This window comes from Astatotilapia calliptera, chromosome 19, assembly GCF_964374335.1.
Source record: "Astatotilapia calliptera chromosome 19, fAstCal68.1, whole genome shotgun sequence".
Taxonomy (NCBI): Eukaryota; Metazoa; Chordata; class Actinopteri; order Cichliformes; family Cichlidae; genus Astatotilapia; species Astatotilapia calliptera.
The window spans coordinates 14577415-14721593 of NC_137440.1; the positions used below are offsets into that span (position 1 = coordinate 14577415).

The 144179-nt window shown below is 40.9% G+C and overlaps 2 long non-coding RNA genes across 2 annotated transcripts; both read left to right on the plus strand.

Moving 5' to 3' along the window:
* The first annotated feature begins 32759 nt into the window (after positions 1-32759).
* LOC145422290 (uncharacterized) lies at positions 32760-40134 on the plus strand. Its single transcript, XR_013903571.1, has 2 exons — positions 32760-33384; positions 38666-40134. It is a non-coding gene; the product is annotated as an uncharacterized LOC145422290 (long non-coding RNA).
* A 1586-nt stretch (positions 40135-41720) lies between these two features.
* LOC145422370 (uncharacterized) lies at positions 41721-107747 on the plus strand. Its single transcript, XR_013903651.1, has 2 exons — positions 41721-42555; positions 106399-107747. It is a non-coding gene; the product is annotated as an uncharacterized LOC145422370 (long non-coding RNA).
* The last annotated feature ends 36432 nt before the right edge of the window (positions 107748-144179 follow it).

Sequence of the window (144179 nt, forward strand, 5' to 3'; positions counted from 1 at the left end):
TAACCTGAATAACCACTTGTAACTGAGCTCCACAGAAGAGCATCTCTGAACACAGAACCTGGTGAACCTTGATAGAGATGAGCAGCAGAAGACCACACAGTGTGCCATTCCTTTCAGGTAAGAACAGGAAACTGAGCTAATGCTAGCACCTAAACTGGACAATAGAAGATTGTAAAAACATTGGTCAAAGGAGTTAAACTAAAGTACAAATGCTTTCAAACCTTCAGATGTGCAATCAAGAGCTCTATTTGCAGCACTGTTCAAGTTTACTTCAGTTTGTAGGGACTTTGCACATGAGCATGCCATGCATAAACTTTGATGTGAACACATTGTATAGCCTAAGAAATCATCACTAATATGTTTCGGGGCGTGACAGGGCACTACCACATGATCATGCATACCCTCATTCATGACATCAGGTTTCAAAGTCCAACATGGAGGCAAGTGTTGGGTGTAATGTATTCCACAATAACACATTACTATTATCACTTATATTGAGAATATAAGTTACTGAACTAAATTCAGTAACTTATATTGCAGTTACAATTTCATCATTACTTGGATTCCAAAGATTCTTTAGTTGTCTGCATACCAGGTGGACAGAAAAAATATATATGTTTTTCTTCCATCTAATTTCACTTTGTATGGAGGAGGTTGGTCTAAAAGTTATAAGGGGTGGACACATGGACATTACTTCACTTTTATTGTATGACAGGATGAGAGTGCGATGGTAAAATGCAATCTGGGTCCAGGACAGAAACAAAAATGTCTATTACGACCAGTGTTGGGACTAACGCGTTATTAAGTAACGCGTTACAGTAACTATGTTATTATTGTGGTAACGAGCACGGTAACTAGTTATTATGCCAAAACCGGGAACGCGTTACTCGTTACTGGGATTTAGATAGGCTCGTTATTCGTTACTTCGTGTGGTGGCTATCGCGGAGCTTCCACAGATTCAATAACATTAGCAAGTGGTGGAAGCCAGCAGTGGATGAAGGAAAAGGGAGGCAAGAGGAGAGACCCGAAGCGGCCGCTGGTCCGAGAGTGTCAGGTGAACTGAACTTCAGGTAAGAAGTTATAACCTGCAGTCCATCTGGGTCAGATATAAACCAAGTTTAGGTGGAGTTTATTTTCGTTATGCTGACTTTTTCGTACTGCGTGCTAGCTAACATGACGGAGTTTCTATACAGCTGGGTGGGTGCTATGAAGTTAATGATGTTGAACTTTATTTTGTTCATAAGGTTAATTAGAGTTGCCAACCGTCCCGTAAAAAACGGAATCGTCTCGTATTCAGAGAAAATATTACGCGTTTCGTATTGAGGTGAAAAGGAACACAGTTTGTGTTTCAGCTACAATGAAAAAGACACAAAGCTGGAGTTATTCTGTGTTTACGCTGCACAGCTGCCTCTTCTTCTCTCATCCTCTCACCCTCCCTCTCCTGTTTCTACTTCAATCATGAAACTGATCAATGATCAGCTGATTGGATTTTCTCTCTTGTTTATTTATCGCCCACTTTGCGCCAGAAAAAGGAAACCAGCGGATGTCACGGTAAACAACAGCAGCACTTTTAAGCTTGATCAGCTGTTGTTAGAATTTATTTAATATTAATTTCTAGTATCAGCTGATGTTTGCTGGAGCCACAGCTGTAAAGCTGCTGGTCATGATATGGTTTGGTTATGTGGTGAGAGGGAAACATGAGGATGAAACCAGGACATGTCCTTACTGAATCATCAGAGCTGTGATGGAGAAACAGGTTTACCTTTTAGGTGACATGAATGAGTTGAAGGGAAGTTATGAACTGTTTCTGAGAGACAAATAACACCAGGATCCTTTTCTAAGTAGCTGGCAGCTGGTAACTGTGCAGGGGCGGATCTAGCAAAGTGTTGCCAGGGGTCCATGTAGGGCATTAACAGGGAAAGGGGGGCACAAGGAAATACTTTCTTATTCTCATTTAAAATGTCTCACTTTTAAAAAAATAATTATCTGAGTCTTGCAACAAACAATTGATAGATTGATGCATATATACCATCAAAACAGTGTACATCACTGTCACAACAGTGTTTATTTTCATTCAAAGGCTTTATGATTTTTCTTATAATGGTGGGCTGGTCTCTAGTCAAAATGCCCGGGACGATTTTTTTTGTCCCAGTCCAGCCCTGTAAGCAGCTCATCTGCAGTCTGGTGTTACCTACATCTTCATATTCAGAAGGCAGAATTTCCGAGTTCTGAGTACAATCGAAAGCACCACGACTGCAGTTTTTGTGTTGGATGTAAAAAGTGAGGATAGAATGGCTAGGATAGAATCAGGTGTGGGATTTCTCTCGTGGAAATGTGCACATTATTTTTTCCTTTCTATTGGTAGGTGGCACAGTGCACTTGTGGCAAGTAAGCAAGCTAGAAGACTGGCAATCTTGCTGGGTATCCAGTTACGGAAGCAACACATTAACAAGAGAATTCTGAGTAAAACCAAAGTTACTTTACCTAGTAACGAGTTACTCTGAAAGTAACGAGTAACTTGAAGTAACTGAGTTACTTTTGATAAAAGTAACTAGTAATGTAACTAAGTTACTAATTTAAAGTAACTTACCCAACACTGATTACGACTCAACACCGATGGCAGTGGTCAGAATGGTCAAGCTGAGGATTCAGAAGGGTTATCCACAAACCAGTGGGTGACATACTATGTTCACTGATAACATAATGAGATAATAGCCCACTCTTTGCATTTTTAGTTTAAAATCACCCTGGTGTTGAAGACAAACGGAGAGGGATAGGCTACTATGTGAGAAACAATATATTCTATTTAAGCACAACTGCTTTATGTCACCCACTGCCTTTGTTGGAACTTGAAACAGTGATTCTGCTGCTTTTACCTTTAGCCGTTAACTATAATTCATTAAAGCAATCATGTATCCTCATATTCTTGCTTATTTTTCTTATTATTTGAAATATCTTCTAGTAAAGTCTTGAATAATAAAAAGAACACCCACAATTTTAGCAGAATAAGTGAGACTGACAAAATCCCTGTCTGTATTCACTTTGTGTTTTCCTCACAACTCGGGACCTTTTATTTCGTGTAACCTTAAAGATGACAGTAAGTGAGCAAACACATGAAACAACCTGTTCTGATACACGTTGTTCACTCCAGCAGTTCACACTGCTGCCGTTGGCTTTCTTCCAAACATTTTTAAAACTGAAGCAGATGACTAAATCCATGTATTTCCACATGTCAGAGAGATTTTCCAGTTACTGTTATTTTAAAATTTTCAGTTGTTTCTGGTTTCTGTGTAGGGACAGGAGTCAAGAGAGACTTGTTAGCGTGCTAACAGTTCTGTGTATTGGTTCTGCATAAAGTAAAGTAAAGTGGAAACAGCTGCATTACACTGCTAACACAACTTCGCCTCTTTGCAGGCACCTGCACAAACAGCGTGCTAATGCTCAGCTAGCCAAAAACCCAGGCTGAAAGCAAGGTGAATGCCAACCCCAGCCCAGCAGCCTGAACTTCAACAGGTAACAAACTGATGATTTGTGTTTTTGCCTTTGTGATCATACCTAAATACCAAGAGAAAGATCATGCTCAAGATAGGGATTTGTGTTGGTGTGTGGGGCTGCAGCTTCAGATTAGTATCGTTAAATGGTAGTTATGAGACAGTGTGTTTCAGCTATTTTACAGAGTAACGTGAAAGTACTGTAATGAGTAGTACAGTGAATTACTTTTTTCTTGGAGTAATTAAGTAACATACAGCATTCTTTTTTAGAAAAGTGTTCTGTGTTATATGTTAAATTATTACTTTTTTGAGGAACAACCCCAATACTTATCCTAACAAAGAGGGGAAATACCTCCAACGTGCAAAAACAATTGACCACACAGCATGCAATTAATTTGTCAAAGACAATATGTACATGGAAAGTAGAGACAATGAACCCAATGAGAATGGATAACAGAACTGATAGGGAGTTGAATCAATAATAGAATCAATAATAGAATCGGAATCTCTAAATTATTATCGATTCCCATCCCTTTTCTTGCATAAGAAGAATTTGTAAATTTGTGCTTCACTGATTTTTTTTGCTCAGTATTCCTTCACAGCAGGCTGAAAAAAACTGAAAAATAGTTTTAAAAATGAAATAGGATGACCATGTGCAGCAGTATTGACCATATGAGCATATGAAGCAGTGTTGTGTCTACGCATAACAGACAACTTAGCAAATCCACAAAAAGGCTGAAGATAACACAGTTTGACAGGAATAAAATGACATTTTCCCAAAGAGCTATTAGTTGAATCCATGACTGATATCAATAATAGAATCGGAATCTCTAAATTATTATCGATTCCCATCCCTTTTCTTGCATAAGAAGAATTTGTAAATTTGTGCTTCACTGATTTTTTTTTTGCTCAGTATTCCTTCACAGCAGGCTGTAAAAGGCAATTTTACCCGATATCTACCTCAGCTAAAATAAGCCAAAATAAGCCAAAGCAGCTCTATCTGGTTTACCTGATTTGAGTCACAGTGTACGAGTGTTGTGGATAAAATGTTTTTAGTTTGCTTTGTTAATATTAAAGGCAGAATTTAAACTGTTTTGCAGCTGACATGTGTGTTCTTATGATACTTTATACAGCAAATAATTTGAACTAAACAAGAGTCAGCAAAGAAACAAGGCCTTTAAAATGTTAGTCAAGTTCAGCACACAGAAAAAAGCTAATAAATGCTTTTCACACAGTCTACACTACCTCTCATCCTTCCTGTTCATTTGATGACTTTCTGCTTTCTTCTGCTTTTTCTCACCATCTGCCCGGCCCCCCTTTACTCTCATATCCTGCATGTCCCTCTGAAGACCCTTAACTTTGCATTTAAGGTGGGTCCATAATGTCTGTTTTCCATCAATGATAGATTACAGTGATAACTTTAAATTAATTTTAATAGTCAGCACCCCCGAGACCACCCATTCAGCTCCAGGAATGGAGAAAAATGGAGAGATACAAAGTATAAAGACCTTTACTGTGCCTAGTTGTCTCTTTCTTTTTCCAGTTCATTTTTAGCCCACAGTGGGCCTTGTATGAAAGATGTAATATTAATTAGAACCTGGTGGGCCCCATAGGCAGTTCAACACATCCTCTGGATAGTAAAATCTCTAGAATGACTCTTCCTATAGGTATTACCCTAGGCCTGTCCCTGGATGATAAACCCAGGCTTCCCTCAAAATGACCCTTCTGGACATTAAAACAGTTTTATCCAGCAGTGCTGTAGGTGGCCTTTGTATGACCCCTTATAAACTGTGCCTAGGACATCCCTCGTCTGATTACAGACCATAGCATTAATAGTTTGTGTGTTTTTGGGAACCTGGGATGATCACTGTGGATATTAAACAAACTGACATCCGGTGTTTCCAATTCCATACTTTCTTTGCTTATAGTAAAGGTATCAGACCTTGAATTTTATTTCAATTTGCCCTAAATGACCATGTTTTAATCTGAATGCTACCCTCAGGATGGCACATTAATCAAATGCAAAATATGTCCCATGGCTATATAAAGTACTTATTTATTCCTTTTAAATGTAATTTGTTGCACAGATTACTCCTTATATTACTTTTGCTTTAGTCCTAAGATGCTTTGTCAAATAATTACCCATTAACACTTTCGACCTTAGGCCACATACCCACACACTGACACAAATCCCTATCATACTGAGGACACACACACACAGAAGATTTCTTCTGGTGTTTAAGTGTTTTAACAAAGCCAAGAGCAAAAGTGGTGAAAATCAGCCAATTACAGAGCACAGAAATGTGATTCTGCTGTAAAAACTGCTATGGAGGCTTGTTTGGAACAGGCTGGGCTGCTCAGCCCTGCTTTTACTGAATACTGAAAATTAAACTTTGGCTGCTTGACTGGGATCAAAATACACTTATTGTCACCTCATTCTGCATTTCCTGCTCTTTGCTTTATATTCTGCAGCTGCTTTGAAAGATTTGATGTGGTGTTAGCAGCACTGGCGTAGGCGAGGTTGAACTTCATCGTCACTTTGTGTTCATATTATGGCTGTCACAAGACTAGAATATCAAACCGGACACCAATAGCCAGGAAAATAATACATAATGCCTTTTTGACACCAAGGGGGGGAAAAATGACAAAATGAAGGGGCATACATTTTTAAAAATAGAGATTCAAACAATACTGCCTCATGCAAATGTATTCAGCTACAGGCTGCCATTGTTTCTGTCAAGTTGCTTTTTCTCAGCTCCTTTCAGGGATTCTAAGAAAAACACAGCACCTTTTAAATACAAATAATTGTGTTGTCCTGTTACATTAACACTTTCTATTAAAATAAGAGAGGTATGATTGACAACACTTAACAGAAAATATAAAACTAAAATGATACTATTATCATTTTATAAGCCATAGCTGTTAAAAACCTAAACAAACAAAATTATTTTTAATACAAAAACTGAAAGATGATGGGAAAACATTGATACATTATTTTTAATGCCAAAAAGATGAAAACTGCTCTCAGGCTTGAACCATGTTTAAACATGAGAGGCTATGGGTACAAGATATGACCCTGGTCTGGAGCTACATTTGCATTTTAAGGATAAATGTTCTTACACACAGTCCCAATCAGGCCACCATCAGCTTGTAATTTTCAAGAGTGCCCCTTTGGCAATGTAATCCTAGCAGAGGTGCCTTTCTTCACTTTGCCAAGTGAGGGACAGGAAATATGACGGAAGTAGCAGTGACAGTAATAGAGAGAAAAATAGAAGAGCAGGGTGTCTGAAACCTAGAAGAAGAAATGTGACTGAAAGGGAGATAAAAATAAGAGAGAGGAAGGCATGCTATCAAACATCTACCCGTTCTTCTCTATAGGGAACTGTTTGTCTCCTTGAAATGAGGAGAAAACTGAAAAATAGTTTTAAAAATGAAATAGGATGACCATGTGCAGCAGTATTGACCATATGAGCATATGAAGCAGTGTTGTGTCTACGCATAACAGACAACTTAGCAAATCCACAAAAAGGCTGAAGAGATAACACAGTTTGACAGGAATAAAATGACATTTTCCCAAAGAGCTATTAGATGAAAACTTGGCATATCTTAGTGTGGTGTCCACTGTGTCCTCAGAAAACACAATAAATAAACTGGACAAGTGGAGGACAAATGAAGAAGTGTCAGGCCTAAAGAACTATCTACAGCAGATGAACTATATCTGAAAGGAATGTCCTTCAGAAATAGCTGAGCATCACAGTGACAATGATCCCAAACTCACTGACAGTGTAATAAAAACACACAATTGAACACTATCATAGATTAGTCCCCCAGAGCCCAGACCTCAATATTACTGAATCAGTGTGGGATCATTAGCAGTGTAGGAAATTAAAAAGTTTGCCGAAGAGAGTTCAGGCTGTGTTGGAGAATAAAGGTGGCCAAAACAAATATTGACTTTCAAGCTCACTGATTTATAGAAAAAAAACTCTGTTTTTGTCTTATATGCTGCATTTACATTTATATTTACTGTATTTCTCTAGTTTTCTTTGTGGGCCACATGTTGTGCTGATGCTGCTCCTGTGTGAAGCATGAGCGCTGTCCAAGGTGCTGAACCCAGTTTGGCAAACCGTAAATTATTTGGCAGTAGAATTAGCTTCCCAGTAAATGACAATGACAGTTTAAAAAACATTTTATTGTAGTTATTCACTTCCTTTCTTTCCTTTGCACTATAGGCTCCATTCATGGCCTTCTGGAGTCAATGCTTCCATGGTTCAAGGCTGTTGTGGTAGCACAAGGTGAGGTTTCTTGTACTTTGGGGTGCTTAGTTGCAATTAAAGGAAACCCCTTAGAAAATAACCAGAACAAAGTCTGAAGTGGAGAATGTTACCAGATTGAAGTCTTTGGTTTGAGGATTAGATGTTCTACAATAATTAGTTTGTAGAATGGCCAATTGTCCGCACACTATGACCATCTACTGACCATTTATGAAAGCACTCAAATTACACAAGCGTGACTGCTCAGGCTAGACTGAAACCATTGTTACAGTCTCACATATTGTCCCTTTCATTTCATTTCTCTTTCTTGCCTCAGTCTTCGTCTTCTTTCTTTGATTACACTGCTCTCTCTGACTGTGCAACATTCTGCCTCTTCATTTCAGAAAGAGACACGTCCATGACTTTGATCCTGCATTTACAGCCCTTATGTTCTTTCACTTTAATCAAGGGCTCTCTCAAACCTGCTTCCTTCTTAAGTGATACTCTTAATTCCCCAAAGAATGCGTGCTCACCTTCTTCCTACAGGAGGCTGTAGGTCAAGAGTTGCAACAAAAACATCCTCCAGAACCGTCAAGGCTAAGTTTTTATGTCAAGAGCATGTCAGGACAGGGAAACTTGGACAGACAATATGGTGTTTGGTTTGGGCATGGTAACCGAAAGTGCTTATTGCAGCCCTTATTAGTAGTTGCACTTTTTTTTCATGAATGAGATGCACTAGCTGATGTACCATTATAGGGCCAAGTACACCCAAATTACAGCCAATGATATTAAGCCATGCAGATAGTTGTAGTTTATAATATAGAGTTGTCTGTCTCAAGCATGGGACAAACAGTCCTTACCCATGAACACAACCATCCTTTTCCATCTATCCAATTCTGGGTCTTGGGGGTGGACCCTAACCCAGCCACCATAGGGCGAGAGCCTGGGTACACCTGGACTGGTCATTAATTTGTCACAAGGCTAACACAGAGAGACAGACAGCCAATTAGACCTACATGCACAACTATGGATAATTTAGAACGACCAGCCAACCCAGTAAGTGCATGTCCCAGTATTTACTTGGTATCGATCGATATGTTTTGTGGAAACCTGGAATGTGCATGTTTATAAAGGACTTTGAGTCTACTTACTTCTGTTGTTAAAATGTGCCACAGGCTATAAATAAAAGAGCTATGACAGTCAATACAAAAAGGCTCAGATAGATATTTTTGAGGTATAGTTTTTATTTCCCCCAAAAAGACAGTACCACAATTCAGTGGACTGCATATTGAACTTAGAGGCTTGAAACAAAGTCTCAACTATTAAGCGATCCAATACCAATAAAAGCTATTGATATCTGGATTGATCTGCCCACCTCAAGAATCACAGTAGACCAGAATATTTTGATGGGATGATTTTTATGTATAAACAACGTTTTTCTTTGATGAACTCTAACATAATACAAATTTTAGAAATATAATGCATTCTCATAGAAAATGAATACATTTATTCACATCATTTGACAGTTTGTGCAGCACATAGAGCCAAAAAGACGTTAACAGCTGGCGCAGCTCAGGAAATACTATGATAAAAAGCACATTGCTTTTTCCCTTAATGATGAATATGAATCCATATGGTGGTCCTGTTGGCTTCACCAGACTAACAGTAGGCATATGATGATGATGATGATGATAATGATGTTGGTAGTATCATAGAATGTGAAAATGTTTCAACTATTTAAGACCTCTTAAAAATACAGGTGGTACAAACAGCTCAATAAAAGAACCCACTTGACATCCTGGAGATTAAACTTTAATAGGTGTGAGTATAGAAAGAGATGTGGTGAGTCTATACTAGCACACACTCATGGCTCTGTGTGTGTCTGTTTGTGAATCCATTGGACACTGTATGTATTAAACTTTCATGGCCGCTTGGTTTGAGCTGGTTCTTTCTCTTGCAGCATGTAAATTACAGGCACCACTGTACGTATATGTGTGAACGTGTGCGTTGAAGTGCATAAGACAGAGTGGGCGAGGGTGAGCGTGCGTGAAGTTCGTTTGTTAAAAGTCCATATGGAAGCCTGTGTGTGTGTGTGCGCGCGCCCCAGTGCATGGCTGATTGTGTGTTGTGTGCTATGAATATTTGATGTGCTGCTCAGTATTCATGAGGGAGAAAGACAGAGAGAAGCAAAGAAACAGGAGGAGACAAGAGGGGTAGGGGAAATGGGGATGAAGGGAGATTTAAATCAAATCACGACAACATATGTTTACTATGACCATAAAACTGTTGTCCTTTAATGTGATTATAGCTTTGGTTGCGTGTGGTTGTTCCAGCACTGTAAAATACAGCAATAACACGATGAAGAAAGACAAAATATGTTCTTCTAAAACAGAGATTTTCTGTTTGCTGTATGAATGTATACGTATGTGAAGTTGAACTGATCAGTTTAAAACAGGAATGAAATGGTCATGACTGAGCAGGATATTGTAAATGAAGAACAGTGAATGTGTCTTAAACAAATGGCGGCAATCTGCTTAATGAGTCATTCAGTCTCTTTAGAGAAAACTTAAATGGTAACTTGTGACACTCATTGTATCTAAACCAACTAGACTTTGTACTAGACCCTACCAGATGCTCAAAATGGACCTTTGGGGGCAATTGTGACAGGTTTGCATATTTACCTTACTAAGAAATAGTATAAACATTTTCTTATGCATTTGTTATGTATACCTACTTGCTTTTTAATATCCTTGAGTAAATAAAACTGGCTTTAAAAAAAACTTTTGAGGCCTCTCTTTTTTGTATTCAGGAGAAACCTATGGTAAAATAAACAAACAAAAACAAATGAGCTTAATCATGATCTCTCAAATCTTTGCTTTTCATGTTTTTGGTTTTTTTTGCTCCTAAAACTCATTATTAAAGGGTACCTGTTATGCAAACTCCCAAATCTGTATTTTTATAGAGCTACTAGAGTAGCTTTGGATGATTCACAGAACAGTATAATCTTTATCTTAGGACTCAGTCACACAGACCCAGAGACTTGTTGCCAGCTCCCTGACAATCCCCGCTCACTAGGGAAATGAGCATTCCCTGAATACATGGTGAGTCAATGGTGGAGGCTCCAAAGAGGTTTTTGCACCAAAAGTCTTCTAGTGATTGTGGTTTCAGCAGATTGTTGTGCTCACCTGTAGTTTGCGAGGAAGATGTTGACATACAAACACTTGTCAACTGCTCATCCTGCAGAGGTGAAAGTACATTGTGCCTGTTGGTTGCTGCAATAAAAACTTACTTTTACTATATACCGTGTGTGTGACACACTATGGCAGCCAATCTTGGACAACCTTTAAGCACTCTTGGACAACAAGTTAAACACTTTGTGTTTTCCTGTTAGAAAGACAAACACAAGGTCACCAACATGGAGACACTTGCCAGAACATCCACTAACATCCACGTACTCAATAAATGGATCCTAAAAGACCTTTACTATTGAGATCTGAAAAAAGGCAAGTACCTAACTGGACAGGCAAAGTAGTCATTCATGTTATACTTTGACAGCCACTTAAAGTCTGCTGCCTGGGGAGCTTGCATAATTGGTGCACTGTAATTGAAATTATCTGTAGTCCACGTGGTCAGAAAAGAAAGGCAGGCCTGTGGACTTCCTCACGGACAACAGTATTTACATCAGTGTAAATAGGAAATTTCCTCCCAACAGTAAGTGTGTATATCAGTGCTCCTTATGTCTCTTTTAAAAACACACTTAAAGCTCAGCTTCGAATGTCCAGTTGGGCATTTGCCTTTTTTCAGTTGTCCATGTCTGTATCTGCAAATCAGCATAATTTAGGTATAAGAGTGAGATAGACCAAAAGTTTTACAAAGATGTTTTCATGCAGTGACACAGAGCCAAGAGTAAAAAATAACTGCAGTTTTTTTTACTTGCAGTTATTATTTAAGCATAGACTGACCTCAGTATTTGAATCTTTGGTCATAGTTTATATGAGCATCCACCATTACAAGTACAAAAAATGAAGAAAAAAACCTTTAATGAAATCTCAAAAGCACAATACAGTAAATTAACTTGAGTAATAATACAATAAAATGTATAACAGATATGTTTCATCCTTTATTTCCTTTCTCTGCGTGTTTTTTCTGACCTTTCATTATAGCAAGTCTAGTTTTGTGTGCTAAGATAACCAGTAATGACTATTGAATGGGCCATAGTATCTGTTTACAGAAATAAACACTCCTTTAGTCAAAAGCACCAATTTTGCCCACTTACTCATTTAGTCACAGATTTTCTTGTTGCGCTGACAGCATTTTATCGCACAGCTTACTCCTGTGGGATAAATACACAGTTTCAGGTCCAACTTATCTTCTCTTGAACCAGTAAATGAGCTCAGCAGCAAAAGAAAACAAAAACAAACAAAACATAGATAAAGGAATCAAACACTTGAATATATTTTGTTACTTTCCAGGAGTCCTCTTCATCATTAAAGCAGGTTATTTTTTAAATGTTAAATAGACTGGTACGCACACAGGGAGCTGTCATGTGAAAACTAAGTTGAACAAGCAAACAGTTGATTCTCTTTGAAGAACCTAACAATAAAGGTGTTAATCATGCAAAATTAAAATTTGGTAGTCATCTTCACAAGTAAGTACAACCCTAAATCCTTCGTAGGGTGCTATTCTTCAAGCCTGTCATCTTTACCATCTGGCATCTAGGGTCTGGTGTCTGCTGTTGGAATGTGTTGAAGTGTGTGTGATCATCATGCCAACACCCTCTAAAGAGGATTCCTGTAAGTTTTGCAGGCTTTCTGAAAATGATTTACAGATTATTTTTAAAACATTTTAAACAATTTCACTGCAAAGGGAAAAAAAACACTTAAACCCAGGTAACGCTTAAAACCGCTGGATCTGCATAGCAGCTGTGCTGAAATAAAGCTTTTGCTGTTCACAGAGAAAATTAGAGCTAAACTACAGTCTGCTAGTGAAATACAGCCAAACATTTGCACAATCAAATCAAAGTTAGAACTGTTTGGCAATAATAGTAGACATGCAGACTAAAGACAGCGAGAGCTTGCAATTCTCAGGGAATCCACAGCCTTCATTCTTTGATTCATCTACAAATGCCGCATAATATCAAAGAGTGCTTGAAGATAATGAGAGGCCATCTGTCTGAAGTTGACCTTTCAACATTGTAATGATCACGTGCACTAGTAAATCCATCATGGAATGACTCAAAAAGAATACGTACGAGCTTGTGGAACATTAGAAACAGGCAGTCTTATGCAAGAAAACATCTCGACACTGAAGGAGTTTTGCAGGGGAGATTAGTCACAAAAATTACAGCAAATCAGTGCCAGAGACTGATGGACAATTATGCAAAACACCCACAAGAAGTAAGAAGCAACAGTAGTTTCTGAGGCTGTTTCCATGAAAAGACATTGCTTCACTTGATATTTTTGTTAAATAAATGATAGAAAAAGCAAATTTTCCTTGTGCTGCTGTTGAAGTAAATCTGCAGATTCTTTTTCAGAGAATGTTTTCTTGGTCAACTATGTTGAAATGATTTTCTATGGAAAGGTTTTTTTCCTCCACAACAGTAAAAAAACTCAAAAAACTTCAGGATTAATAATCATCCTCTTGGAGTCCACAGCCATGCCTGTGGCCCTGCAGGAGGGTACTTGTGCATAATTTCTGTTGCAAGAGTTTTTGTTTGTATGACTACACTGACAATGCCATCATGCTGATTTTAGGTGGGTGTAATGTTTAATTTGTTCAGGAAGGTAACATGCTGAAATTAGATAGCAAAAAGAAAGTATAGCTTAGTAGGATAATAATTTAGAATGTAGATTCAATGGATATTGAAAAAATTAATACTTTTTGCATGGTAATCCTTGTATAACACTGAAGTTATTATAATGAATCATAGTACCTATTTTACTCAGTAGCACTTCATAAAGTGGATCTTCCAGGGAACATGTTACAGGGATATGACAGAGAGCTGTTCCAGCCACTCAACAACCACCCCAAACAATAACAGGACACTTTCTACCAACAATAATAGCACGTTTACATTGAGCATTAGCATATAAATGTTAATACTTTCCATAGAAAAGTCAAGAAATGACATGCTTGATGAGCTTTTTGGTGTTATAGATCCTTGTGATTACAACAATATATTGAGACTGACTCAAACTGATGCACACACACACTGAAATCAGTAGCTGTATTGGATTTAACTCACTCAAACATTTAAGAACCTCTTAGAGCTCTGCTTTAATGTAACTGCAGTAACTGTCGTGCTGCCATTAGTGCTGCTGTCTGGTTTCATTATGTAAACGAGAAAGGAGACTCACCATCACTGCAGCAAGCTGTTCACAAAGTTTCTGAGAGAACAAGACTCGACTTTGGTCTGCATCCATAGTTGTGCAATCTGGTACTAAAGGTAAAATTACATGCACATTTTGTGCAATTAGCAAAATGTACACTTTACATTTCTTTTGTGGCTTATTTTTACCCGAACCTCAGTAATTAAACTGCACAGCCAAACAAAATGAACTTCTTTGTGCTGGTTCGAGTTCCAGCTGAAATATGTTTTGTCATAGCTCCACTTAACTAAATACATTTATGAGTCTTGGCTGAGCTTTAGTTAATTCTTAAATTCCTCTAAAGAAATGATGATCATTTTGCTTCACAAACAAGAAAAAAGAGAAGTCCAGATAATGTGTATGGTAAATGGTAAATGGCCTGCATTTGTATAGTAACCTCTATTCAGCTGCTTTTTTGTTGGCCAGTAGAAGTTGGGTTTACAGGCACCATATCAAAGGAAAAAAATATGTTGAAGTTGATTCAAAAGAAAGGCTGATAGATGAAGGATCTTGCGCCCCTCTTAGTCTGGAAACTTTTGTAACCACCAATAACCCATAATAAACCCAGGGCTTCGCTGTGGCTGATGGATTTTTGGTGCACTTCTCCTGACTATCAGACTGCTGGGTCCCATTTTCTGCAGTGCCCCTGATGTTGATGAGCTGCGGGTGAGAGGTGTTCTGCTTTAGGAGACACACTTAACTTGAGTAGGTCTTGACACATATTGGGTGAATTAATCGCCCCTTTGGAGTGTCCTGTTGCACTTGTTTCCGTGTCTCCTTCCCCCCAGCAGGTATATTGCAGGACAGAGGCACAGACTAAAACATGCTGAAATAAAGCGTCTCAGAAAAAAAAAAAAAAGCAAAAGGGACTTGGGGAGAAATTTCTTTCCTTTAAGAGTGCATTGCTGTAGCAGTAGTGCCTGCTACATTTTTAATGAAGCCAGCGCGCATGTTTTTTTGCCACTGGTCTCTAAAGACCGAAAAGACTTGTGTCATTGCTTGAGGTGAGGTTAATGTGATTGCTGTAGAGCAGATGAATTTTATGATTAAGGAGTCCGTGTACATGAGCATAGCACTGGATCTGATTCACTGATACTGATCAGTATCAGTGCAGCCTCATGAGAGAAATGTATTTGAAGCCAAGGCTGCAAAGATTTTAATTGCTTTAGGCAGTTAGATCCACAAACGGCTAACTCTGAGTACATTTATGCAAATCTTCAACCTCTGACTTTTTTAAACTGAAAAAATGCAATATATATTGATGCAACACATTTTTAAAGGGAAACTTCATATATAAAACGCAATGTATAGATCAGGAGTGCAGGCAGGTGCCTGATGCTGTGGAAATGTTGAAAGGTGCAGATGGAAAAGAAGCCGATCCAGAGCATGGGTGTAAACATAACCACTGCTTACAGCTTTCCAAGTGCTTTCCAGTACATGCTTGGCTAAATATCATCCATTTACACTCCAGTACAGCAGATTTTCTTGATGTAATATTATATGAAGGCTTTCCTATTTTTTTCCCACCCTGTCAAACAGAAACATTGTTTAACGGCCCTCTCGTGTGAACTTCCAGGACAAACAAACCATGATTACAGAGGCACGGCTTTGGACTCTGATACTGTTTGCGTCTTTATTCAATTAACTGATTTTTGAAATCAATTTGGCAGGCTCCTGGATCTTGGACAGGTAAGTGTGGTTGTGTAGCAGCACCACTTAGACTCAACAATAAATAGCTGGCTTTTACCCCCCCCCCCCCCACACACACACAGTAAACCAACTGCCGAAGTGAAGTTGCCAACCTTGTCTATGCAGGCAAAGAAAATGGACATTTAATTGTAGACCAATCAAGGCTGAGAGCTTAATGGGACTTTTATAGCTTTCTGTTGTGCAATCACTCTCCCTCCCTGCCTTCCGCTTGTTTCCCTTTTTCCTCCTCTTCTGTACTCAGATTTTTTATTCTCTGTTCATCCAGCAGCTATAAAGATGTGAGCTCATTTTTGTACCGCTGCAAAAAAAGAAAAAAAGTAAAGTGATTTCTCCCACTTTTTCTCTCTCAACCTCCATATTTCTGTTTCTTTGCTTCTGAGATCCAATCTGCTAAGATCAAGGGCCACATTTGGCAATAAAGGCAACAGTTTCATCTCTTTGCTTGTTGGCTTTGGTTTTATGTTTGTGTGGTGTCTGCGATCTTGATGTTGTGCTGCTTGTGAACGCAGAAAGCACAATTTCTTTTTTCCAATTAAGCTCGTAGAACAAAGCTAATCACTTCAGACATAAGTGAGTAAAAGATCTTAACTTTATACAAAACATTAAAAAGAAATGGAGCATTTCGTGTTTGCTGACTGAATAACCTTTAACATCGATAGGCACTACACAGAAGATGCTTAATGTACGGAGCATACAATAATGCAGCGTAACAATGTTTATGACATTGTTTTCTATGTGTCATTACTAGCATATACGTGTAATTCATGTGCATCTATTGTCCACTGAGGTGATGCTACTTTAAAACCTTTAAATTTTAAATACCCAAAACAATAAGAGAGAGAAACCGTCCTATTGTGTGAACCATTTGAAGTGACTGACGATAGAGCAAGCTGAAATGAGAGGAGGCTCTTTCTGGTGATAGTTTAATCATGGTTATATTCTGGAGTAGGGGTAATCTAACCATCAAACACTCAGCAGATTGATGCAGTAAGGCACTATGGAATTTTTGATCACTCTCCATCTCTGTATCTCATTTGCAACCACTCGTAACATCAGCGCAAACATCAGATTCCCAACAGTAAACACAACAGAGTGACTGCATAGTTGTTTGCTTGTTGTTGAAAAAGTGTCAAGTGCTCTAATCACTTTTGAATTCTTTGTTTGTGTCATCAGCCCAGACTTCATGGTCCTTGATAAGCTATTTAAAAGGTACACTCCATCATTTTTGAGATTATTTGATAGGAAGAAAAATAATATTTTACTCAAGTAATGATGCATTCACATAAACTTAGAATTGATGGAATTTTCCATTTGCCTAATCGCATTTTCCTAACCTCAAGCATCATCTCCTGCGGTGAAGTCGGTGCTCTAACACACACACGCGCACACACACACACACAAAACCACTCATAAACTTGCTTATATAGTTCCGATATTGTCACAATTACTTGTTGTCAGCAGGTTAGACATCCCTTCTCCACTCAGCTGACAACGAGATGGTTAAACAATAACAGCTGGTTAACATCTCAGGACGCAGCATTTTCAGTGGGAAATGCATTTCATCACTCATCCAAGTGATGCCTTCCCAGCTATGACAAATAGGGGGTGCTGGAGGGTGCTCCACCTGGAGACTCTGTTGTCCTGCTGGGAGACTTCAATGCTCACGTGGGTAACGACAGCGAGACCTGGAGGGGCGTGATTGGGAGGAACGGCCTCCCTGATCTGAACCCGAGCGGTGCTTTGTTATTGGACTTCTGTGCTAATCACAGTTTGGCCATAACGAACACCCTGTTCGAACATAAGAGTGTCCATAAGTGCACGTGGCACCAGGACGCTCTAGGCCGTAGGTCGATGATCGATTTTGTAATCGTATCAGCAGACCTGCGACCATATGTTCTGGACACTCGGGTAAAGAGAGGGGCTGAGCTGTCAACTGATCACCACCTGGTGGTGAGTTGGATCAGGTGGCGGGGGAGGACGCTGGACAGACCTGGTGCACCTAAACGCGTAGTGAGGGTGTGCTGGGAACGTCTAGCAGAGGCCCCAGTCCGCGAGATCTTCAACGCACACCTCCGGCAGAGCTTCAACAGCATTCCGAGGGAGACTGGGGACATTGAGTCCGAATGGACCATGTTCAGCGTTTCCATTGCCGAAGCTGCTGCATTGAGCTGCGGCCACAAGGTGGTTGGTGCCTGCCGTGGTGGTAATCCCCGAACCAAATGGTGGACACCAGAGGTGAAGGGAGCCACCAAGCTGAAGAAGGAGTCCTATTGGGCTTGGTTAGCCTGTGGGACTCCGGAGGCAGCCGACAGGTATCGACAGGCCAAGCGGAATGCGGCTCGGGCAGTGGCTGAAGCAAAAACTCGGGTGTGGGAGGAGTTCGGAGAGGCCATGGAAAAAGACTTTGGGACTGCCTCGAAGAGATTCTGGCAAACCGTCAGACGTCTCAGGAGGGGAAAGCGGTGCTCTACTTGCACTGTGTATAGTGCTGGCGGAGCGCTGCTGACGTCGACTGAGAAAATTGTCAGGCGGTGGAAGGAATACTTCGAGGACCTCCTTAATCCCACTGACACTTCTTCCGAGGAGGAAGCAGAGTCTGGGGATGAGGGGAATGACCCGCCAATTTCCGGGGGCGAGGTCACTGAGGCAGTTAAACAACTCCTTGGTGGCAGAGCCCCTGGTGTTGATGAGGTCTGCCCCGAGTTCCTGAAGGCTCTGGACGTTGTAGGGCTGTCCTGGTTGACACGCCTCTGCAATGTTGCGTGGAGATCAGGGGCAGTACCTGTGGACTGGCAGACCGGGGTGGTGGTCCCCATCTTTAAAAAGGGGGACCGGAGGGTGTCTTCCAACTACAGGGGGATCACACTCCTCAGCCTCCCTGGGAAAGTCTATGCCAGGGTGCTGGAAAGGAGAGTTGGTCCGCTAGTCGAACCTCGGATACAGGAGGAACAATGCGGTTTTCATCCTGGTCGCGGAACACTGGACCAGCTCTTTATCCTCTCCAGGATACTTGAGGGTGCATGGGAGTATGCCCAACCAGTCTACATGTGTTTTGTGGACTTGGAGAAGGCATTCGACCGTGTCCCTCGGGGTGTCCTGTGGGAGGTGTTGCGGGAATATGGGGTGTCTGGCCCATTGCTATGGGCCATTCGATCCCTATACAACCGTTGCAAGAGCTTGGTTCGCATTGCCGGCAATAAGTCGGACTCGTTCCCGGTGGGTGATGGGCTCCGCCAGGGCTGCCCTTTGTCTCCGGTTCTGTTCATAATTTTTATGGACAGGATTTCTAGGCGCAGCCAAGTGGCGGAGGGCTTTCGCTTTGGTGGCCTCAGAATCTCATCTCTGATTTTTGCAGATGATGTGGTTCTGTTGGCTTCATCGGGTGAGGGCCTCCAGCTCGCACTGGAACGGTTCGCAGCCGAGTGTGAAGCAGCGGGAATGAGGATCAGCACCTCCAAATCTGAGGCCATGGTTCTCAGCCGGAAAAGGGTGAGTGCCCACTCCGGGTCGGGGATGAGTTCCTGCCCCAAGTGGAGGAGTTCAAGTATCTTGGGGTCTTGTTCGCGAGTGACGGGAGAAGGGAGCCGGAGATCGACAGACGGAGTGGGGCTGCAGCTGCAGTAATGCGGACGCTGCACCGGTCCGTCGTGGTGAAGAGGGAGCTGAGCGTAAAAGCGAAGCTCTCAATTTACCGGTCGATCTACGTCCCTACCCTCACCTATGGCCATGAGCTGTGGGTAGTGACCGAAAGAACGAGATCGCGGATACAAGCGGCAGAAATGAGCTTCCTCCGAAGGGTGGCTGGCCTCTCCCTTAGAGATAGGGTGAGAAGTTCGGCCATCCGGGAGGGGCTCAGAGTAGAGCAGCTGCTGCTCCACATCGAAAGGAGCCAGCTGAGGTGGTTCGGGCATCTGACAAGGATGCCCCTGGGCGCCTCCTGGGTGAGGTGTTCCAGGCATGTCCCACTGGGAGGAGGCCCCGGGGCAGACCCAGGACATGCTGGAGAGATTATATCTCTCGGCTGGCCTGGGAACGCCTTGGTATTCCCCCGGATAAGCTGGAGGAGGTGGCTGGGGAGAGGGAGGTCTGGGCCTCTTTGCTTAGGCTGCTGTCCCCGCGACCCGGCCCCGGATAAAGCGGATGAAGATGGATGGATGGATGGATGGCTAACAGCAGCTAACAGAGGCTAACAGCAGCAACCGACTAAATTCTTTTTGATCTATTCCGACTGACTAAAACATGGTTGCTATAGCAGCCACCATCGCGAAAATTATGCGCTTGTAAGAAAACAGAACTCAATCTGCAATTTACTGACTTCTAGTGGTGAGATTTTACACACTGTAAGATTATTTTTTAATATTTGTCTGTGAGTTTGCAGTTTACATAATTCCTGATTTGTAGGTTGGGGGTTTGGGGGCAATTTACATATTTAATTAAAAAACCAGGGGGGTCACACTTTTTCCACACAAACGCGCACACACAGTCAGAAGTGGTTTCTCCAAGTGGCAGAATTTAAAAGCTTCACAGTGGGATGTTTTATCCTGGACTGCTCCATCACACATAATGACAGTACTCCTCCCCCTCCTTACTCTCTCTCTCTCAGATTAGAGTTGACTGAAATGAGAATCCCCTGGAAATCCAATCTAGCCACCCTCATTCCATTCCAACAAATCTTGACTGTCCATTAACGGGCACCTGTGTGGCGTAAAGAGAAATCAAGTGACTCATTCACAGAGGAATCCGCTCCCTGTGACTCCAGCCGGTTCAAAACGAAACATTTTTAGACATCAACGTGGCATGTCAGGTTGTTAAAGAATCTCTTTTCCCATATTTCCAACAAATATTTAATTACAATTACAAATTACAATAAATCTCACAACATGAACAGAAGAAAGTGAAGAAACATCTTTCAGGAGCGCATTGATTGTGCAGTGAAAGAAATGTTGCACTTGGTTTGGATTAAGACATAACACTACACTGATTGTTATATTTGATGCTGTACACCTCTGTAACACAATGGGTTTTATTTTTGTCCTCTGTGATTAAAATGAGGCACATTACACCGAAAAAAAATATCTGTGATGTGCAATTTGGCAGCATTATAAAGATTGCATTTCACTTGAAATCCGTCATTCAGTCCAAGCAGCACCACTCACACTCAACTTTAAATCGTTTCATTAAAAGGCGACTCAAATTAGCCTTCCTATGCAGCTGTCACGTCCTTGCCCTTATTGGCTATAACAACGCGCAAAGAAAAGAAATAGAGAATGAGATTAAAGTCCACTTGATTAGATTGATAGAATCGTGAGAGGTTATAGCTCCAGGAGTTGCATTCAATTAGAATCACACTGGTCAGCAAATATTTGGAATTGGTGTTATTACCAAGATAAAGAGACAGAAGGTGATACATGGTGGAGGTCAAAAGAGAAGCAAGCAAGAAGAAACAAGAATTGTTCAGATGAGAAAAAATTCTGTTTAAGAGGATAAAAAATGTTGTAGTCTGTAGCCCCAGGGTTATGACAGACCCCCCCCGCCTCAAAATAATAATTGTGTTCATCTTTATTTGCTCATCTATTTGTTCCCAGTAGCAGTCAGTCTGTTTTCATCCTCTTCTTATTCTTACAATGTGTAATTAAAGTTTGAATCTGTTCACATTCCTGTACAGAAGTAATTAAACATAGTTTCACTTTTGTAAAGGAATTTTCTTATCTGAGATAACTTTGATAAGTGAAAACATTTCTGGATTTCTGAGAATTATTAAAAATTCACATTTTTAAATTTTTTTAATTACAACTTCATTTATTTAAAAAAAAATGGGGGGGGGGGGGGATAAAATAAAAATCATACCAGTGTTATAACGTATGAAAATACATAATCTGGTTCATTTGACCAATCTGGGCTGATGTTGAATACAGGTACAGTAAATGTGGAGAGCAAAAGACAAAATACATTTGCCAGAATTCACACTTGTAAACATCAACCACCTCACAAGATGAGAAGACATCAGGTCATCCTTTGGCAACACTAGAGAAAGTAAATGTGGTTGTGGTCTCCAAGTTGAACTGAAATCATTGCTCAAAGAGAAATTCTAAAATACAGGTCCTTCTCAAAAAATTAGCATATTGTGATAAAGTTCATTATTTCCTGTAATGTACTGATAAACATTAGACTTTCATAGTCAAAGGAGCTTGCAAAGAAAAGCGTCTGGACTTCTTTAAGTTGCTTGAAGACGTTTCACCTCTCATACGAGAAGCTTCTTCAGTTCTAAGGTCAAATGGCATACCCACCACGGAGGCCGTGGAGACTGTCAGAAAATGACTACAAGAAGACAGCTCCTTGGAGGACAGGACCAACTTCACACCCGATCAGATCTGCACACTGCTAGACCTCTGCCTCACCACTACATATTTCAAGTACAACGAAGGCTTTTACAGACAAAAACATGGCTGTGCCATGGGCTCCCCCGTGTCACCTATTGTAGCCAACCTTTACATGGAGGAAGTGGAAAGGAAGGCTCTTGGCTCTTTCAAAGGACGAGTACCCAGCCACTGGTACAGATATGTGGACGACACCTGGGTCAAAATCAAGACACAAGAAGTGGAATCCTTCACTGCGCACATTAACGCTGTGGATAAAAATATCAAGTTCACCAGGGAAGACACAAAGGACAACTGTTTGCCTTTCCTGGACTGCACTGTGCACATTGAAGAGAACAGCAAACTCAACATCGAAGTTTACCGGAAGCCCACACACACGGACCAGTACCTCCTTTTTGACTTCCATCACCCTCTGGAACACAAACTTGGAGTAATTAGGACCCTACACCACCGGGCAGAACATGTTCCCTCTAAGCCTGAAGGAAAAAAGAAGGAACACACACATGTAAATGAAGCACTCAAAACGTGCGGCTATCCTAAATGGGCGTTCTTAAAGTCAGCAAAGAGGCACAGAAAAGAAGACCAGACACCAGCGACGGAGGATAAGAAGGACAGACGCAACAACATTGTCATCCCCTATGTAGCCGGTGTATCAGAAAAACTCAGGAGAGTTTTCTCCAAGCATGACATCCCAGTGTATTTCAGACCCAGCAACACACTCAGACAGAAACTGGTTCACCCGAAAGACAAAACGCCAAAACACAAACTTAACAATATGGTGTATGCTGTACAGTGCAGCGAGGAATGCTCAGACCTCTACATTGGAGAGACCAAACAGCCACTTCACAAGCGCATGGCACAACATAGAAGAGCCACCTCCACAGGACAAGACTCAGCAGTCCATCTGCATCTTAAGGATAAAGGACACTCTTTCGAGGATGCCAATGTTCACATTTTGGACAGAGAGGACAGATGGTTTGAAAGAGGAGTGAAAGAAGCCATCTATGTCCACTGTGAGCGACCATCTTTGAACAGAGGCGGGGGTTTACGACACCAACTCTCTGCCATCTATAATCCAGTTTTGAGATCCCTTCCCAGACGCCTTAACGCCCACTCACATCCTGGGCCATCTGACCTCAGGAATTTGCATGATAAGGTGGGGCCAGGTTTCACAATGAACACACCCGAAACTCTGGCTGATTGGGTCCCACGCCCAGTTTCACACCTTGGCTCAGGCGATTAGACGATCATCAGGGGGTCCTTTTGTCCCTCTGTGGGGGGTCACTCCCACTAGGTTTATATCTGGGACTCTCCACCATTTGACCTTAGAACTGAAGAAGCTTCTCGGATGAGGGGTGAAACGTCTTCAAGCAACTTCAAGAAGTCCAGACGCTTTTCTTTGCAAGCTCCTTTGACTACGATGACCTGGATGACTGAGAACCTTCACAGACATTAGACTTTCATATATTTTAGATTCATTACACACAACTGAAGTAGTTCAAGCCTTTCATTGTTTTAATATTGATGATTTTGGCATACAGCTCATGAAAACCCAAAATTCCTATCTCAAAAAATTAGCATATCATGAAAAGATTCTCTAAACGAGCTATTAACCTAATCATCTGAATCAACGAATTAACTCTAAACACCTGCAAAAGATTCCTGAGGCTTTTAAAAACTTGCTCAGTGGTCCAAAGTACTTTTTGGATGAAAGCAACTTTTGCATGTCATTCGGAAATCAAGGTGCCAGAGTCTGGAGGAAGACTGAGGAGAGGGAAATGCCAAAATGCCTGAAGTCCAGTGTCAAGCACCCACAGTCAGTGATGGTCTGGGGTGCCATGTCAGCTGCTGGTGTTGGTCCACTGTGTTTTATCAAGGGCAGGGTCAATGCAGCTAGCTATCAGGAGATTTTGGAGCACTTCATGTTTCCATCTGCTGAAAAGCTTTATGGAGATGAAGATTTCATTTTTCAGCACGACTGGCACCTGCTCACAGTGCCAAAACCACTGGTAAATGGTTTACTGACCATGGTATTACTGTGCTCAATTGGCCTGCCAACTCTCCTGACCTGAACCCCATCGAGAATCTGTGGGATATTGTGAAGAGAAAGTTGAGAGACGCAAGACCCAACACTCTGGATGAGCTTAAGGCCGCTATCGAAGCATCCTGGGCCTCCATAACACCTCAGCAGTGCCACAGGCTGATTGCCTCCATGCCACGCCGCATTGAAGCAGTCATTTCTGCAAAAGGATTCCCGACCAAGTATTGAGTGCATAACTGAACATAATTATTCGAAGGTTGACTTTTTTTGTATTAAAAACACTTTTCTTTTATTGGTCGGATGAAATATGCTAATTTTTTGAGATAGGAATTTTGGGTTTTTATGAGCTGTATGCCAAAATCATCAATATTAAAACAATAAAAGTTGTCACAGAAGAGTCAGCACACTGTATCATAAGTTAATCTCTGACGTAAAATGACCCAAAACAATTTAACTGATTGAATTCTTTCAAAAACAAAGGGACTCAGAGCACGCATGGTCTGCAAAGACCAGTTTTAAATAACAACACCAATAATTTAAGAGTTCTTCCTTTTCTCATTTTCCACTTGTCCAGGAGGTTTCAGACAGCACTAATGACACTCAGCAATTACCTCTGCCAAAGCAAAATAATCTAGTTTTTTGGCTGTACTGTGAACTTTAAATCTCTTACAAAGCAGCTGAATTCCAGGATCTGTAGCATAAAACTGCACTTCTTTTGTATGGCTAAATTAACCAGGAATAGCAGTGTGAATTGTGCATGAAAAAGAGTGATACAATATTCCTCAGTCATTCTTTCATCTATGAAACAGATTGGCTGTTGATATCCACTGACAGTGATGCTCACAGACGTTCATTCTTTAATGGCAACTATTTTATGTCATTCTTTTACAACAAGTAGTATTGTATAACAGTACACACATACACAAAGAATACAAAATGATCCGATACAGGTTTCATGTATTGAAGCAAGGAGAATTTCAAGTGTACAGTTCACTTAGAGTGTGTGTGTGTGTGTGTGTGTGTGTGTGTGTGTGTGTGTGTGTGTGTGTGTGTGTGTGTGTGTGTGTGTGTGCGCCATGGAATCAAACTAGAAAGAGATTTAAAGGGATTTTATAACATGGGGTACGCAGTATGCCAACAACTGGTATAGAGTATCTTTGAGGATTATTGCGTTTCTGTTGGTGTGTGTGGGCGCATATGGCCGTTATGTATACATTATCACTGTGCTGCAGTTAGAACCAACCACTCTATTGTCTGGAGAGGATGATTTACATTAATTGCTTGGTGATTTAAGTACAGTCAGTGGAATGAGGACATTTAAATTGTTTGGGTTTTTCTAGTTTCATAATACACAAATGTTTACACAATATTATAAATATTATAATGGCTATATAAATATTCACACAATACACAAATATTTCCTAGCCACTGCATCTTGAGTTTAAGTCATTCCAGAGGCATAATCTCTCCATCTGGTCATGGATCTGCCTGGGGCCTACTCCCTACTGGATATGCCCAGCTCTCTCCTGAAGGCATCCAAAGCCAGATCCTTCACCCATCACACCTGTGCAGAGAAACAGTGAGCTCTACTCTGAGCCACAACAATGGAGCTGCTCGCCTTATCTCCAAGGAGCACCTTTAGGAGGAAGCTCATTTCAGCCACTTAAATTAGCAAGCCAGTCTTTTTGGTCATTGGCCATAGGTCAAGTATAAACATATATTAAAAGTAAATTGACAGATTTGCCTTTATACTGAACATCTACCAGCACAGCAGCTGCCCTGATCCAATACAAGTGCAGTTCATAAGAGTTCATTCATTATCTTTCCTTTTGCTGTCAAGTTTAATGAAAGTTTAGAAAAGTTACCTCATTTACAGTGCAAATTGTGCTTTAATGATGATCAATAAATAAATAATTGTGGTAGTCAGATGAAGTTGCTTCACTTGCAGTCTGCTTTGTGTATACTTCCCCTCATGATTTCTTCACATTATACAAATATGAAAACTAGCCTGTCCAGAATTAGCTGACTCCGTACTTTGCCACCTTGTGCAGTACAAGCACTCTGAATAACCTGGTGCCTGGTGTCTATACAAATAAATTTGACTTGACTTAATTAAATCTCACTGATGGAAAGTATGGAGACACAGACCATCTGGTAGTTGATGTGGACTGTCACTTCCTGTGCCAAAACAGTTTTAAAAATAGTCAAAAATTATCAGCATGATCGGCATACACTCAAGTACTTTCAGTGCAAAGTGTAAATGTTATTTAGCACATGCTAGACATGCCACTCCTGAAGACCTTCTATGACTCTGTTGTGGCTTCTGCTATCTTTTATGGTGTGCTGGGGCGGCAGCATCTCTGCTGGGGACAGGAAGAGACTGAACAGGGTGATCCGAAGGGCCAGCTCTGTTCTAGGATGCCCTCTGGACCCAGTGGAGGTGGTGAGTGACAGGAGAACGGCGGCTAAGCTGTCATCCCTGTTGGACAACATCTCCCACCCCATGCAGCAGACTGTGACAGCACTGAGCAGCTCCTTCAGTGGGAGACTGCGGCACCCACGGTGTGGGACGGAGAGATTTCGCAGGTCTTTCCTCCCCACTGCTGTCAGACTCCATAATAAAGACTTTAACTGATCAAGCACACACATCCATACATATGCAATAATACTAAGTGCAATAATCCTTTCTGTCATCGTTGTATTTTTACTCAGTTGTATATAGTATTTGTATTTGTATTCTATTTTTATCTTATTGTATATTTATTTTATTGTATTCTACTGTATATAGTATTTTATTCTATTCTGTACAGTTGTGTACTGTATTTATTCTTATTGTATTCTAATTTTTGCCTCATAACTTTTGCACTGTCCACTTCCTGCTGTGACAAAACAAATTTCCCACGTGTGGGACTAATAAAGGTTATCTTATCTTATCTAAGTGTAAAAAGAGATTTTTGAAAACTGTAAAAAAAAAAAAAAAAAGACAACAAAACCCCTGTAAAAAGAGATTTTTGGACTTCTGTAAGCTAAATGAGTCTCAGCCATGCCCTTAACATTAACACTGCATTTTAATGAGCTGTAAAACTGTGCTATTAGGACAACAATTCTCACCAAGTGAAGAACGAGACCTGATTGAAGCCATTTTATCAAGGTTAAACAAGCTCTGTGTGTGTGTTTGTTTTCCTATGCTGGTGGGGACCATGACCTGACATATCAGTACACCATGGGGACTAATTTCGGAGTTGGCTTCAGCTGGAAAGTAACTAAATGAATAACGTAAATTTTCTGAGAAATGGCTAAAGTGTGTTTTTTCCCCCCTTCCTTTCCTTTCCCATAGCATGCATCATGGAAGGGTGAGATTGTGTGAATGGCGTCCGTGCAAGAGCAGCAGACAGTGAGTCTGTGCAATGCTAAGGGTCCAGTTAAAACCATGAATGCTAAGAGAAAAGAAGTGTATGAACAACTTAAATGTAATAACCCCAAATTTGTAGTTTTACACACTGAACACGCTTCTATGCATTTTTTAAATGCTGAACAGCATGTTTAAATGCAGTTCTGTTAAAAACTGGATCACTGCCCTCCAGCATAGACCTTCAAAAAGTCTGAGGCTGCAACTGTTAATTTTATGCCTCGCCTGAATTTTTGTTTTTGTTTTAAATGTTCTACTGGACCATGATGTTTTTTCTTTAGATTAAAAAAATAATAATAAATAAGATTGCATTCTCTATATGAAGCACTTAAATAGAATCTTTTGAGATTCTTTTACATTCGCTTTTATGTCACACATTCCAATTGGAGAACTAACTTGGATACAGATTATAATAATTAGCTATTATAATAATTAATTAGATTTTGGTTATCAGCAAATATGTTTGTATAGGTTCATTAATGCAAAAGACATTTTTACATGCTGGCCATAGGGCAAGTGAGGTCTTGTCAAGGTGTGTGCCTGTCCATCCTGGCACAATTCACTAGAACAGCTACTCCTACAGTATTGACCAAAAATTTGTCAAATTTGTTAATATTGAGCACCTAATTGGTCATCATCCAAACTGTACCTGAGGTCCAGTTTGCATTTTGTCATTCTCTGTGCATTTTAATTTGTTTGTACGTTATAGCCAAGCAAAAACAGTAGCAATAACTTATTGCCTTCACTCTGTTGTCAACATGTCAAATTTAGCAGTCAATTGTGATGGATCATGAGCTGTGTGAGCTGCTAGTTCACTGACATTCTGGCTTTTGAAATTTAAACACTCAGCCCTTACATCAAAAACTCAAAGGCTATTTGAAATAAATGTTATGTGAAAACATAACCTCAATTTGTGTGCCCACTTTTTCAGTAGGTGAATTATTTACCTTCAAATTTGTCTTGATGCATGCACAGTCATCCAGGTAAGTATGATTTTACATCTCTCTTCACTTGTATTCCAGTCACTGAACTGCTGGAGGTAGTGCGTAAGAGATTACAGGATGACCCCAACCTCAGCAACAGCACCACTCTCAGCACCAACCAAGTGTGTTTACTTTTGGAACTGTGTCTTAATTCCACCTATTTCCCATACAAGGCTGAGTACCACATGCAGAAACATGGGTGTGCCAGGGGTTCCAAAATGTCTGTGAAGGTTCTCAGTCATTCAGGTCATCGTGGTCTAAGGAGCTTGGAAAGAAAAGCGTCTGGACTTCTTGAAGTTGCTTGAAGATGTTTCACCTTTCATCTGAGAAGCTTATTCAGTTCTAAGAGCAATTGGCAGAGAGTCCCAGATTTTTAAGCCCTATTGGAGTGTCCCTCAAGAATATGAGTGGGTGTTAAGGTGTCTGGGACGGGATCTCAAGACTGGATTATAGATGGAAGACAGTTGGAGGTGTAAGCCGCTGACTCTGTTCAAAGATGGTCGTTCACAGTGGACATAGATAGTTTGAAAGAGGAATGAAAGAAGTCATCTGTCTTTGTACAAAATTTGAACATTGGCGTCCTTGAAAGAGTGACCTTTGTACTTTACATGCAGATGGACAGCCGAGTCTTGTCCCATTGAGGTGGCTCTTCTATGTTGTGCCATGCGTTTGTGAAGTGGCTGTTTGGTCTCTCCAAGATAAAAGTCTGAGCATTCCTCACTGCACTGTACTGCACACACTGCATTGTCAAGTTTGTGTTTAGGAGTTTTGTCTTTGGGATGAGCCAGTTTTTGTCTGAGTGTGTGGCTGGGTCTGAAGTACACTCGGATGCTTGGAGAAGACTGAGTTTTTCTGATAAACCGGCGAAATAGGAGATGACGACATTGTTGCGTTTGTCTATCTTATCCTCCCTAGTTGGTGTCTGAAAAAGAAGATCAGCCTGAAGAAGTCACTTGGATAAGTAACTTAATGTTGTGCTCACTGAAAATGCTACGCCCAGATGGTGCTGTAAAAATGTGTGTGTGTGGTAGCCAATGTCCAAAGAAAAACTTTAAAAGACCTTCCGAAGTCTGGAGAACTATTGCTCAAGAGCACTTTAGAAATTACAAGAAAGTCTGCCTCCTTGGAGGAAAAATGTAAAGTAATGAGAGAGAGAGAAGAAAAAAATACAGGAGTTCACATCCAATTATTTGAACAGCTCTGTTCAATAATCATTTTACAGCTTTTTTGACACAAACATTTGACATTTGGTTGTCAGTTGTATCAGTCAATCTCTAAGGTGGATGACACATCAGAAGCTTCTAGAAGTTATATTGAAAGCACTGATGATGAATATATTCCATCAACAGACTCAAGGAATGAAAGCAGTTCAGAGGGATCTGACAAACAGGGTCCCATTGTTCAAAATCAAGAAAACAAAGAAGTCACAAAAGACTTACAGAAGAAAAGCACTCCCAAGTACATCTTTGGATAAGGACCATGAGAAAGGAGAAAGTGAAAGCTCTGAACCTAACCAGGGAAATTTTTCTGTGATGAAGCTGCAAAAAAAGAAGAAGGATGGAACTAGAGTATACAGTAAAAAGCATCACTGCTTATACCGTCCACAGGAGTGCCATAAAATAGTAAGTCACTTAATTCACTTAATACACAAGCACAGCAGTGAAGTAGCTATAGCAGGAGCAATCAGTTTTCCTTTGAAATCAAAGGAGCGAAAACTACATTTTGACCTCATTGGAAACAAGGGGAACCATGCTCATAATATTGAGGTTCTGAAAGCTGGCTGTGGGACACTAATCCCAAATCAGCAAACTCGTAAACCAGTGAAGGCCAATGACTACATGCATTGCATAAACTGCCAGGCATTGCTGAAAAGGCATTCATTATGGAGACATATTTCACAGAGGTGCAGACAGCAAAACCAGGCAAAAGTCAGATCCAGTCACTTTGTGCCTTTGTACAGCCTGTCCCAGATGGTGGAGCAGGGAAATTATTTTACTGCTATTGTTAAATAATTGTCATCATTACCATTGCATTAATAATATAATCTGGAGTTTATATTGCATTCAGGGGTTAAACAGTGTGTCTTTCAGAAAGGCTAAAAGTAACAGGACAGGAAACAGGCTTGGAGAGTTTTGCAGAAGTGGAAGTTATTTTGAGCAGCAGGCTAAGACGAGGCTTTAACAATGTAACAGATAGCTTTAAGAAGGCCTTAAGCAGTTATGACTATTTTATACACAATGCATATCTGTGCTTATTAAAGAGTTGGAGCTCGGTCAATTAATTGGGGGTCGGAAGCTTTGTTCGGCGCGATGTTCGGACAATCTATTGTGCAAGTGACTTGGAGCCATAGAAGGAATTGCAATACATGCTTACAAAACACTTATATATCAGATCATTTTATATTAAGGTTTTAGTAGAGGTTCTTGGTTAAAACATTTATTTAGTAGAAGACATACACATAGTCTCAGTGAGCTTCTGGTCTAGTGAAAGGTCAGAAGTGCAACAGGTGAATTGAGAAAGAGCATTTGAGGACGAGACACAGCAGGTTGGAGGTGAAGAGGTGACACAAAGAGCATGTGAGGTCAAAACATACACACACATTAGTTAAATTTATTTAGAGGAGAGATTAGTCATGTCTGGTTGTAACTGCAAAAGTGTCTCGGTAAAAGAGGAACCGTCCTTGTTGTCTCGGCAAGAAAGAGGAACAATTTACTTTAAGATAAGAACGGAAAGTACCAGCCATGAAAATAGAAGATGATCTTCTGGGGTAAAAGCCAGAAGATCATCTTGTATAAATCTATGTATAAAATGTATCTGTGACGCATGAAGGGGCGTCAGTAAATCAAACCCTGATGCTATAAAATATCTGTTCATGCTTTGATTAAGTCGAGGACTACTGGCTGTCTGCGTACAGAGTGTCTTCCCACACGTGTGTTCATTAAAATCATTGTTGGACCAAGATCCTCTGGACCATGGGTGGTTTGTACTCTCCCTCCTCAATTTTGAACCTTAACAGACACTAATCCCAAATCAGCAAACTCGTAAACCAGTGAAGGCCAATGACTACATGCATTGCATAAACTGCCAGGCATTGCTGAAAAGGCATTCATTATGGAGACATATTTCACAGAGGTGCAGACAGCAAAACCAGGCAAAAGTCAGATCCAGTCACTTTGTGCCTTTGTACAGCCTGTCCCAGATGGTGTCAGCAGAAAGGTTTGGGAACTGGTGAATGCTATGCATCGGGATGAAGTCAGAAACATCATCAGACAGGAGAAAAATATCTTGAGACTAGGAGAACACTTGTATTCAAAACATGGACATGACAAGACCAAACATAAGTACATCAGACAAAAAATGGGAGAAATAGGATGATTACTTCTGTGCTCATGGGAAGCAGAGAGACTGGAAAAAAATGGAGGATTTCTATGTACCTTCCAACTTCAACTTTGTAGATGTTTTTGTCTTCATCAAAGCCAGCCACATCCTTGACTGCTTCAACTACAGAGCTCCATCACTGGCTCTGAAACTGGGCCATAGTCTCAAGAAGATCGCAGATATTCTTGATTGTGAAGCAAAGATGGCAGATTTTCTCAATGAGGAATTTCTTGAGATTCTGAACAGAAGCCGGGATCTTTATGAGAAAAAAATGGCATGTGTTTTTGTCATCTCCTGCCCTGCAAACTCTAAAAGAAGGAAAATAGAACACTCCTCAACTCCTCCCTTTCACTGAGGATGTAAAAACCATGCATATGTATCTTGATAGGTACAGAAAAGAATACCAAGCCAGACTTGCCAGTGATCCCAATGGGAAGAACTGGTCCATGCTGGCCAATTTGACTCTTTGTGAAGTGATACTGTTTAACCGCAGGAGAGAGGGTGAGGTATCAAAAATTCCACTAACTGCATTCACCCTGCGAAATACTTCAGAAGGCCATTCGGATTTGGCAGTAGGACTTTCAGAGTTTGAACAAAAACTTTGTCTGCATTTCCACAGCATCAAAATTAGAGGGAAAAGAAACAGAAAAGTTCTTATCCTCTTAACACCAGACATGCTGTCCTCAACAGAAGCCTTGGTTTCACATCGGCGGGCCTGTGGTGTGTCTGATGAAAATCCTTTTTTCTTCTCTAGACTGAAGAAAATATAATCTGATCAAACATTATTCAGCTTTAAATATTGTTCAGCTTTAAAGTTACTGTGCAACTGTGTAATAAAAATATGCGCTCACGACTTTGGCCTTGAGAGCGATAAGAAGCGATCGCCTCATTCTGCAGGTGCAAGATATCTGCAAGCGAAGAGACTAGAACACCCAAGGCCGCTTTCCTTTTATGGAGTTGTTTTTCTGCTAATGCAGCACTGTCCTCACAACCCCCTCCTGTAAGTTTTAGAGAATATATACCCATCCTCACAGCAAATATGAGGAATCTCCTGATGTGAGCTGTGTTGAGAGGTTGTCTCTGTCACAATAAAAGTTCACTGATTCCCCATCTGCAGCAGGTGTCCGGTTGTCTTCATTCTCCGCCAGCCTGGTTAAGTCAATTCCTCCTTAACATCTAAAAGAACCTATTTAATGAAGGAAGACGGGTTCACTTTGTGTTTAATATTATTCTATTGCTGTTGTTGTTTTTTTTATATCCTTCAATTGGCGTCACGGAACAGGATCCGCTCCAGGGCAACTGGAACGGATGGGAGGAAATCGGCCGTGGTCTGAGTGAACGGAGTTTGGACAAAAGCTGTGTGCACACAAAAACAAGGTAAGCAGACCTTTTATTTCTGCTATATTGAACATTATAAAATACTTAGTGTCCAAACTCCTAGTAATTCATAACCAAAATTGTCTGGCTTACTTAAGGCTTGTTGAGAATCAGACAAGTGAATAAGAGATAAGTGAATAAGAAATAAGTGAATAAGTGAATAAAGATAAGAGTGAACTGAGGTCTGACCACGGTTGCAGCCGACGGGTTGCTCTCCGGTGTCGGATACATACCTCAGTGCAGGTCTGGGACCTTGAAAGGGTTTATTAGTAACGCCTTTCTAAACAAATTAAAAGGTTAAAGGCCTTGAGAATATTTTTTAGTAATATTCTCTAAACTACAGAAGGGTTAGGAAGGCCCAGAGGACTTTATTAGAAAAGATCCTCTAAAACTTAAAAAGGAGAAGTACTGGTTGGAGTCCAAAGGAGGGGTCCCTTTGATCAATAGGAGAAAACGGATCTCTTCTTAAAACCCCGATGATTTTAGTGTTTTAAATGTTTTGATGTTCTGTTTGATATTGGACACACATAAATACACGCTGAATGCTTGCTGTGGAACACTGGGCAGGACAGTTTGGTTCTCCGTTGTTCACAGATTACACAATTAAAGGAACTAGGTTCCTCTTTTGGTTAAAATAATACACCACACATAGAATTTTTTTACACATTTATTACATACATAAGGAGGGTAATGAGTGACTGCAGGTAATGTATGAAGTGTGAATGAGACGTGTGAACAAGGTGACAACCAACTAGCACCCCTATCAGGAAGCTCTAGGCAAGGTTACCCGCCAGACTCCGGTTTGGTAGAAGCCTGGTAACACCTGAAGGGATATTTCAGTGCTGACTCACCTTTAAAGCAGCGCCCCAGCTGTTAGTGCCTAACAGAGGCAGAAACCCAGCTGGCCCAAATTCTCCTTTAAAATCAATAAATAGAACATAAATTACCGGTGTGTGTAAATAAGTTGTATAAATCTGTTAGATCTGAAACTCCTGCTAAAAAACTTCCTCTCTACAACTCTTTTCTCTTCTCTCCCTCTTTCTCTCAGTTGGGATTCTGTGTGTGTATGTGTGCTGGAGAAATAAAAAAAAAGGAAAAGGGTCTCTCTCTGTCTCTGTGAGAGGAAAAAGGTGGGGGCCGAGTGAGCCCGCGGGGCCGAGCGGGTCCGCGGGAGCGAGCGTGTATGCTGTATGAGGAAGAAGGGAGTGAGAGGGAGCGAGTGAAAAGAGTAATCGAGTATTTGGTGATTTTTTATTATTTCAGAGGCACTGGGTAAGAGTTTTGACTTTAGCTGTGAGAGTTGTGAAAAGAGCAGGTTTTTCTTTTGTTGTAGACTGTGAGTAATCGGTGTTTTTCTGCCTATTGTGCTGCGTGGAAGACACAGAAGTGTAGAAATGTTTGTGGTTTATCTTTGTTTGACGTTTTATATAGAGTTGGTTGATTCAGGGTGATTTCTCCCGTTTAAGGGAGGAGTTGCATTGTGGTTATGTTAAAGCTTTGCTGTAGGGGTATGTGTGTGATTTTGTGCTGGCTTCGCATGTTTAAATGGATGCATAGAAGTTTGTCAGTGAGAAATTGTTATGGTGGGGTTTTAAAGTTAGTAAAGAGTCAAACAACGCCCACTGTTTTAAAAAGGCCCAAAACATCATAAAAGACACCTCACATCCTGGCCACTCCCTGTTCGAACTGTTGCCCTAAGGCAGACGGTACAGGGCAATCAGAGCAAGGACTAATAGACTCAAACACAGCTGTTATCCAACTGCAATAACACATCTGAATACTACAAAAATGTCCACCATGCCACTCTTGTGTTAATCTATGCACGGTCTGAAGCATGACGGTGGGAATACTTAGTATTTTAAGTATTCTATCTATTTTATTGATTGAATTTTATTGTTTTTTTATATTTGATATTACTAGGGATGATGCAATGATCAGGGACCATTCTTAATGTCGTCGGTCTCATGACAATGACAATAAAGTTTTTGATTTTGATTCTGATTCTGAAATACACCCTCCTCAAGAGTTCAATGATTTAGGCAGTTATGTTTATACAAATACTAAATGTATGTTTAGTGTCTTCATACAGGTGTTTTTTCTTAACCTGGAAGCCTGAGTACGGCAGCAGAAGACAGGCCAAGCTTTGGCTAAAATTCACGGCTGGACACCAGAGTTGTCCTCACCCCTCCCGGTAAAACAAAAAAGAGAGAATGTAGTTTGAGGCAGGTTTTTCTCGCTGACCTGCTCTGGGTGCTGTGTCCCTGAATCTCACCAGTGTTAACCTCTGGCGGAAGACATGGAGAAAAGGAAAAGATGTTCCTGGTAAATCACTGAAACAAATAAAACCACACACAACCAGAGAAAGATATGAGAAGGGTGAGGAACAGACACATGTGCGTGTTAGAGAAATGCCTCGTTTGAGAAAAAGTTAAAGTAACCCATATACAGACGCACCCATACATGCAATGAAGAAACAGCTTACATACATGTGCACGTACATGCAAGGTTAAAGTAGCGACACTTAACATACACCTGTTTTTAAATGATATAGTTCATACATTACTGACAATTAAACGCTTTGGGTTGCAGGACAACAACGTAACGTCAAAAGACAAAGACACTGGTCTGAGGATTAAGTGAGGACACGACAAATTTAGTGGTTAAAAGGGTCGACTTGGGACATGTTTTTGTTGATTGTTTAAGACAAATGACTACTGAATGATAGGAAATTCCTTTTTAGGTTTCTAAACAGGATCTTAAGAATTTTAACACGTACCTGTGTTGTCCTGTCAACTTGAGGGGTTATGAGTTGATTATATGGAGAAAAAAAAAAAAAAAAAAAAAAAAAAAAAAAAACAAAAAAGGGGGGAGACGAGATCTCGTTGTTTCTCCCCTCTCGGGATAACACAGCCAACACAGCACAGCCAACACAACATCATTTTCCTGTTCGCCTGTTTTGTTTTGTTTTTGTTTTTTCTGAGAGCCGAAGCTGACCTGGACTCCTACCCTCCCCTCTACCATCGTTGCCCTCTCCGCGACCATCTTTGACCCTTTGACCCCTGAAGGCCACAGCAGCTGGACTCACAACAACAACTTGAGGATGTCAACAGTGCTGCAAAAGAGTAATCTCATGCAGCAGAGACGGAGAGCACTAAACCTAAAGCCCGTTTCACTACACGGGGGAAATTCCCAGGCTGCGTCAGCTGACAGAGCTGTGACGAGACGCGCATTAAGCCCGGAGGAAAAGGGACGGTGAGCAGAAGGATGCTGACCTCTGAGAAGAGCCGAACAGCAGAGCTGCAGAAGGCCGTGGAGCAAAGTAAGGAAGATGCAGGCAGCTGCAACAACGGATGAAAACAGACCCAAAGAGGAGGGGAGGACCCTAGGCCATGCGTCAGGCCGCTGGTTTACCTAAACTACAGAACAGGAAGGTGATGAACACAAACATATACCAACACACGAACACACACTTCTGCATGCGCCTACTTAGAATGAAGGGAAACACACACATGAACACTTATGCACTTGTTGAGGGAGTAAAAACTGATACATACCCATGCACTAAAATCAAAATGTTGATTTAATTTACTAAGAAGTGACACACAATGCTCTAGCTGCTGCAATGAAGAATGCTTTACTGACAAAGGCTCAATGCTGCACACAACAAAGTCAAATACAGAATTTGCTATAATAATAAGCCCAGAGGGCATTTGTGTGGTCTGGGGAGCAGAGTCCGGAGCGGTTTGGTTATGAAAATGATGCCCGTGCGAGATATCTGGGGCTTAAGGCCTCGACTTAATTGTTTACTCTACACTAAAAAGAAAAGAAAAAGGAGGAACACACGGACAAAGAAGAAGAGAAGGGGGGGCAGCCCTTGAACGCGATTGCCTGAGGCATTAAAGTTCTGTACTAAATTCTGGTTTCCAGTGTGAGAAAAGTCACGCAGTGCCAGTAGTAGAGCTAGGTTGAGTGATGATTCTAAATTACTGTAAGTAAATCATCGTACACCGTTCAAGTTTCATGATAACGGGGATCTAGACTTTGTTGAACCCTAGGCAATTTGAACAGGTAAAAGTCGAGTGACCAAGTAGCAGTTGAATAAAAGTCATTGAATAAGTGTTGAAATAAACTGGCAGAATTAAGAGAATTAAAACATTTCAAGAGCTCAACTTACTTAATGGTTCAATTTTGTTTCACGAACGCAAAACATATAGGTTTATGAATATGAAAAGGTTGAGGTGGTGTTGATTTGACTCTGTGTAGGTTTAGGTTGGTATTTTTATTGATGGGAAGAATATTCAGTGACAAGTCCTAAGACCCGGGCGTCTGCATTTTGTTTTTGTTATTTTTCATTTTATTTTGTTTTATATTTACTGATTTTTGTTTGTGAATCTTTTCTTTAAGCAGATCTGCACATCGGAAATTACAAGCATTACACGTCGGCGAGAAAATTGTTGTAAGTGAGTTTCTCCGCATTGAAATGGGTTCTGGAGGAAACACTTGTGGGGACAATTAGAAACGAGAGTCCCTGTTTAAAAAAGGATTCAGCGAGGTAATCCAAACTCAAGTTCTTGTTTCTTTTTGAGATGACGTCATTTTGCTGAGTGTGGAAACTAGATGCGACGACAGGTTTCACTATCAGCAAAGAACGGATGAATGGATGAAAGACTGGGAATAAAAACAAACGGACTGACTGGTAAAAGATGACAAGACTTGACCATGACTCAAGGTTAACCACCTCCACCTAGATAGGATAAAAGGGTGGATGAATTTATGTGGGTTTCTTTTACAGGAGTAGAAGGATGACAAAATATTCGAGGATGAGTGAACCTGTAAATGCCATTTTTGTGTCTTGTGTTGCTTACAGAGATAACTGCGCAGCGTTACCATTTACATTTTCTTCCCTACAGGGTTACAGTTTTAATGTTTTTCTATTACAGGATTTCTGGGCGGATGTGTGAAGAAACGGTGTTTATGGGTTAGGAGTTGGGGATGCTATTACACTGTATTTACAGGAAATGTTTTATAGCACCTATGGAATGAGGATGCCTGACTACGGTCAATGTGCTGCTAATGTTTGCTTTGCTTTGGTGAGAGGGGTGCAGTAGAAAACAGACAAGTGACATGAAAACAAGTAATAATAACAAATAACAAATTTGGGGACAGTTTGACCTAGAGCCCACTAACTGGCCATTAGGGGCTCTCTCTCTCGCTCTCTCTCTCTCTCTCTCTCTCTCTCTCTCTCTCTCTCTCTCTCTCTCTCTCTCTCTCTCTCTCTCAGGTTGTTGCTCTTTAACTCCTAGAACACGCCCTTGGCGAGGTGGGGGGAACTGGACCACCTTTCTGTGCCCCATCATCCTCTATTAGACGACATCCAAGCTAAGTAAACATGTCTTGGCCCTTTCCCCCTGAAATGACAGGCAGGCAAAGATGTTGCGTCTTTGTTTGCTTCCTGGCCCTGGGTCTCATTCCCATTGGCATAATCCTGATCTGTGAAGGGCCCCCGACACTTCTGACACCTTCAAGTTCAAAAGCTTCGCCCCCTTCTGACAGTCCCAATCTGACAAATGTAGCCCCTAGGGTCTTGCCCACCACTTCCTCTCCAGTTTTGCCCACGCCCGATCCATTTAGAAAGAAACGAGACACGGTTACCTCCTCGCCAACGGATGATGAAAACTCTGATCGTGAGGGTGACGAACATTATCGTCTTTCTCTTGTTTAAATGCTTCTAGAATGGTTGTTTCTCTGTGGTGTTTTGTATTAGGCTTGTTATTAATTGTTTCCCTCACCCACTTCCTCTTGAAGGATATATCTGGTTGAACTGTGTCTGGTCGGGTTGTGAGGGTTAAGCGATGTTCTCAGGGTCTCCGGACTTAAGCCTGAGCGAATGTGTACTCCCACCACTGGATATAAATTGTTTTTTTTCCACACCCCTTCCTCACGTTTTACCATATTCACTTTTGAATGTCCTTAGCAGTTACCGTTCTGTGTTTATTTTACGATTGATTTATTCTTTCACATTTTCACGTTTATATCTCTCATTATTATAGTATACTCTGTACTCTCCACATTTTTATCATTACTTATGCTTTTTGGTTGCTGAGTTACAGGGACTGTTAATTTTGTGTCACTACCCTGGTTGCACTAACTCGTTGTATCCGTGTGTGCAGGACAGCTGTTACTGCTTTCATCGGGAACCGAGACTGCTTGCAGCCGACCCCTGGGCAGGGTGGTGCCTGGACTCTTTTCTCCTCATCTGCAATGACAGATAAAGACAAATGATAAGACCCGAGGAGTTTTTCGAGCCAGGCTTCGACACGTCTCTGTGTTCCTTTGAATGTTACTTATGTTTGTGTGTTGACCCATTTAAGATGGGTCAAAAGGGGGATTTGAAGAAAATATAATCTGATCAAACATTATTCAGCTTTAAATATTGTTCAGCTTTAAAGTTACTGTGCAACTGTGTAATAAAAATATGCGCTCACGACTTTGGCCTTGAGAGCGATAAGAAGCGATCGCCTCATTCTGCAGGTGCAAGATATCTGCAAGCGAAGAGACTAGAACACCCAAGGCCGCTTTCCTTTTATGGAGTTGTTTTTCTGCTAATGCAGCACTGTCCTCACAACCCCCTCCTGTAAGTTTTAGAGAATATATACCCATCCTCACAGCAAATATGAGGAATCTCCTGATGTGAGCTGTGTTGAGAGGTTGTCTCTGTCACAATAAAAGTTCACTGATTCCCCATCTGCAGCAGGTGTCCGGTTGTCTTCATTCTCCGCCAGCCTGGTTAAGTCAATTCCTCCTTAACATCTAAAAGAACCTATTTAATGAAGGAAGACGGGTTCACTTTGTGTTTAATATTATTCTATTGCTGTTGTTGTTTTTTTTATATCCTTCAAGACCTAAAGCAGACACTCACTTTAGGGGATCGAATGCCATCAGACAGAAACATTGTCCTCAACTAAGTTGAGAAAGCATGTGTCCACAGTCCTAAACCTGAGAGACAATGAGATGGACATCCTCGCAATTTTTCTAGGCCATGATATAATAGTCCATAGGGAGTACTATAGACTGCCTGAAGGAACACTTGAGTTGGCTAAAGTCAGCAAAGTGCTCATTGCTTTAGAACAGGAGTAGGGAACTCCAGGCCTCGAGAGCCGGTGTCCTGCAGGTTTTAGATGTGTCCTTGATCCAACACAGCTGATTTAAATGGCTAAATTACCTCCTCAGCATGTCTTGCAGTTCTCTAGAGGCATGGTAATGAACTAATCATTTGATTCAAGTGTGTTGACACAGGGTGAGATCTAAAACCTGCAGGACACCAGCTTTCGAGGCCTGGAGTTCCCTACCCCTAGAACAAGGCAGACTGTAAGACTTCAAGGGAATGAGCCTCGGTCAAATCCAAATGAATCCCAATGGTAAACAAAATATTCTTATTTATGTATTTATTTTAGAGTAAATGTCTTTTGTGCTATGTGTTTTTCTTATCACTGCTTTTCAGAAGAAATGCAGAAATATGTGAACAGTGATCTTTCAGAAACAGATGTATCATTGGACTCATCTTTCAGTTCCTCAACATCGAGTAGGCGACGCATTTAACTGTTTTTAGCATCCAGCCATTTACTGTATATAAAAATAGATGACATGATAATTTTTAAACTTGCAGCTTAAATGTGGAATCTTATGGTGGCAGACTGTTAACAGAGGGGACAAACTAAAACCTCAAAGTACATGCCAAATAAATTGTTCTGATAGAGTTTCTCTCATTTTACTTACTTCTTATCATGCGAATGTATGTTCAATTGTTAAATTTTCTGATCAGTTTGCTTTGAAGTGTACTTCAATGTTAAAAAGGCTGTGAGCTGTCATTATTGACAGCTGATTTCAGTTTGTTTCTGGCAGGTGGATGGACAAGAACTATATCCCTTGCTGCACTGCCCCATCACTATTGTGCAGACTCTTGATCCAAATGACAAGTAACAGATGTCTGTGCTTGTTTTTTTTTCTTTAATCTTATCATTTGAATAGTGCAAAGACGTGGAGACATGCCATTCATCTTTACATACAGCTACAGTGGGGCAAAAAAGTATTTAGTCAGCCAGCGATTGTGCAAGTTCCCCCACTTAAAATGATGACAGAGGTCAGTAATTTGCACCAGAGGTACACTTCAACTGTGAGAGACAGAATGTGAAAAAAAAATCCATGAATCCACATGGTAGGATTTGTAAAGAATTTATTCGTAAATTAGGGAGGAAAATAAGTATTTGGTCACCTCAAACAAGGAAAATCTCTGGCTCTCACAGACCTGTAACGCAGTGGCGGCTCCTGAAAAAAATCTCAGGGGGGGCAATTTTTATGATATCGACTAAAATGACCCATTTAACCCTTTAAGACCTACCATAGAACCAAGTTCGCCAGAGCTTATATTATATTTTTACATGCTGTGGAGCCATTTTTGGGAGCATTTCAAGTTGCTATACATCAATACAACTGTTATAGCCCAAACTTTAATAATATGTCTGCATTAGGTGCATAGTAATTACATAAATTGCAAAAAAGTGCAATAAACTACAAAAAAATTGAAAATCGTTTTTGTTTTTTTAACATATATTTCTAGTTAGAGAAATTTAAGAGGCTTATCCCTCAAAACTGTAAATACAAAAAAGTTACACAAACTAGTTTCCCACCACAGGAAATTTATTTTGAGTGTCTTCATAGTTTTATTTTTGAAATACACCAATTTTTATATACTGCAGGAAAAACAAAAATAAATATTATAGTGCAAATTTGCAAAATAACAGCATATGCATCAAAATAAACTATTTCCAGCAGTGCAATATGAGTCTTAAGCATCCCAGAAACGACACAGAAAGTCATAAAGTCAAACATAACTTTTTAAAACACATAACAAGTAAAACACAAGCTCATAAGGCCTCGATCGTAAAAAACTACATTTCCGCAAAATGACGTCACTTCCGGTTTCGGGCAGGTCATGCGGTCATGTGATAGTTCGCGCTGATGGACGTAGGAAGTGTTACAAACAGCTGATGGATCGGCGAAGCGTGTTTCTGGAATATCATGTTTTTGTTGCTGCAAGTGATTTTTATGCAGTTTTTGCAAAGCTATATGTGGAAGGAAACTGTGACCGAGGACAAGCTGATGGCGTAAGATGTAAGTACAACTCCTCCAGTTTCATATGCAAAAAAAATTATTGCGCTAGCTTACTTGGTTGCAGAGCTACCGGGATTTAAAAATAGTTACGCAAAACAGAGCGTGCCCGCTCCGATCGGCTGTAAAGGGTTAATGAGTACATCAAACAACACAATTTTAATTTAAATTTAAAATGAACAACCATATTCTGGCCATTTGTATAGATTTGTAAAAATGAACAACCATATTCTGGCCATTTGTATAGATTTGTAAAAATGAACATGAACAGATTTTTTTTTTTTTTTTTGAATGAATGAAAAATAACTATTGAAAACAACAACTGTAAACTGATGGGGGGGTGGGCTAAATGCGTCCCCGCATTGCTAGCTCAAAAGCACCACAAAACTTAATACAATCGATGATTTTAGATAAAATATGACGGTTTTTATCTACCTCTTCGTTGTGCCTTCTTAAAGCAATCCGATGTCCATCATCTAGCTGCGCCGCTATGCTAGTTTTCCCTAGCACAGCTAGCTTTACACTGTTGTCCATATGAACTCGTGAGCTTTCATGTTTCTTGATTCGTTCGGAGAGGTGCTTTAAGTCGGTTTGTCCAGATTGTGTCCACGTCAAATCACACTTGTCACTTTTGAACAGTATGCACGGGAAACAAAAAAGTGCATTAGCTGTTCCACAGCCTGTCAGCCACGACTTGCGCTGGAACCAACTCCGACAAAAAGTCCTGTTGTATGCTTTTGACTTCTCCTTCGTTGCCTGGGTTAGTTGAATTTCGGGCTTGTCAGGTCCCAACTCTTTAACTTGCAGTTTTTCTGCCATTGTCCTTCTGGCAAAAGGGTAGGTTAGAAGCGATCTAACCGAATTTGGGGGAGGCTGTGCCTCAACCGTTAACAATACCGCTGCCATCGTCTCTCTCTGACCTTATAGCTCACTTAGGCTACTGACTGAGGTAAAATTCTAGAACAGCAAATCTTCGCGCGTTTTCTGCAGGGGCGCAATTTTAAGCGCCCCCAAACCATTTAATTCAGCGACGCTGATAGGTCAAATATTTATTATTTTCCCCTGGCAACCATTTAATGATAGGCTATTTCGCTGCATATCAAGGGCGCTTTGACGAGCGCCCCAGAAGAAGAAAAACACCGTTTGTTGGTTGAACTTTAATGAGTCAGCTGGTGAAAATGTTAAAATACGCCTGGCTGTATATGGGCACACACATAGTAAAACTATCATTGATGAATTTTTTAAAAATATATATTTTTACTCCTCCACATTTGGGGGGGCGCCCACTGCCCAGAAGACGTTACAGCCACTGCTGTAACGTCTTCTGTAAGAAGCTTTTCTGTCCCCCACTCGTTACCTGTATGAATGGCACCTGTTTGAACTCATCATCTGTATAAAAGACACCTGTCCACAGCCTCAAACAGTCAGACTCCAAACTCCGCCATGGCCAAGACCAAAGAGCTTTCGAAGGACACCAGGAAAAGTATTGTAGACCTGCACCAGACTGGGAAGAGTGAATCTACAATAGGCAAGCAGCTTGGTGTGAAAAAAATCAACTGTGGGAGCAATCATCAGAAAATGGAAGACATACAAGACCACTGATAATCTCCCTCGATCTGGGGCTCCACGCAAGATCTCATCCCATGGGGTCAAAATGATCATGAGAACGGTGAGCAAAGATCCCAGAACCACACGGGGGGACCTGGTGAATGACCTGCAGAGAGCTGGGACCAAAGTAACAAAGGTCACCATCAGTAACACACTACAACGGCAGGGAATCAAATCCCGCAGTGCCAGACGTGTTCCGCTGCTGAAGCCAGTGCACGTCCAGGCCCGTCTGAAGTTTGCCAGAGAGCACATGGATGATACAGCAGAGGATTGGGAGAATGTCATGTGGTCAGATGAAACCAAAGTAGAACTTTTTGGTATAAACTCAACTCGTCGTGTTTGGAGGAAGAAGAATACTGAGTTACACCATACCTACTGTGAAGCATGGGGGTGGGAACATCATGCTATGGGGCTGTTTTTCTGCCAAGGGGACAGGACGACTGATCCGTGTTAAGGACAGAATGAATGGGGCCATGTATCGTGAGATTTTGAGCCAAAACCTCCTTCCATCAGTGAGAACTTTGAAGATGAAACGAGGCTGGGTCTTCCAACATGACAATGATCCAAAACACACCGCCCGGGCAACAAAGGAGTGGCTCCGTAAGAAGCATTTGAAAGTCCTGGAGTGGCCTAGCCAGTCTCCAGACCTCAACCCCATAGAAAATCTGTGGCGGGAGTTGAAAGTCCGTGTTGCTCGGCGACAGCCCCAAAACATCACTGCTCTCGAGAAGATCTGCATGGAGGAATGGGCCAAAATACCAGCTACTGTGTGTGCAAACCTGGTAAAGACCTATAGTAAACGTTTGACCTCTGTTATTGCCAACAAAGGTTATGTTACAAAGTATTGAGTTGTATTTTTGTTATTGACCAAATACTTATTTTCCACCCTGATTTACGAATAAATTCTTTACAAATCCTACCATGTGGATTCATGGATTCTTTTTTCACATTCTGTCTCTCACAGTTGAAGTGTACCTCTGGTGCAAATTACTGGCCTCCGTCATCATTTTAGGTGGGGGAACTTGCACAATCGGTGGCTGACTAAATACTTTTTTGCCCCACTGTAATACGTCTCACAAAAAATACGTTGCGTAGTGTGAAGGCTGAATAGGCACTGAGGTCAACCATATACCATTACTGACTTTGTCTTCTTTTTTGTCAAAGGATCCCAAAGATCGAAAAGTCAGCCAACCACAGATGAGTTTGATGAAACACCCACAGGTATCCAGCAGACTAACTAGATGGTACCTGTTTTTATTCTTTTGTGGTTTTTAAAAACACAGAAATTAAAAAAAGGATCCTTAACACCTGAGAGAATAATGGAGACTGGGTCTGACATTGTTGACCCTAAAGCGGGTACTTCTCACACCTACCGCACACCCTGTTGTAATTAAGCCTCTAAGCAAGGTTCACAAAAACCTAAAGAAAATTTACAGAATTTTGATTCTGTGCTATCTCAATTTGGAACAGGAACTAAAACAAAGGAAACTGAATCTGACACTGATGGCATTAAAATTAGTGATGGGTCGTTCGCGAACGAAATGGCTCTTAGAGCCGACTCTTTGACGTGAACGACGCGAGCCGTCACGTGGGGTTTTTTTTCTACCCCCTTTCTCTCACCCTCTCTCTCGCACTTTTTTCCGCTTCACTCAGCACGCAAGCCTTGTGCTTTACGCTGGGCAGAGGGGGAGGGGCGGTAGTTACACTCAGTAGCACAGGAACAGAGCCAGAGAGAGAGAAAGAGAGGCAGGGACAACAACATTAGAAAGGTATAGTAATCATCCACAACTATTTTCGGTTGCAGATGATATAGGATTCAGAAAGTTTATTCATGCAGGTCCATATAACAGAGAATGTGCATCTTCTGTTTGTTTTCATATTATAAATTATATTTAATTGTGTTGGTGTTTGCAGTGTTTTGTGTTCTTTTCACTTTAAATTTGTAAAAGGAAAAAGCTGAAAATTTAAATAGTTAAAAGTTGAAATGTGAATAGTTGATTTTTGTATTATATGATTTATTTATTACATTTTATGTGGAGTGAATAAATAAAAGTATATTTACGGTGGCCCCTAGAGACAAAGCACATACAAACTTCAAATCACGTACGAACTCTGAAGCATGTACAAACTCCAAAACACGTAAAAACACGTACAAACTCCGAAGCACGTAAAAACACAGAAGCATATAAAAACTCAGAAGCACATAAAAACTCAAAACACGTACAAAAGACAGCAGAAGTGCTCCAGGATGCTGGGCGCAGTGTTGAGCCTTTGTTATCTTGTGGCTACACAAGCCAGCAAGTACCAACGACCGGATTTGGTGTGTGGTAGTAACAGGTAAATGAACTTTTTTTTTAAATTATTTGAATATATATATGAGTGCCTGTGTATAAATACACAAACAATACACACATGCTTTCAATTGTGTAATTTAAGTGATCTAGTAGCTCTGCTTTGGAAGTTCAGTTCATGCTAGAATTGTGTTTTGGAGTTTGTACGTGTTTTGTCTCTAGGGGCCACCGCATATATTTATATATAAACATATATAAATAAAACCACTTTTTTTTACGTTAGTAATTCCTTTTGTGCATAATTTTATATTATTGTTAATAATAAATAAATTAAAGCAACAAAACAACCCGAAGAGCCGGTTCGGAGCCGAAAGAGCCGGCTCTTTTTAGTGAGCCGAACCGAAAGGGCCGGATCTGTAAAAAGAGCCGGAAATCCCATCACTAATTAAAATGGGTAATTTGCAAAAAAACTACAAAACTTTAAGTTTTTGCCCCCCTTTCTTTTTCTAAACCTGCTTTTACAAATTGGATAGAATTAAACCAAACAGGAGCACAGAGAGTATAGAAGTTCTTTTTTTGGGTATATTTATGAAGTTAATTACTGAACTTCAATAACTTAGTGAAACTTAAAAGAGTGTGTTTAATATATAAAGTCTTACACTCCCTTGCTCCACCACCACTAAAGCAGTTCATTAGGCATAAAGAAAGCTCAGACAGGACCACTCAAGCTACAATCCAAGGAGACTTGTTTATACCCTACAGACGGACAGCATTTGGGCAGAACGTCCTTTCTGTCCAGGGTGGCCATCTGTGGAACAGTCTTCCTCAACCCATTAGAGAATGCTCGACATTCAATTTGTTTAAGGCAAAGGTTAAAAACTGGTTATGGACAAATCAAGTGTGTGATCATGTATGAGTTGTATAGTTTTAATGTTTTATTTGGGAACAGAATGGTGTGTATGAGTAAGTTTGGTGATGGAGTTTTTATTATGAATGAATGATGAATTTTTATGAATTATTATGTCTATTTTTCTATGTTTAAGGACAACAGATGGAAATTAGCCTTTGGCTATAATCTGGCATGTTTACATTCATGTAATTTTTTTACATTTATGTTCATTAACATGCACTGTCCTAAATAAATAAATAAATTGTATTATTTCAGTTGTGCAAACCTGAAAACTTTTTGATTGGTATCTAGAGCAGATTTTCAATAATCCACAAGAAAAACATAATTTCTGTAATGGTAACTGGATGTACTGAATGTACTTTAGAACTTTTTTAGATTGATCATTTTGAGTATCACCTACTAAAGAGCCTGGCAGCACTGTCGTTGCCTGTATTGTGTAACCTTCTTTGTACCCTTGTGTGCTTATAATTGTTAGCTTTTCTATTGCTGCTAGCTGCTTGCCTACCATTTTATTTTCAAGCCACGTCAGTTCAGTTAGCACTAATTCTCTAACCGTGATTGGGTAAAATTGTTTTGTGTTTCCTTATGCTTTTGTTCATTCCGAGTGTGTATTCTGTTGTTATTTTGCCATTTGTTAGGTTTCTGTTCTTTGCCTGCCTGCTCCCACTTCTCTGTGTTCCCTCTGTCTGTCCATGGTGTTTTTGTGTCTGCTCATGAGTCTGCCTGTCAAGTTCAGTGTCCTGTCTGGTTCTCTGTCTGTTAATTTCCTGTTTTATTCTGAAGGTTCATGTCTGATGTGAGTGTGTTCAGTTTACATTTCCCCTGTCCCGTCAGCTCTGATTTCTCCCAGCTGTGTTGCCCTCCTGTCTCTTATCCCCTGATTACTGGTGTGTGTATTTAAGCCCTGTGTTCTCCTGCCTGTTGCCGGTTCGTCTGTATTACTCCATGTAAGTCCGCGCTTTTCTGCATTCATCTGTGTCTCTCTGCGTTTTTGTATCCTCCGTCAGTCTGCGTCTCTCTGCCTTTCTCCCCGTGTCCTGTGGATTTCTAGTTGCTCTTTAGTTTTCCCAGTTTAGGTTTCCGTTAGTTTGTCTCATTATTCGTTTTCTGTTCCTGCCACTGACACCTTGTAAATAAACTCCACTAATCTTTTCATACACTGCTTGCTCTTGGGTCCTTTTTCCAACTCCACACGGCTCGCCTCGGCAGCCGTGACAGTACGAACCGGCCACTATGGACCCAGCAGCAGTCAACCCGCCCGAGGAGCTCCGGGAGGACATTATGTACTCAGTGGACAAATTAATTAACCTATGGCTGGAGCATGAGGGGAGAGAATTCCGCCAAAGCATAGCTGTTCGGCTACAGCGCTTACTTTCTGGTCTCCCCTGGTTGCTCAGCTCACTTCACCCGCTCACACAGAATTTTGTTCTGAACGAGCTTCATCTTCTCCCCCTTGCTACCACCCACCCTGCAACTCATGCTTCACTCCCCGACCCGACGGAGAGTGTCCTGCCCGGCCCGTCGGTCCAGCCTTCAAATGGGGATCAGCACTCACGCCGTCGACGCCCCTCGCCACAGTCGGACCCCAGGATATCAGAGCGGCCGACTGAGGTGATTAGGAAGGATAACAGTTCCAATTCGGACCTTAAGACTTTTTCTTCCGGGATTGTTCGGGGTGTGTCAGTGGGAGCTAATTCGCTAAGCCTACCTACCTTCGTGGTAACCGATCTCTCCCAGGTTGGCATTTTTAAGACTTCAGTGAAAGCAAAGGGCTGTTGTTCTTCTGAAACTGTTAAACCCGTGTCAGCCAACCCAGGGTCTGCTAAAACTGTGACATATAACCCAGAGACCATTAACACCAGCTCTGACAATACTAGGACTGTTTATTCATTTGAACCGCGGCCTCAAGCTCAGTTAGCCGCGCGGCCTCAAGCTCAGTTAGCCGCGCGGCCTCAAGCTCAGTTAGCCGCGCGGCCTCAAGCTCAGTTAGCCGCGCGGCCTCAAGCTCAGTTAGCCGCGCGGCCTCAAGCTCAGTTAGCCGCGCGGCCTCAAGCTCAGTTAGCCGCGCGGCCTCAAGCTCAGTTAGCCGCGCGGCCTCAAGCTCAGTTAGCCGCGCGGCCTCAAGCTCAGTTAGCCGCGCGGCCTCAAGCTCAGTTAGCCGCGCGGCCTCAAGCTCAGTCTCTAATTCCACCACCGTTGTCATCACAACCACTATGTCAGTCACCCTCAGTTCAGCCTCCTGTTCAGCAGCCACCAGCCCTGCATCCTGTGTCAGTTGTTCCACCTGTAAAACCATACAAGTCAATTCTACCCGAAAGACACTGCTCCTCGCCCATCCACTCCAAGCAGAGAGACAAATCTAACAATACTGTCAACAGTCCTCAAAAGCTGGCCAGTTCTGAGACTGCGACACACTCCAGGGCCTCCCCAGAGGCCGGGGTTACGTTCTGTGAGGCTGTGGGAGTGTGTGGGTGGGGTGTTTGCCCACTCTCCCCGCCTCCACCCCTCTTGCCACTCCTACCCCTCTCTGTCTCTCTCACTCTCCTCTCTCCCCAGGACACAGCTGCTGCTGATTAGCCTCGTTTGCCACCTGACTCCAGTCAGCAATCATCCTCTGAGGCTATTTAAACTGGGGATGAGCTGTGAGCAGGGTGGCTTTTTCCTCGGTGGCTCTACGCGGTTCTGTGCTAGATTTTGGACAGACAGCCTCTTTCTGACCGGTGAGCAGACGGGCTTGTGGGCCCTGAGAGTGTCTCCCCGTGGTGGGGAGTAGGGTAGGAAGTGTGGGAAGTGCCTCCTTTTTTATTGTGTTTGTTTGGTAGTCCTCCTGCCTTTCGTGGCTGCGAGCGTTTTCTTTGTTTCTTTGGCGTTATTGGTAAGACGGCGTTGCCGGCCCTTTAAGTTAATGGTAACCTGTACCGTTTTGTAATAAAGTTTTATTGATGCAGAACAACTCTGTTTGTTTTCCTTTTTCATTCTGATTCCAGACTCATTTGTTACTGGTCCCCTCTCTCACATGCCTAGACCCCTTCGGGGGGAACGTAACACCGGGGTTCAGCCCCCAGCTGACTCTGGATCCCTGGAGGTCAAGAAACCAGCTGAGGACTGCACCCAGCTGTCACTGCCTGAGCAGAGTCAACGCTCTGGGCAGCTGAAGTCTGCTATGTGTTTGCCAGGGGCCACTGTGCCTGCTGGTTCTGTTCTGTTTCTGCCAGAGGTCCCCGCGCCTGCTGGTTCTGTTCTGTCTCTGCCAGAGGTCTCCGCACCTGCTGGTCCTGTCCTGTACCTGCCAGAGGCCCGTGTGCCTGCTGGTCCTGTTCTGTCCCTGCCAGAGGCCCGTGTGCCTGCTGGTCCTGTTGCCTTCCTGCCAGAGGCCCGGGTGCCTGCTGGTTCTGTTGTGTTCCTGCCAGAGGTCTCCGCACCTGCTGGTTCTGTTCTGTGTGTGCCAGGGGCTCCAGTGCCCACTGGTTCTGAGACTGTTTTTGCTGGGGGGCCCGAGGAGCCCGTCCAGCCATCTGCCTCGTCAGCTGGGGGGCCCGAGGAGCCCGTCCAGCCACCAGCTGCAGTCTCATCACCAGCTGCAGTCTCATCACCCTCGCCTGCTGCGGCCTCAGAGTCTTCGGCCTCGCCTGGTCCGGTTTCAGCATCTGCTTTGGCTTCATCCTCGTCGCCTGGTCCAGCGTCTGCTTTGGCTTCATCCAGTCCAGCCTCTGCATCCTCATCATCTTCGTCTGGTCCAGCCGCCTCTGCGTCTTCCTCGTCTGGTCCAGCCGCCTCTGCGTCTTCCTCGTCTGGTCCAGCCGCCTCTGCGTCTTCCTCATCTGGTCCAGCCGCCTCTGCGTCTTCCTCGTCTGGTCCAGCCTCCGTGTCTTCATCAGCTTCGTCTGGTCCAGCCTCCGTGTCTTCATCAGCTTTGTCTGGTCCAGCCTCCGTGTCTTCATCAGCTTCGTCTGGTCCAGCCTCCGCTTCGCCTGGGGCTGCAGGGGCCACGCAGCCTTCAGGTCCCCTACTACCACCTCCACATCGTCGGTCATCTGCCAGGCCGCTTGTTGGGCATCTCCGCCACCGTGGACGCCCTCCTGAACGCCGCCACTACCTTCCACGTGGCCGGCCTCTGGACTTGTTTCCACGCCGCTGTTGCCGTCCGCACGGTCAGCCCCCAGAGCTGTTTCCACGCCGCTGTTGCCGTCCGCACGGTCGGCCCCCAGAGCTGTTTCCACACCACTGCCTACTGCGTGGCCGGCCTCCGGACCTGCCCCACTGCCGCTGCCTTTCACACGGTCGGCCCCCGGAACTGAACTGTTTTGGCCTCCGGGTCGGCCCCCTGACCTTGTCCGTCTGGGCCTTTTCGGACTGTGTCCCTCCGTCCTGGACCCCCACCGCCCGCCCTGGTCGGGTCGTTTTCTGTTTTTTGGTTCGTGGGGGGGTTTTTTGGTTTTGGTCCGTTTTTGTGTTTCTGTTGGGCTGTCTGGTGCCAGCCCTTGAGGGGGGGGGGGTACTGTCATGGTCCGGAGTCTGAGGACTCAGTGTTTTGTGTTTCCTTATGCTTTTGTTCATTCCGAGTGTGTATTCTGTTGTTATTTTGCCATTTGTTAGGTTTCTGTTCTTTGCCTGCCTGCTCCCACTTCTCTGTGTTCCCTCTGTCTGTCCATGGTGTTTTTGTGTCTGCTCATGAGTCTGCCTGTCAAGTTCAGTGTCCTGTCTGTTTCTCTGTCTGTTAATTTCCTGTTTTATTCTGAAGGTTCATGTCTGATGTGAGTGTGTTCAGTTTACATTTCCCCTGTCCCGTCAGCTCTGATTTCTCCCAGCTGTGTTGCCCTCCTGTCTCTTATCCCCTGATTACTGGTGTGTGTATTTAAGCCCTGTGTTCTCCTGCCTGTTGCCGGTTCGTCTGTATTACTCCATGTAAGTCCGCGCTTTTCTGCATTCATCTGTGTCTCTCTGCGTTTTTGTATCCTCCGTCAGTCTGCGTCTCTCTGCCTTTCTCCCCGTGTCCTGTGGATTTCTAGTTGCTCTTTAGTTTTCCCAGTTTAGGTTTCCGTTAGTTTGTCTCATTATTCGTTTTCTGTTCCTGCCACTGACACCTTGTAAATAAACTCCACTAATCTTTTCATACACTGCTTGCTCTTGGGTCCTTTTTCCAACTCCACATGGCTCGCCTCGGCAGCCGTGACAGTTTTTTTTTTTTCCTTCAAGAGCTCTGGTTGTATCAGCAGAAAAACAAACAAACAAACACACAGAACAGGACACAGAACAGAAACAATTTTTTTTAATTTACAAATATGTACAGGTGCTAAACTGCTAGCAGTCTACAGGGAGAAAACAATGCCACTTTCAAGTGTCTCTATTAGGATTAATCTCAACTGTTAAAGCTGACTGACAACTGATCCAGCTGTGATCGGCTACCTCACTTGTCAGAAAGGGATGTTTCCTTACATTTTCTTGTATCTATCCTCCATCCTATTTGGGAGGTACTAAGAAGCAACAAAAAGATGCAAATGATAGAAAAGTGTAGGCAGTTTCAGGGAACTAGGATGTATCCACAGATAACTGTGATAAAGCACCTAATGTATAATTTGCCAATTCACTGACAGATTTATTTTATTAATATTCTGAAAATTCATGATTTAACTAGACTCTCAACAGCTAAGAGGAAACAATTCAAAATTTGAAAGTGATTACCATAAAACCACAGTTTCTACCCTTTTCGTTTGTCTTAACTTATCTTAAATTAATTATTAAAACCGTATTAAGTCACTTTCTTTTCTATTTTAGGAACATCAAAGAAGAGGACTTGGACATCAGCTGAGGTGCATGCTGTGGAAAAGACACTAATGTCCTTCATTGAGTCCGGTAAAGTACCAGGAAAGTCAGAGTGTGTTCCCTGTATTGAGGCTTCACCGAAAGCACTTAAAAATAGAAGCTGGACAGCGGTAAAGTTCTACGTAAAAAAATGAATCACTGCAATGCAGCATAGAGCTGCAAAAAGAGTTTAACAGCCTGAACTTGTTCTTAATTGTTTATTTATGCTTTGTCTGCCCGTTTGCATTTATTTTTACATTTTGTGCTGGACCAATGTTTTTGGAGGTCAAGAAAAAAGTTAGGAAAAAATGCAATTCATGTTACTGTTTTAATTATGTTTTGAAAAGAAAAAAGGCATTCCCATACTGATATATCTAAAATTGGTTATCAGTGAGTACTGATAACCAATTTTATCTCGGAGTCAGCCAATTTTAAATCTCTTAAAATACCACATCTTGAAAATGCAGTAAAAACTGTTTTTAGCTCATCTGGATGAAGGACTGATGAGCTCATGTCATGGCAAGACATCCGTTGTCAATCCATCCAGTCACCATTCACAAGAATTGCTATTCCTACAGTACTGCTCAAAATTAAAACATTTTGACCAGCACAATTTATGACCATCAAATATAAACATAATGATCACCTAATGGGGCTTCAACAAAACTGTGCTTGAGGCCAAGATCACATTTGTGATTCTCAATGGATTTTAATTCTTATTAGTGGAAATATAGCCAATCATTGACACAGAAATTTATTGCTTTCTTCTGCACTTAAATTTAACTGTGAAATGTGATGGATCATGAGCTGGATGAGCTACAAGTTCAAACAATCTGATATGTGATGTTTGCTGGGCGTAAGGGGCTGATTGTCTTTTCAAAGGCTGAAATAAATGTTACATGAATGCATAAGCTCAGTTTCTCTGCCCATTTTGTACAGTAGGTGACTTTTTTTAACCATCAAATGTGGTTTGGAAACATTGAATGTGGTGGTTTCAGTAAAAATGTTGTTTTCCATTTTCTGTTAAAGCAGATCTGGTTCTTCATATGTGATGAAAATTAACTGATAAACTGAATTGATTTAAAATTATTTTATTTGCATATGTTCAATCTTACAAAGTAAAACACTAGACAAAATGTTACCTTTTGCTCAGCTTTTACAACATTATTAAATTTCATAAATAGTGTTTGTGTAATTTCATAATATTTTAGAATCAGATTTTTTTAAAATATATGTAATCTGATAGTAAGGTTTCTACCCAACACAGGTTAAATTTCATGGTTCAGTGTTGTTGACTGTATGCTCATAGACATTTGATTGGTCCCAACTGTGAATTACACACAATATAACTGGTCCCCCATTAAAACAAAAATTCAGGTTTAAAATTTGAGAGTTTGACTTTTCAAGTTTAGATGAATTTCTTATGAATTTAGGAGTGAAAATCGTGTCTTTACACCCTTTGGAAAGGGTGGATCTCATCAGGCACCTGTCACGCAGTGGACCCCACGATGTAGGTAAAACGAGTATGTGTGTGTGTGTTCCAGATTTAACAGCATTTTTTCTATAAAGGACTTCTGCAGGGTGTTCAGTTTTACAGCATGTGTTTGTAATGTGTGTGTTTGTTCGCATCTATAAACAGAAAAACAACAACATAGACACACACTCTTTTTGTGCCTCACTAATGAAAGTCTTGTGACTAAATATTACATAATTAAGAGGATCCAAACAGGAATGTGCAGGATGTTGTTAAAGTAGCTGTCTTGTTAATTGGCTAGATCCACATTCCACACAAGCAGTAATTACAACACACATACAGCCAAAAATATTTGTGCCAAAGCTTCCATGCAACATACTGGAAGCAACACTCAATTGGAAGCAACTTGGGGTTCAGCGTCTTTTCCAAAGACACTCAGGCATATGAATAGGGGCCAAGAATTAAACTGCCAACTCTAAAATCAATAGATATGTATTCGGTTTTGTGTTTTGAACTTTAAATTCATGTTTACCATTCAATATACTCTGTTTGGTTGTTGTTCTTAAGTTTCGTGTTTTAGAATTCCTTATTATTAAACTTTTTTTTTTGGCAGTTTAGAGTCCTTAGTTTATCAAATCAAACCAAATCAAAGCACTTTTATTGGCATATCACATGTGCAGGTACACTGGTACAGCACATGTGAGTGAAGTGTGCGAGCTTCACAAGCAACAGAGGTGTGCAAAATACAACAACATAAGAATAGGAATGCGAGAATTATAAGAATAAATATATGTACAAATATAAAAGTGTATGTGCATTATTGAATGTGTGTGTGTGTGTGTGTGTGTGTGTGTGTAAAATTAAATGAAAATAAAATATACAGAGGTCGGCAGTTGGAAATTGTGCAAAACAAGTGGCATTTATGTACAGTATGGAGTGCATAATTATTCTGTCCCCTGCGTGCGTGGTTCTGGTACACGAAGTGATGGATAGCTAAACATATGCAGTAGGCACTGAAAGCATTGACTGATGAGTCAGACGTGAAAGTAAAGTTGAGGGCTGTTTGCTTGTTTGTCTTCACCAACATGCATCTTACAGTGCTTTCCCAGAACTTTTGAAACTACAAAATAATACAAAAAAGAAATATACTAAAGGAAAATAAAGAATTATACATTTGCTACACGTGGCGAACAGATTTGGGCATTTTTATATATCTCCAAATATGCATCAAAACAAAAAAATTTGCATCACTTACTACTCATAAAGATGAAACACAATTTAAACTTACAAACAAAGCTTCTCAATGGCATAACACAGATGGATGCTGAAGGATTAAACAGGGAGATTTCTGGTTCGCCTCATTGTGCAAACCAATATTAAAATGGCTTCCTGCATTACCCCACTCATGTGACCCTAAACATCCAATAGGAAAGAATACAAGCCAAGCCACAGAAAAATTCACTTGACGCAGTCTCCAAGCTAACCACTAGGACAGACCTTCCCAAAGTGTGGGGGCAGAGTCATGGCAGGGGGGGCGCGGTATGAAAAGGAAAAAAACAAAACGCTTGGACACTGCTAGCACGGGGCGCCCACAGAAACGCAAAGCAGGAGATGAAGCATAGCTGAATATGTTTCCAAACCAACTTCATTCTAAGCCAAAGACTAGAAAATATGGTGAAGCAAATCTTCCCTTTGATTTCACCTGCACAAGTGCAAAGGTCTCCCCTGCAGAATTGGTTTTCCCATCGTCGGGAGCGCGCGCTGGGCTCTCCAAATCACGGACAAACAGTATCCCACATTCTTGATTTTTAGTTCACAAACACTTGTTGTAATGACTAACTTCCTGACATTTTGGAGATGTTAGCTCTTTATACAGTAAAGTTACAGTGGGATAAAAATAATATCAGGCTGATCCTGCCAAATTTGTTCCCTCGGTTCAAATCACGGACAAACAGTATCCCTCAGTTGTTTATGTTTTTTAAAAAAAAAAAAAGTATTGATAGCAATGTTGAATATTATTACACAGGAAAAACAAACAAACAGCTACACGTAAAACAATCACACCGTGACGCCTCTGCCTTTGTAAATGGAGGGACAGTAACTGTGTATAAAACTTGAAGACAGTCAGATTAACAGTAACAGTATTTCGTCTCTATCTGCCATTCTGCAATTCATCTCATGTAAACAATAATGTGGCGCACAGCGTGACGTGAAAAAAGGCACATACCTTTGACATTGCGTGACGAACTCTATATTCTCGTAAAAACAAAAAAGGAGTTTTAATAAATCTCCGTTTTCGGTGATTTCAAACGGCGTTTACGTGTGGACGAAACAGCTGCGTTTTCAAAAATATCCGTGTAGGTGTGGACGTAGCGTAAAAGAGTTAGTAGTTTATTTTCTTACTACCTGTAATTTATTGCAGATTACTTTTATTTGCTTAATTGTTTACTAAATGTTTGAGGTGTGAAATAAACCGCAATAAAGCAAAATATGGGTGTGTGGTTGGAGGATGTGGGGGGGGGGGGGGGGGGGGGGGCAACATTTTTCATATAAAACAAAGGGGGGCCCAGCAAAAAAAGTTTGGGAACCACTGTGCTAGGAGATGCTAAAATGCTCAATGTGCACATAACATTACGATAATGATGAAGTTCCAGTAAGGTGAGGTGTCTATGAAGTGTTCAGCAGTCTAATGGCCTGATGGAAAGAAACTTTCTCTAAGTCTGCTTGTTTGGGACCGAATACTGCAGTACCTCCTGCCTGATTGAAGAAGTCTGAACAGTTTATGGCTGGGATTAGGGCTGGGCTATATCATACCGTTCACGGTAATACCGGTGTAATTTTGGGCAACGATGGGAAAATGAAATATCGCGATAGAATATGGGTAAAACGCGCATGCGCAGTGCCTATGTTTACGTACGCACATGGCGGCTACGCAGAATGAGAAGAGTGAAAGTGGATCGTTGAATGAAACAGATGAACCAGAATTGGTTTGTAAAAATGCTGCAACTTCAGTGGTGTGGAACTAGTTTAGCTTTTGTCCGTCAGATACACAACAAAGCACTATTTTTGGTAGAGCATGCTAGCGGGCCGTCGTTATTAATGTGTTGTTTGGAAAATACGGCACACATAAAATCAATCCTTTGATTTTCTGTAAAGTCGACAGTGCCCTTTATAATCCCGTGCGCCTTATGTATGAATTCTGGTTGTGTTTACTGACCTCGAAACGATTTTATGTACACGGTGCTCGAAAATCTGTCAAATGTTTTAGTACGACTTTGCTAAGCTACGAAGCCACCGCTTGATGGATTGTCGGAGCATTACGGCTATCGTAGGCAGGAGCCTCGCGGAGTGATACGTACTGTGCTTCAACATGATATTACCATATTGTGTGTGTATAACCTCTTTAAGTTTTGTGGATATTATACATGGTTATGCTGAGGATATGTCAGCCAATTTCCACTGGAAATGCCTTTTGGTTAAACTGTCAGCAAGGAATTTGCACTGTTAAATTTTTATATAACTTTAATGCACATAAAAAACAGCTGCTTGTTTAAGTGAAAATACATTGATGGGGTTTTTTGCACTAATAAAGTTGTGGAGTTGGAAAGTATTTTGTCTAGTGTCAATTATATCGTCAGTTATATCGTTATCGCAAATTTTCAAATGTATATCGTGATAAATAGTTTTGGTCATATCGCCCTGCTCTAGCTGGGATGAGTGGAGTCTTTGGAGATCCTCCCCACTTTCTCAAGCACCTCTTCCTGTAGATGTCCTGGAGGGAGGGAAGCTCATCTCCAATTATTCTTTCAGCACACCGCACCACTCTCTGGAGAGCTTTGCCGTTGTAAGCAGTGCTGTTGCCATGCCAGGTGGTGATGCATCCAGTGAGGATGCTCTTAATGGCACAGCGGTAGAAGGTCCTGAGGATGCGGGGGCTCATGTCAAATCTTTTCAGTCTCCTGATAAAGAAGAGTCACTGCTGCTCCTTCTTCACCGTTTTGTTTATGTGTACTGACCATGTGAGACCCTCTGCCAGGTGTACACCTAGGAAACGGAATCTGCTCACTCTCTCTACAGCAGCTCCGTTGATGGTGATGGGGGTGTGTGCTTCTCTGCACCTCCGGAAGTCCACTATCAACTCCTTTGTCTTTGCAACGTTGAAGGTAAGATGGTTGTCTTGGTACCAGTGGGTCAGAGCGCTGACCTCCTCCCTGTAAGCCGTCTCATCACCTTTGGTGATAAGACCCACCACTGTAGTGTCGTCCGCATTCTTCACAGTGATGTTGGAGTTGCTAGTGGCCGTGCAGTCCTAGGTGTAGAGTGAGTACAGGAGAGGGCTCAGTACACACCCCTGTCAAGCACCAGTGTTAATTATGAGGGGGGGATGAGGTGATGCTGCCCAGTCTGACCACTTGGAGTCTGTCAGACAGGAAGTGAAGGATTCAGCTGCAGAGAGAGCTGCTCAGTCCCAGATCCTGCAGTTCCCCTTTCCAGCTTCGAGGGAATGATGGTATTGAATGCTGAGCTGTAATCTACAAACAGCATTTTCACATACTCGTCTCTCTTCTCCAGGTGTGAGAGGGCAGTGTGTAGTGTCAGGGCTATGGCGTCATCCGTGGACCTGTTGTGTTGGTATACGAATTGTAGAGGGTCCTGTGAGTCGGGTAGTGCTGAGCAGATGAAGTCCCTGACCAGCCTCTCGAAGCATTTGCTCAGGGCTCAGTCGTTTAGTGTTTATTGTCCAGGTCTTCTTTATTCTTTAACCCTTAAGGCCTTTATTATAAACAAGTATTGGTGCCACATTAGGAAACAAAAAAAACTGATCATTTTGAGAATAAAGTCGAAATTTGATTCTGAGCAAAATGTGAAGATTACAGTTGTTTTAAAACAAACTACCATGGCTCCGATATCCTCTACAAAATGCCTTATGACGAGTTAGTCAAACAAATTGGTCAGCCGTCTTATCGTGTCTTGTGATACAACACCAATACATCAAGATTATCAATAATATTTTTTTTCTTAATGTGGCCCTAATGCTCCGTTGTACTTTACACATCAGATAAAGAAAATCTATGCAAATATTTATTTTGATTCACCTATTCTAGATGCACTGTTCACACCAACCGCATAATGTTGCAGAACATATTTGCAGAATTAGTTTTTTCAGATTTTTCAAATAAACCACAGCATCAACAACATACAACAACACTTGGCTATGTACCCAAGTGTACTGAATATACAGTGATATTGAAATAGTAAAATATTGCTGTTTTAACTCTGACACACAGCTAGACTCTGCTCCGGGTCAATCGGCTCTCTGAAATTATTTCTCTGCCTCCTCCGATGTGGTCCCAACTCTGCCAACAAGAATTTAAACTGCCTCACTGACATTCTGAAATATGTATGAAAGCTTTCATGATACAGCTTCAACTCCTGGATCAACCCAGGAAATTCTCCTTGTTGCTCGCTGCTCGTGACAACTGGCTGAACCCAGAATCTCTGTCTCTTCCTTTTCTTTTTTAGAAACATCGGGATGAGCTCATCATCACATGATGCAAACCTTTTTTTTTTTCCAGTGATTCGGAGGACAAACTTTTCACAAAGCCGCAGTGTAAATATTTTACACAACACACACAGTGTGTAACATCTTTAGTCTCATGGTTTAAGGTTCATGTTTTCTTGTCTGTTATTTCTAGTCGATTCCTGCGATCACTAGGCTTGTATTTTATCTTTAGTTTGTATCCTTCTTAGTCTTTTGTCCTTTTATTCTCCATTCTGGTTTCTGTTGGTGTTTAGAGTTTCAAGCATCCACATTAAACTTTTGTGTTCAACTCTGCAATAGCTGTTTTTCTGTTATGTTACTTCATGTTTTATTTTGAAAGTCATTTGTTTGAGAGCCTTGTTTTTAAGCTTACTCTCCCATTGCCCCTTATCGAATCTTGTTCAGCTGCATGCAGTTCCCCAGGCGTTTCCACTCGGTTCTCATTAACTAGTTTCTAACCCATGTTCTGTAGATCTGCATATTTTTCCAGTTTCTTTCTTGGAGTTAAAGAAGATTTTTAACTTCTCTATGAATTCCCTGTTTAGATTTTTATGGACTTCAGATCCCCACCTAAATAAAGTTTTTTAAAAATAGGCTGTTAAGTTCTACAAGAGAACCTGCTCTAACATCTGAACCATGGTCAACTCAATTTACATGTACAAAAATGGCCCTAAAAAGAGCTAGTGATACACTACCTTGTGCGAAACCTTCACCTTAACATACATGACATTGCCAAAGTGAAAATGTCATTTCAGAATGCTTAAGAATATCCCTTAACTCTATAACACGTGTAAGCACTGCCATAGCCATTTGTGCTCCCAGCCTGTTTCATGCATCCAGCATGTGTGATTCATTTAATATATATTTTTTTCATATTTATAATTTTACCCAGTTCCTCTTTTACAGAAGACATTCTTGCAGTTTAACTGTATCTAAATTAGATTCAAAGCTAGTCAGTGGAAGACAGCTGATTGGCCATCAACAAAGTATAAAATTCAGTTGGCCTGTAAAACGATAATGAAGGGATCATTAGCCCAACTGAATTAGAAACTAGTATGCATGCTGGCTCAAATATAAGACACTTTTTTCTATAATCTGGAACAATTTCAGTTTGACAGATGACAGTGTTTAATTGTTTATGTTACAGAAACAAAACAGGGAAACACAAGCAAAGCTTCAAAAGAAACAGGTGCTCTGCCCTCCTGCTCACTGGTGATGATGGCAGTATCATAATAATGTAAATGACTTGTATATGTCACCTTGACATATACAGAGATATGTTTCCTCTATCTTACTGCCATCTGTCTTCATTATTGCCTTTTTCCTCACTTGTTCCTTCTCTTAATTTGAAGTTGACATTACAAAACTTCTCTGGATGTTGGAATTAGAATTACCAGGAAGACCGATGGGATGGAGAGGGAGCATTGTTTCTGATCTATTTCCAGTGTCAACTCTTCTCTCTGTTCTTCAGATGAGCCCACCTACCCCTCTCTTTTAAAAGTCGGTCATCAAGCAGCTTAAAAGGAGATTTTGAACCTTTGATGTGAGGAAACAAAAGACTGACTTTGTTCTGCCGAGAACCTTTCATGTCCCTGAAATTAACTAGATGTCGAAAGTGAGAGATGGAGAGAAGGCAGAAAGGGAGAGATGGTGCAAAAAGAAAGACTCAGATGAAGGAGACAAGTCTGCCAGGTTTATCATTTGCCAAGTTTATATGATTAGTTAGAAGCTTGGGAGAAAAGGTTTTTGAACTTGTCCACAGAATTTGGCAGTTTATGTGAAAATGCCAAAAATTTGGGGATGTTTTCTTATTTCTGGATTTGTACCAGTTCTAATATGCTTGCTAGTTTGTTTTTGTACCAACAGTTCAAACCCCTCAACCTTTTGTTGTTTATGATGAAGACAGAAAACAGCAGAAAGTTTTATAATTTTATTTGGTTGTTGTTTACTTTTCTCTGTAGGACTGCCATTTTTCATCTTCACATTACTGTTTGTCTTTAGGAACATCCCGTCTCAGAGCGATGCTGAAAATCATTCCATGCTGTCTTTTTGTTAAACAAAAAGTTAAATTAGTTAAATTAAATTAACTCTTAAGCTCCCATAAATTTTATCAGTAGATCCAATCCAAAATGTAACAGAACAGAATAATGAAACAGACAACAAGGATACAGTGGAGGGAAATAATTGCTTGCTGAATTTCTAAGTTGTCTCACTTACAAAGAAATGAATAGTCAAATTTTTAAGGGTAGCTTCATTTTAATGGAAATATATTAACAAAATATTAACAAAAAATAAATTAAATCCAGAAAAATTGTTAGTTAATATCAGTTGATATTCTGTCTTTCATTAAAATTAAACTACCATAAAACATGAGAGACTGATTATTTGTTACTTACAAAATCATCAGGGAGATTTATTTTTCTTCAATGTTTTATTTATTTATTTATTTTTGCATATAACCACTTTGCTGGTTTTCTGGAGTTTATTGCCTACTGAAGCATATCTTCAATCAACATACGAACATTATCTGTGCAAGGATGAATGCTGCTGAAGTGAAACACAAATGTTACAGTGGTTTTGAAGTCTTTTGACATTTGGCACCATCTGTGAGTGGAAATTTCTTGAACAGGTATTGAACAGCAGAAATTATTTAACTTTATTTACATGCCTACAAATGCTTGTCTTTTGAATATTTTTGGCACAGTTACCCACAGTCTCTTTAAATAGCCCGTTTCCCTTTAAACTCTGAGGGGCCGTAACTTTGGCTTCTATTGGCCAATTTGCATGATTGACCCCTCTTTTTAATAATTTAAGCCAATAGAATCACACGAACATAACCTTGTTTACATTAGTTCCACTAGTTGGAAGGTACAAAGTGAGAAAGTGCTGCTAAATTTATGTCACTCCCTCCTCCAGTCACGTGTCCACTACTGGGCTGAAAATGTCGAGATTTGGAAGCTTTTGTGGATACCATACATGCCTGTATTTACATAAAAGACCTGACTTCAAATGGTGAAACTGCATTTTGCCCCCAGTATAGGGGGTACCCGGCTTCTATCTAAATGGCACCAGATGGTGATAGCTATGGTTACAAAAAGACTTTATAAGTACATCTCTGTTAACATATTATTGTAAAAGAGCACTTTGATCTCAGAATGCATGCTTACTTGTGGGCCATAGAAATTTAAAAACTGGAATAGGAGAGTATTCAAGTATCAGGATTCAGGAGACAGACACTGTCTCAAGTTATACAGCTGGGATCAGCTCTAGCGTATGCTGCTAAAAGCAAGCCACAATGCAGAATGGCTCTGTGGGAATAAAAATAAAATTAAAGCAAGCAAACAAACAAAAAACACCAACAAAGTGCATCCACTCTACCCCAAAAAGAACAGTGTTTTAACTTTAAGCACCTTTTATTAGATCTGAGATGCTGGCGAGTGATCATAAAATAAAATTGTATTCATGAAATGTCAAGATTTGATTAAAAATCTCTGAAAACTTTATTTAAGGAAAGTCAATCTTATTGATTGTAAAAAAAAAAAAAAAAAAAAAGAGCCCTTTTTTAGCTCAGTGCAAGAACGTGTGTTGATGTTGGTACATGTAGTGCAGGGTTTCCTGTTTTCTTCCTGTAATTGCCTTCCTTACATTTGCTGTGAAATTTTTTCATTTATTTCCTCACTGATTAATTGTTTCAGCAAATGAGACAAAAATTAAAGTGCAATAGGTGTCCAGAAATATTAACATGAAAATTTTTTTAGCAAAGATCTTCCTGTTGTTTTCCCATTATGTATATTTTCTCCATACCCTCATTTTTCACGGTCTGTCTTCTCCTTCTCTTGCCTCTTTGTGCGCTTTGTTATTGGCAACACAACAGAATAACTTTGCATGTGGTACAAGTCAGAGTTATATTTGAACATATCCTCCCGTGCAATCAAACACACATGCAAACAGACACTTTTATAATTGCATGCCATTTATGTGACATTTCTGTAATTGCATCGTGCAACGTGTTTTGTCTCACTGTTCCTCCATTGGACACATCATAAAAACATGTTTGGTCTCTGATATAAAGACACATGTGTATGCGTTTTCTGTTCCCGTGTGTGTGTGTGTGCGCGTGTGTGTAATGACATTGACACAAGGACAGAGCCAGTAGGTGATTTATCACAGATGCTTCTATTTCTCTCTTAATGTTCATTTCACAGTTAATTTGCCTCACAAATCAGAAAACCACAAAAGAAAATGAACAGGGATTTCCAGTGTCCCAATGAAACAAAATACGTACATGGCATCTTTCAAGTCCAGAAATAAAAGATAAAATGGAGGATTTACAAAACACAGTGTCTGGAAACGTCACATAACATGCCAGTAACTGAAATGTCTTCTAGAATATAAGATGACTTGAACAAAATGTTATTGTCCCTCGTGCACAAACATTGCCTCCTTGCATGTGTTTTTAAAATTGATGCCAGTGTCCCCTTTTTCTATATCAATAGCAGGTTGGATGTCAAGTTGGCAGTGTAATTTTTCTATTAGAGGTTTAGAGCAGTCATTTAAAATAACATAGGCTGACCTGTCGCTGCAAAGATGAATTTATGCTGAAATGCTTATACCCGTGGTGACTGACTAATTAAAACATCTCATATTGTAGTGGAAAGTGTGGACTCAAAATGCAGACTCGGATGATGGCTTCAATCAACAAGAATAAGACTTTATTTTGGTGTAGAAGTCCAATGAGCTCACAGGCAGCCATACAGGAAACAAACAAACACTAATACAACACAACTAGAAACAATACAAAGGCTTTAACAGCTGAGGAAATACAACCATAAAAATATCAAAGTAAAACAGGAAATATAATGAAAAAACCCAAAAAGAGATGAATTCTAAGTTTATTTTCCGAAAAGCAGAGAACTACATTTATTACTATAAAACCTAAAGATTAAACACAATACCAAACACACAACATTGTAACTTGTGGAAAGTACGCGTAGGTAAAAAATTGTAAGTAATCTCAATGTTATAAATGATAAATACGTTTTATGTAGTAGCAACATAAAAGACATGAAAGATTATTTTTGTAAGGTATAAAAATCAGGTATAATGCAACCTCAGTTCAACAACAACCTAATTGACAAAATTCAGAAGCACCGTGTGAAAAACCAAGTACATCTCATGATTCAGTACCTTCTAGAATCACCTTTAAACAACAGCAACTCCAAGTGATTTGAATTGTATTCTGTATGACTCACTCTCACATCGTTGCTTCAGTTCAGTGATGTTTGAAAGCGTTCAGTAATGCTCAGCTCTCTTAAGGTCCGGCCGCAGCATCACGGATGAGTCAGGTTCAGGACTGGACTTTTACTGAGCTGTTGCCAGATCTTGATCCTGTTGTTTTTCAGGGATTCTGATGTGCTTAAGATCTTGAGTTGTTTTTTGTTGTTGTTGGATAACCTAATTTTGACCAGCCTCACTCATTTGAATAATGTGGTGGTGGTTCTTGTTCTTGTCATTTCATCATCATCATCATCTCTGGGTGTACACCTATTTTTAAGACCTGTAGGGACTAGCCATTTGTTTGGAAGTAAAATCTTAGCATTTAAATACGTTGTTCTGCCTTTTTACCATGACTGTACACTTATGTGGGGGAACAAGCTGACTTTAATCCCAACCCATAGGCCTCTAGCTTTTAGAAAACAAACAGCTCTGAACAAATTACAACTGGCATGTTATTTGTTTGAATAATTGAAAACAAACCATACGATGCATCTGTTTAAGGATTAAACAATGTTCAATTCATGTTTCTTATGATGCATTTCTTCATCTGTAATGTTGATTCCAAAATTCCTCCTCCTCAAGTAGTTTGAGGTCATGATTATTTGTTCATCACGGCTCGTTAGTTTTCATTTTTTGCTTTGCTATGAGTGCGACGCTGAAAAGGCTGCTGAGCATGCCGGGGGTGACACAGAAAACATTATAGTGCAGGATTGTCTCTCCCTGGAGTATAAGTCACAGACTGTTCTACAGCAGTGTGAAGATTTTCTATCCTATATTTAAGCTGTATCTCATTAACACTCTGTTAATGTAATTCTTCTTGAAGCGGATAATGAACTGTCCCTATCACACCCTGACTTTGAAGATTAAGCTCACTCTCTCCATTTCAAACCTGCAGTCATGGTGGAGATTTGTGTGGATGAGGATCTGTCCATATGAAGACACGTGAAGTTTCTCCCCTGGGACTTTAAGTGGCTGTTTCTGTATCGGGTCATGGATGATAAATCATCTCTGCTCTGGCTCTGTGTGACAAGGCCAGTGCAGAGTGCAGCATGGTGAAGTACACTGTTATCGTGATTACTGATGCTGCAAACCCTGCGACAGCGTAGCGTTAGATTTTAAAAATGGACATGTTTGTTCTGCCCAAAAGTACAATGAATAATTGCATGTATGTGACAGCAGTGCGTGAAAATGAGAAGCGACCTCATCAGGAAGGTGGACAAACTCAGTTATGAGACCCAGTGTGTCACACTGGGTCCAATTTTAATGAATTGCTACATTTTAAGGAGCTGTTAGTTCTGTTCATATCAAATATATATGTGTGCAATTAAACCTGCTGCTTGTATCAGTTCTAAACTATAAATCACTGTCAAATGTTTATTTTCCATTACCAAGGATAACTTAAGTTAAAAAAAAAAAAAAAAGAATAAAAAAAAGAAAAAAAAAAATGGTTGACATGATTAATGGTTTGGATTGTTCACCAGTGGTAGTCTGTTTATTTTTATTGATTTAGAATAAACTTCAAAACTTGTATTCACTTTAATATATTGGCACTTTTGTCATTAAATTTCTATCATTTATTTAAATGACAGTTTTATGGAAAATATTCAACAGCCGTCCTACTTTATTCCATAAATTAACAGCTATAAAGCGATCCAGCAGAGTTCAAGTTTGGGATTTAGTATATATTACAAAGTGAAAGTTAGCAGATATAATGCTCTCAGTAATGGTATTTGACTGTTTCACAGTTGAGATTTCTCGTGATGAACTGTCATGCCAGCTCAATCTTATAGCAAAACTTGTCATATCATGAAAATGCAAGTTGTTTGTGTTTATGGACACAATCCAATGATTCCAACCTGCAAATGTGGACTTTTAAGCGATAAAGTGGAAGGTGTGTCACTCAGTACCTACATTGCATTTTTCCATTTTGGCTAATAGACATGGCCAGGATGGCCTGGGGAAGGTTGTGCAATTGTGATTGAGTACATCTGTGAAGGTTCTCAGTCATCCAGGTCAACGTAGTCTAAGTGTAGCAAGGAATGCCCAGACCTCTACATTGGAGAGACCAAACAGCCACTTCACAAGTGGATGGCACAACATAGAAGAGCCACCTCCACAGGACAAGACTCAGCAGTCCATCTGCATCTAAAGGACAAAGGTCACTCTTTCAAAGATGCCAATGTTCACTTTTTGGACAGAGAAGATGGATGGTTTGAAAGAGGAGTGAAAGAAGCCATTTAGGTCCACTGTGAGCGACCATCTTTGAACAGAGGCGGTGGCTTACGACACCAACTGTCTACCATCTATAATCCACTTTTGAGATCCCCTCCCAGACGCCTTAACGTCCATTCACACCTGGGTCATCTGACCTCAGGAAATCACATGATAGGGTGGGGCCAGGTTTCACAATGAGTTCACCCGAAACCCTGGCTGATTGTGACCCATACCCGTTTTCACACCTAAATCTGGGACTCTCCACCATTTGAACCTTAGAACTGAAGAAGCTTCTCGGATGAGAGGTGAAACATCTTCAAGCAACTGTATGTCACCATCATGTCAATACCAACGAAAGTCTCGGAAATGATTCCAAAACATTATCGACTCTATACCAAGAATTAAAGCAGTTCTAAAGCAGAAGATGTTCCAACTCATTACTAGAAACGTGTACTTAATGAAGTGGTCAGTGACTGTAAATGAGTACATCAAAGAGGGGTAAGATGAAAAATTAAGTTCAGGAACATGCAATGTGTGAAAATTGACGTCCAGAAAAACAAATCAATAAATGAAAAGTTGTGACTATTTCACAAAGTGCTGAGACTGTTGAGCGTGCACAAAAGAAAGAGCAGATGATTAGACCAGCTGGAAGTTTTCCTAGATTCGTATCACTCTTCATTTTCCAGAGTCTCTACAACAGAGGAAAGGTTTTCCACAGAAATGTTATATTTGTGGCTGTAAGGCAGGGAGTTGTGCCTGTCTGTATGTGTTCCACTCCAGGAAAAGGAAAATAAAGTGAGGGGGATAAATAATCTTGTTTCTATAAAATCAAAAGAAACAGATCAACAAAGCCAGAGTGCTGGTTCTTAAAAAAAAGAAAAAGTTAAAATCACAGAATTACCAAAATAAAATTAATACTCCCCCGTTAGCTGGAGAACATAACTACTGCCTAGCAGCTCAACACAGCGCTGAAGCTGGCCCACTGGGGCTGGTTGACTCCTCTCCTCAGCTTTTCTACTCAGTGCTGATTACTGAGTGGAGTCAGCTGTGCACTGTCTCCACAGGAGAAATGAGGTGGCAGCTGAGTTAGGAAAACCAGGACACACCCATGCAGAAAAACACAGTAGGCCTGCTAGGGCTGAAACAATGTGCATGTGCACAAGGAGCCACATCCATGATTTCTTAGAATCAAGGATTGATGGATAACACTGTATGAAAGCTACTCCTCTGCAGATATGTGTAGGCTCGCTTTATGACAAGTAAACCAGTGGGTCTCTCATTACACGGTTAAAACTTCAGACTCAGTGTCTTCGAGAGCAGCTGGTGATTATAGTCCTTGTCTTGCTCTGCAGCCTCAGTGTGTGTGGCACACTGGCACATGAAGCTCTCCGTCTGCTTTCATGGTAGCCACATCAGGTAGACAAACACCAGGATTCTCCTTTAATTAGAAATGATTGAAGATCGATTATCCTAATATAAAAACGCACTGATGTCTATTAACTTATACATTAATTATCAAGACTTGACATAAAAAACCAAGACTCTGATGCCACAGTTGATTGGTGATAACAGAGACATGTTCTTCACAAACCTTGAGAAAGTGATTGATGGATTTTATCTAATTTTCCATGACTGAATGGAATAACTTTGAAATACTGAATAACAAGGAACACAATGAACACAGGAAATGTGCTGTGCTTGGGTTAGGGCACTGCTGCAGAAAGAAATGAGATAAATCTGTGTGAGTTACATAAATTTATCCTTGAGCTGGAGAGTTCATTAATCAAAGGAAGCAGACTCTTGTAGGAGTTAAAGCAGAGAGGATGAGGATGTGGCTGTCTGTCTTTGTTTCCTTTCTCCCTTTTAATCTGAAAATGTGCACCACAGTTCTCTTCAGTAAAGACTATTAAAAATAGAGCTATAAACAAATAAAACAAGAAAAAGGATGCTGCTGCCTTCACTTACATGCAGTCACTGCGCAGGTTGTTAGCATTACACAACCTATACAGGGTGGGCCATTTATATACACTCAACAAAAATATAAACGCAACACCTTTGTTACTGCTCCCATTCCCCATGGGATGGACGTAGAGACCTAAAATTCATTCCAGATACACAATATAACCATCCCTCCCAAACAGTGGTCACAAATCAGTCCAAATGTGTGGTAGTGGGCACATCTGCTATATTGAGATAATCCATCCCACCTCACAGGTGTGCCACATCAGGATGCTGATCTGACATCATGAGTAGTGCACAGGTGTACCTCAGACTGCCCACAACAAAAGGCCACCCTGGAATGTGCAGTTTTTTGCGCTATTGGGGGTCTGGGGACCCAGAACCGGTCAGTATCTGGTGTGACCACCATTTGCCTCATGCAGTGCAACACATCGTCGCATGGAGTCTATCAGATTGTCAATTGTGGCCTGTGGAATGTTGGTCCACTCCACTTCAATGGCTGTGCGAGGTTGTTGGATATTCGTGGGAACTGGTACACGCTGTCGTATACGCCGGTCAAGCACATCCCGAACATGCTCAATGGGTGACATGTCCGGTGAGTATGCTGGCCATGCAAGAACTGGGACATTCTCAGCTGCCATCTGCCCTGAACAATGTGAACCATGATTCATCCGTGAAGCGCACACCTCTCCAACGTGCCAGACGCCATCGAATGTGAGCATTTGCCCACACAAGTCTGTTACGGCGACGAGCTGGAGTCAGGTCAAGACCCCGATGAGGACGACGGGCATGCAGTTCAGTTCCTGTGCTCAGATAGCCGATTCTGAGAACTCACGACTGCATCGCTCAGTGATGTTATTCTGAGTGAACTTCTTTTACTATTTCAGCAGCATATAAATTTGTGTCTAATTCCCCTCTTTAAGTTCCTGAAACTTCTTCTATTTTTTCAACTGCAATTTTGTGAAAAATATGGTTCAGGGCCCAGAACTGGCCAGTTAAACATGTCACTAGCCTCCAAAAGTAACCCTCTGCCTCCCCTGCAAAAAAAGCAATAAAAGGTTTAGCAGTGTTTCTAAACGTGCTAAAGGACGCACACCTATGTTTTCTTAAAAACATGAATAAATCATACTTTGTGACAATTAGTCATATTGTCAGCTGTAATTTTGATGGACTGAGTTTTCTGCTCAGCAGCCTCAGCTAACAGTGTAGCAGCACATGAACCATTTCTCAGATAGTTACACCCAACAAAGATTGTTTCAAATCTTTAAAAACAAACTCTTCTTTGTAACTGAACCACAGATGTCTACTTGTATTCTTTTCCCTTGCCAACTCTGTTTTGCATGCTTCTGTGTCAAAGAGCCGGAAGGAAGGATAAAAGCAGATAACTGAAAATTAGCATTCTAAATGGGTAATCTGAAGCTTCAACCACAGAGAAAAGAGAAACTAGAAATCAACCCTTCTTGACTAAGTGAATTTACTTCCTGTTTAGAGCTGCAGATCAATTGGGCACATCAATCACTGGCCCAAAAACCCAAAAATCTGATCTGGTGAAGTTTTTTGTGGTAAACAGCTCTACACAGCATAGTTGTATTTAAGTACATGTGACAGGCACATAATCAGTTTTCAGGTTCTGGAGGTAAGCTGTATGTGCAGCCCTTTCTGTGCCACGGAAAACCAGCTTTGCACTGAGTTAGTCAGCATGTGATGCCAGTTTGCAGACTTGCCAACTTTAAGGCTTAAGATACAAAACCTCAAAGCGAAGTCACTTTAAACTTATGAAACCAGAGAGTTTTAAATCCTCCAGGGATTCTCTCGCAACTTCCTGGAACTTAACCTGAATGTTAATAATCCTCATTATTATGCACAACAAGACCACCTCCATTTCACTTTTTGCAGATTCCTATTTTGACAGGATCCTGGTCTGTTTTACATGCATGTTAATGATTTAGGTTTGAGGATTTCTGGAGCTCAGACAGGATAACAATCCCAAGAACAATCCAATTTTGAATCAGAAACAGAAGAGTTTAGTCAATACAAGAGCTGTGTAGACACAGCAGGTCAATAATCATTTGAGTTTACTGGATTTACTGAACAAACCACAGGCAACATGGGTACACAGCACCTTTGATGCATATTGTTGCCTAACAAAGAAATGACTTGAAAATATTTAGAGTAAACAATATTGAATATGAGGTCATACTTGGCTCGATATTAGCTATATTTTCATTTTTGACAAAAACCATGTGGGGAATGGGTATTTGCTGCAGAAGCACCCAAAACTATGTTTGTTTGTCTGAAAGCATTTAGATGACCTGTTTGATTTTTCAGTCCAGTTCCAACAACACTGGTAAACAAATTTAAATGAGCTAATTTTAGATGTGCAGTTAGTGAAGGGTATGGCAAATCAGCAGTGTAATGTTGACAGTTCATTTCACAAACAGTGCCATTTTCCTCTCAGTATAATAAGAACTATACCCCGGAGGTATGCTCTGGCGCTGAAGGATAAAACAGACTCAACTGTACTGTCACTTTCCCTAATTTAGGAAACGTGTACCTCGAGGGCTAAAGCTGGTAAGCTGTGGAGGTACAGTAGGGGTAAAAGACATTATTATACAGTGACAGAAACCTAGTAGGTTTTTTTTTTTAGCTCTCATAGGTGAATTGTTCTAAAAGCACTGAAAGGGTGCCTGAGGTAATTATATTTTGAGATTAAATTGTTTTGCTAAAGGACTATTGGCAACATTTTGTGGAGAAATAATTGTGTGCTTGCTCTAATTGGAGCGCCTCAGAGCACATCAAGCACAAGAATCCCTAATCAGCAAGCTCCAAGTTAAATGTCATTGTCTCAGTAAAGGGCAGTAGTACTAGGATTTATATCAACCAGCATGCTGGGCTGTTAATATGGAGCCTAGTTATATTGTGTGTTGTGTTTTTCTTCTTCCTTGGAAGAGACTTGGACTAGACACTCAACCCAAGTTTTAAGACTAGGTCTTCTCACATAACTTCACACAACCTTTGACTACTAGCATTGTACACAAGCACTAAGGTTGGTAATTTATGACGTGCAACAACACAAAGATGATGGTCTGCAAAGCTGTGCATATGCTGGTGCGTTTACTTGCTCAAGTGAAATCTCTTGCTAGAGGATGATCTTTTGCATTTTTGTTGTTGTGGCTATTTTGATACAGAAAGGAAAGTTATGAATCACATGTGAAGTAAAGAAAAGGATGTGTGTAAATAGTTAACGAATGACTGACTTCTGTTCAGCTCCTTCACTTTCTGGGTCCTGCTAATGCTCATGCTACCACTCTGTCTAGATGAGGGCGCTTGAACAAGAGTTACTGTTAATTAGGAACAGATGTGCTTTTCCAAAAATTAAGCCATCCTTCTCTCTTCCTGCAGTCTCACTGGTCACACACAGATTCAGAATCCTGGAGCAGTGACAGGTACAACTCACTATAAGTCTGACTTTGCTTTGCAGCATCGTGTCCCTTGCTGGGTTTGACTGTTTCACAAAACACCCGCCACTTAGTTCATTTTATTATGAATTGATTTACCAATAATTACATAGTCAATCAGTTATTTATGAAGTCTTAGTGAAATGTTGAAATTTTGTGAGAAGTTGAAATACTCATTAAAATGTTCTACAGGTTAAAGTGGCCTTATTTGTGACAAACAACTTAAAAATAAAAGATAATTGGAGTGGCTCTATGACTATAATTTATACTACATGGTGGTAGCCTGGCACAATAAGTTATGTTAATTTCCTTGTAAACTAATACTTTTTGTTAGTAGTGCTATGGCACATAGGAACATTCTGCTGGTCACAGAAAAAACACATCTTATCAGTTGAGAGGATATTACCGTATGTGGTCAGATACTGCACACAACCCTCAAGTCTTTAACTTTCATGTTGTGCTTGAAACCTGCACAAACTCTTCCAGTTTGGGAGTTACAGCTCCTAATTCTCCTTTTACCCCGGGACACTTTGGACTTTACCTTCCACATCTGTTGTATGTTCAGCCCCTGGTACTTTTCTATTTTCTATTGCTCCTTTTTCCCGATGTTGCAATCAGCTGGTATCGCTACATCTATAACAACTGAGGTCTTCTGTTCCTTGTCAGCTACTACTTTGTCTGGTTGGTTTCCCAGCAGCTGTGTCTCTCACAGACCCTGGACCGGATAAGCAGAAGAAAATGGATGGATAACCACAGAATGAAGAAATTAGAGTGGTGGCAGCTGTAGCCTCAAAATCATTAAATGGTTTAAACACATGCAAAAAAATACTTGATCTACAGTTTCTATTGAGTAAAACTAGACATTTGCCCATTGCCATTTGCAGAATGAGACTGCATTAATGAACCAGCGTTAATTAAACTGAGCCTTGCTGATTGATCCTGAACATACATGATTTCCCAATTTAAAAATTGTCCTGTCATGTCATTATTATGGTCATTTAATGGTCTAAATAGTACGGTTTGATGACATATTGCAACATATCAGCTTGGTTTCCAGATCACATCTCTTTGCGTTATTTTACTCTTTTGTTTCGTGTTTAAGTTTTTAATTGGAATGCACTTGGACACTCATTCCATTGTTGCTAATGTTGAATGGCACATTCTTTCATTTTTTATGAAGTGTGCCTCAACCCCTAAGGTGGTGGAATCCTTTAATATTCATGTCCGAAAGTTAGAATGACAGCAAAGTTGTGGCTTTCCCACAACAATGCTCTGATGTGCCCTCGGCTCATGAACTTTCTGTCTTCTTCACTTCTCCTGTTTCCTGCTCTTTATTCTCGGATAAGTGTTACCCACATGGCTGCAGGTTGTGAATTAATGAGCAGGGGCAAAAACACAAAAAGAGGGAGTGGAAAAAAGGGGAAGAAATGAGAACAATGTGAAGACAAAGGGTGTAAATCAAGTCTTTACGATGTACTTTAGAGGGATGCAGAGGGGGAGTCACCAAAACAGCAACAGCCTTGGAGGTCCAGAGCTTGCATGGGTGCCACGGAAAACCTCTGAGAGAAATATGGGTGACTGTTATGGCTCACAGATATACCTGCAGCAGAATAAAATATACTGGTCAGCAGAGTGTAGGTTTCATTCAGCAACGACAAATAGTGTGTGCTGCTTCCAAGCTTCTGCAAGGCGTAAAAACATAAAGTATGTCCACTTTGTACAATCTGGAAGCAGAAATACTGAAAAACAAAACATGCCATGAAAAATTGAATGCTTTCTTCTTCTTTCCTCTGTTTCCATGGGAGATATTTTAACATTAATGGTCAATGGTTTTATCCACTACTTTCTAAAACATAGTTAATGTCGTCCATGTAGAGAAAACTTAATGGTTTGAAATACCTGAGTTTTAGCAGCAACATCCTGCATTATAATTTTGAACCCTTTCTGTTAGAATTTACATTTTTGCAACTAAATTGCACTCGAATTGCCTAAAATTGTATTAGTCAAGTTACAAATGCATTATAGGAGGGATGATAAAATGAGGGGGGTCAAACACATTTGATTTTTCACCAGAAAAATGAAGTGTGAATGTTTTTTGAGACTACTCTTAAATTTCAGTTTCAGTCATGGTTAAATTTTGGTTAAAACGCGGTGTCCAAACATTAAATGTTAGAAAATGTCTCTGTCTTTGGCTGGTAATTGGTTTAGCATAAATTTATATTGCAATATCACTTTGCAAATATGACATATTTGTTTTTTGAAGGTGGACAACACTTTTGCATATTTTATGTCTAACCATAGGAAGCACACAGGAACATTTTGATTTTGGAAGGTACCTTCCAACGAGTTTGAGGAAATACAGTGTGACAAATCGAGTTTCCCCAGCTGTTTTCATACAGTCAAACTTTTTTTTTGTTATAGCTAAAAATCCTTAATTAACTTGAAGAAACCCAATCCAGTGTGAGGGGGGGAAAGTAAATCAGAACAGTCATGAGGTACTGTGCACATTAATTTTGCCTGAGGTCCACTTAGAAATGTACAGAAACACACAGTTTCCATTATCTCTCCCAACCAGCTGTTAGATAGCCCACCAACTGGGTAAGTTGCTGTGGGCATCAACAGCTTTCAGTGGCCTGCAGTGCTTTAGATAGTCCCTACTGGACACTGTAATAGTACTTTAAATGACCTTCTGCATGTACAAAAGTGTGTGAAAGTGTATCCAATTTATATCTCCTTCACTATATATATACATACATACATACAGTGGGGCAAAAAAGTATTTAGTCAGCCACCGATTGTGCAAGTTCCCCCACTTAAAATGATGACAGAGGTCAGTAATTTGCACCAGAGGTACACTTCAACTGTGAGAGACAGAATGTGAAAAAAAAAAAATCCATGAATTCACATGGTAGGATTTGTAAAGAATTTATTCGTAAATCAGGGTGGAAAATAAGTATTTGGTCACCTCAAACAAGGAAAATCTTTGGCTCTCACAGACCTGTAACGTCTTCTGTAAGAAGCTTTTCTGTCCCCCACTCGTTACCTGTATGAATGGCACCTATCCTTCAAGCTCGGGTCCTCTACCAGATGCCTGGGAGCTTGAGGGTCCTGCGCAGTATCTTAGCTGTTCCCAGGACTGCGCTCTTCTGGACAGAGATCTCCGATGTCATTCCCGGGATCTTCTGGAGCCACTCGCCTAGCTTGGGAGTCACCGCACCTAGTGCTCCGATTACCACGGGGACCACCGTTACCTTCCCCTCCACATCCTCTCGAGCTCTTCTCTGAGCCCTTGGTATTTCTCCAGCTTCTCGTGTTCCTTCTTCCTGATATTGCTGTCATTCGGAACCGCTACATCGATCACTACGGCCGTCTTCTTCTGTTTGTCTACCACCACTATGTCCGGTTGGTCAGCCACCACCATTTTGTCCGTCTGTATCTGGAAGTCCCACAGGATCTTAGCTCGGTCATTCTCCACCACCCTTGGGGGCATCTCCCATTTTGACCTCGGGACTTCCAGGTTATACTCATAGTGTATGTTCCTGTACACTATGCTGGCCACTTGGTTATGGCGTTCCATGTATGCCTTGCCTGCTAGCATCTTGCACCCTGCTGTTATGTGCTGGATTGTCTCTTGAAGAAAATATAATCTGATCAAACATTATTCAGCTTTAAATATTGTTCAGCTTTAAAGTTACTGTGCAACTGTGTAATAAAAATGTGCTCACGACTTTGGCCTTGAGAGCGATAAGAAGCGATCGCCTCATCCTGCAGGTGCAAGATATCTGCAAGCGAAGAGACTAGAACACCCAAGGCCGATTTCCTTTTATGGAGTTGTTTTTCTGCTAATGCAGCACTTTCCTCACAACCCCCTCCTGTAAGTTTTAGAGAATATATACCCATCCTCACAGCAAATCTTCGGAATCTCCTGATGTGAGCTGTGTTGAGAGGTTGTCTCTGTCTCAATAAAAGTTCACTGATTCCCCATCTGCCGCAGGTGTCCGGTTGTCTTCATTCTCCGCCAGCCTGGTTAAGTCAATTCCTCCTTAACATCTAAAAGAACCTATTTAATGAAGGAAGACGGGTTCACTTTGTGTTTAATATTATTCTATTGCTGTTGTTGTTTTTTTTGTATCCTTTAATTGGCGTCACAGAACAGGATCCGCTCCAGGTCAACTGGAACGGATGGGAGGACTTCGGCCGTGGTCTGAGTGAACGGAGTTTGGACAAAAGCTGTGTGCACACAAAAACAAGGTAAGCAGACCTTTTATTTCTGCTATATTGAACATTATAAAAATACTTAGTGTCCAAACTCCTAGTAATTCATAACCAAAATTGTCTGGCTTACTTAAGGCTTGTTGAGAATCAGACAAGTGAATAAGAAATAAGTGAATAAGAGATAAGTGAATAAGAAATAAGTGAATAAGTGAATAAAGATAAGAGTGAACTGAGGTCTGACCACGGTTGCAGCCGACGGGTTGCTCTCCGGTGTCGGATACATACCTCAGTGCAGGTCTGGGACCTTGAAAGGGTTTATTAGTAACGCCTTTCTAAACAAATTAAAAGGTTAAAGGCCTTGAGAATATTTTTTAGTAATATTCTCTAAACTACAGAAGGGTTAGGAAGGCCCAGAGGACTTTATTAGAAAAGATCCTCTAAAACTTAAAAAGGAGAAGTACTGGTTGGAGTCCAAAGGAGGGGTCCCTTTGATCAATAGGAGAAAACGGATCTCTTCTTAAAACCCCGATGATTTTAGTGTTTTAAATGTTTTGATGTTCTGTTTGATATTGGACACACATAAATACACGCTGAATGCTTGCTGTGGAACACTGGGCAGGACAGTTTGGTTCTCCGTTGTTCACAGATTACACAATTAAAGGAACTAGGTTCCTCTTTTGGTTAAAATAATACACCACACATAGAATTTTTTTACACATTTATTACATACATAAGGAGGGTAATGAGTGACTGCAGGTAATGTATGAAGTGTGAATGAGACGTGTGAACAAGGTGACAACCAACTAGCACCCCTATCAGGAAGCTCTAGGCAAGGTTACCCGCCAGACTCCGGTTTGGTAGAAGCTTGGTAACACCTGAAGGGATATTTCAGTGCTGACTCACCTTTAAAGCAGCGCCCCAGCTGTTAGTGCCTAACAGAGGCAGAAACCCAGCTGGCCCAAATTCTCCTTTAAAATCAATAAAAGAACACTCCTCCATTGACAGTAAAATGGATGGAGAATTAGATCGAGAAACTAATGATGATGGTTGGGGTCCCGGTGTTATTCTTAGCACATTGGGAGAACAATTAACATGTGTTGAGACAGTCATCAACTCCACACACCAGCCTAAAGAAGCAAAAAAGCAGAAAGAGTCATTGAGGAAAACAGCTGAAAGGTTAATGAAAGAAAAGGGAAAGGACGAGGGGAGTAGTGGTAACTGGGGAATAATTTGGCAGAATAAGGCTATGCAGGCAAAAGAGAAAGAGGAAGAAGCCAACTCAGCAGCAGCAGGTGCAGGTGTGATGAGCGGGGTGAGACACAGAAAGGAAGCAGATAAGCACGCAGGCCGCAAAGCTAAATTTAATCACTGGGTGTGTTTATGGGAAACTGCAAAACCACACATGAAGAAAAATAGGTCTCAGCCACCTCCCTATTCTGCCTCAACTCCTCCCTCAGCAGGCATATATCCGGTACTTAATATCTCTGGTGGAATAATGACTATTGGAGAAGAACCGCCCGTAGCTCCAACTCCCATAGATACCAAGCATTTTTGCCCAGGAAGCTCCTCTCTGTCGGCGACATCCTCAGCTAGTAGTAGAGCCCCCTCTTCTATGTCCCATTGTTTTGGAACCGGATCTGAGGGCCTAACTGACCCCCCTGCGAGCGCACCATTTGCGGTTCGAATGAACAGACAGGAACCCACTGAACAACAATTAACTGATCAAGAAGCAGCATTACGCAGCTGCTTAAATGAACATAGGTCAGTGGTCCAGGTGAATAATCGTGTTGCGTCAGCCCCTCTTTCCCGGTCCAACCCCTTTGCCAGCACTCCTGTCGCTGTTAAAGGAGATCTGACCGCTACTGCAAAAACTGAGCCTGGCACTTCACCAAATGTCACAGTTACCATGTCTTTGGTGGGCCGTCAGGATCCGGAAACACAGATGAGTTTAGCCCACGTTTTTGCTGACACTGCTACCCCACCAGGCGGGGAAGAAACTGAGGATACTGATGATGAACTCAGTGACCTTAACAATACACCCCCCTCTACCCCTCCCAGTTTAGGATATCAGACTAGATCTAAGGGCCCTGTGCCTCAGCCTCCAGGCATATTTCCCCTGGTCCAGACTAAAGCGCAACGTAGACCAGTGTATCAACCTTATTCATTCGGAGATGTCCAGGCCCTAGTGGACAAACTCCCTGACATAACGGAGGGAGGGAATGCCTGGTTGGCTGGTTTGGATAAATACACAGCTGGACAGGACCTCGCACTGGGAGATTTTAGAGCTATTATAACTAGGTGCACATCCCGATCTCAGGCAGCGGACCTGGAACAAAATGCGGGTACTACCATGCATGAGAACGAGGTGCCACTAATGCAGGCCTTGAGGTTTATTGGACCGGCCCTGCGCAAACAATTCCCACCCAAAAATCAAGGCACCTTACAGAAATTTAAATGGGAGGGAAAGCAAAATCCCACCCATTATCTAAATCAGGCTGTTGAAGACTGGGTGAACCATACAGGTCATCACCCCAGTAGGACTTGTTCACAGAGCATGTGGTTTAGAAGGGCGGTGCTGAGGGGCATTCCGGAGTCAGTAAGCCAGAAAATGGAGGATAATCCTGATTTGCAGGACTGTGACTTTGCAATCTGGAAGAAACATTTGATTTTTAATCTTAACAAAGTGCAGATTAAGTCTGATGATAAAGCGGAGAGCGTCGAAGATTTACAGTTGCAACTGTTGAAGGTTCAGCTGCAGAAAGCTAAAAACGACCTGGGTGGAAAAGGTGACAAGCCTAAAAAGCAGCTTGTGGCCGCTGCGGCTCCCCCTCCTGGTCCAGTTGCCCCTGATTTGTATCCGAACCCATGGCCAACTGATCCACAGCCCCCCCAGTATGGTGCTTATCACTCCCCGGCCCCTTATGGGCAGAGAGGTTCCCCATTTGGAGGAAACAGAGGTGGTTTCAGGGGAAGGGGTCAGATGGGAGGTGGTAGGGGAGGCCAGATGTATGTTTGTTTCCGGTGTGGACAACCTGGACACTGGGCTAAAGCGTGCCCTTTGAACCCGGCTGCTGGAAGAGGCAGGGGAGCCCGTGGTGGGCCCTATCAGCATCCTGGCCACAGAGGTGGACCTCGTGGTGCTGTAGTTGGAGTGCCCCCGGCCCCACAGATGCCTGTGATGGGGTGGGAGTACTACGAGGGTGGTCCCCAGCTATAGGACACCCCACAGACTGCCCAGGACGGTGAAGGGACAACGGCGGACCCTATGCTGTCCATAACTGTAGATAGAAGAAGAAGCAGCTTTTTAGTGGACACTGGAGCTACGTACTCCACCATTAAGGATGTTGCTCGTGAAAGACTTACTGACAGAGTGATTACAGTGGTGGGCATATCTGGGGAACCTAAAACTCTGCCTTACACCGTGCCCCTCCCCACAACGGTTGGAGATCAGACCTTGTTACACAGCTATGTTTGTTCAAAACAGGCGCCTGTGAATTTACTGGGAAGAGACTTGTTGATTAAATTAGGAGCCACAATACTCTGCTCTTCACAAGGCCTAACTGTGACTCTCCCTACTGGGGTTGTACTTCCCTGCTCTGATGGGCCAGAGGGAGGTGGTCAGTTTCTGCTGCAACCCTCCTCCTGTTTGGCGGACTCTGCTGACATCTACTGGGCATTATTGGAAGTTGAAACACCTGCTGAACCAGGAGTTTGGACTGCTTTTCAGCAATGGCGGCCGTGGCTCTCACTCCTACATCCTTATGTCCCTCCCCCTGACCCACCTCATGTTACACTGTTTTATGACAGGCATGACACCACCTGGTACCAGCACATGTTCCAAAAGCAGTGTGAGGGGCGGGCTTGGTCTCTGAACATGTCGTGCATTTTTGCGGCACCGGAGGGAGTGGCAGCAGCGGTTACTCTTACAACAGATCAATTACAGTGGTACATGATGTCTGATGAGGCAGCTCCCCATGTGTCACTGGCCTTACATCCTGGACACCAGGCTAAGGAGCTGGGTGGAATGGTTAAACGTTCCCTTGCGGCCACTGACTGGACACCTACAAAACTCCCACAGGTTTTGTTTTCTCCATCTACCAAGACATACCAAATTTTAAATGATTGCTTTAATTCCTCAACACTGCAACATGGAGTGGTCAGCGGGTCACATGGAAGAGAACACACAGACCACTGTGATGCTGCGCCTTTACTCGACTCTCTTCCAGATTGTTTGTGGTCCCTTGGACCCACAGATGTAGGTTTAGTTGATGTGGAGCCAGCCTCTTTTCAACTGTCATCTGCTACCCCTTTGTGGCAGCCTCAGTACCCACACAGACCGGAGGCTGAGGCTGGGATTGCAGAAACAATTTCTGGTTTGGTCACTGCCGGTGTCTTGGAGCCCTCCTGCTCTAAGTGGAACACGCCCATCCTACCCGTTGAGAAAAAAGGCACGGGGAAGTTCAGAATGGCACATGATTTGAGAAGGATTAATGCCTTACTTGGCACTCCTACTTTGCCTGTGCCTAATCCTTATGTTGCCTTGACCAACCTCCCACCATCTCATGCCTGGTTCACCTGCATTGACTTGGCGAATGCCTTTTTCTGCCTCCCACTTCGTGAGTCACTGCGTGACATCTTCTCATTTACATTTAGAGGCCGACAATGGCGTTACACTCGCTTACCACAGGGATTTGCCCTCTCCCCAGGACTGTTTAATCAGTGTTTGAAAGAACTTTTACAAACCAGCCCACTACCATCTGACTGTATGTTAATACAATATGTGGATGACCTTTTGCTGTCTGCCCCCACGGCTGACATCTGTTTGGAGGCCACCAGAGTGGTACTTCACCACCTGGCCAACACAGGTTTTAAAGTGAGCAAAAACAAACTACAGATTGCAAGAAAACAGGTTTCTTTTCTAGGCCGCATGGTCTCACAGTCCGGTATTTCCTTGTCCCCAGAACACAGGAACTCCATTTTGCACCATCCAAAACCTCTAACTGTAAAAGACATGTTGTCATTTTTGGGCCTGACTGGTTACAGCAGGACCTATGTCCCAGACTATGTTGGCCTTACTTCCCCTTTGCGCGTTTTGGTAAATGAACAAGGCATGAGAAACCTCTCTGCTCCCCTCTCATGGACTACAGAAACAGAACAGGCGTTTATAAAGTTAAAACAACAGCTTTCTGTCGCCTCTGACCTTGCTGTGCCAGATTATGCTTTGCCTTTTCATCTTGATGTTTCTGGAACTGGAACCCATATCAATGGTATCCTGTTCCAGAAAAAAGGGGGAGAGAGAAAAGTGTTGACATATGTAAGCGTAATGCTTGACAACACTGAAAAACGCCACCCACCGTGCACACAACACGTTTCTGGACTTGCAAAAATCATTCAGAAAACAGCACACATAGTGATGAACCACCCACTAAAAATTTTGACATCACACAGTGTGGTGGCCTACGTCTCCTCACAGGCCTTCACACTCACTTCACTCAGGCAGAGACGCCTCAGTACCATTTTGGAAGCACCACACATCACCTACTCACATGAAGGCATAAACATGGCTGATCACATGGGATCAGGGGAACCACATATGTGTGAAGAGGTTGTGCAGGTACAGGAGAAAATCAGGCCAGATTTGCAGGCAGAACCTCTAATGGATGCAGAAAAAGATTGGTTCACAGATGGATGTTGTTTCAGAACTGAAAGTGGAATGTTGAAGGCTGCATGGGCAATAGTGGAACAGACAGACATGAGATGGAAAACAGTGAAAGCAGAGCAGTTGACAGGACAACAGTCTGCACAGAGAGCTGAACTGAGAGCGGTGATTGAAGCCTTAAGGATGGGAAAGGGACAGAAAGTGAATATATACAGTGATTCAGCTTATGCTGTGGGAGCAGTGCATGTGGAGCTCAAGCAGTGGCTAAGAGCTGGTTTTTTGACAGCCAGCGGAAAGCCTATTAAACATGAGATAGAAATGAGGGAATTAGCGGAAGCACTGTTGTTACCTGTTAAGGTGGCAGTGGTAAAATGCAAAGGACACAGTGCCGGATTGGACTTAGTGGCATTAGGTAACAAACAGGCCGACTTAGTAGCTAAGCAGACAGCTGGTTACTTACCCTCCCTGATTATGGTAATGGACCCAGAAGCCACACCCCCTCCAGAAAGACCACCCATACAACTAGGCCTAGCCACAATCAGAGAGTTACAGGACAAAGCCAGCCCCCAGGAAAAATCATTATGGGTAACAAGAGGGGCCACAAACACAGATGTTTGGCGTGGCCCAGATGGAAGGCCCATTCTACCGCCAGGGGTCAGACAGACAGCAATGGAAGAGGCACATGGAGTGGGGCATGTGGGACCTGCACAAATGATGAGGAACTTAGCCGCCTGGTGGCACCCTTATCTAAAAGACATGACAAAATACATGGTTAAAACCTGTAAGGAGTGCAACCAATTTGGAATCAAGCCCGCCTTCAAGCCAATAGCAGGGTACTTCCCCATCCCACTTTGCCCAGGGAAAGAAATAATCATTGATTACACAGACATGGTGGACAGAGTAGGTAGTTACAGGTACCTGCTGGTGGCTGTGGATGCATTTTCAGGTTGGCCAGAAGCCTGGCCGACAGCAAGTGAAAACAGTGGAACTGTGGTGAAGTGTCTGATTAATCATTATATACCACAGCATGGGTTTCCCGAGGTCATAAGGTCGGACAATGGTTCACATTTCAGGAACCACGATCTGCAGAGGGTTGAAGCCGCATTAGGTTTGAAACATAAGTTTGGCTCAGTTTACCACCCCCAATCCCAGGGGAAAGTGGAAAGGATGAATCAAACTCTAAAAACTAAATTGGCTAAAATCTGTGCACAGACCAAATTAGATTGGGTTAAGGCATTGCCTCTTGCATTAATGTCCATAAGATGCTCAGTAAATCAAACCTCTGGTTACACTCCATTTGAGTTGGAGCATGGCAGGCCTTTTCCTGGCCCCTCCTCTCGCCTGTTAATGTCGGATGAAGCTGATTCAGACCTCGATCCGAGGACATATTATAACATGCTCCGCAGTTTTGTTGCCCAGTATTCCTCACAGGTCGCTGAAAGAAACCAGCAAGAGCTGAAAGAGGCGGCTACACCTGGAATGGACTACGTCCTCCTGAAAGTCACAAAGAGAAAGTGGGCTGAGCCTCGCTGGACAGGCCCTTACCGCATAACAGAGCGGACCTCCCACGCTGTCAGGCTCGAAGGGAAAGGTGACACCTGGTTTCATTACACACAGTGCGCTGCTGCCACCGAACCAGGAAGAACCTTGAGAGAGGTGCAGAAGGACCTGTCAGAAGGAGCTGCAACAGCATCACCAACCACTTGAGGGAGCCAAAACTCAACCTACAAGCCGGCTGGTTACAAAAGGGGGTGTTCTTCATACTGAACTAAACATTTTTATTTTTCTATTTTTAACATCTTTTATGACTTTGCTTTTATATTGGCTTGAGTTTTTAAGATTTACATTTTACATTGCAATAGTTTTAACCGCTGAAAGCTCATTTAAAGTTGTGTCACTGATACTTTTTGTTGCTCTTTAACTCCTAGAACACGCCCTTGGCGAGGTGGGGGGAACTGGACCACCTTTCTGTGCCCCATCATCCTCTATTAGAAGACATCCAAGCTAAGTAAACATGTCTTGGCCCTTTCCCCCTGAAATGACAGGCAGGCAAAGATGTTGCGTCTTTGTTTGCTTCCTGGCCCTGGGTCTCATTCCCATTGGCATAATCCTGATTTGTGGTGGTGGTGTGGCAATAACAAGTTATATGATGGTTTCCCTCGGGATGCGTCAGGTCTTTGCGCTCTCATAACTCTTATTTTACCTGTTTTAGTCACTCCAGTAGATCTCTCTATAGAAGTACACGAAGTTGGCCTCCCATCCTCCTCTGAACGCCGCTCTAAACGTTCTCTAATCCCAGGTTCAGCTCATAATCCAACCTATATTGATGCTGTAGGTATACCCCGTGGGGTCCCCGATGAATATAAACTGCGAGACCAGGTTAAAGCAGGATGGGCCTCGATACTTTGGATGGTTGAAATAAATGCGAATGTAGACAGAATTAACTACATTCACTTTAATGTGCAACTGTTGGCTAATTACACTCGAGATGGTTTTGAAGCTGTGCATGCACAGTTATCTGCCACTTCCCTAATGGCTTTCCAAAACAGGGTCGCAACGGATTTTCTCCTCGCAGAAAGAGGCGGAGTCTGCAGCCTTTTTGGTCAGGAGTGCTGTACCTATATCCCCAATAACACAGCTCCTGATGGTTCCCTCACTAAAGCTATTACTGGTCTCACAGCTCTTACTGTTAAAATGAAGGAACACTCGGGCGTTGATACTGCCATGTGGGACTCTTGGCTTAACATGTTTGGCAAATATAAGGCCCTTGTAGCTTCCATCCTAGTTTCCATCTCAGTTTTTGTTGCTGTCCTAGTCACCTGCGGTTGCTGTTGTATTCCATGCATTCGATCCCTCTTCCAGAGACTGATTGTTACAGCTCTCACTCCTGAGGATAAGGATCTCGCCCGGCAGATGCCTTTATTGGCTAGTCAACTTCCCACCTCCTCGCCAACGGATGATGAAAACTCTGATCGTGAGGGTGACGAACATTATCGTCTTTCTCTTGTTTAAATGCTTCTAGAATGGTTGTTTCTCTGTGGTGTTTTGTATTAGGCTTGTTATTAATTGTTTCCCTCACCCACTTCCTCTTGAAGGATATATCTGGTTGAACTGTGTCTGGTCGGGTTGTGAGGGTTAAGCGATGTTCTCAGGGTCTCCGGACTTAAGCCTGAGCGAATGTGTACTCCCACCACTGGATATAAATTGTTTTTTTTCCACACCCCTTCCTCACGTTTTACCATATTCACTTTTGAATGTCCTTAGCAGTTACCGTTCTGGGTTTATTTTACTGTTGATTTATTCTTTCACATTTTCACGTTTATATCTCTCATTATTATAGTATACTCTGTACTCTCCACATTTTTATCATTACTTATGCTTTTTGGTTGCTGGGTTACAGGAACTGTTAATTTTGTGTCACTACCCTGGTTGCACTGACTCGTTGTATCCTTGTGTGCAGGACAGCTGTTACTGCTTTCGTCTGGAACCGAGACTGCTTGCAGCCGACCCCTGGGCAGGGTGGTGCCTGGACTCTTTTCTCCTCATCTGCAATGACAGATAAAGACAAATGATAAGACCCGAGGAGTTTTTCGAGCCAGGCTTCGACACGTCTCTGTGTTCCTTTGAATGTTACTTATTTTTGTGTGTTGACCCATTTAAGATGGGTCAAAAGGGGGATTTGAAGAAAATATAATCTGATCAAACATTATTCAGCTTTAAATATTGTTCAGCTTTAAAGTTACTGTGCAACTGTGTAATAAAAATGTGCTCACGACTTTGGCCTTGAGAGCGATAAGAAGCGATCGCCTCATCCTGCAGGTGCAAGATATCTGCAAGCGAAGAGACTAGAACACCCAAGGCCGATTTCCTTTTATGGAGTTGTTTTTCTGCTAATGCAGCACTTTCCTCACAACCCCCTCCTGTAAGTTTTAGAGAATATATACCCATCCTCACAGCAAATCTTCGGAATCTCCTGATGTGAGCTGTGTTGAGAGGTTGTCTCTGTCTCAATAAAAGTTCACTGATTCCCCATCTGCCGCAGGTGTCCGGTTGTCTTCATTCTCCGCCAGCCTGGTTAAGTCAATTCCTCCTTAACATCTAAAAGAACCTATTTAATGAAGGAAGACGGGTTCACTTTGTGTTTAATATTATTCTATTGCTGTTGTTGTTTTTTTTGTATCCTTCACTCTGGGGCATCTTTACACAGCCTGCACCTGGGGTCTTGCCTGGTGTGATAGATCCAGCCTCTATGGATCTTGTACTCAGAGCTTGTTCTTGTGCTGCCATGATTAGTGCCTCTGTGCTGTCTTTCAGTCCAGCTTTGTCCAGCCACTGGTAGGATTTCTGGATATCAGTCACCTCCTCTATCTGCCGGTGGTACATACCGTGCAGGGGCCTGTCCTTCCATGATGGTTCCTCGCCTTCCTCCTCTTTCTTGGGTTTCTGCTGCCTGAGGTATTCACTGAGCACTCGGTCGGTATATTTCTGCCTGATTTGTAGCTTTTGCTGAAACAGTAATGGTTGTTTTCCCACATCTGGAAATGATATGGTCTTCACTGCCATCTTGAGTATGATTACAGTCATATTTTACACTTTTATGAATTATGTAAGCTACCATGGAGTCTAATCCATTCATCCAGGATCCAAGAAGCTCCCAGACACAGGAAACTTTTCTCAGCCTCGAATTAACCAAGCAAGTGTAAAAGTGGCCGAGCCATTCAAAGGTTTCAGTGTAACCTCAGGCGAAAATATTTGTGAAACATAGCAGTGGTGGCCTAAAATCCTCGGCATAAAATTAAGACAAGCAATGTGTGGGCTTAAAGAAACAAAATGAGAGTGTCAGCTTAAGTTCTCTATTCCTCATCTTAGCCCTTTTAGAAAATTTTACATTTCCGTTTTTAGATAAGGCTGAGAGGGATGGATTCTTGTTTTTCATACAAATTGAATACATTTTCTGTGAGGAGAAAAAAAATGTCTGAGTGTATCTGGAATCCTTAACAGTGACAAATGTAAAAAATACTGTTGTGAAGGTGGAACATAAAAACACGATGAAATAAGTCTGTAATGTAAATTATAGAGTGACACATTGCAAGAAAGAAAACATGCTCTGTTAGTCAGTGTGAAAGAAATTACTTTTCTGCTTTATCCAGGAGACAGAATTTGTGTAACCGTCCCCTCGTCCTCTCAGGTTCAGATCTGCTCTCTCTCTTATGCCCGCTCTATCTCTCCCGCTCTGTTGTATGCATATGTGTGTGGGTGTATTTGAGTTAGTGATGTCTATCTCCTCCCAGAAGTAGGTGTGGGTGCCCCAGATTTCACTGGCATGCCTGGTGTTCATCTACAATCACCAACAATTCTTAATCCTTACTTATATATACTTCTAAAGAAACACTCAAGGCTGTGGTGAAACAGAGTACCCTTACCTGCATCTCTGCCTGTGCAAAGCAATGAACATTCACCCATAACCTCCCCTGTAAAAGCAATATCTGATTACCTGAACCCACAATGCATTGGAACAAAGGCAACGCTCACTGATGCATGTGGGAAGCGAAGGTAAGTCTCAAAGTGTTCAGCAAAACCTTTTAATGATTTTTCAGTGGGTCCTGTCCTTGAGTTTTTTTGCATGAACCATTAAAAGTTGACAACTCAAACTTTCATCACTGTAGATTTACTATAGAAGGGAGTTACGGAGGCAAATTGATTGAGCCCCTATTTATTAATAAATACAGGCTATATGGGCTTTTAAAGCACCAGACTTGATGTACTAGAACAAGTTATTAAGAGCACAACCACTTGACATACTTATAACCTTGCCTTACTCATTATAGCTTTTTTTCAGCGATTGCATTTTAAATATCTTTGAAGGTTAATGAAGTGATCATTACAATGCCCATTTAAATTGTTACTTTTACTCTCCTAGCTTTACCTTACTTGACCCTCAACTGAATCCAGCAGGATTTAAAGTGAAAATGGCATCACATTGTCATTGTCCTTTTATTTATTTATTTTTAAACTTTTTGCAATTTAAATTCGGATTGGAAAAAAGGCCAGGGAAAATGAGAAAGAAAACTGTAAGAGCCTTCAGGTATCTGGTATTAAAGAAAATACCAAAGCTTGGAAGACATACTGTTATAGACGTGTGTGTATATTTTTCTTGCCTTTGTGAGGACCATTTTGAGTCTTTGACCTTGAGAAGAAGGCAATTCACCCTTACCTTTTTACATACCTTGAAATGACAGAGGTCTGACTTCGTCTCAGGTTAGGGTTATGGCTGGATATTTATTGGTGATGATTTGTGTTAGGGTAACGGGATACGTAATGAAATAAACTTTGTGGTTACAAAGAATACACATGAAAGAAGTACAAATATGTGTCAGACAAGTTAAGGGCAGGTGATGTTCCAGGGAGAGCGGATCCTGCCAGTCAAACTATAGCCAGCAGACAGGTAGTAAAAAATTGAGAGACCTAAAACTGACCTATAGCTCAGAGCAAACCAGCAGGTGTTCTGTCTGCATCCACCTTTACTTTTCTCCTCTAATTTGCTGTGTTTTTTTTTTTTTCCTAATTCAGCTTCCTTTTCTGGCCATCTCTCTCTGACACAGACGCTAGAAATAGATAGTGCTAACCAGAAAAACGAAGCTCTTACAAACAAATGAGACCCCCTTTACCAAGGGGTAAAGTCTGGATTGTCTGTATTCTGTTCTCATCTTCCTTCGCTTGTCATGACGTTGAATCCTCAGTGGAGCAACAGTCACAGGAGCTGAACTGTTTCTATATTGTTAGTGAAGCTCTGAAAACTACAACATCATCTCAGCTCAATACATACTGTAAATGTTCTTCATCATTTTTTTTTAAAACTCTGCTTCTTGATATTCAAAAGAAAGTACAAAAAAGCAAATTCAATGAAATGTGTCTGATTGTTACTGTCTGATGTGGTTTAAACTGGGAACCACTCCTCCAACTTCAGAATCCTGTAACTATTTGGGAGTCAAACAGCCAATTTACAGTGAAGTGCCTTGAAACTACATGCAACAGTGTTTCTGTGGCAAAAAAATTAAATCAGGAAAAGTTGATATTTTGCATTAAATTGAACCACATGTTGACTATAGGACACATTTGCCCTATTCTCTATAGTTAACACCAGCAGCAGCCATTTACAAACAATTGGGGAAGACCACAGATGGCTATTCAGAATCTCTCGATAATTTTTTGTTGTAGTTAAAAATATATGTTCCTTTTTTTCTCCTAACTAACAATGACACGAATCATTAAAATAATGTGATTACTGCAATAACCAGGCTGACAAAGTAGTGGCTATACATAGATGCAGGTCTTTTAATTTGGGAAAATTTCGAGTCCAGATATACTAGAGAAAGTTGAACTATACCCTCCAGAAGTATTTGAATTTACTCTTGCAATGGCAAAACTATATTTGTACACAATTTGAGGTGATATAACTATCTAGAAAAAAATCACATTGTTTTTCAGTTATGATGATAAGTAGCTATTGAATTTATTATGTTTGTATCACACCGTAATTGCACATATTGAAGAAATAAAAATGAACTCAATTAAAAAACTCGCTTGAAGAGCTTCCACACAACATCTGTGATTTAGGAATTAGTTTGATCTGTGTGGTGTTTATTTAAAAGACAGCTAAATGTTCAGTACAGTCAAAGTAACAGTTTTCTTTCACCAGTTTGGATTTGGTGTCAGTTTTACACATTTATTGTTATTCTTTCAACTTGAAATTAAAGCTTTCTTTCGTTATGTTTACATTTAGCGCTATGTATCCTTGAGGCACAGCAGATGCCTCTGGAATACCAGAGAAGACAAGCAAGGCAAGATTTCTGTGATCTTCCACATCAGTTTACCAAGTCAAGAATACTCCTGAGAAGGTTAGTGGTCCTGTGACTTTCAAAGTCAACAATCAAGAGATACCTTCATGTATGGAAATACAGAGGGTTTACAGCAAGGTGCAAATAACTGGTTGCATTCAAGAACAGGAAGGACAGACAACATTTTCCCAGAAAAAAAAAACAGCTAATGATCAGCAGCATGTCACATCATCTGTCAAATATGGTGGAGGCAATGGGACAGACATGTGTGTCTGTCACTGGAACAGGGTTACTAGTGTTTATTGATGATGTGACTACTACTGATATAAGTAGCAGAAGTTTCTCAGGGCAAAAAAATGTGACCAAGTTAGTTAACTGATCTCAACAAGATAGAGCATGGTTTTCAGATACCGAAAGCAGAGCGACTCCAAATTAGCTGCAACTAAACGTGGCTGCAGTAACGGCCTGGGAGAGCATCTCAATAGATGGAACAACGCATTTACATTTAAGTATTAAAAATGGAAATAAATAGGAAATATTTATAGAAATGGCTGCAATGTTTAAATTTTGCTTTTGTGAACTAAACATCTTGAACTAAAGCTGAAAGTGTGCAGACCAGTCACGTCTGTACCAACTAATCAGACAGCAAGTGTCCTACTTAGATTATGACTTATTTTTGTTGAACTAACTTATTTTTGTCTAGTCTGTAATCTTATTGCTATTTCATGCATTTGGCACTGAATGTTTCAAGCTATGTTTTTTTTTTTTATATTTTATATATTGTTCACCAAGCGCTAAGCTAAAAAAAATAAAAATAAAAGAGAATAATACGTTTTTGATGTTTGGTGAAAGGCCCACGAGTGTTTTTGTACAAGCAGAAGGCAGCTGAGAGAACATTCAACATTCTCACTTTCTTTGTTCTGACGGATTGTCAGAAAAGTGAGTGCAAATTTATAATTAGAATATCATAATGTCAAATTTTTTTTTTTTAATATAAAGGTTATTTTGATATTACACTCACAAAACCCTGAGCAGGGACAAGCAATCACAGTGTGCTAAAGAATGAAACTGATTATAAAGTCGGTACAAAACTCGAAAGTGGGAAATCCGTCATAATATTTGGAGGTGTTGTGGTATTTTACATATGCTTGTTTAACATTTTGTTACAGCCTGATTGTGATTACAGACGGTCCTGAATGCTGCTGCAAAGCTTCTCACCAGTTCCTCTAAAGGTCCCACGTGATCCCAGCTCTGTCCTCTTTACACTGGCTCCCCATGATGTTTACAGTTCAATATAAGATTCTGGTAAAGGCTTTAGAGCTGTTTGTGGTCAGATGTCTCCACGTATTAGAGAACTTCTACATCCATTCGTGATTCCGAGGTCTTTGAGGTCAATCGATTAACCTTGGTAGAACCTGGGACCATTTCGTGGCCTTTGCGTTTTTTAATTCCACGCCATTTCCACTGTGTTTAATGGAGTATAGCCAAATTTTCAAACATGTATTTTTTTCCCATTTTATTTTAAAATTTCAGTCTGAGTTTTTTAAATGAGCTTAAATGGCTGAATAAAAGGCATACATCCACTATCGAACCTCGTGGCCGATTTGTGCCCCATTGAAACCCATTATAAACGCTATTTTTCACGCCAGAAAAATTAGGGTCAAATCGATCGTCAGGTCTCCAGCTTAGGTTTCGTTTTGGACTACAGGCCTTAGAGTTGTAATTTTTTTATTTGTCCACCGGGTGGCGCCCTTGCTCCACATGTGACGCCTGCTGGAACATACACATGTTCTCCAGCGGCCTGCTCGAGACAGATACCCGGAAAAGGCACACTAATTTCCCGCGTACCACAGCAGCCTGCCCCGCTGCTCGTTCCGGACCATTTTCTGCCCTTAGGTTCGTTTGATTTTTTTTTTTTTTTTTTAATCAACAGGAAATGACGTATTTGTTTTCACGTGGTAGCGGAAGTGTGTGCTGCAGACACGGGAACCGAACCATATGCTCCGGCGCTGCGCGAAACACACCCGCGGCAGAGGCACTCCTCCCCGGGGGAGCAGGAGCAGCAGCGCCGCCTGGGGACATTTTTGGCTTCTGGAAAAAAAATTAAAACCGGATCGAAATTAATGTTCGTGCCAATCTTTTGTCCATCTAAAGGCCTAATTATAATAACAATAAAATATTACTTCAAATGTTTTTTTTGGAAAATATTTTATGTTTTATGTTTTATGTTTTTGGGGCAAAAAAAGCAGTGCGCTCATGTGACGAAACCGGGATATAAAGGGTTAAAATCCGCGAAATGTAATTAAAACTTGACATGAATATTTCAGGGAGAAGTAGTTTTAAAAGACTGACCAATTTAAAGTGAAAAAAAAAATTAATATTTAATATTTTTATTGCACTTTTTGGGCGTGGTCGATAGTGTGCATTTTATGAAATGCGCTCCTGGAAAAAAAATAAAAGGCGATCGAAATGACTCTTGGTGCCAATCTTTAGTCCATCTAAAGGCCTAATTATAATAACAATTGAATATTACCTCAAATGTTTTTTTTGGAAAATATTCAAGTTTTTTGTTTTTTGGGGCTAAAAAAACAGGGCGCTCATGTAATAAAACTGGGATTTAAAGGGTTAAAACAATGAAAATATAATTAAAACTTGACATGGATATTTTAAGCAGAAGTAGTTTTAAAAGATTGACTAATTTAAAGTAGAAAAAAATATTGATATATAACATTTTTAGAGCACTTTTGGGGCGGGACCATTTTTGGTCCCGAGGTTCACGAAAGGATGGGATTTTGAGGTTTTTTAATACTTGCTGGTGGTACCTTAGTCCAGGTTAAAGACAAAAAGGGGATTGTGCTTCGAAGGTTGTGGACACTGTTGATACCTCAAAAAGAAGCTTAAATCCTATCTGTGCTGGCTTTCTTTTACTTATATCTATTTATACCATTTTAATTGTTGTGTCTTATTTTATATTGTAAAGCACATTAGGAACATTACACATTAGGAAGTATACATTTATTTACACTACTTCATTTCTATTCAAGAGTGTCTATATGCAGCTGGTTGCTGAGGGAAACTAATAGCTCTAATATTATATTTTAGCTAATATTATCATAGAAGTGATTTTTTTGTCATGCAGGAACAGAATGCTTTTGTTGCAGATTTGTTACTTAATGCCATATTTAGCATTTTTAATGGTAATGTCACTAATGTTGGACATTTGATTATGGGCAATAGAAGTTAGCAGGCAAAATACATTTAAAAATGTTGCCTGAATTTTAGCTTGTGTATTATGAAAACTCAAATGGAAATATTATTGTTGTAAAATGTCAGTATAGTATCTTTTCTTCTATGTTTTATTAGCTAGGCAGAGAAAAAAAATGTAATTTAAAAGGCTTCTTTGGTCTTTAAGCAGCAAGTGGTTACTCCCTGCTGCCTAACAGCATCTATTCTGGTACCCTTGAAGTTAATACATAACCTCTTATGCCACACTGCCAGCTGGATCAAGATTCTGTCTCCTTACAAAATATTTTCTCTTAAGAAAATAAATATTCCACTTTCTCAACCACGTGCTAATGCTCTTTTTTTTTTTTATTCAAATGGAAAATCTATGTGGATATTACACTTGCCTGTTTCACACACTTTGTGTTGTACTATTGCTTCTTCACAATTCACAGAATTACAGTAATTTTTCATTGCTTCCTGTCTCCTTGTGGTACGTGTGGCTGTGAGGAACTTCACAGTCTGTACAGCAGCTGTGCAAGACAACACAACAAAACTACACTTCAAAATTAACAGCTTAACTTGGCATGCATAATACCAAATAACAATCAAAGCCTTTGGGGCCATACTGCACAATAGAGTTTGAGATGTTGGTGAGAATTTCTTGATACATATTTTAAGCTTTATGACTGGCAGCTTCCACAGGTGAAATATACCACTTAAAATTTGGAGATAAAAAATATTCACTTAGTCTATAATGTAGCTGTTTCAGGGTTTAAAGGTTAACAGGAGCAGCCAGCAGTTATCACTGAACAAATGTGTAATCTTTAGATTGAATTATAGTAGCAGCCAATTATGAGGAACAAAGCTGAAAAGGTTTCTGAAGAATTTACATTATTCTTTAGCAAGGCCTGGACAAGGACAGACGTTTCTCTATGTGCCCCTTAGATGTTTCTGCAGAAATGAGAAAACAGTGATGGGCTGAAGAAACTTGGTGAAATTTGGTGAATTTCCTTTCCTTTAAAAACTTTCCATGAGCTCAGAGGCAGCAGAAAATATCAGGACACCAGAGAAAGCTGGTCAGAAGTGGACTTTAAAAAAAGATGTGCAGCTATAAAGCAATTCATATTAAAGAGCAGCAAAGCTTAAGGACTTACCTGACAGAATAAAATCTAGTTAGGGCTGGATCTGATGACCCTGAACCACCCCATAGTTATGCTGCTATAGGCTCAGCCTGCAGGGGGAATTTTTTAATGCACCGAGCACATCTACTCTTTTCCTTCACTCCCCTTATATTTATATGCCACTATTTCACGCCTTTAACCTCTTCGTCCTCTCTTGGTCCATATCAGCAGTTCCTAACCCCAGCAACCTGGACCTTTCAGCATCCTCTTCTTTCCCCTCTGCTTTCCCCTCACCCCAACTAATCTACAACTAATCAGAGCAGATGGCTATCCATTCCTTAGCATGTCTCTGATAGAGATTTCTTCCTCCTTTTTTTGCTATGCAACCATGGAATAAAAACCCAGATATAACTGTTATTGTAAACTGGTGTTATATAAACAATATTCAACTGAAGTGAAATGGGGGTCACAAAACAGCAAATGTTCTGGACACAACATTACAACTCTAAATATTTGGCTCTAAGAGCAGGCATTCGTTGTATAAGAGAGAGGCGAGGTGTGCATGCTAAAGTGACACATGCTTCAGGTTCTTCGCATGTTTGGGATTGCATTTAAGCAATATGAGTCAGGGTTTTGGACAGGATAATCAATACAAAGCACCCAAACATTAAGCCAGAGACATGAAGAATTATTTGCAGCCTTAAGAAGATCAAACAGCCTGCTCTTATATCCTGTCTTGATCCAAGCAGTGTTTTACTATATATAAGAGAGTTGTAAATTAGGAATAGAGCCTGTACTCTTTAAATCTTTCTTTGGTGTTGCATATCAGCTGACACATCTAGCATAAGAGGAAACGGTGGCAAAAAAAATCATTTACATGCCATACCAGATGAGTTTGTTCCCAAACAGTAGCATACAATTCTCCCTGTGAAAGAACAAACCATTAGAACTGGACGATCATATGTTTTACATTCAGTTCAGTTTTATTTATACAGCACAAATCACAACAACAATTGCCTCAAGGTGCTTTATATTGTAAGGTAGATCCTACAATAATACAAACAGAGAAAAAACCCAATAATCATATGACCCCATATGAGCAAGCACTTTGGCGACAGTGGGAAGGAAAAACTCCCTTTTAACTGGAAGAAACCTCCAGCAGAACCATGCTCAGGAAGAGTCTGGGGAGAGAGAAGGAAGACAGGATAAAAGAGAGCCAGAGATTAATAATAATGCAGAGAGGTCTTTTAACACATAGTGAGTGAGAAAGGTGACTGAAGAAGAAATACTCAGTGTATCATGGGAATCCCCCGGCAGCCTACACCTATTGCAGCATAACTAAGAGAGAATTCATGGTCACCTGGTCCAGCCCTAACTATGCGCTTTAGCAAAAAGGAAAGTTTTAAGTCTAATCTTAAAAGTAGAGATAATGTCTGTCTCCTGAATCCAAACTGGAAACTGGTTCTATCGAAGAGGACCCTGAAAACTGAAGGCCCTCCCCCCATTCTTTCAAATACTCTACAGGGAGTGCAGAATTATTAGGCAAGTTGTATTTTTGAGGAATAATTTTATTATTGAACAACAACCATGTTCTCAATGAACCCAAAAAACTCATTAATATCAAAGCTGAATGTTTTTGGAAGAAGTTTTTAGTTTGTTTTTAGTTTTAGCTATTTTAGGGGGATATCTGTGTGTGCAGGTGACTATTACTGTGCATAATTATTAGGCAACTTAACAAAAAACAAATATATACCCATTTCAATTATTTATTTTTACCAGTGAAACCAATATAACATCTCCACATTCACAAATATACATTTCTGACATTCAAAAACAAAAGAAAAACAAATCAGCGACCGATATAGCCACCTTTCTTTGCAAGGACACTCAAAAGCCTGCCATCCATGGATTCTGTCAGTGTTTTGATCTGTTCACCATCAACATTGCGTGCAGCAGCAACCACAGCCTCCCAGACACTGTTCAGAGAGGTGTACTGTTTTCCCTCCTTGTAAATCTCACATTTGATGATGGACCACAGGTTCTCAGTGGGGTTCAGATCAGGTGAACAAGGAGGCCATGTCATTAGTTTTTCTTCTTTTATACCCTTTCTTGCCAGCCACGCTGTGGAGTACTTGGACGTGTGTGATGGAGCATTGTCCTGCATGAAAATCATGTTTTTCTTGAAGGATGCAGACTTCTTCCTGTACCACTGCTTGAAGAAGGTGTCTTCCAGAAACTGGCAGTAGGACTGGGAGTTGAGCTTGACTCCATTCTCAACCCGAAAAGGCCCCACAAGCTCATCTTTGATGATACCAGCCCAAACCAGTACTCCACCTCCACCTTGCTGGCGTCTGAGTCGGACTGGAGCTCTCTGCCCTTTACCAATCCAGCCACGGGCCAATCCATCTGGCCCATCAAGACTCACTCTCATATCATCAGTCCATAAAACCTTAGAAAAATCAGTCTTCAGATATTTCTTGGCCCAGTCTTGACGTTTCAGCTTGTGTGTCTTGTTCAGTGGTGGTCGTCTTTCAGCCTTACCTTGGCCATGTCTCTGAGTATTGCACACCTTGTGCTTTTGGGCACTCCAGTGATGTTGCAGCTCTGAAATATGGCCAAACTGGTGGCAAGTGGCATCTTGGCAGCTGCACGCTTGACTTTTCTCAGTTCATGGGCAGTTATTTTGCACCTTGGTTTTTCCACACGCTTCTTGCGACCCTGTTGACTATTTTGAATGAAACGCTTGATTGTTCGATGATCACGCTTCAGAAGCTTTGCAATTTTGAGACTGCTGCATCCCTCTGCAAGATATCTCACTATTTTTGACTTTTCTGAGCCTGTCAAGTCCTTCTTTTGACCCATTTTGCCAAAGGAAAGGACGTTGCCTAATAATTATGCACAGCTGATATAGGGTGTTGATGTCATTAGACCACACCCCTTCTCATTACAGAGATGCACATCACCTAATATGCTTAATTGGTAGTAGGCTTTCGAGCCTATACAGCTTGGAGTTAGACAACATGCATGAAGAGGATGATGTGGACAAAATACTCATTTGCCTAATAATTCTGCACTCCCTGTAGAAACAACAAGTAAGCCAGCAGCGCAAAAGCGAAGAACTCTAATGGGGTGATATGGTACTTGTCACGGCTAGCGAGGCAAGCTGCGTTGAGTGAGAGAAGGACCCAAAAAATGCAGGCACTGACTTAGATGAGAAGGGTGAGCTTTATTGACACAAGGTGAAATACAGAGTGACACAGAGGTGGCGAGGACAGGAATTAAGAAATAACCTAACTGGGAAGAACTCACTAAAGAAACCTGATACCATGACTTCCGGGGTGATATGCAGGATAACGCCTGGGTGAGACACGGAATAACAGAGGGAGGTAACATAGACAGACCAGTGACGAGCACAAGAGAACACACACTATAAATACACATAAGGAAATGAGGAAACTGCACACAGGAGGGAGACACGGCTGAACCTAATTGACATGATGAGACAGAGAGGATGCAAACTAAATACACTGACATAAGACATGGACCTTCACAATAAGACAGGAAACTCAACGCACATGCAAAGACACGGGCTTTACACAGAGACCTGACTAAACTGGAACAGAGGGAAAACACAGGCAGGGGTGACTACACACAGAAGGAGGAGCACAGAGTAACACGAGGGGCAAGGGGACCAAAACCTAGGATCTGGAAATACAAAACCAAAACATAGACAGCAATAATGCACAAATAAATAATAAACAACTCAACTCAACACACTGGGTCACAGACCCAGGACCGTGACAATAAAGGTCATTAAAATAAGATCGGGCCTGATTGTTTAAGACCTTGTATGTGAGAAGCAAGATTTTGAATTCAATTCTGGATTTAACAGGAAGTCAATGAAGGGAAGCCAAAATAGGAGAAATATGCTCTCACCTTTTTGTCCCTGTCAGCTTTCACGGAAATTTTAGGACATTTTTGTGAGATTTTAACATGTGTTTTAACATTTCTCTTCTACTTGATCTCAAGTATTTCCTCCTGAAAGTGTATTTCTACACCAGAATGTCAAGAAACCTGGTCATGACAACACTTTTATAAAAACACTGAACTCTTCCCGACCTTCATTTTATACTTCCTAGAATTTCTGGATTCTACACCAGACACAGAAAAAAAACATCACAAGAAGTTTCTGTGTGGGAAAGTCAACTCTGTGTGTCTGTTTGTGTGAATATTTACAGCTTTCCTACTTTTTGGGGGTTTCAGACAATTCAAACCTCAAACATGAAAATGTATACAGTGTCAAACAATAATATTTTAAGGTTTTGTTGTTGGCTTTGTTTTGCAGTCAAAAATAAGAGAGAAAAATAGTAATAATAACAAATAAAATAAAAACCAGCAGGGAGAGATCAGTCACTCTCCCACCCCTACAGTGACAGCACAGATGGGTACTGAAGTGGTGGGCGAGAAGTTCACAGGTAGAAGCATCTGAGTCAGATCTCACAACTTTATTTTGCATTTTCTGGCTTAACGTTATGCTCATTTTAATTAACAGCATACAGACAGCTGTGTATCACTTTTCAGTTTTTGTATTTCTGGCATTTTCTCAGCATCTCAAATTAGTAAAAAAACAAACAAACATATTTATTCACCTGACCAAGATTGCCTCTGCATGTCCTCGTGACCGATTCATGTCCTCCTAAGTCTAAAAATAATACAGAAACCAACCTTCACCTTCCTCCCTTCTTCCAAACCGCCCATCTTCACTCTGTCCTCCTCTCCTAAATCCCACCCTGGCTAGCACTTTGACTCTAAAGCCTTTGAATTCTGTCTTTGTCTCAGAGCCAAATCCAGCCTGTCAATAATACTCTTGGCTTTACACACACACACACACACACACACACAACCCTGTTCTGTGACTGATAATGTGGGGGCATATTGCAACAAATAAGCCTCGCTCCTACATCAGAGTTCTATCCATGTCGGGTCGGCTGAGGTGGTGGCTAAAGCAACCTGATTTATAAAGAGAAGTAACACATACTTTCTGTGAAAGTGGGCAAATTCATGATTTTGTGTCCACCAATGTTGAGCTATATTCTAATAGATTCTTACATGCTGACGACTAAGCAGTGACGAAAAATAAAGCTTCAAATTAAGTTCCTCAAATAGCTACTCGAGTCTTTCTCCAAACGTCAGTCAGTCCTCATAGAATCATATTTTAAACTTTCACTTTTACACCAGAAAGAAATCATCTTGACAGCTTGCAGCAGATGGTATTTATTTCTCTGTCCAAAATTGGAGAATGGAAGATACTGTGACCTCTGACAACAAGACAAATTCACCCAGATGACTGTGCTCACTGAACCTTTTCTCTTTTTCAGATCATTCTCTGTAAACCCTACAGATGCTTGTGTGGAGCAATTACAGTAGATCAGCAAGCTCTGAAGTCCTCAGCCCGTCTTGGCACCAACAACCATGTGACATATGAGGTCTTCCTCCTCTTCTTTGCATCCTCTTAGTGTGCAGCAAGCATATTTCAGTTCCTAAATTCTACCGAACACCAGATTTGACATTTAAGAATAGTAATATCACTAAACTAACTACATGTTTTAAAACTACAAATTTTGACATTTTACTCCAGATGAGGAGAGTACATCAGGTTCTACCTTGAGGCTCTTATCATCACAGTGGAGCTTGTGCTTTAGTGGAGTATACATATCAAACAAATTTTCAAAAAGTAAGCCTGCGGCTTTCGTGGTCCCTGGAGTCCTGTTGCCGTGGGCACGTTGCCAGCTTTGCCAGGTTGATAATCCTGCCTTACATGGGTCTCCCCACCGCACACATCCTCATTAAGTCTAAACAGCAGGTCAGAGCAGAGCATCTTTAATAAACTTGGTTCAAATAAATTCAGCAAGACTGAAAATGTAAAGTTTTAATAATGCTAGATATGGTGTAGTTTGTGGGTGTGATCACCCGTGTGTACACCTGTGAGCATGGACGCGCTTGTTTTTTGTTTTTTAAAAGGTTCCTTCATGTAATAATCTGCTAGAGGGTGTGGGGGGGCCACAGCCCCGTCCTCCAGGGCGTGAAGCAGGTGTGGAGGAGATCAAAACTCCAGACATCCAGAGGCCCCCAGAACACAAGAGACCAAGGAAGACCAACAGAGGGGCAGCTGCGCCACTGTCCCGGAAAGAGCTGAGGAGAGTCCCAGATGAGGGCTCACTCAGCAGCCGCGGAGCAGAAGCCAGGGGGAGTTGCAGTGACGCGCCCGTGAGCTCCGCCGGCAGCCAGCTGCGCCTGAGTGACCGAGCCCCAGGCCGAGAGGCCGGGGGCACCCCACCTCCGAAGTGGCCCGAGCGAGCCCCAGGCTCCAGGCCCCGATAAGCGGCCGCCAAGGAGTGAGCCGGTGTGTACCTGGACGCCCATCCCCGGACACAAAGAACCACCAACGCACCGATGTCTGAGGGGGTCCGCCACTGGCAGGGGAAGTGGTGGTAGGGGGAGATAGGCCTCCAAACCTTGGAGGGCCTGAGATGTCCCCAGAGAGGTGGCGCCTGACACCCAACCTGACATATAGACACAGACATACAGGCACACACATATACAAACATCCATTCCCACCCTCATGCTCTCATATGCACTTACATAATACATACATAAAGAGACGTTGTACACTTGATCACACTCCCCAAGCGTACTCTACAAACCGGGTCTAGGTGCCCCCGCCCCTGGAGGGGGGAACTGCACCCAGACCCAGGTGGTGTTTCCCTTTTCCCTGCGGTGGGGGGAGGCAGACTACCCCTACTCCGCAGCAGCAGGAAGGCTCCACACTCCAGACCGCAGTCGGACGGCCAACTCCTCCTCCTAGCCCCCCCGCTCCAGCAGGTCGCAGAGAATGGGGGTGAGAGAAGACTCCAAACCTCCCTCCACCCGCTCATTGTAATGTTGATGCATGTGTGTTCTAAGGTGCATTTAAAACCCAGGAGGGCATGGAGCTACCTGCCAGAGAGCAGCAGGTAAGCGCATGGTCCCTCCTGCTAGCCCTCAATGTCTACGTGTATTTAAAATTGAGAGGTGGGCAACGATGCCAGGGGTGGGGTGTACACCCTGATGGTACTTTGGACCGTGTATCGTGCCCACCCCCAAGATCCTATATGTATGTGTAATGAGAGTGTGAGTAATGTGAATGTCTAAGTTGTGGGATAAAATTGAGGCAGAGGCAGCCAGAAGGGGACAGAGGGGGGGGGGGGGGGGTAGCCTCCTCTGCACCCTGGTGACATACCCCTACTCCAAGGCCCTGCATGTGTGGGTGGTTGTGGTGGAGCGGGAAGAGGGAGGCAGCTGGAGATGGGGAGGGAAGGAAGGGAGGGGCAAATGACCCCTCCCTGGGGCCAGCTCCCCCGCTGACCCCAGTAGGCACCCCCATACTCCGCGACCCGCCAGGGAAAGGGGGCCCAGGCCCATCCAGACCGGGCCCAGTGCAGCAGCGCCGCCCGGCCCCACAGAGCCCGGGACAGTCCACCCAACCCCACCACAGAGAAAACTGCACCCACCCCACCATCCACTCATCTTCCAGACTACATAAGACAATAAACACCCAGGCTGAGATCTTCCTCCACCTCTCCTGTATCTCCCCCTCCTGCAGAGGGAGCTCCTGAGGAGAGGAAAGCTCCTGCAAGATGTGACAATCTCCCCCACCAGTTGAAGAGCCCCCCAGGTGGCTCGACGCACCGGCGACACCCTGCTCCAGGGCTGGGCCCCCATGCACCCACCCGCCCACAACCCCGGCAACACACCAACCAGGACCCAAGCCCCCGAGGCCCGGTCCGGGTCCCAGCCCAGAGACGGAGCGCCCCCAGAACCTCACGCCCATCCCGGACCCACCCAGGGGCAGCCAGGCTACCAGGTCAGTAACCCACGTCTGTCAGCACAGACCCTCCCCTAGCCCCGCTGCACGCAGCCGCGAGGAAACAGTCACCTGAGAGCCAACAGAGGCCCTAACCGGACATGACCGCTACCCCGGGTTGAGCCCCCCAAGGAAGATGCCTCCGGGGAACCCCCCGACGCCCTAAGCCTGTCCCTACCCCCACACCAATCACAACAGTGAAGGCGGGACCAAACTATGACCCCCCACCCCCACTAGGTGATGGAGCTGATCAAAGGAGCCCATGGCTCCTACCTCAAAGCACACTGTGTTCTGTTGATCTTATGTGCTGCACAATAATGTTTAACATTTAGTATTTACTGTCATATTCCCATATATCATTGTGATGTTGTTTATTCTATTACTCTTGTTCTCTTCTGCTTGTTTTCTTTTTTCTTTCTCAGCAGGTGATCCAGGTGATTGATATATGCATTTTTTTTTCTCTGCCCGTTCTGTTGGTTTTTGTCTTTTGCCCTTCTCCCCCGTCCCTCTTCTCAGCTGTTTCTCTTTCCCTCTTTCTTTCTCCCCTTCTTTCCCCCAGTCAAGTCTGTCCCGTATTCAGTAAGTGAAAATAAAATAAACAATAAAAGGTGAATCAAATGGACCATTACGGCAAGGCTGGGATGGTCAGTTTGGTAAAGTAAATCCGTTGGGCATCTTTCTTTGCCTTTAGACAACAATTCTGATGGCAAAAGAGCCAAACGGGACAGGCCAAAAAAAAAAAAAAAAAAAAAATGCTAGATATGAAATTGATGCAATTTATGACTTTTTTTTAATTTCAAGCAGCAATTTCCCAAGTCTTGAATCATGTTAGTAGAAACAGAAGCAATAAGAATGTTTTGCAACAGAGAAAATGGAAATATCAAGTTACACCGTGGACAGTCCACCAGGCTGTTGTAGGGCTAACACAAAGAGAGAGACAACCATTCATGTCACATTGGCACCTCCCCTTTGACTTGCAGGTTAAAATTCAAAGCTTTAGAGCAAAAATGAACACCTTTACAGGCCTGTACCTCTGAATATTAGCTTCTCCTAGCTGATGCTAATAGTATTAATGTTACAAATAAAAAATTGGTACAAACTCACCCATTTTATTATCTTAAGGCTCATGCAAAAAGTAGCAGATATGTGATGCAATTTGAAGGCCTTGATACCGGAGTTAGTATCAGAAGATGACTTAGCACTCTTCCTTCTTCTTCAAATATGGTCATGTCTGTCTTGGGACAAAAAGAAAAGAGTATTGATATACAGTCTGTGCAGGCGTAAACTGAAAACCACCTGCGACTATCAGTACAGAGTCTATAAATAATAAGTTGAACTCAAGGTAAGACACCTAGACTTCGATCCAAAACATGGTCTTCTGGCTTATGTCTTATATTCCAGGAAATTTGATTTCTTTGTCACTGTTGTCTTACCTGAATAATTTATAAATGCTGTGCAACTCCCTGGGGGTGTCACACAATCTGAGCACAGCCTCACCCACAGTACAGTGGCTACATTCCCAGGAGATTTAAAGCCCTATAAATGATCATTCTTAATATCTGACTTAGGATGTGGTCATTTGTAGATTTGTCTGGACCCGGATTATAAGGTATTTTGAAATTCTTCTTCTTAAACAAATTTGAATGCATTGAAAACAAAAACAACAAATTGCCCAGATTTGGAGACTTAAATAGTATAAATATGACAAAATAGCAGATCCCCAAAGAGAAGACTAAAACTTGCACTTTTCCCAAGAAAGCAATTAATTGAAATGAATGCATTGCTTTAAACTAATATGTTGAACTTTGAGAGTTATTTAAACAGCATCAGATACAACTTAGGAAAGCAGGAAACTTGCTAAAAGGTTTAATCATAAATACATAAAGCAAAAAATAATTAGTCAGTGGTTATGTGCAGGGACCATTTATGTATAAGATTCTGTTACAGGGAGAAAATAATGACAGACAAATCTTACTGGAAGGGCTAATAAATTATTCATCTGCTTGTGTAGTTGCTTTCTCACAAACACACACACACACAAATGGGGATGTAGAGTCTATGCTCAGACACATTTGTGGTCGAGAATAAACAGCATCCCAGATTAAATAAGCTGAGTGCAGGATGACGACATGTCTGAAGCTGTCTTTTTATTTATTCACAATTTTACACTAAAGGAACACATTAAGGATGCAATAAAATGTCACTTTGACATTTTTATATAAAGTTCTTCACAAAAAACGGCTTCCATATTGTGCCGTCAGTCAAAGAGAGTGATTCAACAAAGAAACATTTAATAGATTTTTTGTCTCTTATATGCACTCTTCTCTTCACCCGTAGTGACACCTAGAAAAGCTTAAAACACTTTAATATTTTTTTTTTACAACACAAGACAAGTTCTGTGTAAAGAGCAGTCTACCCTAATTCTAGTAAAGGTAGCAGAGGAAAAATAAATAAATTCATTATCACTCCATTAAATGACTAAGCCTGGCTCATTTAATGGAGACCACAGTATATCAACAGCACACTGACATTTCAAATAGATTTTGCACCACTCACGGAAACACAAAGCATCGAGTTAGACATCCAGGCCATCATAAAGGATCTTATGATAAAAAATAAATACAGTAAGATTATTAAAAGGACTTGTGGCTGTTGGGTAGGATGTGCAGCAGGTCAGAGTAATGGAGTAAAGGAAGAGATGGAAATGTACTAACAAGTGAAGAGAATGTGTTGAGAAGATGGAAAGAGTATTTTGAGGAGCTAATAAATGTGGAAAGTCAAAGAGCGAAAGAGGAGGGATGGATGTAGTACAGTTGGCAAGGAGCTATGAATAAGATGAGTGGACTGCCTGTTGATATATGAAGGTGGACTTTTAAACCTGGTTATTTAACCTAATGTTAGAGAGTGGGAGGAAGCCAGAGGAATGGAGATGAAGTCTACTGATACTGATTGTCAAGAGCAAAGGTGATGTGCAAAACTGTAGTAACTACAGGGGGATAAATTTGATGAGCCATATTATAAAAATACGGGAAAGAGTTTCTCTAGCTACATTAAGGGAGAAAATAATGACAGACAAATCTTGTTGGAAGGTCAATGAGCAGCAGTGTGGCTTCGTGCTGCGAAAGAGCTCTACAAACACAATGTTTGCTTTGAGAGTGTTGATGCAGATGTGTAGAAAAGGTCAGGAGTTGCACTGAGTCTTTGTGGATCTAGAGAAAGCATATGATAGCTAGCAGGAGGGACTATGCGCTTACCTGCTGCTCCTTGGCAGGTAGCTCCATGCCCTCCTGGGTTTTAATTGCACCTTAGAACACATATGCATCAACACTACAATGAGCGGGTGGAGGGAGGTTTGGAGTCTTCTCCCACCCCCATTCTCTGCGGCCTGCTGGAGCGGGAGGGCTAGTAGGAGGAGTTGGCCGTCCGACTGCGGTCTGGGGTGTGGGGCCTCCCTGCTACTGCGGAGTCGGGGTGGTCTGCCTCTCCCCACCGCAGGGAAAAGGGTAACACCACCTGGGTCTGGGTGCAATTCCCCCCTCCAGGGGCAAGGGTACCTAGACCCGGTTTGTAGAGTACGCTTGGGGAGTGTGATTGTGTGTACAGCGTCTCTTTATGTCTGTCTCCACGTTGGTTGAGTGTGGAGTGAGTGCATATGAGAGCATGAGGGTGGGAATGGATGTTTGTGTCTGTGTGTGCCTGTATGTCTGTGTCTATATGTCAGGTTGGGTATCAGACGCCACCTCTCTGGGGACACCTCAGGCCCTCCAAGGTTTGGAGGCCTATCTCCACCCACCACCACTTCCCCTGCCGGTGGCGGACTCCCTCAGGTGTCGGTGTGTTGGTGGTTCTTTGTGTCTGGGGGTGGGCGTCCGGGTACACACCGGCTCACTCCTTGGCGGCCGCTTGTCGGGGCCTGGGGCCTGGGGCTCGCTCGGGCCACTTTGGAGGTGGGGTGCCCCCGGCCTCTCGGCCTGGGGCTCGGTCACTCAGGCGCAGCTGGGGGCCGGCGGAGCTCACGGGCGCGTCACTGCAACTCCCCCTGACTTCTGCTCCGCGGCTGCTGGGCGAGCCCTCATCTGGGACTCTCCTCAGCTCTTACTGGAACAGTGGCGCGGCTGCCTCTCTGTTGGTCTTCCATGGTCTCTTGTGTTCTGGGGGCCTCTGGATGTCTGGAGTTTTGATCTCCTCCATACCCGCTTCACACCCTGGAGGACGGGGCTGTGGCCCCCCCACACTCCCTAGCAGATCATTACATGGAGAAACCTTTGGAATGCAAGCATGCTGATCCACACAGGTATGCACACATGGGTATTCACAGACGCGGACTAAAGCTTTCTTGGCTGCTGCCTCAAAGCACACTGTGCGCTGTCTATCTTGCGTGCTGCACAATATCGTTTATTATTTAGTAAATATTGATATCTATGACTAGCTAGTTTATTGTGATGGTGCTTTGTTTTCTCTATTATTATGTTACTCTTTGTTGTTTGCTGTCTCCTCTGTTTGTTTTTTTTGTTTGTTTTTTTTTTTTTCTCCATACAGGTGACCCAGGAGTTCTTTTTTTTTTTTCTCTCTCTTCCCCCCCTTCTCACCGTCTCTTCTCCCCTTTGGTTTTCTTTCTTTCTCTCCCCCTCTTTCTCTCATTCATTCCCCCTGTCCTATTTATTAAAAAAAAAAAAAAAAAAAAAAAAAAAAAGACAAAGGATGAACTGAAGCTCTGCCATCACGTAATGTCGCATACTGCTGTTTCTGATGTCATTTAGAAGAAAAAAAAAAAAAAAAAGCATATGATAGGATGCCAAGAGAGGAACAATGCTGAAAAAGTCAGGATTGTGAGAAAAGTGTGTGAGGGTGGTGCCGGATATGTACATGCATGTGGACAACTAGACAGTGGCGAGGTGTGCAGTAGCAATGACAGATGGGCTCAACATGTGTGTGGGATTACATAAGGCATCTGCTCTGAGCTTCTTGTTTGCAGTGGTGATGGGCAGGCTGATAGATTAGGTCAGGCGGGAGTGTTTGTGGACTATGAGATGGAGACATTGTGATTTACTGTGAGAGTAAGAAGCAGGTGGAAGAGAGCCTAGAGAGGTGGAGGTATGCACTGGAGAGAAAAGAAATGAAAATCAGTAGAAGTAACACAGGCTACATGTGTGTGACTGAGAAGGAGACAGTTGTAACAGTAAAGCTGCAAGAAGGTGGTGAGTTTAAATACCTGGAATCAACTATCCAGAGCAAAGGACGGTGCAGAAGAGAGGGAAAGACACATGGATTGTAGTAAGAGTGAAAGAGAAGGTTTAAAAGATTGCAGTAAGACGGGGTGTCCAACTCCAGGCCTCGAGGGCCAGTGTCCTGCAGGTTTAAGATCTCACCCTGGGTCAACACACCTGAATCAAATATCTTAAAAGTTTATTTTGTGACCCAGAAAGAGTAATATTTCAAACTCCGCCACTCTGTGTTCCTCCGCCACTGCCTCGTTTGAGTTTTGGACGAAATGGATTCTGGGATATTGCATTTCGTCATTTCGAGCTGATTGGAGACCAAAACAGCCAATCAGATTTTTTTTGCATCCAAGTCCGTGATTGGCTGGTTTTGTGGCACAAATATAACGGTGTACAGAAAGAGTTGAGCGCGCACAGGCAGAAATGTTGAGAGCACGAGCAACACATTGCGAGCGAGCGCAAATGCAAAAACTGAGTGACAGGGGCTGCTATCAGTGTTGGGAAGGTTACTTTTAAAATGTATTCCATTACAGAATACAGAATACATGCCCCAAAATGTATTCTGTAACGTATTCCGTTACGTTACTCAATGACAGTAACGTATTCTGAATACTTTGGATTACTTAACATATTATCATGCTTTTTACAACAACGTGAATGTGCTATTGCTGTGATTTATTACTATTACTGAAGGTCCGCGACTCTGAACCGTAGTAAAGGGACATCTGACTAATACGGCGGGGTCCCTGTCGGGCTCGTAGCCGAAAAATAGCTTTACTTTGTTGTGTGGGTCAACTTTGCTAGCGAGAGACAGAGAGAGGCGTTGAAAGGCTGCTGCAATGGAACTCATTGTTTCGGAGGAAAACACGAACACGGTGTACAGTCGAGTCTTAATAGCTTACTTACAACTGGGCTCGTCAGGCACTCTTCTTGGCTGCAGTGGTTATTATTATATTTACATGCTTCCAGCTCCCGTTTTTCCTCGATGACATGTCGTACTTTTCCACTCCCCTTTTTCTCCCTCCTCGTGCTCACAGACCCATAACGTGTGGCAGTCCATTCTCCCTGCAACACGGACTACACTGCCCATCAGGCTACATTCTTTAGAGCTATGCTTGTAGCATTCTGCCTCTTAGCTTAGCACAACAACAACAACGAAAAGGCGCTCTCTCACCCAGGAAAGACACAGTCGCAGAGAGAGAGAGAGCGTCGCCCTGTAACCATGGCAACCGTAACGCTGCCACCTGGAACAACAGAACGTAGCTGTCAAACAAAACCCAAACAGTCCTCACCCGCGACAATATGAAACAGGAAAGTACCACAGTGTAATCCATTTATTTCAACAAAGTAACTGTATTCTGAATACCACCTTTTTAAACGGTAACTGTAACGGAATACAGTTACTCATATTTTGTATTTTAAATACGTAACGGCGGTACATGTATTCCGTTACTCCCCAACACTGGCTGCTATTGTGTGTGTGTGTGTGTGTGTGTGTGTGTGTGTGTGTGTGTGTGTGTGTGTGTGTGTGTGGATAATAGCAAACACTGAAATACATTTTTTGCATGCAGCAATGAATTTTGTTCACTCAAATTAGCTTTTCTTCGCTCAAAATAAACTCTTGCACCTGCATTTTTTTTTTTTTACGTGCGCTCAATTTTTTTTTTACATGTGCTCAGAATAGTGGAACAAAAATAACGCCATACATCTCTACCACACTGTCTCACCATTAATTAACACCCATATTAATTGGAGATTATGTTTCGGAATTTCAGGAGCGGGACCACGCCTCCAAACACGCTCTGATATAGGTTCCCCCCAGTTCTGCAAACTGTTCATTCTCGTTTACGTGCCTCACCCTCCCTCCCTCCTTGCTCTCAATTCTTTAACTCGTTGCCAGTCCCCTTCGAGGCCTTCCCCAAACTGCAGCTCAATTCATGTCCAAGCATTCACCTTTACTTACTAAAACTTTCCTCCCACTGTCCAAAGACATGCAGCTTGTGGGGATAGGTTAATTGGATAATCCAAATTGTCACTAGGTGTGAATGTGAGTGCGAATGGTTGTCTGTCCCTGTGTGTTGGCCCTGCGACAGACTGGCGACCTGTCCAGGGTGTACCCCTGCCTCTCGCCCTATGACAGCTGGGATAGGCTCCAGCGCCCCCCGCGACCCTGAAAAGGATAAGCGGAAGCGAATGGATGGATGGATGGATTTAAAAATAATTGTAACAAATGTGAAAATTTGCCAAGACATGGTTCATTTAAAAAGTTTCAGTCAGGATATCAAAGCAGAGAAACAGCATTAGTGAAGTCTGATGATGCTTTCATGGCCTCTGATCCAGGATTCCAAGTGATACTTTTCATGTTATATATGCTTCCTATAAGCAATGCAATTAGAAGATATGTTTCCATTCATGTGTAGATATTACCCAGTTCTTTTTATCCTTGATACCACATAACATAACTGGTTAAAGTAAAGGCATGTCCTAAAGACATGAAGCCTGAAATTTAATAAAGTAATATCTGTCTCTCATATTTTGCCCCCTCCCCTTCATTTAGAATTGAATTTTAAATCCCCTTTTTTCACATACAAAGTCCTTAATGATCAGAACTTATACCTTACCAAAGTATGCCAAAAGAGGATTTTTCTTTTAGAGCACACAAATTATACATTTTATAGTATATAAGCATCTGTTATGCAGTGTTATTTAAAAAGAAAATCTAAAAGTTTTCTACTTTTTAAGGATTAAATTTACTCTATTTGATCCTGAAAACCACTGAAAGATTGTGTCTAACATGAAGTTTACTCTGGATGGGCATTACTTTACCTGCAGCACTGCAGGAACATTGGAGGCCGTTTTGACCAGGATGTGCACTTTTATTCTGACATTAAAAATATTTTTGGGCTCTTTTTTTGTATAATATTGCCAAAATGAGGAACATCTTCCCTCAGAGTGTAGCTGAAAACAAAAAAAGAAATACTTCGAAATAATTTTACTTCGAGCCTCAGTCATTGTTGCTCTATCATCAGGTTACCTAAAAGAACCTTGAAGCAACTGCTGCTGTGGTTTGGTGCTGTTTAAATAAAATTGCATTGGATTGAATAAAACAAGCTTTTAGTTGATCTAAAACACCATTAACTGTGACTCGAACGACAGCAAATTTCAGTTAAATTAAAAATGAAATTTATATACAAAATCCTGAATAATCAGGTTCCATCATAATTTAAAGACATAAGTCATAATACCATATTATCCCTATAGACAACTTTCTCCAAATGCCTGCTTACCTTTGGTTCCTAGAGTTTCAGAAATTAAAATGAGAGAGAATTTACTTTTGGTTATGTAGCTTAACGCTTCTCCGTCACCTCTCAGTAACAGTAGCAGTCAGATTTCACTAAAACTGGATCACTTTGTCTTGGATATGAATGCGAGCTTTCTTGAACTGAGTTTACAGCCAACCAGTGACAACAACACTTTCAATTTCCTTTCTGTCCATCACACATTAGAATAACCTGTGTGTGAGCTGTGAGTTGATGTCCAAATATTGTGGTTGCACATGTAAATGATAATCCTTTAGTAAAAACATTTAAATTTCCATTAAATTGCCTTGAGACTCAAGTGTTCAAATGTGTAATTATCGTAACTTCACTAAGTAGTTCTTAAATTTATTTGATCTGTTTTCTTTTCACAGAATTGAACAGAAGTAAAACATATAAGGATACATGTTTTAATTTGACCTTATAAATTACTGGAAGTGATTCTGTCACTGGAGCTCTGGAGACTATAAGCGTTGGCAGTGTCAGACACATCCACCACACATGAACTGTCTACACTCAGTAAACAAGCACACCCTCTTTGCACGTAAATAGGCAATGGAAGTGTTTCAGGCAGGCTTACAGCTCAGGCTTGGTAAGAAAATTCTGTGAACAGATTACATGGTTCTATGGTTTGTGACAAATTCTCTGACCTGCGGGTGCATAAAACCGCCTTCAAAGCCACTGGATGAACTCCAAAATGCATGGTGGTCAGGCTAAAACCAACACTGTTTTGTTTAGATACTGAAATCCAGCAGAGATGATGTAGAATATACTGTCTGCACACTGTTCTCACTAAAAATCCATTGTTCTTTATTATCTCTATACTGAACACACTGAGACATCTCTCAACAGTGCAGGAAACTTTTCCAACAGATCTTTAGAGTTGGGTTCAGGTTTATATGTGCACATGTTTTCAGACTCACCATAACAAGGAATATAAGGGAAGGTGTAGATTATTTTATAACATCAATACGCATATCCTGAATTTTTAATGCTTCACGTGTCATGTTCCATAAATTACTTTTAAGAGCTCACTCTGAACTCTGGAAAATGTTTATGGATATTTTTTTTTCCACAATTTATGACGATTAATAAGTTGAATTGAAAAACAACTGATAGTTATAGTCCTAGTGCTCAGTTTGGACTCTGTATTTATTGAGGGATAATTTAAAATTAATATTTCTTTCAAAACACTTATCATGGTCATTTTCTTGTGTTAACTATGCTAAATACAAAATGTCAAATGTCTATATATTGTGACAGGTTCAAGTTATTTAACTGGAGAACACATTAAAAATAATAAACTGTTACTGGGGTGTTTTATGGGATATTTACTCTAGTGACAGACTCTCATTCAGCTCCAACAAATTGAGTAAAGCACGTGAAGTGATCTTAGTTTTGCAGTAGGAAATTTCAGTAGCAAATTTTTCACAGCTTTCATTTTCCCCATATCTTTTAAAAGTGGAATAACTAACTCTTATTTTATGGTAATTGTCCTGCCTAGAGAGGATGTTTCAAAAGTGGCACACTTGGAAAGTAGTAGAAAGAAAGCGATCTACAAAAGATGTCCAAGTTCTACATTACAGGGCTTTTGTAATATTGTGCACACTTAATGGTCTTTGCTGAAGAGCCGTGCTTCAGTTCTACATGTATCACTCTCTTATCACACTGTGTGTCTGCCAGAGCTTTGCAATTTTGAGAAAAAAAGGAGGATACACCCCACATAAATGCCCTTTATTGCTTTGGTTTCACCTCATTCCATAGCAAATCTGGCCGATGAAGCTGCCAGTGGTGTTTGTTCAAGAATATCTCAGGAAGTCCATGAAAACATAAGCTTAACTTACATTTTTATTCTGTTATATTAGAAATTAATTCACATAAGTCCACGAGAGAAGGGATTATGCAGAGACGGTGTTTGAGAGAAGCATGATAATTACAGTGAGATTTTAAAGTGTGTGTGTGAGAGAGAAGCCGGTTATATATGAATGCTCACAATCTAACCTCAAGCCCTGATCTTGTCGTTTAAGCACTGGATATCCACAGGTTTATATCTTTTTCATATCCCACTGACACTAAAATTGCATTGATTTTGTACAGGCACCACCCAGGTTACATATGCTATGAAAACAGAATTCCTTAAGGAAGTGGTCACTTTAACTTAAAGATAACTTGGATTTTATTTTGTTTACGTACCACTGTTAAAAACAAACAAACAAACAAACAAAATAAAAACATAATCATATGTCAGCATTGTTGGTGCTGTAAAGCTGAATTTTTCCATTCACTTGAGACAAGAAAAACTAGGGAACTGCAGAAACCTAAAGATATTTTAACATCAGACTATCATTACAAAAAGACATTACTTCTAACTTAAGTTGCAGATAATCTAAAAAGTTGGGGATTTTTTGATATTAGTTCAATCTACTATCTCTTATTTTGCAAAAATTGGCTGGAGTGTATAACATCATACAAACAAGCAAAGGCAAAAAAGAATGAAGTTGATTTATTATTATTTCCTGATTTTATTTTTTGGCAGTACAATGTTATATATACACACATTTTAAGAACTGACGCTCCTAGTTTTAGCGTTACTCGGACCCATAAATATAACATTAACAGTTTATCAATAAACCTTGTTCTTATAGAACCATGGAGTGCTGAATCTGATCTAGTAGAACAATCTAGCTGATTTCAGAAGTTTTGAAAATTCAGGCTTCAGTTAAACTTTTGGTCTCAAATTTGTATTCTACTACAGCATTAGCATTAAGGTCACTAATTTTAACCGGGACTTCCCCATGAGAAATCCTGAGAAATCTCAGGGGTGAAGGTCAGTTTATTTCAGCATATCAGTCATTAATAAGCCAAACATATGTTCAGGTTGCACATGCTGTTAAAATGAATTCATCTACCTGCATTAAAACTAACTGAAGAACGATGATTTTCTGAATTCCTTCCCTTTTTATCTTTGAACTATACATGCTGGAATTAAAAGCTTCACTGAGACTGGATAAGGAATTGATCTTGAACTCCAACCATAACTTTGCTCTGAAGTTGGAAACTTTTATAAAAGCAATGGCAGTTTTGCCTTTGTATTACTGTTGTACAACATTTGAATCAAAAGTAAAACCACGCATGACAATGCCAAAACAATCCAAAACGAAACATTTACTATAATGTTTGAACATTTACTATAATGTTTGAACAGATGCTTGTCCATTGGATTAAGGACCAAACTGAGAGTGATGGAGTCAATTTTAGAAGGCCTTGGATCTGCAACAGCTTTCAATTTGTGTGGACTTAATTAGTAACACACTGCCATTCTGTCAGGAAGAATATATCGAACCCATCATATCAAAATTAAAAAGACAGCTGACAAACAAAATGTTGTTTAGTATGTCTTGCTGTGTACTGGCCTTGTATTCCTTTACACACATGGATAACAGGCCTCTGAGCGATAGCAAGCAATTCAAGTAACACAAGGGGAAACAAATGGGTCTTCACTGCTTCACATTATTTTGTCCTTTGCAGACATTTAATGCATTTAGTGCAGTATGTACTGTATACACTCCTAAGAGCATCACTATGAAGGAAAAAGCTGCACTTTACTTTGGCTATAATAACTGGGCGATAGCACTGTTTCACAGCTTCAGCCTGCATAATTTCAACCTTGACACTACTCATGTTCACACTTACCTAGGTGATGTTTGGATTTCTAAGCAAACCGCAGGAGTGAAACATATTCTCAAACACCAAGTTAGGAGACACAGTGGAATTTGGGAATCCAAATGCAAACAAAATAGTAATTAATATGATTTTTCTGTCAAAATGACAAATCTTCATCTCATCTCAATGTCATGATCTGCGGAGGCAGACCGTGCGGAAATGTGTGTGGTGGACCCAGGTGCGAACACAAGCGAAGATACAGGAGTGGATTAAACAAAAGCGAGCCTTTTATTATGGCTGATGAAAAGGAACAAACCAGAGTGAGGGCAGCATAAGAGTATAACTCAACAGAAACCTAAACTGGACATAAACTATGGAACGGCTATGGCTGGAGATACGGAACACAGGGGGTGGGAACACAGACGACGCGACCCAGACTGTATGAAACACAGAGACTAAATACACATGAGGGATGATCAGGGGAAGTGGCCACACATGGGAACACAGCTGACACACATGAACTTAACGACAGGACAGGAGGAGTGAAACTGAATACACTGACAGTGAATACAGGCTTTCAAAGTAAAACAGGAAACATGGAGATTAGACATGACACATGACCCGGGAGACGTAGTACAGGGGAGATGACATAACTGACAGCATGACCTTGACAATACAAGACACACAGACATAAACACACGAAGGGCAAGGGAGACTTAATATATACAACTGGCTGGACTACCTAGTGAACCTAAACAAACCATAAACGATAATCTAAAATTAGGTTAAACACAAAACACTGGGTCGCACGACCCAGGACCATGACACTCAAGGTATTGGAGGAAAAGTCAGCGTAATACCTCCATCCTCTTGAGTATCATGATTTGATCAAAGTTTTGTATCATAGATGTTGAGATATTTCACAGGATCATAAAAGCTTTTGTTATGTTGTTATGCTGTTATTACATTAGTAGTTAGATCATAATAGTCATTAGGATTAATCCTGCGAACAAAATAAATGTCTGTGTAAAATCTCAATACAATACAATTTGTAAACACATGGCAAAAGTCACACTTTGAAGGACAGAGAAGTTAAAAAAACTAATGATTAAATGCGGAGTGTATAAACACAGTAAGTTAAAAAAAAAAAAAAAGGTGAGTAAAGAAACATCCTGGGAAGCGCCCAGCACATTGCAGCGTAACTAAGGGAGGATTCTAGGTCACCTGATCCAGCTATATGCTGTAGGATTAAAACTTTCTTTTTTGATAATCTTTAAAGTAGAGATTGACTTTCAAAACCGGGAGCTGGTTCCACACAGGAGGGGCCTGAAAGTTGAAGGCTCTGCCTCCCATTCTACTTTTAAATATCCCAGGAACCACAAATAAGCCTGCAGTGTGAGAGCGAAGGGTGACACGGTACTCAGAATCAGAATCCGAATACTTTATTAATCCCTGAGGAAATTATGTGGGTTACAGTTGCTCCAACACAGTAACAGTAACAGACTAAAGTATTAAAACAATACAATATGTTACAGATTTTACACATTGTGGACTTCGGGAGGTCCAGAGAGGGCCCACTGCCGGTTCAAATAGAGGGGGAGGAGGTGGAGGTGGTCAACAAGTACAAGTACCTCGGGCTGTGGGTGGACAACAAACTGGACTGGTCATGCAACACAGAGCACCTGTATAAAAAAAGCCCAAAGCCGACTGTACTTCCTCAGGAGGCTGAGGTCTTTTAACATCTGCAGGAAGATCCTGAGGATGTTTTACCAGTCAGTAGTTGGTGGAATACTTTTGGGGGAGCAGCACAGCAAAGGAGGACTCATCCAGACTGAAAAAAACTGATCAGGAAGGCTGGCTCTGTTGTCGGCATGAAGCTGGACACTCTGGTGACAGTGGCAGAGAAAAGGACACTAAAGAAAATTGCTGGACATTATGGACAATGCTGGGCATCCTCTGCACACGGCCACAAACAACCAGAAGAGTCTGTTCAGTGACAGGTTGCTTCTCCCAAAGACAAGAACCAACAGACTTATAAACTTAAAAACGACATCAAACTGTTTAACTCCTCTCTGGAGGGGAAAGAGAGGGGAAACAGGAGGACGAAGGAGGGGGAACAACTAAGCTGTAGTGCCTCTTCTCTTCACTTCACTGTGCAATACTTTTTGTTAATAGTCAACGGTGCAATAGACTTCAATACTTGAAATGTGCAATTCCCTTGTATTCTTATTCCTATTTATTCTATTTATCCCTTTCGTATATTTTATTTATATATGTCTCTGTATGTGTGTATATATATAATATTCTGCTCACGTTCTATAACTTCTGTCAGTGCTGTGCTTTTGGAAACCAAATTTCCCAGAGGAACCCACATCCGAGGGATTAATAAAGTTTTATCTTATCTTATTTAAGAAGTAGCACTAATATATACAAATCACTCAATTATAAATATCAAAAATCAACAGAGGAGATTCAAGAATGATTCAAATATCAAGAACATTGACAAGAATATTACAGAGTAGAAAAGAGCATGTGCCAAAAGGTGTAACTATGGCAGTGTTTACAGTGTATTAGATGCAGGAGTTGTACTGTGGGGTCTTTAAGCTGAGATGAGCCCTGATTATTCAAGACCTTGTATGTCAGTGTGTCTGGATTTAAAATGATGAAGAGAAGCCAATATGGGAGAAATGCTCTCTTTTTCTAGTCCCTGTCAGTACTCTCACTGCAGCATTTTGGATGAAGTGAAGGCTTTTCGGGGAGTTTTTAGGACATCCTGATGATAATGATTTACAGTAGTCCAGCCTAGAAGTTATACATGCATGAACTAGTTTCAGCGTCAGTCTGAGACAGGATGTTGTTAATTTTACAGATACTGCAAACATGCAAGAAAGCATCTTACATATTTGTTTAATATACACATTAGAGGACATATTTGGTCAAAAACGACTCCAAGATTCCTCACAGTGTTACTGGAGGCCAAGATGATGCCATCCAGAGTACGTGTCTGGTTAGACCCCATATTTCTAACAGTTTTAATACAGAGTACAATATCCTCAGTTTTAGCTGAATTCAGAAGCTGGAAATTGAAGGTCACCCAGGTCTTTTAAGTCTTTAATGGAGCAGAAGGACATTGAAAGAAACACTATGTGAGAATAGTACTATAGTGGGAAAACTAAACTACCCTCAATAACATCTCCTGTTAGATTGTGGTGTTAAAGTAACACAGCCTCGATTAAGTGCGTTACAGACATTTTTCTGTTATAGCCATGCAGCAAACTCCACACCTGCATGCCGCAGACACTGAATCACAGATGCAATCTCCTCTTTCAGAAATTAAATTATGTTAGACTTGTTTTAATGAATCTATCCTCTAATACTCCATTTACACAAATGATCACTCTCTGCAGTGTAGCATTTCTGACATTCACTAAAACTAAACCTTTGTACCTCTAATCCAAATATAACTAGTAATAGATGAAACTTCTCCTTTTAGAACCCTGCAAAGTATTTGTCTTAAAAGGCAAATAGAAGCATAACAAATGCATTTCCTAGTTTTAACAGCAGATGATATTAGTGGCACTGCTGAAAAGTGTTAATCAAAACACAAGTTTTTCACAGTTGACACTATAATAGTTCTGAGGGGAAATTAACTCTGCAGGATGCACAGCTTTGTAAATGCTAGTGTTAAATCAGCTCTGATAATTAAATGAAAAGAGATGATATGGCGCCTGTGATTTTAAGAGCTGAAGCATCATGTGGAAATAATCATAAAAATGTCTATGACTTAAGAATATTTGTGTGCGCGCAGGTGCCAATTACAGATTATTATTAGACATTTAAACCTGAACACTTAGATCATAAACAAATGCTCGTTTAAAGAAAAAAAAAACTAATTGTAGACCCAGTAATTCTGGAGTGCTTGGATTGATGAAGCAAATCAGTTACGAGCCAGTTTTAAGTAGCTTGTTAATTTAATGTTAGGACAGCTACGAAAGAAAAAAAAGTCAAAATCCTCTGTGGTGGGGAAAAACCTTGGTGCCAGTTACAGATGAGTAGTCATGCTGTTCACTCAGCCCTTTAAGATTTAGCTCTCTAACCAATTCAGTCAGCTAAGCGTCAGGTGCTGGCTTCATTTCACACGCTGCTGCTCGTCTCTGCTTTGCACATTTGATTCATTCAGTGTAGCTCCACATGAGCATCTAGTTGTTTGTAGGCTAGTTTCTTAAGCTTGTCCTATAAGTGCTATTTCACAATGAAGTCTAGTGGGTTGGGCAGCTACTGCAATATATGAATACTGCAAAATTTATGCCGTAAGCATGATAAAGGATGGGAACAGCAACGAATAAGATGCTAATTGACACACATACATGGTACCCCATTTTGAATAATTAAAGGGGTTTAAGAGCACTTGACTTATCCCAGTCAGAAAAAGGGTGTAGAGAGACTAGGCAGGGTAATCCAGACAGAGAGAAAAAAGGTTGGTGATGGCTCAAGGGAAGAGATTTGAAGCAGAAGGAGCAAACCACAGGTAGGTCTACAGATAAAGACAGCTGAAATCTTAAGGAGAATTTAGTGTTAAATAAAAACTAGACAGCCATCTAATGAAGAGTGGTTGGATGAACCAGTGGAGAGTGATTGATCTGCATGTGCAAACCAGCAAGTCAGGTGAGACCAGACAAAGCCTCTATGCACACTACGTGTCACGTATACTGGAAGGAGTAGACTCAAGAGCAGGACTCAGATGAATCAGAGTACAGCGTATTTAGTTCAATGGTCACCAAAACATGCTATTTACAACATGCAAGGGGAATGGGCCTCCAGGGATTCAACTCTCTTCAGCTCAATACACTCTCTCACAACTCAGTCAGGCTCCAGGGAGGGAATCCAGGAATGCTCTGTACAAAGAAAAACACATGGTAAGTATTCGAAGCAAAACACAAGTAGAAAGAGCCAGGGCTTCACTAACAAGGTGGTTCAACAAAGTTCAGAGAAGTAGTGGCTCCTGATGAGATCACTGGAGACAGGTGGGGTGGTTTCCTCAGGCGGGTAGAGGCAAGTGTGGGAACCCAGAACGAGTCCCGCCCAGACAACAACAAATGATCACCAGTAAGGGAAGAGAAAACCTGATGACGTCAGCCAGGGAGAGCTGAGGAACCATGACACTACTGTATGTACATGTCATCTTCAAAGAGTTAAAGTTCATGTAGAGTAAGAAATAAACAACAGGAAAAGAATACAATAAATTAAAACATTTGCCTAAAGATCAGTTCATTATTTCACTTTCTTCAAATTTTGCAGCTGAAATAAATTAAAACAGTTTTTTCCGTATCAGATGTGTCATGACAAATCCATCAGTGAGACATCCAGATGTTTAGAAATGTCGAGATATGTACATTTCCAAACCATCCTTACCTACCACTGTTAGTCACTACTCACCAGTGAAGTAGCGCTCATTAAAACCTATGCAATCAGTGCTACCTCAAGGGTATTTCAAAACTCCTCTTAGAACGATGACTTGTCTGCAATCAAACATTCAAAAACAGTCACATCTGTTATTCGAATTTTCATGTCTTATGGTTAAATTATTTTAATGATTTTTCCTGCTTGCAGAAAAGGTTAGTTTTGGATGTTTTTGCATTTTCGTCTGTTTAAAAATGAAGAAATGTTGGTTACAACGTTGTTGTCTTTTATGTGCTGCTATAGGTATTGTCATGCACATCATGTGAGCTTTGTGCGGCTTATAAACATTGGCATTATTCTAATATAATGTGTGTCTCTGTGTTTTCACATGTAGTGATGTGAGAAACAGTTTGGCTCTTGTGAAAATTTCAGGCCTAGTTGGTGATAATTGAATCAGATAAGAGTCACCATTGAACACTGGCATGCTTTTGTACTATCAAAAGCCAAAGGTGCTTTAAATCAGGATGTAAACACATGAGTAACACTTGAGTGTACAAGTCATTGACTCACTTTGTAGTGAGCTCAGCAACTAATATTCACTTGTTTATATGATGTTATATAAAGGTGAGGGACTGATGCTTTAATGGTCAAAGAAAAGACATGTTTGAGTATTTCTCTCAGTGAGTATTAAAGATAATTGTATTAATCACTCCAAGTTTGGAAAGAGTTTAGCATTTCAGAATTTCTTAGTCTTGAAAGTCTTGAATTGTGTACAGTACATTGTGTATTGGCATGAACAAAATTTCTGGACCTACCTTAGAGATATTTAAAGTCTTGAGTGAGTCAATAAAATAATATTCCTATATTGATATATATGATGAAAAATGCTGATGTTTTTATTTTTTATTTAATTTTTGCGCTTTTATGTTTTATCCTGATGTATTTAATTGGTTTTTGACAAGCATTTAAACCTCTGACCTAAATCTGAATAAAAAAGAACTAATATAAGACAGATTTAGTTTAAAGTATGTGTGTGTCTTACTGTAGTGCTCATAGCATGCTACCATTGCCAGATCAGCTGTCCACATCCCACTAAATCACTGACATCAAAACGTGGTTCTGTGTTGAGAAAAGCAGTCTATGGGGAGCTTATGAAACATTATTCACGCTCCTATAAACGTCTGTATGCAAAACGGGTTTTGTAGGTGTTTCACTGGTTAAGAAAATGTAATCCCCTGTCTTCCTGTTAATCCAATTGGTTCCAGGAGGATCCTTTCATTCTCTACAGGGAAGTTTGAACTCAGGGTCATGTTGTTATGCGATGCAGTGAATTCTCCCAGAAATATTGAAAGTCAGGGCCCGCAAGCCAAATCTGTCACCGTGAACTGATATGAATCATATATTTTAATTGCTTTCTTGTGACTTTTTCTTTGGCCAGACTGCAGCGTTAAAAAAAACAAGAGAAAAAAAAAAGAAAATCAGGCCAGGTATTACATTAAACTGAACCAAGAGGTTCTTATAACAAATTAGGGTCTGAAATGTCCTCAGTTTACTTTTTTATTAACTGTGCATTTTGTCAAATTAATGATTTGAGTCAACAGCTTCAGTATTAACTGCAGATTTGATTTGGAGATCAAACTTAATGTTAATGGACATGCAGAAACATATAAATGAACCCAGTGCTTGCTTACAAATGCTATATGTCTTGGTTTATTGGTTTTGCTGTAGTTTAATTTTGTCTCTTTGTCTCTTCCCCTTCTTGTCTCTAACATAGTAACTAGTCGTCCTTTGTTCCCACTTCCTGCTGTATTTGAGTAATTCTTTTTTCTTTTGTGTCTTACTTAATTTAATCCATTCTTTTGTTTCTTTTATTTCCTCCTGTGACTCCTTGATTGTTTTCACCTTGCCTTGTTTCTACGATAGATGAGAGAGAGAGAGAGTGTGTGTGTGTGTGTGTGTGTGTGTGTGTGTGTGTGTGTGTGTGTGTGTGTGTGTGTGTGTGTGTGTGTGTGTGTGTGCGCGCGCAGTCCCAGTGTACCAACTTACACACTTTGAAGTGCACTCCTTCAGAGACCTTGAGGGCTTAGGGCTGTCCTAATGTCAAATGTCAGCCAAAGAGCATGAAGGCTCTTTGGCTGACATTTGGAGGCCTGTATATAAACTTGCCATGCCCAAGGGAGTTATTCACACTTTACAGCATTGTGATGTTAAACACAAAGTTACAGAAGGATGAAAATATTAGGAGAAAATGTAATTAATGCAGATTCTAACAAAACAAAATTCATTAGTTAATAATTACTTGTTGGCACCTCTGTAGGACAATAACCTGGTAGGCAGTCCCTTAGTGTATCTTTGCAGTGTTTGAAGAAAAATACCCTCAAAATAAAATTAAATAAACTGTTCCAAAACCACAATGCATGAAACAAAGTCAATGACCAGGTCCTTTTGGAGCAACACATATGCAGGCATAAGATTTTAAATACATTTTCTTGAATAACAAACAAATACACTGCAAGTGCACTAAAAAATGAAATATGTAAATAAAAGAAAGCTAAGCAAATCTGATGGGAATTCAAATGAAACATTTAACAAAGCATCAAGAAAAGCATGCTAAACAAACTTACATAACAAGACCTCCAGTGAACCCACTGTATTCTTCTGAAAAAGTTTTCTTTTGGCTGCTAATGTGGATATTACCACTTTACTCGTGCACATATAGGATAGATTGCATTTAAAACACCACCAATTAAAGAAAAAGTTGCATGCACAACATCTACACATGTGTCATCCTGTGTTGTGTTACAGGAATTACTGTGCGATTTTATTCAAGTATTGATTGTGTTATAGACAAACCCTTACTACAGCCAAAATAAGTTAAAACCACTAAGTCAAATCTGTGCAAGTATCCATTCTTGAACTCGAGCTTTCAAGGGTTAATTCACCGTTTCCAAGCTGACCCCAACCAAAAAGGTTGCGTCTATTGTAGTATTAAATGGGTTACATGCAAGCTCTTGTGATATTGGATCCATCTACAGCAGAATTATTATCTTCACAAGCCACAGTTGCACAAGAAATTAGCTTCAGCTGTTCAGAGCCAAGTGAGGCGGTGGTGCAGCTGTATGTTTCACTTGGAAGCATTTAGATACCATTTTCTCTTGTAAAATAATACATTTTCTCCTGTGGTTCAGCTCAGGAGTATGTTCTGCTTGTCTGCTCTGCTTTGTCAGCTGACTCTGCCATGTTGTTTAATGCAACAGCTGTGAATGACTGCACTGTGCTGGCTGACAACCACCTCATGGCCCAGGGTCCTTTACTATATTTATGCTCCGGTTAAGAGAGCTGCTTAATTAGGTCTATAGTGAATGTAAAATAACAAAACAAAAAGAATATAGGCAAACTATTGACATTATTGGTCTTCTTCAATTAGCATCATATTATAAATTATCAATATGAAGAACATTTCAGTCTCTGGTAAGCATGAGCTTATGATGTTTATCTTTTGGGCATTCATGTAGAAAGCAGAGATAGGTATAAATAACATGTTAGCTCCCGATAATACCTTCTAATGCTATACCGACCAAAAACTCAGAAGAGGTTATTTGAATTTACAGGAATGTGGGAATGGAAACTGTACCACTAATAATGTAGACTTCCTTATAGTGAGATTATTGTCAATTTCAAATGTATTCAAATGCCATCAAAGAAAAATCTTCAGTAAGAAACCATTTAAAATACAAGAGTTGATTTCTTGAAATATTAATAATTGATTTGTTTGCCAACAAATACTGTATTTCCTGTGCTATTAAAAGCTGTTTACTTCAAATCCATTGTATTGTCACTACAGTGGTCCCTTGTTTATCGCGGGAGTTACGTTCAAAAAATAACCCGCGATAGGTGAAATCCATTAAGTAGCCAGCTTCATTTTTTTTAAATTTTTTTTATAATTATTATAGATGTTTTAAGGCTGTAAAACCCCTCACTACACACTTTATACACTTTCCTCAGACAGGCATGGACATTTTCATACTTTTCTCTCTTGTTTAACACCCTCAAAGTTCAATTCAATTCAATTCTTTATTTATTTGTCACATGTACTTATAGCTGGTACAACATACAGTGAAATGTTTTTCCTGGCTAAAAAAGTACTCCCCCCGACTGTGCAGACATGCTAAAAAGGATTTTACATAAACTAAAAAATAGTTTATGTAACCGTCCATAAAGAAGACCAGAGTCCAGCATCTTAGAGTGGCGTCTAGGTTTCAGTGGTTGTTTACCCTTTTTCAGCTTCAGCTGAATTGAGACTGTTCGCAAAGTTGCATTGCCATATAGCGCATTTATAAATACTTTTTATAAATGTACTTCATGGAAAAATAAGTTCAGTATTATCGAATGAAACAAAAGATCAAACCCTGTTTTCAGGTCCAGAACATGGAAACAGACAAGCTGACTGTTTGTTTTCACTTAATGCGCCTTATAATCCGAAAAATACGGTAACTTCTACCCTCCCTCCTCTAGCATGTCCAGATGTCCAACTTTTTGTGCGATGTTAGCATCTTCCTCCATCTTTTGGGTGCTACCTTTGACAGTGCAAAATGTTACGTCGACACTGTTGTGTTTGTTGGTGAGAAAACTTACAAACATACAGTTCAGCACTTCAGAGTCACACTGCTAGCAATCGAAGCTTTATTTAAATTTGACAAGCTGAACGCATTTTGTACTGTACAGGAGACACAGCATGGAGGAGATTGATTGACAATGGCCTACAGCCAATCAGGATGCAGAATACAATGCACTGTAAAAAAACAAAAACAAACAAACAAAAAAGCATGCAAAATTCCACAAAAAAAAAATTCTCAGAAACAGCGAGGCCGTGAAAAGTGAACCGTGTTATAGCGAGGAACCACTGTATTGAACATTTACCAAACAGGCATTTGCTCTTGTCTCTACAATTCAACTGTCCCGCGGAGCTAGAACTGCAGATTTCATGTCCTCTGTTGACTTGTTTGATCGGAAAAAGTAGTCTAAAAAGTGCAACATGTACAGCATATCTACATTAATAAACACTTCTAATGGTAACGTGCCAAAACGTATGCATATGCTTAGAGACACTTATAATGGACAACGTTTTTCTTTAACCATAATTAAGCCATCCATCCACTTTTTAACACGTATCTGGAAACAAGTTATAAAAGCAAACTGGTGGATATTGATGCATCCTCAACTTACCCAAGTTATATTCTTTCCAGCATGTCCTTATTCCGCCTCACATTCTTCTCAGAGTTGGACATGCGCTAAACACCTCAACCCTAAGACACCAAAACTAGCTCCAGCAGTTCTGCCCCATCTCTAAGGCACAGACACCCTTTACAGAGAGTCTATCCACAATCTTATTCTTTCCATCAAAATCCACAGTTCATAGCCACAGATACACAATTCGACAGCTTTGACTTCACCACAATAGACCAAAACAACATTTGTACCTCTGGAGACTCTGTGCCAGTGTATTAAAGTTACTTATGTCTGTGAAGGTTCTCAGTTAAAGTTACTTGCACTTATATTTGGGATAGTCTGCCTGTTTTTATAACTTTTCACTTTCTTACTCCAAACCTCTAATAAAATTGTGGTAAATAAAAATATCTCATTAATGGGAGGTTTGTGAAAAAAGCTACACCCCTTCCTTACACTCAGGCCTTATAGTTTACAGTCTTAGTTTTTGGAAAGACTTTGTGACAGTAACAGAAAGGTCCCGCCCTCCTTTGAAAACTTAAAATTTGTATTCATCCAATTACTAAGTCATCCCCAACTGGCATTTAAGATTTAACTGTGAACAATGGAAGAAACAAAAGTGAAATTTCTTTCCTCTCCCATCCTGTATTAACTATTGATCTCTCTTCTTTCTGACATGCCAGGTTGTGGAGTTCCGTCTCCTACTGTTTCAGAGTTGCTTGCAACTTGTCATATATGTTAAATGGCAGGAAGCAAAATGATGCAGGGCAAAGAGGATGGCACGAAGGAGGAGATTAAAATCAAAGAAAAAAATCTAATTTTACACAGCTGTCTGGAGGAAGCACACTCTTTCTGCTTTGTTTCATCTTGTTTCCTTCACATGCGATGGTATGTCACGTAGAATTGTTCTCACACTCCTCCCATGTGAAGTGACAATGCCTTTGATGACTAAAAGACCCCTTGCTGCAATGCATGTCATCTGCATATGAGCAGTCATGCACAGACACAGAGTGCTACACGTTACATGACAGTGAACATTATATTGAATCATTTATTCATAACAACGCTGAGAATTCAACTGGAGTTTGTTGGGCAAACAAGAGCAGAGAGATGGCTGGATTCAGAAATGAGGACTCCATGGGGGACCATTTCCCTGACAGTAATTAACCAAACTCCGATCTCATTAGAATTAGAAACTGTCAGAGGTCATTTAAGAAGAGGGAAAACTGGAGTCAAAATATTCTGATAGTCTTACAAGAGGAATTATTTAAACAGAAGGTACAGATGTAGTATGGTTCTAACTGTGTGGCAGGCAAGAATGAAGGAGCAAAAGTGCAGCCTTATGGAGGCGAAAACGTGCACTCAACACAGCTTTATTACTGAACATGACAAAATAACTAAACTGAAAATACAAATAAACTAAACAGACTGGCAGACGAAACACACAGTGTGGAAGGAGGGAGATCGCCACACAGACCAAGGAAAACACAGGGCTTGAATACAGAGGGAGCAATAAGGAAATGGGAGACAGGAGGGAAACACAGCTGGGACAAATTAGACTTAACTAGACAAGGAAAGCAAAACTAGAAACACTGACATGAGACACGGACTCTCAAAGTAAAACAGGAAACATAACACAGAAACGTGGACTAGACAAGGTGATACAGCTGACATGGGAGACACAGAAAGCAGAAGACTAAAAACTTTAACATAGAAACCAAAGACTGGAAGTTATAAATAATGACAAAATCAAAGTTCAATAATAATGCAAAACTCAAAACACTGGGTCAACGACCCAGGACCATGACAGGTATATATGTATATAAAAAGACAGGGCTCACAGCACAACTGCTGGCGCACTTAATTGGTCACACAGATGGCTGCCCCTCCCTGAGCCCGTTTCTGCTGGAGGTTTCTTCCTGTTTAAAGAGAGTTTATCCTTTCCACTTTCACCAAGCACTTGGCCATAGAGGGTCATCTGATTGTTGGGGTTTTCTCTGTATTTTTGGAGGGTCTTTAACTTAAAATATAAAGCGCCTTGAGAAAACTGTTGTTGTGATTTTGCTGTACATAAATATCATATAATTGAATTTAATCCTACAGTATGTCTCCAGCAGAGTTCCAAAAAACTCCAGTGGGATACTGGATAATCATTCCACAAGTACATGTTTGCCTAATATGTTAGAATCTCATTTAATTAGTCAACAATGTGCTAAATGCAGCATTTATTAACATAACAGTGGTTACTGATGAGAGTTCTACTCTTTAGAAGTGTTGGTCGTAAGATGTTGTGTACTGGGTTTGCTGCCCTATAAGAAAGGAAATTTTGGTTCTCCATTATTTTGACAGTTTCTCTCTCTTCCTCCCCCTCATCACTGCAGAGTTGTTTCAAACTTGAAAGGTTACCAGCTAGCAACCCAGACTAGAGTCAAAGCACAGCAGCATTTTGAACCTTTAAAAAACCTTTAAGAAATTAAATTCTAAATTTGTAGGCAACTAGCATATTATTAAACAGATATGTCTGTGAAGGTTCTCAGTCATCCAGGTCATCGTAGTCAAAGGAGCTTGCAAAGAAAAGCGTCTGGACTTCTTTAAGTTACTTGAAGACGTTTCACCTCTCATCCCTACCCTGCATTTACGGACTTCCTAAAATCCACAAGGAAGCTGTCCCACTCAGACCCATAATCAGTAGCATAAACTCAGCCACTTATAACATTGCTAAACACCTTGCTACCATCCTTGCTCCTCTCGTGGGGAACACCCCACACCACATCAAGAACTCCACCGACTTCACCGACAAGGTCCAGAAACTTACCCTGGATCCAGATGAAACCATGGTGTCCTTTGATGTAGTCTCTCTCTTCACTTGCATACCCACCACGGAGGCCGTGGAGACTGTCAGAAAACGACTACAAGAAGACAGCTCCTTGGAGGACAGGACCAACTTCACACCCGATCAGATTTGCACACTGCTAGACCTCTGCCTCACCACTACATATTTCAAGTACAACGAAGGCTTTTACAGACAAAAACATGGCTGTGCCATGGGCTCCCCGTGTCACCTATTGTAGCCAACCTTTACATGGAGGAAGTGGAAAGGAAGGCTCTTGGATCTTTCAAAGGACGAGTACCCAGCCACTGGTACAGATATGTAGATGACACCTGGGTCAAAATCAAGACACAAGAAGTGGAGTCCTTCACTGCGCACATTAACTCTGTAGATAAAAACATCAAGTTCACCAGGGAAGACACAAAGGACAACTGTTTGCCTTTCCTGGACTGTGCTGTGCACATTGAAGAGAATGGCAACCTCAACATTGAAGTTTACCGGAAGCCCACACACACGGACCAGTACCTCCTGTTCGACTCCCATCACCCTCTGGAACACAAACTTGGACTAATTAGGACCCTACACCACCGGGCAGAACATGTTCCCTCTAAGCCTGAAGGAAAAAAGAAGGAACACATACATGTAAAGGAAGCACTCAAAACATGCGGCTATCTTCAAAGTTCTCACTGATGGAAGGAGGTTTTGGCTCAAAATCTCACGATACATGGCCCCATTCATTCTGTCCTTAACACAGATCAGTCGTATAGGTAAGATCAGTCGTCTTGTCCCCTTGGCAGAAAAACAGCCCCATAGCATGATGTTCCCACCAGGTATGGTGTTCTTGGGATGCAACTCAGTATTCTTCTTCCTCCAAACACGACGAGTTGAGTTTATACCAAAAAGTTCTACTTTGGTTTCATCTGACCACATGACATTCTCCCAATCCTCTGCTGTATCATCCATGTGCTCTCTGGCAAACTTCAGACGGGCCTGGACATGCACTGGCTTCAGCAGCGGAACACGTCTGGCACTGCGGGATTTGATTCCCTGCCGTTGTAGTGTGTTACTGATGGTGACCTTTGTTACTTTGGTCCCAGCTCTCTGCAGGTCATTCACCAGGTCCCCCCGTGTGGTTCTGGGATCTTTGCTCACCGTTCTCATGATCATTTTGACCCCACGGGATGAGATCTTGCGTGGAGCCCCAGATCGAGGGAGATTATCAGTGGTCTTGTATGTCTTCCATTTTCTGATGATTGCTCCCACAGTTGATTTTTTCACACCAAGCTGCTTGCCTATTGTAGATTCACTCTTCCCAGTCTGGTGCAGGTCTACAATACTTTTCCTGGTGTCCTTCGAAAGCTCTTTGGTCTTGGCCATGGCGGCGTTTGGAGTCTGACTGTTTGAGGCTGTGGACAGGTGTCTTTTATACAGATGATGAGTTCAAACAGGTGCCATTCATACAGGTAACGAGTGGGGGACAGAAAAGCTTCTTACAGAAGACGTTACAGGTCTGTGAGAGCCAGAGATTTTCCTTGTTTGAGGTGACCAAATACTTATTTTCCACCTTAATTTACGAATAAATTCTTTACAAATCCTACCATGTGAATTCATGGATTTTTTTTTTCACATTCTGTCTCTCACAGTTGAAGTGTACCTCTGGTGCAAATTACTGACCTCTGTCATCATTTTAAGTGGGGGAACTTGCACAATTGGTGGCTGACTAAATACTTTTTTGCCCCACTGTAGATAAAAAACCCCCACTAAGACAGGTTATAGTTAACGTTAATTAAACTGTATGCCTGTTAAATCTTAACTTAGTAGCATGAAAAAGGCAGTCCTACATTGTGCATTTCTGAGTATAAATCAACCTTTTTGAATCTGAATTTGATTAATCTCAAGTGAAAGACTTGGTTGTTCGTGCTTTAGTCACTATGGAAAACCAAGTTAGTCTGCTGTCAGTTTTGGTCAAGTTTGCAATTCTGTACAGTCTTTTTTTGATAATATGGAGATAAAGAAATGTGATATATAAATAAAAATCATTCCTGTTGATGTTTACATGTTCAAAGGTATTTATTCAGGTGTAGCCTGACTCTTAATTTTGGTTCCCTTTAAGCTTTGAGGTTTTCAGCATCACATCATGGCTCTCCAAATTGCCCAGAGTGGAGTGTTAATATAATTTAGGAAATGCATTTAGAAAATTACATCGCAGAAGTTATACATTAATTTGCAACCAATCAGTATCCTACAGTTGACTGCAATGTGTTACAAACTGGATGACAATTTTTTGCAAACCTTCACCGAGTCAGGCTGCAAATTTTTGGAGACAGTTTGGCTCCCACCAGGCAACCTCTGCAATCTCTCTGTGATCAAAAGAGGTTGTCGCAACTACTTGCTATCAGGTGCAGATAGCAATAACATGCAATGCAAACACTCCACATCAAATGATTTTTCCTAGTCACAAGGAGCCTGCCATCCTAGTTTTGCTCGAGTGTAACAAAAGCATCAAATAAACCATACATCATGCCCTCGTTCTAAAACTCATGAAGCCTTCTCTGGTCAGTGTTTTCTCTGCCTAATAGATCGCTCATGTTACACTGTTAAATACCAGTGACATAATTATAGTGCTGGCTGAAGATGCTGGACTTGTGATTACTTTTATATATGATCCTGTCTTTATACATATCAGCATGAATATGTAAGGTGATGTGATACTTTTGATTAGAAAGATGTGTGTGCACTAAAACATGTAATCACGTGATTAAATCATGTGAGTTCTTCTGTTAATGTGCAAATAACTGAGATAAATATGGATTTTTGCTTCTGCTTCTACTCTTAGCTTTTTATTTGATCTGAAAAAGAAATGACAAACATAAAAAACTTCCCTTTGACTTAAGATGGGAAAAAAGAATGATATCCAACATTAATCTTTAAAATAAACACACACAAATAGATATGTTTAATGTATAAAATTTAATGACTTCAAAGTTTTCATTCCCTCTTGTTTTAATGCACCCGACAAGCTTCTTAAATGTTCAATTCCCTGTCATGGTGATGGCGACACAGTAGTGCTCATCATGTCTGAGAACTAAAATAGCTGAGCTGTGTTTATGCTTACACTGCTTTTGTATTTCATTTGGTTTGTGACGACTAAGAAAAGGCAGAGAGAGAACACGACTCCCCCACAGATACAAACTTTATATCTATCTTTTCCATATGGGAGATCTTAATATCTTGAGATCTTTATTGTTGAGTTGGGATTTTCAGAGTGAGACCTTTGGGCCCTCTTTTCATGCAGGCACCCTGTGCCAGGGACTGCTTTGTGCCAGTAAAGCAAAAGTTTCTTGATGAGCAGCGATATTTTCAAAACGCTGAACAGCTTGTGCCTTTTTGGTGGGTGGTTGATTTGACCTGGGCAAATGTGCGGCACGTGACGTACTGCATTGGTTGCATGCTGGTGGCAAAGGGACAAAAAAATCTTACCTATACAATCTCAAGATGCTGGCAGTGTTACCTCTTGCTAACATGCATGTTTCTCTGTGATAACTGGCTATCCGTCCACGTGGTAAGCTATTAAGAACCACGCGGTGATCACACCAGAAGCGACTGGTTATGCCTTGTGTGTTAGACAAAGCATGTGGCAGTTCACACTTTTCACAGGCCTGTGACACTCATTAAAAATGGAAAAGGTAAATAGAGTGAATACTGTGAAATGATAAAATGATAAAGAAATTAATCCAGCGAATGAAACCATTTGGGGGTAAAAGGAGAAAAAAAAATTCAAAACATAGGTGAGGTAAGGTACTCTACCGGGCTAAAGATTATGCTAAGACATTTTTTAGATCGGGTTTGATAGTTTAGGATGTGACAAGAAGAGGGAGCCAATAAGGAAATACTAATATAAGTGAAATAAGGTTGTTTTTTTTAAACTTGAAAAACAGTGAATAGCAGGCAGATCTGCTACTGTATCAACTTCACAGTTTGGTAATTTTCATAATGGGGTTAGGAGGGATCAACTTATGTCCAGCTCTGCCCTGCTTTACTGTATTGCACTTGCTGAGCCCAAGTGTGAGACAAAGAAACAAAAATGAAGCTGGTTTACTACAGGCACAGATTGTAAACACTCAAAGGTTGGGAAAGAAGCTTGTTTGGTATCTTCTTCCATAACAGGGAGGGTAGTCGAAAGGGAAATTTTCCTCCAAACCAGTTTCTCTTATACAGGTTAACTTGATTCTGCAGGTCTCCCACCCCAGGGTTTTCCAAGGCCTCTGGTATCTGCACAGTGGAGAGCTGGGAAAACAAAACAGGTTTCCACACAGAAACAAGAGCACAGAGCAGATAAGCCAAAATACACTAACATTTAGCAATGCAACAATATCATGTTAACTGAGGGAAATCCTTAAGGAGCTTCTGGTAATCAACAGGCTCGACACAGGTGAGTAATTAATTCGTGAATAAGAGCGAGGGGGTGGCGGTCCGGAGTACATGGGAACCATGGCAACACTGGTGGAAATCTGGACACTGTAAATAATAGTCATGGCGGTGTCCAAGTTGGCAAAGTTTCTTGCTTTAACTATATGAAAAGCATAAAGTGGGCGAGGCTAGTTTAACGTGCTTTATAGATGACTAACAAACTCATAGTAAGACAGAACAAACAGTAGTAAAACCAAATACAGTAAAAAACGAGAAGCTATCACAGATATGCCATTTACAGTAGTCTAAGAAATCCTCATCAAAAGTAACAAATTGACAATTAAGTGTAAGGTCTGTAAAGAATGTTGAGAAGACAGAAACCGTACAAACCACCAATTACTCCTGCTGGCTCACTTCTACCCTCACCCGAGCCCTCATCTGCACCATGCTGTTAGATCAGTTTACCCTCATTACCCTCAGGGATTTGGCTGACCCCTCAAATCGGAGAATCAATTGTCCTGAGGGTGTGAAACAGTGGGAGACTTTCCCTTTTCTTTTTCTCCAGTGCTGTGGGACAAGCAGTCCAGTAATGTCAGAAATGCTGAGTCAGTGCTTCAGTTTAAAAAGTTTGAAAGTCCTAATATTTTATTGTTGCATAGATTGACAATTGTAATGTTGTTATTCTCAGAGTGTAAATTAACCTTTTTATTTACTGTCAGAATATACTTCCCAAGGAGCAAATCTTTATAAATTTGTAAAAATAATGTTTCCGTTATTGCACGTGAAAAGACTACTTCATCGTTTTTCCAAAATATGCGATAATGAACAAAAGAGAACAAGAAAAGTATGGAAGGTAACAACCGACTTTATGGAATAAAAAATTTTGCTGTCAAAAATAATTTATACAGCAGGTAGAAAGAGTCCCTCCATCCCTTCGCCTGGCTCCATGTGCACACATACACACCCAACACACGTATGCACAGACTGAACACCCATCATGTTCAAGCACTCCCCACGCCACCCACACCGCATGCACACACACACACACACACACACACACACACACACACACACACACGCCAGTGTTTTCTGATGAATACAAAATGACATTTCAATTTGGCTTTTCCCTGTTGTGATGTTGTTGCACTTGCATACCAAATCAGCTCCTTCATTTATTTCCCAAATCTGCTCCTTTTTTTCTTTTCATCTCTTAAAATGAAGAAATGCAAATTGTAGTGAAAAAAAAAAAAACAAATAACAAATGTTTCTAAATGCTAAATGTGAATGCGGGCATGTTATATAGCAAAAAGGTCTGCAGGGGAGATGATCTGCCAATCATCTGTGTATTTAGTTGCGGGCAAAAACAGCATTTTTATTTTTTTATTTTTATTTTATCATCCTACAGAAATCATTAGAAAAAAAAATGCCCATTGGAAACTTGAATAAAAGTCAGAATGCACTATTCATATGTGTATCAACAGGGATTACATACAGGATTCATCGATACACCTGAAACACCTGAGGTCTGCAAAAGTGTTTCCTCCTGTCTGATTTCTTTTTTTTTTTAAAGCATATTTTTCACAGTTATCATTTTGTATTTACTCAAGTTATCTATGTTCTAATATTAAAATGTGCTTGATGACCTAGTATATTTAAGTGTAGCAAAACTAAGACATCAGGAAGAGAGTAAATACTTTTTCACAGGACTGCACATCTGAATAAATCAGACTCATTTTGGAGGCAAATGCTGTGGATAATTTAAATTCAGCTCTTTGGTCGCCAAACCTGAGGAGTAAAAATAGTATTGGAAACCTTAATTATTGAGATGAAAATATTCTGTTTTGGGAAAGTGTGACAGTGTGTATCACACGGAAGGATTAATGAATTCATTACACTAATTTTCATCTAAAATTTCATGCGTTAAGTTAATAAGCGAATAGATTTTTTTGCCACTGTGAGCCAATGCAGTGACTTTGAATGACTCTTGAATAGCATGGATGCATGACTTTACTCTCCCCAGGCAAGAGCATCATTAAAAAAGTATTCGGTTACATCTTAAAAAAGGTGAGTATCTGCCTCCAAGACACTGAAATATTTCATGAATTGAAATGAACTCTGAGATCTGCTGAATATTACTAAATGAAGAAACACTGTTAGATGGTTATAAATAGTGTAGGCTGTGACAAAGCAGGGTTACTAAATATTACTAAATATTTGCACACACTTGTTTGTTCTTAGTCTATTAACATTTCTTTAAACACATAGTTGCAATGTCTACAAACTTAAATTTGCATACAAGCTAATACCTACTTAATCAAACAGTTGCTGGCTCTTTTGAGACAAGAATATTTATGCTTATTAAATTTAATAGAAGATAATATTTTAATTTTTTTTTCCTTAGCTTTAAATGTATGAAAATGTAAAGTTGGAAGAACTTTTTTCTTAACCCTGTGTGTGCGCAAATGGATTGGCTATACAAACTGTGTGTGTGTGTGTGTGTGTGTGTGTGTGTGTGTGTGTGTGTGTGTGTGTGTGTGTGTGTGTGTGTGTGTGTGTATTTATTTCTCAGCCTGCCCAAAATCAGCACCCTCACCAATCACTGCCTGTTGTTCAGGGTAAAAAGTCGAACCAGTAAGTGTCCACCATTTACAATAAAATAGCAGCCAATCAGAGTAGGTTTTTGTATGAAATGGCATCCAGATGACTCAGCTGGAACATCTGAATGGGAAATCATAAAAAGACACAGGACTTCAGGTCTAAATCCTTTGTTAGTCAAGCATGATTCAATCAGTGAACCAGTCATATTATTATTCAGACTATTCTTTCCTATAGTATGAATTATTAATTTGCATCCCAAAATTACTAATTCCTTCCCTCTGTTACCTACAAAGCATTTTCTTGTGGCTATATGAGTGATTTTACCTGCGGATAGTTTCTATAACGTCAGTTTTTTGTAAGATAATATATATACGTAACACTATGAAAACACCACTACACACACAACTGTATTCATGTGCATAAAAGTAAATTACTATGCAGAAAAATGTTCCCCATCAGCTTTAAAAGGATCCATTTCACTGCTGCAGATCAATGACCGTTTTCTGCAGTCAGTCAGTTTTGCTCATTTTAAATACTTTATACACTGTTTTATGTCCAGATTATATTCCATAAATTATATGCTTGTAGTAGCTTTCCTGTGGAGACCACATATCTCTGAAAATGCTTTTGTTCATGAGCTTAGAAACATGCAGCTACATCTTGACTTTTAAAAATAACATATTAAAATAAATCAATAACAAATGATGTCATGTCTTTATATCTTACTGGGAAAATATGCAAATAGAAATAGAAACAGAAAACAGTGTCTATATGATTCTTGCTTAAAAATGAAGCCGCTGCCAATAAGATGCTTTTTACCTACTTTTGTTCACATATGTTTTTATAACCTATATATTAAATGGAATGACTGGCAAGCCAAAAAAAAAAAAAAAAAAAGAGAAAGCCATCAAATCGTAAAGTTTTGGTTGACAGTTATTTATATGTTTAGAGCACTGGCATTCAATCTGTCAGTCTCACCACCATCCAGTTGTGTCTAAATCGTTTACCCAGCCAGTCAGTCCTTCACAGAGCTACTCAATTAGAGGACCAGCCAGCTGCTGAGTCAGTGACTCAGCCAAACAGTTGCCTCAGATAGTCAACCAACCAGTCAGTCAATTACACATTAAAGCACAGGGCTATGGTGCGTAAGTATGTGTGTGATATAGTGATTCTATAGATGCCCTGCTTAATTTAGCAAGTCCAATAAATTCCATGCTTCACCGACTGCAAAGTGAAAGCCTTGAAGGCATATATATCCACGTACACAGTTTTCAAAGGTCATCATAAAGAATGAATCTCCATGCAGTCCACTGCTCACACATAATCTGTTAATACATGGGTGTAACAAATTGAAATTATACTCGATGTTATAGATACAAAGCTGTTTGGTATTCAGAGGCCAATGCACTCAGGCAAAATAAAGGTTGATTACATTCACTTGGTGTGCCGGTACCTGATTGAATTGCAAAAATATAATCCAGCACGACTTTGAATCCTGAGAAACATTAAAGATAAGCTACTCAACATTAACGTCATCTACTTATTAGTGCAGTTTGATTTCTAGTTATTGTTACACTTGCTGTCTGGCCAAATGCAAATGAAGTTTGCAACATGAGATGCTGTTGCAGTGGGTTTCTACTCTGATTCTATTAGACTTTAATAACCATAGTCTTTAATCTCCCTTTTCATTATTTGTTTCAAAGGGTAGAGAATGTCTCCAAAGAAGACATGGGCAAGAAGAGAGATTGAAAATCTCCTGCAACATGTTTTTGTAGTACATATCCTAATCTAAATCACACATGCAGTTTTTGTTTCTGCTTTGGTGCTCGGTTTATAATCCCACCACTACCCTCTGGACAGCTCCAAGGCCAACTTTTCTTGGACTTGGCACAACTGTGCTCTCGAAATTCAGGTCTTGGGTTCCTGTAGTAGTATTTTTCCAAATTTTCCCTTTGACACTTCATGTCTTCTCTGAATATATCAACCATTTGCTCAGCTTTCTGTAGGTTCAACTGGCTCTTTTCAAAATGCAGTATTTACTGTTAAATTTCTGCAAGTGCAAGAAAAGACCATATACTTTGCATGCAGCATGATCTTTTACATTGGAAAACAGGTCCTCAGAATCGTATTGTAGTTGGAACCAGTGGTTTTAGAGAGATGGTGTTTTTGCACACATTGAACCAGGTGACTTCCTTCGGCAGATTTCTGATAAATGTTCTACAAAATGATATCACTAAAGTGACATGAAGTTACGACATGCGGGACTGTTTTCAGTGACATCACGCGTCATCACATTTATGCCACAGCTTTGCCAGTGGACATAATATGCTCCTGGCATTTGAGCCTGCAAACCTGTTTGAATACTGGGCACATTCGACAAACCATCATAGCACTATCCCCTGCTTTTGTTGTGCCAGTGGGACTCTCATCAGGACCTCTATTAACAGCTGTTGCTTCAATGTTTTGTAAAATCTTTTTTCAGTGGATTTATTGGATTTTTGCATGTTGTATCTCATAGTTATATAATGTATTTGATACTAAGTGTTTTCTCTTGAAGACATTATTATTATTTACAGTGCCACCCCTCTCTGCTTTGTGTTCCCTGCTACTCTCCCAACTGAACATCATAAAGATAACAAAAAATGAATGTTGCTCCGTACCTCATACATCTGGCCTGAAGGTGAACTATGCTGTGACACAGCCAAGACGTTAGAGATGCATAGAGATACTGCGTGAAGTGGAAAAGGGCCACTTTAAAATCCCGTTATACCAAAATCTGTGACCTACATGCTGACATTCAACCAGACTGTACGTACGCACACACGGCAAGCTGAAAAGAGCAATGCGAAACAGAGAGGTGGGCCAGTAATTGTTTGACCTTTATGTTGGCAGTCAGGTTGAAACTGTGGACAAAGGCAAGCTTATCCTGACTGGGGAGAAGTTAAGCCTGACGATACATGCAGGCTCAGTGGCAGAAAACCTCAAGTCCCCAGAGTAGCAGTGTGTTTTTAATTTTCAAGTGTTTGCCCGGCTCAAAAAGTCAAACGAGCTACAGCGTTTTATCTTTACTTTTTGCTTTCCATATATTAATCAGGTAGAGGTGCAATCAGGTAGAGGTCATTTATAGAACATATTTATAACAACAAAACAGAGCTGATTAAAGAGAAAAATAGACTAAGTTCTGTATAGGAAACGATCACTATCGACAACAGTGAGAATGCATCAATAATGTAAGCTGTGGCTTATTTTTAACTAGGATAAAAAATTTGACGTCTTAGCTCAAGACTGGATTCTACAGAAGGTTGAAGTTCTAGGACTTTAAAACTTGAAAATATTTTGGGAGCTCTGACATGAAGCAGTAGACTGTTCCAAAGCTTAGAGGCGGCAACTGAAAAAGCATGAATCCTCTTTATTTTACCTCAGATTTATGAACCATCGGGAGCAGGTAATTTACCTGGTCAGACAGTTCAGTTCATTTTTATTTCAAACATTTCAAATATGTGCCTTCACAATCATTACAAAATATCACTCCATTATTTGTTTGAAAAGGAGTAGGCTGAAGTATTTACTTATTTGTCCCTATCCCCTCAAGTTTTACCTCTCATTGACAGTCTGGGTGATCTGGCTCGAACATAGAAGTCAAGGAGCCCTAGAAGATACTGTATGAAGGAGCTTCCCTGTTTAAGGGTATGATAATAAAACAAACAGATTTAACGAGAGAGGAATTCAGATCTCCAAACATGAACTCTGCCATGATCACACTTAGAGATATGTTTTCATCCATTAACTGAAGTAAATCAGCAGTTCTGCCTCTAAATTGTAATTTTCATAACACTACCCCTTCTCCACTAAAGTCTGGGAACATTAGATAACTAGGTATAAAATTTTTCACCAAGCTCTCAGAGTTGAATCATGGTTGAATCATATTCCTTTATTAAAAACAGTAGACAATGATCTCACATGTTGGAGAACTTTACCACTTTATCACTTATGGGAAGAGTTTCCATCATTAAAATGATGATTCTACTGAAAATAAACTGCTTATTTTCAGTAATCCCTAATGAACCCTCTCTTACTTGGTGTAGATTGCTAAACTCTAGCATTTCAAATTTGTTATGGAAAAATAAACTGTAAATTGTTGCTGGTTTGGGGCAGCATCTGCTCGTAACAAGGCGGGAAAGGGAGGGTTCAGGGTGTGCACATGTGTCTTTGTCTTTCTGTGTGTCACTGCTGGGTGGGTGAGAGTGAGTATACAAATGGTGTCTGGGTCTGGGGCTTGCTGGGGCTTGGCCCTGGTGGGACATGTTACTGCTCCTGGCTGGACGCTTCTGCCCCTCCCTGGGACGTGGGTGCTTGTTGGTCTCGGGGTGCGTGACTGGATGTGGATTGTTCATTTCTATTTGTTTCTATCCCCCCATTTCTGCCTGTCTTGTCTTTGTCATACTATTCCACTTGTAATGTAAAATCTGCAATATCACAAAAAGAAATGAATAAATAAACAGATAAAAGGTTCGCATGAGCAAGAGGAGCCTATCTGGTTCTTAAGTGATGATGTATGAACCCTACTTCTGGGTCCAAACCATTTTGCGTTTATTAAAGCTGTTGTGTTTTGAACATGTATTAATGCTTTCCATCTTGTTCCATTTAATCTGAACAAGCAAAATGTGTTTGTCACCATCATGCATTCAGATCAGAATTCTGAATGCTAAAGCTGCCAGACAGGACAGGTTATGAAGCAATCATAAAAAGCACTAAACTAGCCTTGATAAGTTAGGTGATCTCTAGTTGTCTCAGGTTCCATGAACAAACTCACAACCAGATATTTTAAAAATAAATATTTAATGATGTTAAAGGTTTACGATTCAAAACAAGAGTACAGACATATTCAGTGTAAATGAAAAAGTTGGTTTTCTTAATAAGCAAAGGCTGCCAAAGAGCATGTTAAAGGCCCCGGGGACATTTCTTAAGCCAAGACTGCTAATAGCTATTGGCTCAATTGTGTCAAATGCTCTTTAACAAGCTGTGGTGGTAAAGTGTCCAGTGTAAATTAAGTTTTATTTTTAGGGCCATATCCTTCAGAGTGTTTACTTCTAAATGGAACAACAGAATTCAACAGAGAAACAAAGTCTATCGATCATTGGCATGAAATGGTACATGTGGCACAGAGCAGGGAGTTAGAGGCACAGAATGAGTCCAGAGAGGATGTTGCAGATGAACTTGCTGGATTAGTCTCTGGCACAGGTGGGAGATACTAATCGGCTTTAATGCAACTTCTAGTGATTCCTGAATGCTAAGAAGCAGTGTCAGGGAGACGAATGAAAAGTGACGTAGACAGGAAAACAATAAAAATCCAACAGAGCACAGGTAGGTGGTGTACAGGTAGCAGTTGAAATACTGTTCACACTGATGCCATCAAAGTTTTAGGACTGGATGAATCATGATGTACTAATAACTGAAGCTATTATAAAGGTGTCACATGTCACAACAGTTGAAAGTGGAGAGTGACTTGACCCAAGCGCAAGACCAGAAACCCAAGACATGAAACCTGGACCATGAAAAACCTGAGACTGGGAAACACAATCAGAGATGAGCACACAATCCAACAACAGGCAGAGGAAGACAGAGGACTGAATACACACAGGATAACTAGGGGATGGGAAACAGGAGGGAAACACAGCTGGAAATAAATAGAATTAATGAGACAGTGAGGAAACAAAGCTAAATAGATTGAACATGGGACAAGGGACTATCAAAATAAAACAGGAAACATGTGATACACACTAAGGGGAGGGAAGGCAAGGAAACACAATCAGAAACTACACACACACACACACACACACACACACACACACACACACACACACACAGGGTAACAGCCCCAGTATCATGACAAAAAGTGATTTGTGTTTGTATCTATGTCTGAGACATGAAGCAGCGTTCTATTTTCTTCAATAAACATTAACTAATAGTGTTCTCATTAAAGTGTAATATATACAACATAGATGAAAGCACGAAAAGAGAGGAGTTGGATATTTAAAATTTGAGGTGGGTAATCTCAATCACCCACCCCAAATTTCATGTAATTTCACAAGAGTCCAAATAAGAAACTTGGACTGTAGACTTTATAAAAAGGGGAAATTAATACTGAGCAGAATTAAGTTGAACTAATTGTTGTGTGGATTCATAGTTTATAAAATAAACAGTAGTAACTTTAATGACCTTTAAATGTGCTCTGAGTGTGCTCTGGCATTTTGAGTGCATGAAAATGGCAGAAAGACTGAGATAGCTTAAACAACAGAAATAAACATAAGGTAAGTTTTAGCTGGCTAATTTAACTAGCCATAATATGATAAAAATGATAACAAGCCGAGTTGACAGATGCCATAAACTGTTTAAATGATTGTTTTGCAGATAATTAAAGAACCTTTGTAATGCAAGTCACTTTAGTGTTACTGTAACTTTAATGCATTGCATTACTACCTCAACAAAAAAAATGCAATGTGATTACAGTAGCGCGTTACCACCAACACTAGTTATTGACAGCAAGTTTGTTTTTTTTGTGTTTTTATGCACATCAGAATTACTGGCTTATCATGACACAGGGGAAACAATAATTGCCCTTACTTGCTACCCCAGTAATTGGTGTCAGAAGTGATTGGTGATTAAAATAAATGTGCCTTGATGTCATACACTGATTTTTAGTTCATCTGGTTGAACACACAACAGCACAACAGGCTGTCACATTGGTGAAAAATGCAATTAATAATGCTGGCATGGCTCCACACTGCCCCAATAAGCCAAGGCACCTTAGAAGTAGGAGAAATTCAGCTGTTATAAAGGTTAGTCATACCTGAGCTTCTAATTCTATGACATGTCAAAATGCCTTCAGCAAGCGTCATCCTTGTAAAAAAGAGCTAGAAAAGGCTGCACACTGTGTTTGGTCATTATTGCTCATGGAAGCAGCTGTCTAGCGCTGGGATACTGGTGCAACACAAATGAAGTAAGATGGGTTCAAACAGTGAACTTCATTTAATTGCCTGCTTCCATTAACAACGCTTATCGCCATCAGCTTCATCATAATTAGTGCTGTTGTTGCCTTTATGTTCACAGTCAATCACTGTCACAAAGCTGTAAAGTTAATTCTTGTGTTAGCCATGCAGCAACAGTCCAGTGAAAACATATGGTGTGCCTACTGTTTGTGGATAGCTTGCGGTTGACTGAGTTCAAGCAGTACACTCACCTTATTCAGACAGATACACAGCAAAGAATATAAATTCAAGGATATTTACTCCTTCACACAATACTGCAGTGCATCGTTACAAATATAGAAAACAAATGTAACAAGCTGAAACAACAAGCAAACTACAAAGTCAAGAATAGAACATCATAAACTGTGTTAGCTAGGTAAATACCAGTAATGATGCATTCATGAAAAAGTCAACAAAAGTCAGAATTTCCAAGTTGTCAGTCGGGATGTGAATCTAGAAAAAACAAAACAAAAAAACCCAAAAAAAAACCAACCTTAATTTGAATTTTCAGGTTCTGTAGATGAATGTGGAGTTTCACTTTTTCTCCAACAATGGAAGAAGAGTGCTACCAGAACAATTTCAGGGCATCTTAGAATTCATAGCACAATAGCAAATACTATGCTGAAGGCATGGGAGACAGGCAAATGGGGAAAAAAAACCCAAACAAAAAAAAAAACCACATACAAAACATATCATTCAGTGGTTTAAAGATGAAAGTTTTAAAGATGATGCTCTAAAAAGTCTCATATCGTTATTGTCCAGTTAAATTCTGGTAGCATATACAAGTTGCATAATTTTCATGCTCATCATACTATTAATGAATCCTTGTGCCCTGTGGATCACCTATAAATCCTAGATCCAAATCCCATTAGATTTGTTTCAGTGACTGATGCTTTAGTTAGTACACATTTGTATTGAATATAAGTAATCTGTCCTTCAGTGGGGAGAAATGGACCCAAACATTGCCAGACAAATGCTCACCGCAGATAAATGTCTCCCACATCGAAACACAGCTAAATGTTACATCGCTGTAGGAGTCAAAAGTCCTGGTGTTTTCCTTTAATGTGTCAGATGTCTCAAGTTACTTGGGGTCTGACAGAATGGAATATTTGACAAGGTTGATACAGTGTCAGTGTGAACAAACATCTCACACTCTCCCAGAAGCATGCCTTTCATGAAGTAAAAAAAAAAAAAAGCCTTTTTAAATTCAGTTTTGCTTTTTGAATTTCGTTATAGCTGATAAAAAATTTAAGTCAGTGCAAACATGTGCACTTTTTAAAAAGTGAATATTTGTCAGCCAAATCAAAAAATAAATTATCCATAGACAGAAAAAAAAACAAAAAACTCTGTAAGCCTGTAACGGTCGGGAATTAATGTGAAGAGGACCAGATGAGAGAAAAACAACCACAACAGACGTCAGTCATTTTCCAGAACTCTGAC